Genomic DNA, 140,116 nt, shown 5'->3' on the forward strand with positions numbered 1-140,116 from the left:
TAATTGCCTTAAGGGCGCACTAGGTAATTACAAGAAATATACAGTCAAAATATATCAAGAGTTACAGTCAGAGTAAAATATAACAATCATAAGACAAGGCTTAGAGGTATAAAGCTGGAGGTCAATTTACCAGGTTGCAGGTCGCTTGTGGAAGCCGGGGGGGCTCAGCGTGCCGCAGGTCCAAGACTTAGTTGCCGGGCAGCCCCCAGAAAGCGTGTGCTTGATCCCCTCTGGCTGGCATATAACCTGTTCCTTAGTTAGTCATCTTCCTCTGTTCTGACCCACTCTCCAAGTGTCCCAGCTCTTAACCCTGCTGTGTTCCTCCCCCTGTAGCTGGGTGGGCTTAGCAATCTCCACCCCTCTGCATCCCTGCAAGATTTATTCCAATATCTAATAAATGGGATAACTTCTCTCAGGATGATCGGATCAGTACACGGGCAGTACCAGCGCATGTAGTTTGTTCTGCCGGTCGTACAGGGATCAAACCTGGACCCATTCGGTCGTTGTGGGAGGCTGATCTCTATATCTCGGGTTTCAGAACTCCCACGGACCCAGGAGTCGCACTGTCAGATGCACAATTTCTTTAGGGCGAGGGGGATATTTTTTATGAGCCGGTACCTTGGACGATGCGTCCATAATTCACGATTCCATGTTGGAGACGGTTCGACTGGACGGCCATAATAGATGTGTATCCTGTGGCCAATTGACATGCGTGCTTTAATTAAGCCCCTCAGGCACCTCTATGTCCCCTGCTGGTGTGGCTTCCTCACTCAGGCTTTGAAATGCCATCTGCCAGCTACACTGTGCTCAGCCCATTACCATACTAAAAGGAACTTTATTCATTAGAAAAGGTGGTGGCCAGGAGCATTCCTCTCTGCAGACCTGTGACCAGGAGACAAAATAGAGTCACGCCAATCTCTGTTAGTATGCCCGTCCAAGATGGCGGCTGTTCCCTCATCACAGGCTCCCTGTAACTTTTCAACCTTTTCCCACATATCATTCTTCTAACATAAAGATACCAAATGTTAATTTTTGGTGAAGAATCAACAACAAGTGGAACACAATTGTGAAGTTGAACGAAATTTATTGGTTATTTTACATTTTTCTGGAAATTCAAAAACTGAAAAGTGGGGCGTGCAATATTATTCGGTCCCTTTACTTTCAGTGCAACATACTCACTCCAGAAGTTCATTGTGGATCTCTGAGGGTGTGTGTCCACGGTCAGTAAACGCTGCTTGTTTGACGCTGCGCAGAGCTGCAGGGTCAAACACGCAGCGTCCAGATGTTCCAGCATAGTGGAGGGGATTTTTTGAAATCCCGTGTCCACTATGCGTGGAAACCCGTACGCGGCGGGCCTGCGACTCCGGACATGCTGCGCGTCTTTTCAGATCGCAGCATGTCCGTACACCTTGCGGGGACGCAGCATCCCCGCAAGGCATAACACAGGGCCCTATGGGAGGGGGGCGATGATCCCGGATGTGTACAGTTAACACATCCGGCATCATCGCGTCCCAGAAGGGGGCGGGGCTTAGTGCCGAGCTGCTTCGCCGCTCCGGCGATACCGCCGGCCATCCTGAACGTGGACACGCAGCCTGAATGATCCAATGTTGTCCTAAATGCCTAATGATGATAAATGTAATCCACCTGTGTGTAATCAAGTCTCCGTATAAATGCACCTGCTCTGTGATAGTCTCAGGGTTCTGTTTGATGCACAGAGAGCATCATGAAGACCAAGGAACACAACAGGCAGGTCCGTGATACTGTTGTGGAGAAGTTTAAAGCTGGATTTGGATTCAAAATGATTTCCAAAACTTTAAACATCCCAAGGAGCACTGTGCAAGCGATCATATTCAAATGGAAGGAGTATCATACCACTGCAAATCTACCAAGACCCGGCCGTCCCTCTAAATTTTCATCTCAAACAAGGAGAAGACTGATCAGAGATGCTGCCAAGAGGCCAATGATCACTCTGTATGAACTGCAGAGATCTAAAGCTGAGATTGGACAGTCTGTCCATAGGACAACAATCAGTCGTACACTGCACAAATCTGGCCTTTATGGAAGAGTGGCAAGAAGAAAGCCATTTCTCAAAGATATCCATAAAAAGTGTTGTTTAAAGTTTGCAACAAGCCACCTGGGAGACACACCAAACATGTGGAAGAAGGTGCCCTGGTCAGATGAAACCAAAATTTAACTTTTTGGCAACAATGCTAAATATGTTTGGCGTAAATGAGTCGCCCGTCAGGGCAGTGGGGATACTCGGTACCGGTCGCAATTAAAGGGGTGGTCACGGTGGCAGTGATCCGGTCCGTGGCCCGGGGCACCCAAGTAAAAGGGATGGTCTTTAAAGGGGTTGTGGAAATGAAAGTTTGTGACGCCACATGTGGTTCTCGGTCAAAGGTGACCGACGCTGCTTAAAGGCGTCCTCTGGGGGCGATGGTGCTGCAGCAAAGATGGTGTCGCTTCCCACAGGTGAAGCGGGGTCCCCAGGGCTCCCGGTGTGTTTGGCAGGGATGGTAAATGCCGGCAAATAAATGGAGGACACAGGACTGCAGTCTTTACCTGGTTTACTAGTGTAAAGCAGCCTCAGTCCAGGGTACCGGCAACAGGTGTAGATGGAGTCCAGGCAGACTGAAGACAAGTGGAAATCCCCTTGACAGGTCAGTTTGGGAGCCTTCCACTATGTGCTAGTCTGTAGTCCCTTGCTGCCTGTAGTTGTCTAACAGGGTCCTCTTTTTCCCCTGTCCAGGGACAGTACCTGCACGGTAAGCAACTTGAGCAGTCTCTTTGGGGTCTCTGTCCACGATGACTCCGGACTCTGATTGCTGCTGTACCTCAGGTGTTAGGCTACTTTCACACTAGTGTCGTGCACTGCACATCGCTATGCGTCGTTTTGTAGAAAAGACGCATCCTGCAATAGTGCTTGCAGGATGCATTTTTTCTCCATAGACTTGCATTAGCGACGCATTGCCAAACATCGCAACCGGCGTGCGACGGTTGCGTCGTACCGTCGCCAACAAAAAACGTTACATGTAACGTTTTTTGGTGCGTCGAGACCGTCTTTTCCGACCGCGCATGCGCGGCCGGAACTCCGCCCCCACCTCCCCGCACATCACAATGGGGCAGCGGATGCGTTGAAAAACAGCATCCGCTGCCCCCGTTGTGCGGCGCTTTCACTGCTTGCGTCGGTACGTCGCAATGACGCAATTCGTCGTGCGTCGTACGACGCTAGTGTGAAAGTAGCCTTATGTGGGCAAGACCCTTTTAGTTTCTTGCCCTCCGATTCTGCCGTGGGACCTGCAGTTCCTCACGACCTCGGGCTCCCGGTTTCTGCGCTCAGCTTAGAGAGGTCCAGTCGCAGCCCTCCTCTAGCTAAGTCCTTCTGTGCTCCTTCACTGTCTGCTACCAACTGTCAACTCATCTGCACCAGACTAACTGACTCCTCCTCCAGACCAGGATGTAAATAGGGAAGTTCCCCTTACACCGAGTTTAGAGCTCCCTATTCTGGCCTGGAGTCAGAATGTGTTGCATATAACATTACCTGCCAAAGGGATCCCTTCTGTCTCCAGGCATGGCATTACCCTCCCCGAGAGGAAGGCAATACCGCTGTGGTACATGAACTCCTGGGGTGCCACATCCCCCCCCCCAGTTAAATCCAGAACTCCCGGACTGGGAAAAGAAAACATAAACAAATAGGTTAGGAAACGTGCAAGACATTTTGAAAAACATTTCCACAGGTTAAACAGGTACAAACTTTTTCTTCCCTTATGGGAGGCATTTTGCTTGAACGTTGCAAACTTATTTACAATAGTACAACAAGGCATACATCCAGCCGGTGTTCAGCCACGCCAGATGGTTTTTCTTCAGGTCTGTGAATAAACAAGGCCCTACCCACGCTGGCAATGTGGGTAGAACCAAGGGTGCACCTAGGAGGTGCCAACTATTTACAGTGACAGTTTTTGGGCAATTCACCGTCCATTACCCTATTGTCCATCTAAAGTTTTTTTGTTTGTTTGTTTGTTTTTTTAAAACATAAGCAAACATTTTAAAACAGTTAACAACAATTATTGACAGCAGTCCCTGTAACCGGCTGGGATCTGTCCTCTGGTACTACGGGTAGATCTACGCAGCTCCTGGTCTAACATGTCTGCTGTTGCGAACTCACTAGTGTCTGTGCTACTTGTAGGCCTGTATTGTATTGGCAAATTGGGCAAACGTCTGCCACTTCTTAGACTCACCATGGATCCGACAGATTTACCGATAGCAGAGAGTGGATTCTCTGGTTCCACTGCTGGTGCGACGTCTGTTGCTTGAGCCTGCTGGTCTAGAGTCTCTTCTGCTACAGGATGGTTTTGAGTCACATTTTCCTGTGGTATTCCCAACTGGGGAAAAGTCAAAACAGGTATCACTATGGCTTGATGTACTTGAGTCCAAGACTGGGGAAAATCCCCAAGAACGGTATGGATTCTCTTTTCCTCTTCTTCCATAGGTTGAGAAGTACTTGGGTCTTTTTCCTTGTCTCTCAGTTTGTCGGGGCATATTTTAAGATGATCTCTGGATACCGCAGTCGAGGTTTCGCCTTCATCTTTGCTTATAAGACACACTTTAGCATTGTCAAAGTTTGATGGTAAGACGGTATAGGTATATGGCTCTGCTTCCCATTGGTCATCAAGTTTATGCATTCTTCTTTTTCGCTTTAGCACTTTTTCACCTGGTGACAAGGGAATTGCAGGGCAACATTGATTGTAGTTTCTCTCTTGTTTTTGTCTTGCCTGAGACAAGTTTCTTTCCACACACTCTTGTATTTGGTAGTATTTCTCTTGTCGCTCAGTATCCCAATCTGCATCTGGTGAGTAGTTTCTGGTGTTAGGCCTCCCATTTCAAGATCAACAGGTAATTTGCTAGATCTTCCTCTCATGAGGTAGGCTGGAGTGCAGCTGGTGGAATTCACTGGGATGTGATTGATCTACCAAGTCTGGCAACTTCTCTGGCCATAAGTTTCTATCTTCCAAAGGCAAGGTCTTTAGCAGGTCGATTACCACCTGGTTAATCTTTTCACACATACCGTTGGTCTGTGGATGGTATGGCGTTGTTCCGATCTTACATCGGTACAGATATCAAAAGGAGAACATGGAAGCAGATAGCCGTAAAATTACTAAATTTTATTAGAACATTTAAAAAGACAGTAAATACAGTAGGAATGTAAAAAAATGGGGATAGGATTATGCAAAAAAAGCAAACCACCACAGAGATAAGTTGCAATGTTGTCAAATATGCAAAAAATTAAACAGTAAATACCTATAGTAAGCATGTATCATGCGCTAAAAGTTTCTTTATTGTAGACAAAATGCAATTAGAAGAGCCCAATAAAGAGGGGAACTTCTTACTATATAATCAGTGCCAAAGAATGACATAAAATATGAATAACAAAAAAGTGATGTACGCATGAAAAATATTCCAGATGTTCACCAGACAATGCATATGCCCTTAAATAAATAGTATCTCTAAGGTGTGGAAAAATACCCAGTAGAAAAAGTTTTTCAAATAAATAAACAGGGATGGAAGAGAGCACCTCTTTGTATTAAATAAACAAAACCCAGTGGTTCAAATGAATATATAATGCCCTGAATAATTAACAACCTAAGTATGGGATAGTGCACATATGAAAGTTGCTTTGGACGGCATTGAAAGGAAAAACATACTGTGTTATTACCTGGGGGCGGTAGCTGTAACCGGACGCGCGTTTCGCATGTAGCTTCGTCTGTGGGAAAGTGTGTACTGAATAAGGTATATTGGTTGCTTAAATAGCGCTGGGCAGATTGTGAGCGGCGGCAGTTTGATGACGGCGCTTCCGTCGGCAATGCTGCATGACACCGCTGCTGATCGGCGTCATGTGACACCTGGCCACTTCCCCGCCCGACTCGTCAGAGCAGAGGGTGGACCAGGCGCCAGCTGAGACGCGTCTCCACAGTAACCTCAAAACAGGAAGCCGACGTTAGTGCTGGTAAATGCTTAGGAAGTTGAGATCTTTCTGTTCCCATGATGTGCGTGCAATGAAGCTGCTGCTATACTAAGAATGTGCATGTCCACGGCAATATTGGAAGCAAGGGAGTTAGGAACAAAAGATAAAAGAATACGGTAGACCAAAAAATAAAAAGATAGAAAATAAATAAATTGTGGCAATAATGGATGCAGAGAATAAATAATCTGGCAAATAATTATGCCTCTATTGTGTTTTAAGGGATAGTGCAGATTCTGGTGAACAGAAAAGGAATGTGGTTTAACGCATGGGGGTGAGGGGGATAAAAACTTGGTGTAGGGTGATAAAGAGCATGTCCTATATAGTGAAATTGCATATTAATAATGAGGTTATAAAGTGTAAATTGCATATTAGGATTAGTGCATTTATACAGATGTGCAATCCACATGTGCCTAATATTACATTAGAAAATTACATTAAAAAGTTATACATATCATGCAATCGACTGGATAAGACATAGTGAAATAAATAAGGTATTCATAAAAACAATGGACAGTAATAAATATATATAAATTAGCTATGAAACTCTTTTATAAGGTGAGTCAACGCAGAGCCAAAAACTATTGTAAGACAAATATATAGTATTTAGCATAAATATACATCATGATTTAGTCCATTTTAAATAAATAGCCATATGAAACTTAGTTCATATTGAGATAACGACTCCCTTGCTGTGACTTCTTACATTGACGGACACGATTTAGGCCGGTTTCACACGTCAGTGGCTCCGGTACGTGAGGTGACAGTTTTCTCACGTACCGGAGACACTGACTCACGTAGACACATTAAAATCAATGTGTCTCTGCACATGTCAGCGTGTTTTCACGGACCGTGTGTCCGTTTGAAAAACACAGAGACTTGTCAGTGTTCGTGGGAGCGCATGGATCACACGGACCCATTAAAGTCAATGGGTCCGTGTAAACACGTACCGCACACGGATGCTGTCCGTGTGCCGCCCGTGTGCCGACTGAGTACCACACGGACCGTGCAGGAGACAGCGCTACAGTAAGCGCTGTCCCCCCAGCGTGTGGTGCTGAAGCCGCCATTCATTTCTTCTCCCTAGCAGCGTTTGCTGGAGAAGGAATGAAAAATGTAATAAAGATCCTTGTCACCTGCCGCCTCCCACCCCCTGAGCGCCCGCCCGCTGGCATTAAAATACTCACCCAACTCCCTCGATGCTTCCTCTCAGCGCCGCAGCTTGTCCTGTAAGAGCGGTCACGTGGTGCCGCTCATTTCAGTGATGAATATGCGGCTCCACCCCTATGTATATGTAAATATACATTTATATTGTGTGTGTTTCTTTGCACTGGGAGGGTATTTTTAATAATTTTTTTCATTACAGATATTTTTTAAAAGGGATTACATGATATACACTTTGATTCTTCTTCCCTGGCATTATATTTTAATTTGATTAAAATATCATTTTGATTTCTGCAGCGGTGCGGGTGTCAAAAGTGGTTTTAAGTTTGGCAAAGACCTGCTGAACAGTTCCTTTTTTCATATCCAGCCAGGATTCTACTTCTCTAAGGGCTGCGCCAATTAGTTGGCCAGTTAGGATGCTGACCTTTTGATGCTCTGTCAGGGGATATACTTCAAATAGGCTGCAGAGCCTTTCCTTATAGTCACTTAGTGTATGGGATTCCCCAGAATATTGTGGAAGCCAGGCCGCTCCAGGTATATAGGGCATGGATAGCGGCATAACAGGAGCTATTACTGCGGCGGGGTCTGGCCAGCTTGCAGGAGCTGCGGGCACTGCGGGGCATCATGGGGCCTGCGGCTGCGATCACCGTGGGGCCTGGGGGCATCATGGGGCCTGCGGCTGCGACCGCCACCAATTCTCCTCCCGGGTCAGACATGTCCCCTTCCCCCTTTCTAACCTTGCAGGGCTGACGTCTTGCCACCAGAGTCTGTAGCGGTTCCTGCTGTATGCCATCGGGCGCTCCTCCCGGTCCTCTGTCCAGGGCCCCTGCACGGCGTTTCCACTTCTGGCTCTGCTGCGCGGCGTCTTCACTTGTGGCTCCTCTCAGCAGCGCGGCACCCGTTTCTCCTCTTCGCGCTCCTTTGCTGGCTCCACCCACGAAGGTACGCCTTCTTCTTCCCCTCCCTCTCCATGCTTAAAGGGGTCCTCTGGGGGCGATGGTGCTGCAGCAAAGATGGTGTTGCTTCCCACAGGTGAAGCGGGGTCCCAGGGCTCCCGATGTGTTTGGCAGGGATGTGAAGGCCGGCAAACAAATGGAGGACACAGGATTGCAGTCTTTACCTGGTTTACTGGTGTTAAGCAGCCTCAGTCCAGGGTATCGGCAACAGGTGTAGATGGAGTCCAGGCAGACTGAAGACAAGTGGAAATCCCCTTGACAGGTCAGTTTGGGAGCCTTCCACTATGCGCTGGTCTGTAGTCCCTTGCTGCCTGTAGTTGTCTAACAAGGTCCTCTTTTTCCCCTGTCCAGGGATAGTACCTGCACGGTAGGCAACCTGAGCCATCTCTTTGGGGTCTCTGTCCACGGTGACTCCGATTGCTGCTGTACCTCAGGTGTTATGTGGGCAAGTCCCTTTTGGTTTCTTGCCCACCGGTTCTGCCGTGGGACCTGTAGTTCCTCACGACCTCGGGCTCCCGGTGCCCGGTTTCTGCGCTCAGCTTAGAGAGGTCCAGTCGTAGCCCTCCTCTAGCTCCTAAGTCCTTCTGTGCTCCTCCACTGTCTGCTACCAACTGTCAACTCATGTGCACCAGACTAACTGACTCCTCCTCCAGACCAGGATGTAAATAGGGAAGTTCCTCTTAAACCGGGTTTAGAGCTCCCTCTTCTGGCCTGGAGTCAGAATGTGTTGCATATAAGATTACCTGCCAAAGGGATCCCTCCTGTCTCCAGGCATGGCATTACCCTCCCCGAGAGGAAGGCAATATCACTGTGGTACCTGAACTCCTGGGGTGCCACATAAAGGCAACACAGCTCATCACCCTGAACACACCATCCCCACTGTCAAACATGGTGCTGGCAGCATCATGGTTTGGGCCTGCTTTTCTTCAGCGGGGACAGGGAAGATGGTTAAAATTGATGGGAAGATGGATGGAGCCAAATACAGGTCCATTCTTGATGAAAACCTGTTGGAGTCTGCAAAAGACCTGAGACTGGGACGGAGATTTGTCTTCCAACAAGACAATGATCCCAAACATAAAACAAAATCTGCAATGGAATGGTTCACAAATAAACGTATCCAGGTGTTAGAATGGCCAAGTCAAAGTCCAGACCTCAATCCAATCGAGAATCTGTGGAAAGAGCTAAAAACTGCTGTTCTCAAACGATCTCCATCAAACCTCACTGAGGTCGACCTGTTTGCCAAGGAAGAATGGGCAAGAATTTCAGTCTCTCGATGTACAAAACTGATAGAGACATACCCCAAGCGACTTGCAGCTGTAATCGCAGCAAAAGGTGGCGCAACAAAGTATTAAGTTAAAGGGGCCAAATAATATTGCACGCCCCACTTTTCAGTTTTTGATTTTCCACAAAAAATTTCAAATACCGTATATACTCGAGTATAAGCCGACCCGAGTATAAGCCGACCCCCCTAATTTTGCCACAAAAAACTGGGAAAACTTATTGACTCGAGTATAAGCCTAGGGTGGAAAATGCAGCAGCTACCGGTGAATTTTAAAAATAAAAATAGATGCTCCATACCGTTCATTATGGCCCCATAGCTGTGCCATATAGTGCTCTGCACCGTTCATTATTGCCCCATAGCTGTGCCATATAGTGCTCTGCACCGTTCATTATTGCCCCATAGCTGTGCCATATAGTGCTCTGCACCGTTCATTATTGCCCCATAGCTGTGCCATATAGTGCTCTGCACCATTCATTATTGCCCCATAGCTGTGCCATATAGTGCTCTGCACCGTTCATTATTGCCCCATAGCTGTGCCATATAGTGCTCTGCACCGTTCATTATTGCCCCATAGATGTGCCATAGAAAGCTGTGCCATTGCTGCTGCTGCAATAAAAAAAAATGACATACTCACCTCTCTTGCTTGCAGCTCCTCAGCGTCCCGTCGTCTCTCTGCACTGACTGATCAGGCAGAGGGCGGCGCGCACACTATATGCGTCATCGCGCTCTTTGACCTGCAGTCAGTGCGGAGAGACGCCGGGAAGATGGAGTGGCGCCCGGCGTGTGGAACGCGGACAGGTGAATACGTAATACTTACCTGCTCCCGGCGTCCCGCTCCTTCCCCCGGACAGCTGGTCTTCGGTGCCGCAGCCTCTTCCTCTGTCAGCGGTCACCGTTACCGCTCATTAGAGAAATGAATAGGCGGCTCCGCCCCTATGGGAGTGGAGTCCATATTCATTTCTCTAATGAGCGGTCCCACGTGACCGCTGAACAGGGGAAGAGCTGCGGCACCCGGAGACCGTGGGACTGCAGGGACAGCGCCAGGAGCCCCGGAAGCAGGTAAGTATGCCTCAGTGCCCTCTCCCCCTCACCCGCCGACCCTGCCGCCGACCGTGACTCGAGTATAAGCCGAGAGGGGCACTTTCAGCCCAAAAATTTGGGCTGAAAATCTTGGCTTATACTCGAGTATATACGGTAACCAATAAATTTCGTTCAAATTCACAATTGTGTTCCACTTGTTGTTGATTCTTCACCAAAAATTTACATTTGGTATCTTTATGTTTGAAGCATGATATGTGGGAAAAGGTTGAAAAGTTCCAGGGAGCCGAATACTTTTGCAAGGCACTGTATCTAGCTATCTATAGATATATCTATACATAAATAGATATATATATATATATACCGTATATATTTATAGATAGATATATCGGTAGATAATAGATACGATGGATACGATAGATGGATCTATCTATCTATAGCTATATCTATCTATTATCTATCTGTGTGTCTAAACATTATTCTTTAATGGAGTAAATGAAGAGGTTGGACAAGAAGTGACATCACAATTCTTTTTTTTGTAAAATCTTTATTTAGCTTACAAAAACACACAAATCCGCCTGAAAAAAATGCATGAAAAATGCATTAAAAAAACGCATTTAAAAAGGCATAAAAAACGGAGATCACCTGCCAGTAACCTCAGGTGCAAATTTGGTGCAGATTTTACCTGCGTCAAATCCTGAGCAAATCCTGATGCAATCCTGACTGTGGAAACATAACCTAAGGGTACTGTATGTGCACACATTCCGGATTCTCTGCGGATCCGCAGCGTTTTTTGCAGTGCAGAAACGCTGCAGATCCGCAATTGATTTACAGTACAATGTAAATCAATGAGAAAAAAAAAATGCTGTGCACATGTTGCGGAAAATCCGCTGCGGAAACGCTGCGGTTTAAAAGAAGTAGCATGTCACTTCTTTTTTGTGAATCTGCAGCGTTTTTGTACCCATTCCATTTTAGAAAACCGCAGGGGTAAAAACCGCAGCAAATCCGCAAGAAAACCGCAGCAAAAATGCACAAAAAAACGCTGCGGAACCGCACAAAAAAACGCAGGTGCGTTTTCTGCCAGGAGAGACAGAATCCGCACCAGAAATTCCTAAGCTGAATCCGCAACGTGTTCACATAGCCTAAGAAAAACCAGTCTGCTGCTGCCCCAGACCCACCAATTTTGGCGCTTTGCCTTAGCTCTTGCCGATTGCCCTGGTGTATTGGCAATCGGGTAATGGGTTTGATGTCAGCAGCTGGCGCTGACATCAAGGCCAGGGGTTAGTAATGGAGAGGCATTTGTCAGACACCCCCATTACTAACTCCATAGACAAAAGAAATGAACACACACAGAGAAAGTCCTTTATTTGTAAAAATCACTCCCGGTCAATTTCCCTCTTTTTCCCCATTTATTAAAAAAAATAATCCACACCAGTCTGCCGTAATCCAAAAAATAATGGGAGGTCCCACGACCATCCCAGTTGTTTTCATCCAGTGTATGGACGCGCGTTCAGAGAACGAAGCTCTATAGACTTTAGTAGCAGCCAATATGGTTCTCATGCTCTGCTCCGCGAGAACCCGGCTGCTGTGATGAGCGGTGACGTCAGTAAGGGTATGTGTCCACGTTCAGGAAACGCTGCGTTTCTGACGCAGCGTTGAGCCGCAGCGTCAAAAACGCAGCGTCCAGATGTTACAGCATAGTGGAGGGGATTTAATGAAATCCCGTCTCCACTGTGCATTAAAAAACGCACATGCGGTGCGTTTTTTCAGAACGCAGCATGTTGCTACAATGAGCAAAACACGCAGGAACACCGCAGGTGACCTGCCAGTGACCTCAGGTGCATTTTTGGTCAGGATTTTACCTGCATAAAATCCTGACCAAAGCCTGAAGCAAACCTGACCGTGGACACATACCCTAAGGTTACTGCAATTCACAGCTGCTGAGTCTCGCACTGCGCAGCTCGAGAGCCGGAATGATGGATGATAAAATTACTGCTCATCATTCTGGCTCTCACACTGCCCTCTGTGACCCGCTGGCTGTGAACTGCGATAACCTTACTGACGTCACTGCTCATCACAGCAGCCGGGTTCTCGCGGAGCGCAGAGTGAGAATCGGAATTGGCTGCTGCTCCAGTCTATGGAGCTTCATTCTCTGAACGCGGCTCCATACCCTATCAGAGCCTGAGCACAGTGTGAACCGATTCTTTCAGATGAGGAGAAAATGGAAAAATAATTCTCTATCTTCTCCATTCTATCATTGCGCAGAAATCAGACTGCACTCAGATGTCATCTGAGTGCAGTCCACTTTTTCCAACGGACTCATTGGCTGGCATGGATGGCCGAGTGCAATCCGTTAATCGGATGCAACCCATGCATAATGCATTTTTTTTTCCTGACAGACTGTGTCCGAGAAAAAGAATTGGCCATGTGCACAACCTCAAAGAATAATACTGGGCCAACTGTGTTGCTACGTTTTATTGGATCACACTTGGACTTAAAATATGGTTGTCTGCATGAGCCTTAACGGGTAGGATCATCCGAGAAAAATTAGTCTGAATACGCTAATCAAAATTAGAGATGAGTGAATGATTTGGTCCCTGCATACAGTGGGAACCCGGATAGCTCCCGATAATCAGATGTCCGGCGCCGCAGCTGCATGGGTCTCAGCTGTGTGACAGTCACAAACGCATGCATGGAGAGCCTGTATGTTGGGCACACGACTGTGACACACCCGCGACACATGCAGCTGCGGAGCCCGACAGCCGATCAGCCAACGCGCTCCAGGTATCCGGGTTCCCTCTGCAGCTTCTTTGTTAAGTGCTATAGCTTGCCGAATAAGGAGGGACCCGATCAAATTCACTCATCTCTAATCATGCTCTGATCAGAGTGTGATTCCATTTTCCCAGATGTGGAGAACTATGAAAAAAAAAGGTTTTTCTTCTTCATTCTGTCCGTGAAAATTAGACCACACTAGGCTGTCATTGGAGTGCGGTCTGAGCTTTTCCATCGACCCACAGCCATGAACGGGCGAGTGCCATCCGATGAATAGGAGCAGATCGTGCATGCTGCTTTTCCCCCCTCAAGGTAGGTGCCCACCATCAGTAAACGCTGCGGTTTATTGACTTTATTGTAACCCGATGCATCCAGATGTTACAGCATAGTGGATGGGAGTTCAAGAAATCTCATGCCTATTATGTGTCCGGAGACACCCGTGGATCACCTGAGGAGATGGACATGTGGCGCGTCTCTCCAGACCGCATCATGTCAATTTATTTTGCGGAGACACTAGAGAAATGTCACCAGTACAATGTATTGGATCACATGCGGATTCACCTGCGTTCGATAGCCAGCAGCGTTTTAGGTGTAGTGGACATGAGCAGCAAGCGGGCACTGCATCCAAAGCGCTGCCACTTTGGGATCGTGTAGATCGTGTGTCTCTGGTGACTCGGTATAAGGAAATTAAGATCGGACATGTGCACTGCCCATAGAATATCATGGGGACGAGGGCTGCACAGCCGTCCGCGCCAGCTCTTATATTACAGGGTGACCTGCCAAATTCAGACTTTCCCTGTCACAAAAAACAACACACAGACCCCTGTTTTGTGGTGCTGCTGCCTCCATTTTGCAGGTCACCCTGGAATACTTATGGGCACAGTGTCATAGCCCGCACATACATCCCGCACATACAGTGTCATAGCCCGCACATTCAGTGGCGAGGTGCACCCGGCCGCCTCACTCACGTCACCCCGGGCAATGAGGCTCCGTGCTCTTCCCGCCTCTCAGGATGAACCTTCTGCTTTCGGTTTGGACGAGGTAGGAAGTGAGACGGCGGCGCAGCGCCTCACACAGGGCGGCACCGGGCGCCTCCGCTCCTCTGGGCTCTCCGTACCGTGAAGTGGCGGCATGGTGACAATGGTCGGCGGACACTTGTAGGCGGTGTCGGGGCTTCTGCTGACGGGTTGTCCGCAGTTTTCTGACTCTGGTAAGTGAGTGGCAGTGGTGTATGAGGAAGTGCGGCGGGGCCGTGGGACATGTCCGGACGGCGCGGCGGCCTCACCGGGGAGGCGCCTCCATTACACGCACTGTCCGCCGGTGTCTGGGGTCGGGTGGTCTCACATTGGAGGTCTGGTGTAGAAACAGGCGACGCTGGCCTGCGTGTGACTCCATGCCAACTTTCCGGACTAGCTCTGCCCCAATAAGGCCACGTTCAGACCTTACATTCTCATATTACGCTTTTCCTGTTTTGTTTTTATCAAGGAACGTAAATAGTGTTGAAAGCATATCCATTCCACAACTACTACAAGCAGAAGCCGGCGGCCCAATAATGTGGGGTCATGTGTGGTTTTTGCTTCGTGTCAGTTTTTAGTACAAGAAAAATGTCATCATACACACTTCATATCTTCTAATATCTGCACAATTCCAAAACCCAGCCCGACCCCATAATAACCAGTGGGGCCTGCAGGCTGATGCTGCCTGAGGCCTCTTTCATTAGTCTGTGTCTCCTGGACATGTGGTGACCATTTTCACACGTACTGGAGAAACGGACTGATACACACAGACCCACTCAGGGGAATGGGTCTGTGCACGCCAATGTGTTTCCACGGACCGTGTGTCCGTGGGCAAAATATGTTAGCATGACCGGTTTTTCAAAGCAGCATGGACCGCAAAAAGTCCCGCACATGGATGATGGTGGTAGTGGTCCCCAGCGTCAGGTGCTGAAGACGGCTCTCATCATTCTGCCTGCAATCAGCGCAAGCAAGGGAGAATGTGGAGAGTTATATTCAACTGATAACAGCAAAAGCAGACGTCGGCTGATGGGACTACTACTCCCATCAGCCAACACCTGCTGCCGCTAATAGCATATAAGGTGCCGGCTGATGGGAGTATTCCTCATCCGCTGCCTGCACTATAAATAAATAAATGGAAAAAAAAAATGAAGTGGAGTCCTCATCATTTTGACAACCAGTCTTGCTAAAGATCACAGCGGAGGGCTGGTATTCTCAGGCTGGTAAGGGGCCATGGATATTGACCCCCCCCAGTCTTAAAATTGCAGCTTGCATCCATTAGATGTGCCAATTCTTGCGCTTTGCCCGGCTCTTCCACTTGCCCTGTAGCGGTAGCAAGTGGGGTTCATATTTGTGGGGTTGATGTCACCTTTGTATTGTTTGGTGACATCAAGCCCACGGCTTAGTAATGGAGAGGCGTCTATAAGGCCTCTTTCACACTTCCGTCTTCAGGCCTCCGTCGTTATGGCAAAAAAACGGATCCTGCAAATGTGCCCGCAGGATCGTTTTTTTTGCCATACACTTTAATGGATGACGGATGGCCACACGTGTGATGGATGCATCGTGTTTTTGCGGTCCCTCGTTACAAAAAAGTTAAATGGAACGTTTTTTTGTCCGTCGGATCCGCCATGCGCGGTCGGAACTCCGCCCCCTCCTCCCCGGTCATCTCAATGGGCAGCGGATGTGTTGTAAAACTGTATCCGCTGCCCACGTTGTGCTAAATTTAGCACAACGTCCGTTGGTACGTCGGGCCGACGGTTTGCGACGGCCCCGTACCGACGGAAGTGTAAAAGAGGCCTTAGACACCTATCCATTACTAATTCTATAGTTGTATTGTAAATAAACACATGTCAGCAAGAATAAAGTCTCTTATTTGAAATAAAAACAAAATACTTTTAGGCTATGTGCACACGTAGGAAATGTGGTGCAGAATTTTCTGCACTAAATCTGCATCTGCAGATTTGATGCAGTTTCTGCGCAGTTTCTATGCAGATTCTATGCAGATTCTATGCAGTTTCTGCGCAGATTCTATGCAGTTTCTGTGCAGTTTCTGTGCAGTTTCTATGCAGTTTCTATGCAGTTTCTGTGCAGTTTCTGTGCAGTACAATGTAAATCAATGGGGAAAAAAAAAAGCTGTGCACATGGTGCAGAAAAATCTGCAGCAGAAACGCTGCAGAACTGCACAAAAGAAGCGACGTGCACTTCTTTGAAATCTGCAGCGTTTCTGCGCAGATTTTTCTGCACCATGTGCACAGCTTTTTTTTTTCCCATTGATTTACATTGTACTGTAAATCACAGTGCAGTTCTGCAGCGTTTCTGCAGCAGAAAAATCTGCTGCAGTTCTGCACCAATTCTGCACTAAATCTGCATCGTGTGCACATACCCTTACATTTTTATTTAAAAATAACAAACACAGTATACTCAACTAATGCCCATTCCATTGAATCCCTTGTCTCCTGTAATAAAACAAAACTAAAAATCAACCATATCGCTCACCTGTCCAACGTCCTGTCCCACACCGTAATCCATGTCTGGAGATAAATAGTTTTCAATCTGGACAGTGCCAAGATGCGACCATCCAGGCTGAGAACCACTGATGAATGAGCTGCTGTGAGCGCAGCATCAGTGACTAGCGGTGACGTCATTGAGGTTACTGAGGGTCATTGAGGCTGCGTTCCCAGCTGGGCTGAACTGCGGTGACGTCAGCATTGTGAAAAAAAGTCACTGAATTCACCGCAGTTCAGCTCAGTGAGTTTGCTGTAGATCACTGTGAGAATGGTGATTTGTGGTGAACTAACTGAGCTGAACTTGTGGCGAAAAAAACCCAAACGAAACATGAGGCAAAAACTATGCTAGATCATCATACGGCCAAACAAAAAGTGGAGTATAAGGCTACTTTCACACTAGCGTTTTTGGCAGCACGTCGCAATGCGTCGTTTAGGAGAAAAAAACGCATCCTGCAAAGTTGTCTGCAGAATGCCTTTTTTCCCCATAGACTAACATTACCGACACATTGCGACGCAGTGCCACACGTCGCAACCGTCGTGCTTTGGCGCTCTGCCGCCACAAAAAAAGTTACATGTAACATTTTTTTGTGCGTCGGGACGGCCATTTTCGACCGCGCATGTGCGGCCAAAACTCCGCCCCCTCCTCCCCGTACCTTGCAATGGGGCAATGCCCACGTCGGGCATTTTTGTCACAGTATGCGTCGGTACGTCAGGCCGACGCAGCGCGACGGCCCCGTACCAACGCTAGTGTGAAAGCAGCCTAACACGATCAAAAAGACAAATGTAAATAAAAATGGTACCGCTGAAAACGTCATCTTGTCCATAAAACAACAAGCCGCCATACAGCTCCGTCCAACTTAGGTAGGTACAGTTCAACTTAGCCAGGATCTAAAAGTAAAAAAAAAAAACTGAAAATCACATTGTATGATTTTTTAAATAACTACATTGCATTTTATTGCATGAAAGAAGTATTTGATCACCGACCAACCAGCAAGAATTCTGGCTCTCACAAACCTGTTAGTTTTTCCTTAAAGGGAACCTGTCAGCAGTTTTGGCCGATATAAGAGACGGCCATCACCTTTCAGGGCTTATATACTGCATTCTGGTCTGGCGCCTCCCATCTTCTTGCGATGCCGCCCTCCTGCTTGCTTCATGTGGATGACACGTCCTGCGACATCCACACAGGCTCCCTGGCATCGCTCTTCGGCACAGGCGTACTTATCTGCTCTGTCGAGGGCAGAGCAAAGTCCTGCAGTGCGCAGGAAAGGTCAGAGGCCCAACGCCTGCGCACTGCAGCAATTTGCACTGCCCTCATCAGGGCAGATAAGTACGCCTGTGCAGGAGTGCGATGCTGGGGAGCCTGTGAAGCAACAGGAGGGAGGCATTGCAAGATGGGAGGCGCCGGACCTGCAACACCCATCGGACCGGACCGCACCCAGGTGAATATAACAAAAGTTATTTTTCTTCTCTTGCAGATCGGATTGGAGGCTTATCTACAGCATTATAGAATGCTGTAGATAAGACCTGAAAGGCAGTGGCCTTAACTCGTATTGGCCAAACCTGGTGACAAGTTCCCTTTAAGAAGCCCTCATAGTCTGCACTCATTAACTGTATTGCACCTGTTTGGACTTGTTACCTTTTATAAAAGACACCTGTCCACAATCAATCACACTTCAACCTCTCCGCCATGGCCAAAAAGCTGTCTAAGGACACCAGGGACAAAATTCTTGACCTGAAGAAGGCTGAGATGGGCTACATGTCAATAGGCAAGCAGCTTGGTGAGAAGGCAACAACTGTTTGCGCAATTATTAAAAAATGGAAGAAACACAAGGTGACTGACAGTCTTCCTCGTTCTGGGGCTCCATGCAAGATCTCGCCTCGTGGGGTAAGGATGATTTAGAGAAAGGTCAGGAATCAGCCCAGAACTACACGGGAGGACCTGGAGAATGACCTGAAGAGAGCTGGGACCAGTCTTAAACATTACTATTAGTAACACACTACGCCATCATGGATTAAAATCCTGTAGGTCACACAAGGTACCCCTACTCAAGCTAGCACATGTCCAGGCCCATTTGAAGTTCTGAAGCAGAAGGTCGTGTGGTTAGATGGGACCAAAATAGAATTTTTTTGGTATCATCTCCACTTGCCATGTTTGGAAGAAGAAGGATGAGTGCAACCCCAAGACCACCATCCCAGCAGTATGCTTTGCCCAATTGCGGGCAAAGCCGAAAAGCAGTATGGCGCATGTGCCAGTACTGCGTCGTACTGCTTTTCGGCTTTGCCCGCCTTTGGGCAAGCATACTACGCACGCGCAAGGTCACATTGCAATGCGTATGCGCAAAGTCTGTACGCGCTCTGCGAGATTCACAGTGAAGAATGCATACAGCAAGCCGAGGAGGGGTGGAGTGAGGGAACAGAGGCAACGCCCATCGGACCGGACTGAACAGATTAACATACAGCGTAGGACAAACTAAAAAGGTTTTTATGGGTGATGCATGGGGTGTCGGGGGGGTTTCAAATGTAGATGTGGAATGCATACCTGACAAGCAATTCAATTATATTTTTAGCTGATAGAGCAAAAAAGTGGTGACAGGTTCCCTTTAAGTATATAATTCCACATGTGTTAATTCATAGTTTTGATGCCTTCAGTGTGAATGTACAATTTTCATAGTCAGGAAATACAGAAAAATGTTTAAATGAGAAGGTGTGGCCAAACTTTTGGTCTGTACTGTACGTATTTTAGATAGGTGATGCCAATTTGGTTCACAAGGGTATATGGGAAATTATTGTTCTGCCTTTTTTTTTAAAAGTGTACCTAACTTTACATGCTTATGTAAAAAGGATCACAATTGGTTTTGATACTTGGAAGTAGTCTCTTGTGAGACAAGCCAGAACTGTAGAAAAAAGAAACATGGACTGCACATCCAAAAATCATACAATGATCTAATGCCGCTAGGCAAAATGTATAAAATGACATGAGGTTCTGTATGAAGCCATCTACCAGGTCATGGTGAACCTATCAGTGGGTCCCTACCCTAAAAGGTGCAGCACTATGCACAAACCACAGTCACAGCAACAATGCACCAGCATGGCGGGCAACCTAGTGCCTCACGGCACCCTTGCTGCCAGGCTTAGTCCCCATGACTCCAGGTCACACTGCCCCACAGGCACAAAACCACAGCAACTATGACTGCCACATAGCACCAACACCAAGTGAATGGATGTAAAAAAAAACTCACCTTCCACCTGCTCTCAAGCTGAGAGCATAAATAGGCAGAACCCCCTCTTGCAGATTCCTGCTAATTTAAAAACGCCTGGGTCAGATAGGTGGAGTGCGGGTCCAAGTAAAACAAAATAAAGAGAGGACAGTAATGCCATATGCCAGAACTGGAGAAAAAAAGAGACCCGGACCATACATCTGAAAATCACACATTGATGTAATGCCGACAAGCAAATATTTACAAAACTTAACATGAGGTTCTTGGTTTAACTTTCTGATCAGACTGTATGAAACCCACTGCCAAGTCACGGGGAACCTCTCAGTACCTAGCGGCACCATGCACAAACCATCATCACAGTGACAGTGCAGCGGCAGGGCATGCAACCTGGTGCCTTACAGAACTCCTGCTGCCAAGCTGTGTCCCCTGACTCCATGTCACACGACCTCATAGGTAAAAAACCACAACGTTTGAGACAAGCTGATAAGTGGTGGCGTCTAACAGTTGTCTATAGGTTTCTGAGATTACCACCGTTATCAGCTTGTCTCAGACGTTGGGGTTTATTAACTATGAGGCGGTGTGACATGGAGTAATGTCACAATAATGTTTTGCGAAAACGTTATCCTATTTAAATCGTAACTTTTAATTTTCATTCGATAATGTTTTTCTAGCTCTTTTTAATACACTTTCATATATAACTTATAAATGAAATCCGAAAGAAAACCTTTCAATAACCTTCTAGAAGATGTACCCCTATGCTGTTTCTGAACCAGGCAATTTGCTCGTTGTCAGGGTAAATACGTAATCAGTTCCACAGATACTGAATACGGCATCCGAGAGTGGGGGGCAAAGCCTAAACAGTGTGTGCGCTCCTGGCTGAATCCCGTGCACTGTTTGTCCGTGCATTGGCAGTTTTCGTCAGTCCTCAGCACACAGCTCCTTCTGCCCTGTCAGCTGATTGTTACTGAGAACATCGGTAATTCTCAGTGTTTTTGTGTTAGGCCATGTTCAGTATTTGGTCAGTATTTTACATCAGTATTTGTAAGCCTAAACAAGGAGTGGAAAAATCAGAGGAAAAGTATAATAGAAACACGTCACATTGCTGCATTTTCACACACTCCTGGTTTTGGCTTACAAATACTGAGGTGAATACTGAACAAGGCCTTAGCTGCTGTCTCGTGTATTGCCTATGAGTGATGAAAATTTCAGCAAATGTGCTTCAGGACGGTGAATAAATGTGTTATGCACTACACAGTCCAGTTATATGCTCTAACAAAGGCAGATATATATTATTTAGATGTACAATTGTGTTGGAATTGTTTACCCCTTCCTGATTTCCTATTCTTCTGCATGTTTGTCACACTTAAAGGGAACCTGTCACCAGCCCCCCCCCCCCCGGGGCCTATTGAGGTAAAAGAGCCACCTTCTGCAGTACTGGCTGCATTTTGTGAAGGTGGCTCTTATGTTTTTGATCCCTAATTACACTGAAATATTCACTTTTATAAAATGCGCTCTATACTTGTATTGAGTCCGGAGGGTACGTTTTCTCCCCCTGACTCAGCCGCTTCGCAGCCGTCCATCATCCCCTCAATGCACGGGTGCCGCCTCTGTGTTTCCACACGTGACCGGCGCCTGTGCTCTCACTTTTCGGGTATGCGCCGTGCGCGCTGCCCTGGAACCCACATCAGCTGATGTACTGATATCGCGCCTGCGTGTAGCAGAGGCCCGAGATGCTGCCCCGCAGTGTGTTATGATTTATTCACATTGCGGGGCTGGGAATCTGGCGCTGTGCCAGGCATGATCTACTTACATCACTTGATGTAAGTTCCAGGGCAGCGCGCATGTCGCATGCCCGAGAAATAATTGCAGAGTGACGGTGCAAGACCGAGAGGAGGCGGTGCCCGGTGGGATTATGGACAGCTGCGAGCCTGCTGAGTCAGGGGGAGAAAACATACCCCCCGGACTCAATACAGGTATGGCGCACAATTTATAAAAGTGAATATTTCAGCGTTATTAGGGATCAAAAACATAAGAGCCACCTTCACAGAATGCAGCCTTAGTTCTGCAGAAGGTGTCTTTTACCTTAATAGGCCCTGGGGGGGTGACAGGTTCCCTTTAAATGTTTCGAATCACCAAGCAAATTTAAGTATTAGACAAAGATAACACAAGTAAGCACAAAACGCAGTTTTATAAATGAGGGTCTTAAAGGGAAAAGAAATCAAAACCTACAGCGCACTGTGTGAAAAAGTGATTGATGCTCTCAATCAAGAAATCACTTAAATGGCTCCTGCTTGACATCATGAAGTAGACCAACAGATCCTCAAAAGCTAGACATCATGCCGCGATCCTAAGAAATTCTGAAACAAATGAGAAAGTAATTGAGATTTGTCACGAAAAGGTTATAAATAGTGATGAGCGAGTGTAATCGTTGTTCATAAAGCCATTTCTAAACATTTGGGACTCCAGCGAACCACAGTGAGAGCCATTATCCACAAATAGTGAAAACATGGAACAGTAGTGAACCTTTCCAGGAGTGGCCGGACGACCAGAATTACCCCAAGAGCGCAGCGACGACTCATCCAAGAGGTCAGAAAAGACCCTACAACAACATCCAAAGAACTACAGGCCTTACTTGCCTTAGTTAACGTCAGTGTTCATGACTCCATCATAAGAAAGAGACTGGGTAAAAATGGCCTGCATGGCAGAATTCCAAGACTAAAACCACTGCTGAGCAATAGGAATATAAAGGCTAGTCTTAGTTTTGCAGAAAACATCATGATCCCCATGACTTTTCGGAAAATACTCTGTGGACTGACAAGACAAAAGTTGAACATTTTGGAAGGTGTATGTCCCATTACATCTGGTGTAGAATTAACACCGCATTTCAGAAAAGGAACATCATAATAAAAGTAAAATGTGGTGGTAGTGTGATGGTCTGGAGCTGTTTGGCTGCTTCAGGATCTGGATGATTTGCTGTGATACATGAAACCAAGAATTCTGCTGTCTACCAAAAAATCCTGAAGAAGAATGTCCAGCAATCTGTTTGTGACCTGAAGCTGAAGTGCATATAGATTATGCAGCAGAACAAAACACACCAGTAAGTACACCTCTGAATTGCTTAAAAAAAGCAAAATTAAGACTTTAGAGTGGCAAGTCAAAGTTCTGACTTTATTCCAATTGAGATGCTGTGGCATGACCTAAAAAAGGCTTTTCATGCTTGGAAACCCACAAATGTGGCTGAATCACAACAATTCTGCAAAGGTAAGTGGGCTAAAATTCCTCCAGAGCGTTGTAAAAGACTCATTGCCAGTTATTGCAAACACTTGATTGCAACTGTTGCTGCTAAGGATTGCCCAGCCCAGGAGTTTTTTCCCTTAATTTAAAAACTGCATTTTGTGTTGACTTGAGTTATCTTTGTCTAATATTTTTAAATTTGTTTGGTGATCTGAAACATTTAAGTGTGACAAACATGCAACAGAATAGGAAATCAGGAAGAGGGCAAACACTTTTATAATACAATTGTATCTATAGATATCTGTATTTCTCTATATCTATCTGAATATATATCTGAATAGATAGAGAGATTGATACATCAGTGCTCATTGTAAATGAAGTCAGTGACGTAAGTGACAAATTTCTGGATTTAGGGTCTCTGTCGGTAAATAATTCTGCTCTCAGTTTAACCCCTTCCCGACCCATGACGCCTATGCGGCGTCATGGAATGATCGCATCCCTGCAGATCGGGTGAAAGGGTTAATTCCTATTTTACCCGATCTGCAGGGAGAGGGGGAGTTGTACTTCAGCCTAGGGGGGGGTGGCTTTGCCCCCACGTGGCTACGATCGCTCTGATTGGCTGTTGAAAGTGCAACAGCCAATCAGAGCAATTTGCAATATTTCACCTATGAAAATGGTGAAATATTGCAATCCAGCCATGGCCGATGCTGCAATAGCATCTGCCATGGCTGGAAATCATGTACTGGCCCCCCCCACCGCCCCCGATCTCCTCCCCAGTCGTCCGTTATGTGGCCCGGTCCTCTCCGTCCTCCTGCCCGCTCCCCCGTCCTCCTGCCCGCTCCCCCGTGCTCCTGTCCGCTCCCCCCGTCCTCCGATCCCCCCCCCCTGTGCTCCGATCCACCCCCCCCACCACCCCCTCATACTTACCGATCCTCCCGGTGTCCGGCCGTCTCCTCGCTGGGCGCCGCCATCTTGGAAAATGGCGGGCGCATGCTCAGTACGCCCGCCGAATCTGCAGGCTGGCAGATTCGTTACAGGTACATTTTGATCGCTGTGGTAGGTTCTACCACAGCGATCAAAATAAAAAAATAATAAATAAACCCCCCCCCTTTATCACCCCCATAGGTAGGGACAATAATAAAATAAAGAAAATATTTTTTTTTCTTTTACCACTAGGGTTAGGGTTAGAACTAGGGGTAGGGTTAGGGGTAGGGTTAGGGTTACGGGTAGGGTTAGGGTTAGGGGTAGGGTTATGGCATGTGCACACAGAGCGGATCGGCCGCGGATCCGCAGCGGATCGGCCGCGCATCGGCCGCGGATCCGCAGCGGATCGGCCGCGGATCGCAGCGGATCCGCAGCGGATCGGCAGCGGATCGGCCGCGGATCTGCAGCGGATCGGCCGCGGATCCGCAGTGGATCCGCAGCGGATTGGCCGCGGATCTGCAGCGGATTGGCAGCGGATTGGCCGCGGATCCGCAGCGGATCGGCCGCGGATCCGCAGCGGATCGGCAGCGGATCCGCAGCGGATTGGCCGCGGATCCGCAGCGGATAGGCCGCGGATCCGCAGCGGATCGGCAGCGGATCCGCAGCGGATTGGCCGCGGATCTGCAGCGGATTGGCCGCGGATCCGCAGCGGATTGGCCGCGGATCTGCAGCGGATTGGCCGCGGATCTGCAGCGGATTGGCAGCGGATTGGCCGCGGATCCGCAGCGGATTGGCAGCGGATTGGCCGCGGATCCGCAGCGGATTGGCCGCTGCGAATTCGAAGCAGTTTTCCATCAGGTTTACAGTACCATGTACACCTAAGGAAAACCAAATCTGCTGTGCCCATGGTGCGGAAAATTCTGTGCAGAAACGCTGCATTGTATTTTCCGCAGCATGTCAATTCTTTGTGCGGATTCCGCAGCGGTTTACACCTGTTCCTCAATAGGAATCCGCAGGTGAAATCCGCACAAAAAAACACTGGAAATCTGCTGTAAATCCGCAGGCAAAACGCAGTGCCTTTTACCTGCAGATTTTTCAAAAATCGTGCGGAAAAATCTTACACGAATCCGCAACGTGGGCACATACCCTTAGGGTTAGGGTTGGAATTAGGGCTAGGGTTGGAAATAGGGTTAAGAATAGGCTTGTGGTTAGGGTTACGGATAGGGTTAGGGGTGTGTTGGGGTTACAGTTGTGGTTAGGGTTGGGATTAGGGTTACGGTTGGGATTAGGGTTAGGATTAGGGTTGGAATTAGGGTTACGGTTGTGTTGCGGTTAGGGTTGTGGTTAGGGGTGTGTTGGGGTTAGGGTTGTGATTAGGGTTATGGCTACAGTTGGGATTAGGATTAGGGGTGTGTTGGGGTAAGTGTTGAAGTTAGAATTGAGGGGTTTCCACTGTTTTAGGCACATCAGGGGTCTCCAAACGCAACATGGCGCCACCATTGATTCCAGCGAATCTTGCGTTCAAAAAGTCAAATGGTGCTCCCGCCCTTCCAAGCCCCGACGTGCGCCCAAACAGTGGTTTACCCCCACATTTGGGGTACCAGCGTACTCAGGACAAACTGGGCAACAACTGTTGGGGTCCAATTTCTCCTGTTACCCTTGCAAAAATAAAAAATTACTTGCTAAAACATAATTTTTGAGGAAAGAACAATTATTTTTTATTTTCACGGCTCTGCGTTATAAACTTCTGTGAAGCACTTGGGGGTTGAAAGTGCTCACCACACATCTAGATAAGTTCCTTCGGGGGTCTAGTTTCCAAAATGGGGTCACTTGTGGGGTGTTTCTACTGTTTAGGCACATCAGGGGCTCTGCAAATGCAATGTGACGCCCGCAGACCATTCCATCAAAGTCTGCATTTCAAATGTCACTACTTCCCTTCCGAGCCCTGACGTTTGCCCAAACAGTGGTTTACCCCCACATATGGGGTATCAGCGTACTCACAACAAACTGGGCAACAAATATTGGGGACCAAATTCTCCTGTTACCCTTGTGAAAATAAAAAATTGCTTGCTAAAACATCTTTTTTGAGGAAAGAAAAATGATTTTTTATTTTCACGGCTCTGCGTTGTAAACTTCTGTGAAGCACTTGGGGGTTGAACGTGCTCACCACACATCTAGATAAGTTCCTTGGGGGGTCTAGTTTCCAAAATGGGGTCACTTGTGGGGGGTTTCTACTGTTTAGGCATATCAGGGGCTCTGCAAACGTAACATGATGCCCACAGACCATTCCATCAAAGTCTGCATTCCAAAACGTCACTACTTCCCTTCCGAGCCCCGGCATGTACCCAAACAGTGGTTTACCCCCACATATGGGGTATCAGCGTACTCAGGAGAAACTGGACAACAACTTTTGGGGTCCAATTTCTCCTGTTACTCTTGCAAAAATAAAAAATTCTGGGCTAAAAAAATATTTTTGAGGAAAGGAAACACATTTATTATTTTCACGGCTCTGCGTTATAAACTTCTGTGAAGCACTTGGGGGTTCAAAGTGCTCACCACACATCTAGATAAGTTCCCTTGGGGGTCTAGTTTCCAAAATGGAGTCACTTGTGGGGAGTTCCTACTGTTTAGGCACATCAGGGGCTCTGCAAATGCAACCTGACGCCCGCAGAGCATTCCATCAAAGTCTGCATTTCAAAACGTCACTACTTCCCTTCCGAACCCCGACGTGTGCCAAAACAGTGGTTTACCCCCACATATGGGGTATCATCGTACTCAGGAGAAACTGGAAAACAACTTTTGGGGTCCAATTTCTCCTATTACCCTTGGGAAAATAAAAAATTGTGGGCTAAAAAATCATTTTTGAGAAAAGAAAAATTATTTTTTATTTTCATGGCTCTGCGTTATAAACTTCTGTGAAGCACTTGGGGGTTCAAAGTGCTCACCACACATCTAGATTAGTTCCTTGGGAGGTCTAGTTTCCAAAATGGGGCCACTTGTGCGGGAGCTCCAATGTTTAGGCACACAGGGGCTCTCCAAACGCGACATGGTGTCCGCTAACGATTGGAGCTAATTTTCCATTCAAAAAGTCAAATGGCACGCCTCCCCTTCCGAGCCTTGCCGTGCACCCAAACAGTGGTTTACCCCCACATATGAGGTATCGGCATACTCAGGAGAAATTGCCCAACAAATTTTAGGATCCATTTTATCCTGTTGCCCATGTGAAAATGAAAGAATTGAGGCTAAAAGAAATTTTGTGTGAAAAAAAAGTACTTTTTCATTTTTGCGGATCAATTTGTGAAGCACCTGGGGGTTTAAAGTGCTCACTATGCCTCTAGATGAGTTCCTTGGGGGGTCTACTTTCCAAAATGGGGTCACTTGTGGAGGAGCTCCAATGTTTAGGCACACAGGGGCTTTCCAAACGCGACATGGTGTCCGCTAACGATGGAGATAATTTTTCATTCAAAAAGTCAAATGGCGCTCCTTCCCTTCCGAGCCTTACCATGTGCCCAAACAGTGGTTTACCCCCACATGTGAGGTATTGGTGTACTCAGGAGAAATTGCCCAACAAAATTTAGGATCCATTTTATCCTGTTGCCCATGTGAAAATGAAAAAATTGAGGCTAAAATAATTTTTTCGTGAAAAAAAAGTACTTTTTCATTTTTACGGATCAATTTGTGAAGCACCTGGGGGTTTAAAGTGCTCACTATGCTTCTAGATAAGTTCCTTGGGGGGTCTAGTTTCCAAAATGGGGTCACTTGTGGGGGAGCTCCAATGTTTAGGCACACGGGGGCTCTCCAAACGCGACATGGTGTCCGCTAAAGATTGGAGCCAATTTTTCATTGAAAAAGTCAAATGGCGCTCCTTCCCTTCCGAGCCCTGCCGTGCGCCCAAACAGTGGTTTACCCCCACATATGAGGTATCAGCGTACTCAGGACAAATTGGACAACAACGTCCGTGGTCCAGTTTCTCCTTTTACCCTTGGGAAAATAAAAAAATTTTTGCTAAAATATCATTTTTGTGACTAAAAAGTTAAATGTTCATTTTTTACTTCCATGTTGCTTCTGCTGCTGTGAAACACCTGAAGGGTTAATAAACTTCTTGAATGTGGTTTTGAGCACCTTGAGGGGTGCAGTTTTTAGAATGGTGTCACTTTTGGGTATTTTCAGCCATATAGAACCCTCAAACTGACTTCAAATGTGAGGTGATCCCTAAAAAAAATGGTTTTGTAAATTTTGTTGTAAAAATGAGAAATCACTGGTCAAATTTTAACCCTTATAACTTCCTAGCAAAAAAAAAATTTGTTTCCAAAATTGTGCTGATGTAAAGTAGACATGTGGGAAATGTTATTTATTAACTATTTTGTGTCACATAACTCTCTGGTTTAACAGAATAAAAATTCAAAATGTGAAAATTGCGAAATTTTCAAAATTTTTGCCAAATTTCCGTTTTTTTCACAAATAAACTCAGAAATTATCGACCTAAATTTACCACTAACATGAAGCCCAATATGTCACGAAAAAACAATCTCAGAATCGCTAGGATCTGTTGAAGCGTTCCTGAGTTATTACCTCATAAAGGGACACTGGTCAGAATTGCAAAAAACTGCAAGGTCATGAAGGGGTTAAATAGCAAAAGCCTGGTGACAGATTCACTCTAAGTGTCTATTGATTCCTCACAGTCAAAGATAAGTAAATTTAGGGAAATTTATTTTGCCAATGATTCAGAAGCCAAGTCTCCTACTTACTAATTCTTATTCCTATTTTAGCCTTTGTGTTACATGGGGGGGAACTACAACTCAGAATTAGGGTATACCAGGTTAGTGAATTTTCATAGTTTTTATATATGTTTACATGTTGTGCATTGCATGCAGATTCTGGTCTGGAATTCACACCAAATGCTAAATGACTCCCCCATTGATATTAACTTTTTGGCGGTCTATGGATGCCAAATAGAGCACATTGTTATTTATAGTTTACCAGTTTTTGTTCTTTTTTTATCCTATTTTAGGAAGGGAAGGCACATTCGGTGCCCACTGCGCTCTGACCAATGGATTTTCACAGCACGCTTGTTTCGATTGATAATGAACTCAGCCAAGAGGATTTGGAATCTTTGAAATTCCTTTGTTCGGATTTGCTTCCAAACAAGAAACTGTTAACCATAAAGTCAAGTCTAGAACTTTTTACTGAGCTCCAAAAGAAAGGTCTATTTGAAGATGACCGGTATGACTTTCTGGCTGAACTACTTTATATCATAGGTCAGCACAGTTTGCTAAAAGTGCTGGAAACCAGCAAGTGGCATGTCCAAGAAGCCTTAAAAGATAAGAGCACTGTGTCTTTGTATAGGTAAGTTCTTAATGTTTTCATTGAATTGTCTATTGTCACCTACAATACTCATATTAAATGAGTACATCCCTTTTGAAAAGTAAGATTTTAAAGGGGTTGTTCAGTCTTAGGGCTCATTTCCACTTGCGAGAAACACGTCCGTGTCTCGCATGTGAAAACCAAGCTGTGGCGCCGGCACTCCAGAGCGGAGCGTGCGGCCGCATAGGAACACATGGAGCTGCACGCTCCGCTCCAAAGTGCCGGCGCCACAGCTTGGTTTCCACATGCGAGACACGGACGTGTTTCTCGCAAGTGGAAATGAGCCCTAAGAGTACAAGTCTGTAGTCATTCCATGTTACTGCAGCCTTGTGAACCCTCACGTCGCTCGCAATGCACACTGTGAAGAACCTCCAGGGTCGGCGTCAGGAATGGCAGTCATGCAACTGCAAGTATGGTATGTGATATGCATACTCCCAGCCACATTTTGACTAGACTACTTCTGGCCTCGCTTAATACACTTGCATTGAGAGGCCCAGTCAGTCAGAAAAAAGCCGGGAGTATACTTATCGCATACTTGAGGTCACATGACCGCCGTTCCCAATGCCTGCACCGGAAAATCCTCAGATCAAACAGTGACTGCAGACTTGTAGTTTAAGGGTCTGTGCACACGTTGCGGATTTGGCTGCGGATTCGCAGCAGTTTTCCATGCGTTGTACAGTACCATGTAAACCTATGGAAAACAAAATCCGCCGTGCACATGCTGCGGAAAATACCGCATGGAAACGTAGCGTTGTTTATTTTCCGCAGCATGTCAATTCTTTGTGCGGATTCCGCAACATTTTACACCTGCTCCATAATTGGAATCCGCAGGTGTTAAAACGCACGTGAAAACCACACAAAAACCGAGGTAAATCCGCAGGTAAAACGCTGGGTGTTTTACCTGCGGATTTTTCAGATTCTGCGCGGAAAAATCCGCACACGAATCCGCAACGTGTGCACATACCCTAAGACTTCAAGCTCCAGCACTTCAGAATCCTCACAATGCACAGCACGCAAAATGTGAAGATTCACAAGTCTGCACTCACATAGAGTGACTGCAGACTTGTAGCTTTCCACCGGAGAGCACCTTTAAATTCTATAGAGCATACTTCTTTTACGTTTAATGCGTTTTCCCTAAAATACGAGATTTATGGTTACTACTGCCCCAAGGAATGCTTATTTTAAAATGATTGTGTACTAAATATTCTCACACATTTTTGACAGAAACTTTTTACTCTGCTAAAAAGGTATTTTTTAAAATTTTCTTGATTTTTTTTTATTTTATTTTTTATTTTAATTTTTGTTCAACTTGGACAACTTCATAGTGTAAGAGTAAATACCCTGATATACACTACTAGATGGTGGCCTGATTCTAACGCTTTGGGTATTCTAGAATATGTATGTACTATATGTATGTATGTATGTATGTACGTCGCGCTTAGCACAGCCACGTAGTATATAGCACAGCTACGTAGTATAATATAGCAGCCACGTAGTATATAGAAGCCACATAGTATATAGCAGCCACATAGTATATAGCACAGCCCACGTAACACAGACAGCCACGTAGTATATAGCACAGCCACGTAGTATATAGCAGCCCACGTAGTATATAGCACAGGCCACGCAGTATATAACACAGGCCACGCAGTATATAACACAGGCCACGCAGTATATAACACAGGCCACGCAGTATATAACACAGGCCACGCAGTATATAACACAGTACAGTATATAGCAGTGTGGGCACCATATCCCTGTTAAAAAAATAATTAAAATAAAAAATATTTATATACTCACCCTCCGGCGACCACCGAAGCTGTCCCGATGCGCGCGATGCTGCCGCCAGCTTCCGTTCCCAGTGATGCATTGCGAAATTACCCACATGACTTAGATGTTATCTGGGTAATTTCGCAATGCATCACTGGGAACGGAAGCTGGCTTCAGCATCAGTGGATGGCGGAAGGTGAGAATAGCACAATTTTTATTTTTTTTAAATTATTTTTAGCATTATATGTTTTTACTATTGATGCTGCATAGATAGCATCAATGGTAAAAAGTTGGTCCGAGATGGGGCACTGACTGGAGGGGAGTAGGGAGGGGGCACTGGCTTGAGGAGAGTAGGGAGGGGCCAATTCGCGGCCGGACTAAGTCTGTCGCTGATTGGTCGCGGCCAATCTGCAAAGCTGGATTTCCGCGACAGACAGACAAACAGACGGAAGTACCCCTTAGACAATTATATAGATAGATATGGACATAAGTATTAGGACACTTCTTGATCATTTAATTCAACTTTTTCATTCAGTCCCAGTGCCATGTGGCATAAAATTCAGCTCCTCACCATACAGTCTGAAAAAATGGCTCGTTCTAGAGAGCTCACTAAACTAGAGCGTGGCCCGCCATGTGACTAAGGGCGCCTAGATGCCAGAAACGTGTCAGAATTTTATGTCCTTGGAATCCATGTTTTTTAAAGAGTTTCCAATAAATTTTTGAGATATTTAATTCATTGTTGGATGGATGTGCTGATTTTTTTTTTTCCTCCTCACAATTTCATTATTTGCCATATCAGCCGATCATAATTCCATCATGAAAGGAAATCATCCATATAAATTCTCCCCATAACAAATTCCAACAACTCCAAAGGACCCCAACCGCCACCACAGACACTCTGACACCTCTAGTGCGTGCGCCCCCAACCAAATCCAACGAATGATCAGTCCTTCCTGGATGGAAAGTGCCCATAAATCAATCACAATCGCATTTAAATGCACACTATCGTTTCACCAAAAATTTCCTTTACCGGTTAACAAATTGTAATGCTGTACACTAACCCCCCACCCATTCCCGGCTACGAAACCTGAAATAGATTTATTCAGATTTACCCTAGCCCTATTAATTCCATTTTGGATCTTGCTACATGCTAAGTGTTTGTAGGCGCTCGCTATGTCAGACCAGACTACTACCGTTTTTAATCAGTTCCATAACCGATCTAAGGGTATGTGCACACGTCAGGATTTCTTGCAGAAATTTCCTGAAGAAAACCGGAAATTTTCTGCAAGAAATCCGCATATATTTTTTTTGCGTTTTTTTTCGCTTTTTTTAGCATTTTGCAAGCGTAATTAGCTTGCAGAATGCTAAAGTTTTCCAAGCGATCTGTAGCATCGCTTGGAAAACTGACTGACAGGTTGGTCACAAGTGTGACCAACTTTTTACTATAGATGCTGTTTATGCAGCATCAATAGTAAAAAGATATGTTAAAAATAATAAAAAAAATGGTTATACTCACCTGCAGACAGCCGACCTCCTCAGCGGCGTCCGTTCCTATAGATGGTGTGGTTCAGGACCTTCGATGACGTCACGGTCACGCGACCAATCACAAGACAGCGACGTCATCGCAGGTCCTGAACCACACCATCTGTAGGAACGGAAGAGAGAGCATGCACCGCTGAGAGGCGGGAACACTCCGGGGCCATCAGAGGGTGAGTATATGACTATTTATTTTTTATTTTAATTCTTTTTTTTTGACCAATTATATGGTGCCCAGTCCATGGAGGAGAGTCTCCTCTCCTCCTCCCTGGGTACCAACCGCACATGATCTGCTTACTTCCCGCATGGTGTGCACAGCCCCGTGCGGGAAGTAAGCAGATCAATGCATTCCTAGGTGTGCGGAATCCCGCAATTCCGCAAATTTAATGAACATGTTGCTTTTTTTTCCGCGATGCGATTTTTTCACGGAAAAAAATGCAGCATGTGTACAAAAAATGCGGAATACACTGAAGATAATGGGAGGCATATGTAAGCGTTTTTTTTCGCGATTTTATCACGTTTTTATAGCGAAAAAAAACGCAAAAAATACTAAACGTGTGCACATGGCCTTACACCCAAATCATTGCCCCCTACGTACAAAACTAGAACGTCAGACAGGGCGGTTCCTTGGAAACTTACATTCACAAGCCAAAAACTGAGTTAGTAAAGGCTACAGACTGTTCTTTTTTTAAGCAGGCACACAAATGAGTGAATGTATATTGTACATTAAACTACTGTATATACTCGAGTATAAGCTGAGACCCCTAATTTTGCCCCAAAAAACTGGGAAAACTTAATGGCTCGAGTATAAGCCTAGGGTGGAAAATGCAGCAGCTACCGGTAAATGTCAAAAATACAAATGGATACCAATAAAAGTAAAATTAATTGAGACATCAGTAGGTTAAGTGTTTTTGAAGGGGAGAAGCACTATTTTTATTGTATTAAAACACCATAGTCCAAGCAACTTTAACAAATTTATTTTAACCTCTCATGTTAAATGCAACAGTTTTTATTATAAGAAATGTAGGTAACTTGCGTTACAACACAATATAGTAACTTACGTTACAAAATAAAGAATGTGTTCAACTTTGTCACTGTTCATATTTGAGAAGGCAAACTGACTATTTAGACAAAACATAGGCTGCATGTGAATTCATTGGTGTGAACTACATATGTAGACTAAAAGTATAAAAATGTAATCAATCAATATTCATACTTCAGTTGTCAACATTTTTGCAGAGTGGAAATTTTGATTACAAAATAAAATGACCGTTGATCAATTACATAATGTAGGCAAAATTTTAATCTAAGCCTACATATGTGGTCCAGTCCAATGAATTCAGACACAGCTAATGCGGAACTTCAACAAGGATGTACATTTGTGCTCACTGCTCATTTAACTTCCTGGCTAATCAAAAAATTCCCAAATGTCCCTAGAACCAATTTACAGGGGAGGATCAACCTTTCTTAAAATTTGACAGACATCATAATAAATTTCATCATCTTTAGATGGCCTTTTCCAGGTATTTTTATTCTTGCCATAGAGTTCCATGTTTTTCACTTTCATTTCATTGCGTGCAACCTCAGTAACCACTCCCACCATACAGTGCCTTGCGAAAGTATTCGGCTACCTGGAACTTATCAACCTTTTCCCACATACCATGCTTCAAACATAAAGATACCAAATGTAAATTTTTGGTGAAGAATCAACAACAAGTGGAACACAATTGTGAAGTTGAACAAAATTTATTGGTTATTTTACATTTTTGTGGAAACTCAAAAACTGAAAAGTGGGGTGTGCAATATTATTCGGCCCCTTTACTTTCAGTGCAGCAAACTCACTCCAGAAGTTCATTGTGGATCTCTGAATGATCCAATGTTGTCCTAAATGCCTAATGATGATAAATATAATCCACCTGTGTGTAATCAAGTCTCCGTATAAATGCACCTGCTCTGTGATAGTCTCAGGGTTCTGTTTGATGCACAGAGAGCATCATGAAGACCAAGGAACACAACAGGCAGGTCCGTGATACTGTTGTGGAGAAGTTTAAAGCCGGATTTGGATACAAAATGATTTCCAAAACTTTAAACATCCCAAGGAGCACTGTGCAAGCGATCATATTCAAATGGAAGGAGTATCATACCACTGCAAATCTACCAAGACCCGGCCGTCCCTCTAAACTTTTATCATAAACGAGAAGACTGATCAGAGATGCAGCCAAGAGGCCCATGATCACTCTGTATGAACTGCAGAGACCTACAGCTGAGGTGGGACAGTCTGTCCATAGGACAACAATCAGTCGTACACTGCACAAATCTGGCCTTTATGGAAGAGTGGCAAGTAGAAAGCCATTTCTCAAAGATATCCATAAAAAGTGTTGTTTAAAGTTTGCAACAAGCCACCTGGGAGACACACCAAACATGGGGAAGAAGGAGCTCTGGTCAGATGAAACCAAAATCGAACTTTTTAGCAATATTGCCAAACAATATGTTTGGTGTAAAGGCAACACAGCTCATCACCCTGAACACACCATCCCCACCACATGGTGGTGGCAGCATCATGGTTTGGGCCAGCTTTTCTTCAGCAGGGACAAGGAAGATGGTTATAATTGATGGGAAGATGGATGGAGCCAAATACAGGACCATTCTTGAAGAAAACCTGTTGGAGTCTGCAAAAGACGTGAGACTGGGATGGAGATTTGTCTTCCAACAAGACAATGATCCCAAACATAAAGCAAAATCTACAATGGAATGGTTCACAAATAAACGTATCCAGGTGTTAGAATGGCCAAGTCAAAGTCCAGACCTCAATCCAATCGAGAATCTGTGCAAAGAGCTAAAAACTGCTGTTCACAAACGATCTCCATCAAACCTCACTGAGCTCGAGCTGTTTGCCAAGGAAGAATGGACAAGAATTTCAGTCTCTCGATGTACAAAACTGATAGAGACATACCCCAAGCGACTTGCAGCTGTAATCGCAGCAAAAGTTGCCGCAACAAAGTATTAAGTTAAAGGGGCCAAATAATATTGCACGCCCCACTTTTCTGTTTTTGAATTTCCACAAAAATTTAAAATAACCCAATAAATTTTATTCAACTTTACAATTGTGTTCCACTTGTTGATTCTTCACCAAAAATTTACATTTGGTATCTTTATGTTTGAAGCATGATATGTGGGAAACGGTTGAAAATTTCCAGGGGGCCGAATACTTCCGCCAGGCACTTTACTTTCTGCCATCATACATTACTTCAACCCAGTCATCAGCCAGTAACTTACATTGAAAAGCTGAAGTAACTTACTTTACAATAAGTTTACTTCATACAGAAACTGTGAAACTTTTAGCAGCAACATGAAACTTAATGAATAGTTAATACATTATGCAATATACGAACTCTGCAAGTTACAACTTAATTTGTGCTTAGTTCTCAATCCTACAAAACGTTTTATCTTTTTGGTAACTTGCGTTACTGAGAAAATGTCTACGATGGATATGTCCAAAATTTCTGGTAAACAATAATCTTACAGAACCAAAGATATTATAGTATTTTGGTTTTCTAACAGTACTTCTTTTATATTTACTGAACTTAAGTTATGCATGTTGCTAGTTAATAGTAATCCACTTACCAATATAGCCTGTTACTATATGATTCCAGTAAGAACAGTAGGTGTTCACATTCAACCCTCTGCCATCTTGGAAATATATGGAATTTGAAAGAAACAGTGTTGCCACCTTATGCCATGTGTAATGAAGTACCAGCTTACAAAAAATTAACTATTTCCAAAATATTTGAAAATTTGGAAAATATTCCTACTCAGCATGAAACTGCCCAGACATCCTATCCTGACATGCTGCCTTATGCAGTTTGGGTAAAACCCTACTCCACACGATACTTCTGAATCCAAGCCATCTAATAACCACGGTATCTCTCTGTAAACCTAGCTGCCTTCCCTCGGGTCTGATAACCGCACGCTGGGGCCCCAATGCACGTAAGAATGTCCAAATAGCAATAGATGAAACCCAAGAAATGCCAAATTATCAGCAAAAAACAATTGCTCTACTTAACCCCTTAACGACCACTGATACGCCTTTTAACTGCGGCAAATAAGAGTGCTTATGCCTCAGCTCTGCTTTTTAACGGAGCTGAGAAATAAGTGTATCGCGCCCCCCAGAGTCGGAAATTCTCCGGGGTCTCGGCGACCGGGGTAGCTGAGATCCCAGAGAATAAACTCCCTGACAGAAGTTATGTCGCTTATCCATGTTATGTAAATAAAAGCTTATAACCTGACGTTAAATTCATCCATTGGTTGTATAATTTATACTTTTGAAAGCTGAAACCCTCCGAAATGTGGTTTAGGTTAAGAAAATAAATTGGCATCAATGCAGAAATATTGATCAGTTAATGGACGCAGAATGGTCAGATTTTGGCAAGACAAAATTTTTGTCGCCTGGTCATATAATACACCCAATCCTAGTTTACATCCTCACCTGTGCTCAGTAAATGATCAGTTAATTATGTTTAATCTGGTTTTTATTGAAAAGAACTTCAAAAGAAGCAAGGAACAAATGATTCAACAACATAAAAAGTATTGAGTACAAAAAGAAATCTCATATACAACTGTGTATCAAGACCTGTAACCAACAAGTCCCGAAATAGTATAACTTTCAGGTCAAAATCATTTTCAATCAAGTCCAACAAGATCTGAAAAGAAAAAAACAAAATCCATGGCGGATGTAGGTATCCCCTATCCAGGGAGACTGTAGGACCTTTGGTGATACACATGAGGTATCCTCTGAAAGAGAGCGACCCAAACAAGAGGAGCTAGGTCACTTGAAGTAATAATGGCATATACACGAACGGAAAGAAAGAGACTAAGAAGAGGAATATGGGGGAGGAGAGAGGATGAAAAAAAAAAAGGGGGGGTGGGGGAGGAACCATGGAGTCTGATATAGAAGGGGGCAACTTGCACCCCTATAATGACGTCCATCTAACCCGTATTGTTCAATCTATCTTCCTTATGGCTTAGAAAAGAGGGATTGAGAGTCCATAAACAAAATCCAAGGACTCCAGACCTGCAGATATTTCTCCATTGAACCGTTAACCTCAGCGGACAATTCCTCCATACTTTGAAGGCTGGTCATCTCCTTGACCCATTCAGACACATTAGGAGATTGGGAGGATTTCCAATGTCTCGGGATCACAGTGCGCACAGCAGTTAAGCAGAATCTTAGGAGCCCCTTTTTCTGGAAGCGAAACGAGCCCGGGAGGATAGACAATAAAGCCACCTGGGGGGAGTTGGTCACCAAATGACCACTAATGGCTTGATAAGCGGAAAAGACAGTATCCCAAAATGGCTTAATAAGCTTACATCCCCACCAAATGTGTAGCATGGTACCTCTCTCTACTCCACAACGCCAGCACCTATCGGAGACGGAGGGAAAAGCGGCGTGTAAGACATCAGGACAGCAATACCACCTGGTGAGAATTTTGTAATTCTTTTCCTGTGCGGCACAGGCAATAGAGAATTTATGTGAATATACGAATGCCTTCCTCCACTCCGCCTCCGATATGGCAACTCCCAACTCACCCCGCCACCTCTCCACATACTTGGGGAACTTGTCTTTGGTATTTTGGTTCAAAAGAGCATATATTAAGGAGACAGCATGTGCAGGCGGCGACCCCAACAGGAAAAGCTTTTCAAACGGCGTAGAAAGGGAGGAGTATGAGCCTGCGCCCTCTGGAGACGAGAGGAAGGATTTTAGTTGGAGGTATTCCAACCAATCAGAAGGGCCCCCTCCCTCTAACGGCTGCACAGATTCGAAAGCGGGCATGGCCGAACCTTTGAGGACATGAAAGCATCTGGTATTGTCCCCTCTCTCCCACCCAAGGAAACGATCCCTCTCCACCCCCGGGGGAAACTCCGGATTAGAGAAGAGAGGCGTAAGCGGTCCACTGCCTAAGGACAAGAGAGCCTCTGCGGGTCTCCAGATCCCATCCTCTAAGTGTATCTTTAAGGAGGTCAGCTTCAGAACTGAATTGACCTCTACTTTTAGGGCTGATCCAGGGAAGGTTATGGAGTGGAATTGTAGAGCTAATTTGTTGTATTCCCACCCATTGTTTGTCTGAACTGTGGAACTGCCAGTCTAGCATGCGTGTCAATAGCGCTGCTCTGTGATACAATTTGAAATTCGGAAGACCCGCGCCCCCTGAACCTTTGTGCCTATATAAAGTACCCATGCCGGGGACTACCACCCCCCCACACACAAATCTCGAGATGGCTGATTGGATTCTGGAAAAGAAAGAAGGAGGAGGAATTAGAGGAACTGTCTGGAAAATATACAGGAAACGAGGAAGTACATCAATTTTAATCGCATTTATACGGCCGAACCATGAGAGCTTCCGCTTATCATAGCTACCTAAGTCTTTCAAAGTTTTATCCAAAAGAGGTTGGAAGTTTAAAGAATATAGTTTAGTATGATCTGTCGGGATGGTTACTCCCAAGTATCTTAATGCTGTTTCCTGCCATTTAAAGGGAAAATTATCTTTAAGATGTTGAACTTCATCTCTAGATAAAGTTATATTAAGGGCCTCTGATTTAGAATAATTCACTTTAAAATTACTAAGATGGCCAAATGTCTCAAATTCTTTGACTATGGAGGGGAAGGAAATGCGAGGCTGTGATAAAAAAACATGAGAAGGTCATCTGCATATAAGGCCGATTTACATTGACCTACCCCAACTGGAATACCGTGAATGCTGGGGTTCTTTCTAATGGCTATTGCCAGATGTTCCATTATCAATACATACAAGAGAGGGGACAGAGGACACCCCTGCCGTGTACCGTTGTTGATGTGGATAGGGGAGGACAGGAACCCATTAACCCTAGCTGTAGGGCCCTATATAGAGAGAGAATCTTCTCAATAAATTTGGTGCCCAGGCCCAATTGATGCAAGGAAGCCGACATGAAGCTCCAACTGACCCGGTCGAAGGCCTTCTCTGCGTCAGCCGAAAGCAAACACAATGGGAGTGATCTGGACCTCGCCCGAGCCATCAGGAGAAGAGTTTTATACGTATTATCTCTGGCCTCTCGGCCCTTGACAAACCCTACTTGATCTGTATGAATAACCCCGGGTAACAAAGGTGCCAACCTATTAGCCAGGGCCTTCGAAAATATTTTGATGTCCACATTAATCAAAGAGATGGGCCTATAATTGGAAATTAACAATGGATCTTTCCCTGGTTTTGGTAAAACGCTGATGTGGGCCTCCAGGGACTGGGGCACGAATGGGGATCCCTCTGACACAGAACTAAAGACTTTTGTTAGGAAAGGGACAAGCTGTTCGCTAAATACCTTATAAAATTTTGGTGTGAACCCATCAGGCCCTGGGCTCTTTTTCACAGGATTTGATTTAATAATGGCAGAAATCTCTTCCTCTGAAAAGTCCTCCTCCAGAGAATCTGCGAGTTCAGGATGGACAGCTGGAAGGGCGTTTTGTCTGATATAGTCGTTTATTTTAAGGTGAAGAGATGAAGCTGACAGGTCCCCGAATTGTCTTTTAATATTATAAAGGTCACTATAATAAGCTCGAAAGGATTCGGTAATTTGGGTTGGATCCTGTGTGCGGGCCCCCCCAATCTGCATGATTTGTGCGATATAACTAGTGTCCTTTCTGGGATGTAGCACCCTAGCCAATGCCCTGCCACATTTATCCGCATGTTCATACATAAATCGATGGAATCTGATTTTTTGACGGGAATATTTTTGATCCAGTAGGACCCTAAGCTCCTCCCTTGCTTTTAACAGGTCCGCGTACACAGAAGAGGATAAAGATTGTTTATGTGAGGATTCCAATGTATTAATCTGTTGGAACAGACTGGAAATTAGAGAGGCCCTTTCTTTTTTCAATCTAGAGCCATGCGTAATCAAAAGACCCCTTATAATACACTTGTGTTTCCCACTGGTTAGGAAGGGACGTCTGGTCACGTTCATCGATTTCTAGAAATTCTGAGATAGACTTCCTAATCTCCAAAGTGCATAGAGGGTCTTTAAGTAAGTTATCGTTGAGACGCCATGTCCATGGTCGATGAAGGCCATTTGGTGGGATAAGATGGAGAAACACGGGAGCATGGTCCGACCAGGCAATGTGACCAATAGAAGCCTGGGCTTGCCAGGTCAGGGCATGCTGGCTTATTAACAGCATATCTATGCGGCTGTATGAAGAGTGAGTCGGGGAGTAATACGTATAGTCCCTATCCGTAGGATGCAGGACTCTCCAGGCGTAGGTTCTGAATCCTACTTTTAAAAGCATTGATACGTCTACGGGGCAGGAAATGACGCTGAGATGAAGTATCCACCTCCGGATCAAGGGTAAAATTGAAGTCACCGCCTGCAATCAGAGTCCCCTCCCTGAAATCCGACAGGAGCGACAATAGCGGAACAAGGCAAAGTCGGATCTTTATTGGGTAGGTACCAATTAGCTATGGTGAATACCATTGAGTTAATGCAAAGTTTTAGGAGAATGCCTTCTGGGTCAATCCTAGAATCCAGGACTGAATGGACCAATGACTTATGTAGGGCTATTGAAACCCCTTTTGACTTTGAGTCGGGGTTAGGGCTGTGAAACCAAGAGCAATAATATCGAGCCTTCAGGGTGGGGAGACAGCCAGCCTTGAAATGAGTCTCTTGGAGCAGGAGGATGTGAGTCTGCTTTTTATGCATATCATACAAGATCTGGGACCTTTTCTGAGGCACATTCATCCCTCGGGCGTTGATGGATCCTATGTTAATCCTTTCCATAGTAATGGTAAAGTACTTTATAAACAGAGGAGGAAAAGGTAGAGAAAGAAGAAAAAGAGAAGCAATAAGAAAAAGAAAAAAGGGGGAAAATAAATAAATAAATAAATTATGGGAGGGGGAGGAAAGAAGAAGGGACAGAAGCAGACACAGGAGTGAGTAGAGGGAAGAGAAAGGAAAATATAAAAGAAGAGTCAGCAGGGGAAAGAATAAAAATGTAAGGGAAGAAAACAGACAAACGTACTAACTAGGTTAGAGTGAGTATGCTTTCCATAGAGGGGCTCCCCTCACCAGGCCGAGACGACACCAGAGCTAAATCTGCCCCCTAAATGCCACCCCCCCCCCCATGTAAAAACCAAGGAGAACAGAGTATAGTCAAATAATCAGAATATAAGCCCCAGGACCCTCCCTCGCCCAAGACTATTATTAACCTGTTATCTATGTTTAGGGAAGGGGGAGAAGGTCAACAAGCCCCAGGGTGAAGAAAACATTAATAACCTGATGATGGTTACAAATAAAGATAACTGGAGCAACATTCCACAATCAGTAACTGAAAGCAAAACATGGACACATATTATTGCATATCAGAATAGTGCATTAATTTTGAAAGGAAATCATCCCCAGACCACAGATCTCAAGGAGGAGGGAAAGATTCCCGCCCCCTCCTGCCCCAGCGTTGAGTGGCCCTCGGCAGACGTTGGTTTAACCCGCCAAGGGCCTCCATTGGAATAGTAGGCCAGTCCAAAATTTCAATCCGAGGGAGGTTCAAGGTTGATGTAAATGATGCGATGTCCGATGGGGACCTGAGGATATGCATTCGGCCCGCATGACGGACCTGCAAACGGAATGGAAACCCCCAGCTATACGGCAAGTTATGATCTCGAAGCAAATCCAAGAGAGGTCTCAATGCTCTTCTTTGCAAAGTAAGGCTCGGGGTCAGGTCCGGTAGGATTAGAATCTTTGATCCTTGGAATAGAGCAGAGGATCCATCTCTGAGCCTCTGCAGGATGGCTTCTTTTTGTACATAGTGATGAATGCGGCATATCACGTCCCGTGGACGGTCTGGGTCAGATGCTCTGGGGCCAAGTGCTCTATGAGCTCTGTCCAATTCAATCTCCTTCTCAGGAGGCTCACCCAGAATTCTGTTGAAAATGCATTACAATGTGTGAGAGATCTTTAGATTCTACTGACTCAGGTAGACCCCGTATCCTCAGATTATTGCGCCTTCCCCTGTTTTCTGCATCATCCCGGGCTTCTATCAGGTAGTGAAGCTGGCTGGAGTATATGTCTAGTGACTTCTGATGAGAAAGCATCTTCCTTTCAATATCTTGGATTCTGTTAGTATGGTCCTGGACCTGAGTATCTACTTGTTTAACTTCAGTGTGCAGAGTATTCAATTCTGACCTGCAAGCCTGCCCCAGCCATGCTATGTATGTCTCCATGTCCTCTCTTGTAGGAATAGCTGTTAGCCTGGTTCGTAGCTGAGTCAGCTCTGCTACAACTCCTGAGGCTTGTATGGCAGAGGAATGTGTGTCTCCTCCCCTGGGATGAGCAGGAGAAGCAGCAGTCTCCTCCAAAGGGGAATTAGCTCCTGCTGCACCGCTGGGGATTGTAGTGCACCCTGGTGAAAGTGAGGGGGAGGCAGTTCCTCAGAACACCCTTTCTGCCTCTGGGTCTCATCAAGGGTTACCCCCCACCAAGATTCTGCATGCCATGTCTGAGTCTGGCTAGAATGACGAGCTGCCATCAGTGTACCTTGTGCGTCCATGTCTGTGCTGTACAAGATCTCACTCTCCTTCTCTGGCTCTCACCTCGCTCTCCTGTAGCCCCAAGGCAGCTGCATAGCTGGAGGGGGCAGCGGCCATGTTTTTGCAACCCTTACTGTCCGGGGTTCCCAGAAGAAAGTTCTGTATGCCTCTGTTGCTGGATGAGAGGCTCTTGGATCTGCTGCAGGCTGATCTCCCCCTTCTCCTACAGCTCATGTTCTGAGCAAAACGCCCCAGGGAGTTCACAATCGGCTGATTCTCGGCCCGGAGAAGAGAGCTGAGGTGAAGTGTGTCCTCACTCCTCCATAGCCAGGCCACGCCCCCCCAATGATCAGTTAATTAGTGTGTGTATAAAAAGAAACCCAGCACCCCAGAAAGGCACTTGAACTGCAACTTGAGCTCTGATAACATGCCAAAAATCCACCCTGCGACCAAAGTCTGGATTATCAAGAGGCTAAAGACCAGATCCACTGCAGAGGTGGCTGGCACCTTTAATGTGTCTCAGCGTCAAGTACAAAGAATTAAAAAAAGATTTGAAGAGACTGGAGATGTGTTTGACAAGCCCAGGTCCGGCAAGACCACTGCTCAGGAGGAACGTTTGTTGGTTAGAAAATCCAAAGCAAGCCCCTCTTCCATTGCTACAGAGCTCTAACAGGCCTGGTCACCTCAAGTCCCTGTGTCAACTAGAACAGTTAGTAGGATTCTGTCTCGAAATGGCCTCCATGGTCGAATCAGTGCCCAGAAGGCAGCGCTAAACAAAAGGCAAATAAAAAACCGTGTGGCATTTGCAAAGTCCCACAGCCTGCTAAACAGATGGACGCTGGAAAAGTGGCAGAAGGTGGATTTCTCTGATGAATCTTCAGTAGAATTACACCACAGCCGCCGCAAATACTGCAAGAGACCTACTGGGGCCCGTATGGATCCACAATACACCCAGAAAACAGTTAAATTTGGTGGTGGAAAGAACATGGTCTGGGGTTACATTCAGTATGGTGGTGTGCGAAACATTTGCAAGGTGGAAGGCAATATCCATAGCCTAAAATATCAAGAAGTATTAGCTACCTCTTATATTCCAAATCATGAAAGGGGTCAAATTCTGCAGCAGGATGGTGCTCCATCTCATACATCCATCTCTACAACAAAGTTCCTCCAGGCAAAAAAGATCAAGGTGCTCAAGGACTGGCCAACCCAGTCACCAGACATGAACATCATTGAGCATGTTTGGGGTAGGATGTAAGAGGAAGCTTGGAAGACAAAACCAAAGAATCTAGATGAACTCTGGGAGGCATGTAAGACTGCATTCTTTGCTATTCCTGATGACTTCATTAATAAATTGTATGAAGCATTGTTGAACCGCATGGATGCAGTCCTTCAAGCTCATGGAAGTCACACAAAATATTAAATATGACTCTAATAGCACCATATCTTCATTCACCAATCTTATGCAACATATATTTGTATTTTAAGTTAATTATTTGTTTGAATATCACATTACTTTCTGTGGGCGACAAAACTTCTGTCTTGCCAAAATCTGACCATTCTGTGTCCATTAACTGATACATATTTCTGCATTGATGCCATTTTATTTTCTTAAAGGGAACCGGTCACCCCCAAAATCGAAGGTGAGCTAAGCCCACCAGCATCAGGGGCTTATCTACAGCATTCTGTAATGCTGTAGATAAACCACCGATGTATACTGAAAGATGAGAAAAAGAGGTTAGATTATACTTACCCAGGGGCGGTCCCAGTCCGGTTTTGGTCCGATGGGCGTCACGGTCCGGGGCCTCCTATCTTCTTACGATGATGTCCTCTTCTCTTCACGCTGCGGCCCCGGTGCAGGCGTACTTTGTCTGCCCTGTTGAGGGCAGAGCAAAGTACTGCAGTGCGCAGGCGCCGGGCCCCTCTGACCTTGATACCTCTGGAATCCCTGTATCCCCTCGTGAAGTCCCCCGGGCCGCCGGTGTCTTCTTCTGGGAAGAAAATGGCGGGCGAATGCGCAGTGCGCCCATTGAGGTCGGCCAGCCCCCCACGAACAATAGGAAATTTTTCCTATTTGGTTAATTTTGATCACTGTGTTAGCATCTATCACAGGGATCAAAATAAAAAAAAATAGTAAATCAACCCCCCCTTAGTTAGGTAAAAATAAGAACTAAAAAAAAAAAAATGTATTTATTTCCATTAGGGTTGGGTTTACGATTAGGGTGGGGTTTACGATTAGGGTTTGGTTTACGGTTAGGGTTGGGATTATGGTTAGGGTTGGGATTAGGCTTATGGTTAGGGTTAGGATTAGGGTAAAGGGTGTGTATTGGGGTTATGGTTGGAGTTAGAATTGGGGAGGTTCCATTGTTTAGGTACATCAGAGGGTCTCCAAACGCGACTTGGCGCCACCATTGATTCCAGCCAATTTTGAGTTAAAACAGTCAAACGGTGCTCCCTCCCAATCATGCACGATACCAGTAAATGTTGTAGTTATCAAATATACCAATGTTTCTCTGCCTTTTTAACCAAAATTATGCAAGACATATTTATTCATAAGAGGTGCAAAGATAATAATAAAAAAAGCAAATCTTTCAGGCACTGATAGTTTGTTCACAAAAAGTTTGTCAGATACTGTTCAGCTGTTCGCAGTTTTATTTTAGAGGCACCCAACAGGATAAAAAAAAAAAAGCATGTAATTCCCATATTTTATTAATCTGGTGATTTTACTCTATTTTACCTTTTTTGTTTTTTCTTTATCTAACCTGTAGTATGTTTATGTAATGATAAATTCTGTGTGTGTTTTTTTTTTTGTTTTTTTTAAACCAATGCAGGCAAATGCTTTTTCAGCTTTATGAAAACATCACCTCTGACGACCTAAGGACTATATTATTCCTCTTAGATATTCCAAAGAAGTATGAGGAAGGCAAGGTAATAATTATACTAGAGCTTGATTACTCATCTGTTAGAGTATTTGTCTTTTTACTAAATAATTTCATTTTATAGGAGTTGGATCATTCAGGGGGTTGTTTGTGGAACAACATTTTGATGACCTATTGTCAACTATAACAGCCAACGAGGGGGGGGGGGGGGGTTCGCACAGATCCCACCGCTGCCACCAATTTTTCAGGGGACATGACTCCGCTACCTCCAATTGTCAGGACAATTACGCAATTGACTGACAAATGATGGACAAGGCCACGGCTGCTTCCACTACTAGGCTGGTTATTGGGGAACTCAGAGTAAGCTTATATACATACACACACCCCGGTACGGTCACTGCCAAATTTACAATAACAAAAAGGAACCACTAGCTGCCACCACCAGTTGTTTGTACAGGCCGATTGGACATCCGTTACAGGTTGCTTATGGCTTCAGGGCTGCGGTTTCCAGAGCAAGAGGACCAGAGCTATTAACTTCTTCACAATCTTTGACATATCCTTACATGATGATTGGATAGTGGTTCCTAATCTTTGATGTATGGTACATCACGTTGATCATGGGGATCACCGCCAGGTGCTCGGCTTAAAGCAGAGACCCAACTGTCTCTGCCAGGAGACCACTCTGGGCATTTTATCCCCCCTAAAATTCATGATCGATATTGATCACAACATTTAGAAGGCTAGGAGAGAGAGTTGGCTCCATCTCTCTTTCGATCAATTGACCTGTTGATTGTTCATTCTGCCTCCCAAATATTGCAGTAAAGATCGGCACATATTTATTCTGCTCTCTATGGGAGCTGGTTGTAGGATGTGCTAGGTCTGTTAGAATTTTTTGAGAACCCTATCTTTCAGTATATCTTCGCCCCTGGAGGTCCCAGGTGGTAGATATTGTCACCCTGTTTTTTATCATGATTTTGTCTTTGTATGGAGATGAAACATGGCATGGATAGCACCATTCATCGGGCTGACATTAAGTTGGCGGGGTTAGAATGGCCTTGCGATGATGTGAGTGTAGGCGTTCTGTGCGTCCCTTTGCTAAGACACTGAAAATATATCTGTCATAAATATCAGATTATTGCAAACCCTAATATTCTGTACTGTAGTTTTGAGGTAGCTAAAGATAATGAAATGAAAGCATAAGAGGTTAAATATTTGGTTTGTGCTTCTAATCTATGAATATTTAAGTTTTCACTGTCAACATTAAAAGGGTTCTTTGCCACCTCACTCTGTCGCAGTGGTAGGCAAGATGGTCCCATTCATTAGTATTAGTATATTTGTTAATTAATTACTTATTTCATAATTTTATCATTTACCATACCTTTGCAGAAATTCCTTGAGGTTTTGAGTTACCTGGAGAAAAATGACCAATTATCTGAGGATAAACTGGATGTGTTGGAAAAGGCAGTACGCATTGTTTCGCCGGAGCTTCTTAGGAAAATAAATGATTACAAGAAGATGAGAGGTTGGCTCATTCCTTTTTAGAGAATCTTTCAAAATTAATTTTATCTTCTATTGCCAAGAGCTGCAATCTTGCCTGAGTGGCACTTGATATATGATTAGAAAAGAACCTATTAACTATTGCTTGATCATATACTGTACAGTGGCATGTAAGCGTTTGGGCGCCCCTGGTCAAAATTACTGTTATTGTGAACAGTTAAGCAAGTTGAATATGAAATGATCTCTAAAAGGCTTTAAGTTAAACATGACACATTCCTTTATATTTTATGCGAAAAAAAGAAAAAAAAAATATATAAATATATATATATATATATATATATATATATATATATATATATATATATATATATATATATATATATATATATATATATAATACAGTACAGACCAAAAGTTTGGACACACCTTCTCATTTAAAGATTTTTCTGTATTTTCATGGCTATGAAAATTGTACATTCACACTGAAGGCATCAAAACTATGAATTAACACATGTGGAATTATATACTTAACAAAAAAGTGTGAAACAACTGAAATTATGTCTTATATTCTAGGTTCTTCAAAGTAGCCACCTTTTGCTTTGATAACTGCTTTACACACTCTTGGCATTCTCTTGATGAGCTTCAAGAGGTTGTCGCCGGGAATGGTCTTCCAACAATCTTGAAGGAGTTCCCAGAGATGCTTAGCACTTGTTGGCCCTTTTGCCTTCACTCTGCGGTCCAGCTCACCCCAAACCATCTCGATTGGGTTCAGGTCTGGTGACTGTGGAGGCCAGGTCATCTGGCGTAGCACCCCATCACTCTCCTTCTTGGTCAAATAGCCCTTACACAGCCTGGAGGTGTGTTTGGGGTCATTTTCCTGTTGAAAAATAAATGATGGTCCAACTAAACGCAAACCAGATGGAATAGCATGCCGGAATAGCATGCCGCTGCAAGATGTTATGGTAGCCATGCTGGTTCAGTATGCCTTCAATTTTGAATAAATCCCCAACAGTGTCACCAGCAAAGCACCCCCACACCATCACACCTCCTCCTCCATGCTTCATGGTGGGAACCAGGCATGTAGATTTCATCCGTTCACCTTTTCTGCGTCGCACAAAGACAAGGTGGTTGGAACCAAAGATCTCAAATTTGGACTCATCAGACCAAAGCACAGATTTCCACTGGTCTAATGTCCATTCTTTGTGTTCTTTAGGCCAAACAAGTCTCTTCTGCTTGTTGCCTGTCCTTAGCAGTGGTTTCCTAGCAGCTATTTTACCATGAAGGCCTGCTGCACAAAGTCTCCTCTTAACAGTTGTAGAGATGTGTCTGCTGCTAGAACTCTGTGTGGCATTGACCTGGTCTCTAATCTGGGCTGCTGTTAACCTGCGATTTCTGAGGCTGGTGATTCGGATAAACTTATCCTCAGAAGCAGAGGTGACTCTTGGTCTTCCTTTCCTGGGGCAGTCCTCATGTGAGCCAGTTTCTTTGTAGCGCTTGATGGTTTTTGCCACTGCACTTGGGGACACTTTCAAAGTTTCCCCAATTTTTCAGACTGACTGACCTTCATCTCTTAAAGTAATGATGGCCACTCGTTTTTTTATACTTAGCTACTTTTTTCTTGCCATAATACAAATTCTAACAGTCTATTCAGTAGGACTATCAGCTGTGTATCCAACAGACTTCTGAACAACACAACTGATGGTCCCAACCCCATTTATAAGGCAAGAAATCCCACTTATTAAACCTGACAGGGCATACCTGTGAATTGAAAACTATTCCCGGTGACTACCTCTTGAAGCTCTTCAAGAGAATGCCAAGTTTGTGCAAAGCAGTCATCAATGCAGAAGGTGGCTACTTTGAAGAACCTACAATATAAGACATAATTTCAGTTGTTTCACACTTTTTTGTTAAGTATATAATTCCACATGTGTTAATTCATAGTTTTGATGCCTTCAGTGTGAATGTACAATTTTCATAGTCCTAAAAATACAGAAAAATCTTTAAATGAGGTGTGTCCAAACTTTTGGTCTGTACTGTATATCTTTCTCTTTTACATTTTAAAAATAAAAAAGGAAACTGGGCTAATGCAAAAGTTTGTGCACCCTGTATGATTAGTACCTAGTAGCACTCCCTTGTAAATGCTTTTTGTAGCCAGTTCTGTGAGATTGCTAGGTCCTCTTGCATGCACTGCTATTTTGAGGTCTAGCCACAGATTTTCAATGATGTTAAGATCAAGGGACTGTGAGGGCCATTGTAAAACCTTCAGCTTGCGCCTTTTGAGGTAGTCTATTATCCATTTGTAGAAGCCATCCTCCTTTCAACTTTTTTACGGATGGTGTTACGTTTGCATCAAGAATTTGTTGAAATTTCATTGAATCAATTCTGCCTCCTACCCATGATATGTTCCCCATGGCATTGGTTGAAACACAATCCCAAAGCATGCTTTACCTGAAATTCTGTGCCGTTCTTTCTCCACACATACCTTTTTATTATTGTGGCCAAAGAGTTCTATTTTATCCTCATTGGTCCACATGAATTGTTCCCAAAAGGTGTCAGGCTTGTTTAGATGTTCTTTTGCATACTTCTACATTATTAGAAGAAAGAATCAATGCAATAAGGATGTACCTTCATACCCTTATTGTCAGTGTACACTGCATTCACACCTCTTCTCCAGTAAATGGTTATTTGAGCTCATTGAGGGTAAACAGCATTTGTTTATTTCAAACTAATTTTCATGGTTATCTTTGATTATACGGTATATCAATTTGTTCTACTAGTTGGTTATAGACTACACTTGGGCAGGAGTATGGTTTGGTATTATTGCATGTTTTTAAGTGATTTTATTACTCTTATGGGTGACCTTTTTGTATCAATAAAGTTGTATACTTATTCATCTATTAGGTGTTCACATCCTTATTGCAATGATTCTTCTATTAATGTTATTGAACCTTCAATGCAGAGTGTAGCACCCGGTTTAGTATTATATTTGGTGCAACCACTCTTTAAAATTGATGCTTGTGCATACTTCTCAAGCTGAATTTTATGGTGAGGACGCAGAGAGGTTTTCTTTTGATGACTCTTTCATGATGCCATATTTGGGCAGGTGTCCCTAAACAATAGAACAATGCACCACAACTCCAGAGTCTGCTAAATCGTTCTGAAAGGGTCTCTGATTTGCAATCCTACTAGCAGCTCTCACTGAAATTTTGCTTGGTCTTCCAGATCTTATCTTGACCTCCCCTGTTCCTGTTAACTGACATTCCTTAATTACATTACATTACATCTGTTGGTAAAAGGTAGATGCTACCGCTCAGGCACCAGCAGCATTTTGCTGGATGTAAAGTTGTTGTTTTTTTCTGAGTCAACAATATTATATGCATTATGTAAAATAGGGGACAGGTCACTGAAGGATCGGTGACGTGTCATAAGCCCATACAGATGAGTATGTAAGTAGAGCACCACATACAGCCCCGCCCACACACCGCCCCAGAGCATGAGAATCTCATTAACTGAAAACTGCAAATACAGACTAAACAACCACAAGACTGGTATCATCAACCAGGGTATCATTTTAATCAGTATAACAGCGCCAACCTGACACTGTCTGTAGTTTTCTGAGCAAAATCCTAATGACAGGTTCGCTTTAACCCCATCAAGACCTATGATGTGCTATTTCCATCATGTCGCCCCCCCTCTTTCGAGCTGGCTCCAGCGATGAGCCCACCCCTTTTTCAGCATATGTCAGCTGAACTAATCAGCTGACACAAGCCCCTAACAGCCGCTGGTGGAATCGCGATCCACCCGCAGTTGTTAACTCTCGCAACCCGGATGCTCGTCTTAGCTTCGCCCATCGACGCCCATGTCACATGACCGCGGGTCGCCGATGGGTTGGCAGGACAAACCAGGGTCTGCTGGAGACCCCTGTGGTTGTCATTGCCAAACTATGCGCACCGCCTGGTGGTCAGCTCTCATAGCTGTGGCACCCCAGGAGTCTGGTTGCCACAGATGCATTGCCTCCCTCACAGGGAGTAATGTCATGCCTGGAAGCAAGGAGGGGTCCCCTTACCTGTGTCAGTAGGAGAGAAGTAGAGCAGAACCTGGGAAGTGGAGCTGTGATTAAACTCGCCCCAGAGCTGAGCGCTAGGAACCAGATACCGGAGTCTGTGGTTGCGTGGGTACTAAAGTCCTGGCAGCTAAGTCCGGAGGGCAGGGGACTGCAGGTCTCCTGGCCCGATCTAATACCCGGTGGCACAGCAGCATACCAGAGCCTGGAGCCGACACAAAGGAGCGGCCTGCCATGATAGACTCGAGCTGCCTGCCATGCGGGCAACAGTTTGTTTTTAAAAACAGTGAGTGACAGCAGCAGGAGGACGAGCGGTGAGGCAGCAAGAAAAAAAGGAGGACAGCGCAGAAGGAAGGCCTCCGTACCTACCTGGCCAGGTGTATCCAAAATTGCTTCCAGGCTGCCCGGCTCTCCATTACGATCTGTTATCAGTACCCCTGTCTGTACTATCAACCATCAAGTAAAGGAAAAGAAAACTACAGCCCTTGTGTCATTCAGTGATCTCTTGCTCCCTGAGTCCTCCACCACAAGGTACACGAAGCCTGACATAAACGGGACCAGTAGCCCTGGGGCCCCGCTCCACCTGTGGGGAGCAGAACCATCCCAGCTGCGTCACCATCAGCCCCAGCTATCTCCTTTAGCAGTGTCGGCCATCCGCCCCATCATTATCCTGGTATGATTGCCCCATCCTCATTATGGTATGCATAGGTTGATGGAGCAAGAGAAGTACAGTACAGCCAGGCAGTTGTGGGCGTGCTTAATCAAACACCGATTACATAGCAGTGCACATACCTTGTGCAGTGTGCTACTATTAGGAAACTTTTACTTCTCTTGCTCCATTAACCTAAAACGACTTAGCGAAAAAGACCCTGGTGGGTCGAAACGTCTAAACTTTGTTGCTCAAATCCTGAGCTATAATTTTGTCTTTACCTGCTCCCATGAATAAACTTTTTTGCACATATGAAAAAAAAGTGTGCAGTGAATTTCTCTTGCTGTAAGCAGCGTATGGCAGGAATGTCATGCACTACAAGCCGAGAACATCTCCCAGAATACTCACTGCTCTCCACGCCAGGACTATGTGCGTGGAGAGCAGTGAATATTTATTGCTCTTTAATAGCAAGCACAGTGTTAGCCGCAGCTGCTGGCTTCCTGTAGCTGCCGGGCTTTCACGCATGCCACTACTAAAGGGAATCCTATAAAAACTGTTGAAGGAAAGATCGCAAATAGTGTCTTATCTGAGAAGGTTAAAAGGTTAATCCATAGGATTGCACTCACCAGGTGTAGCGGAGTTGAAGCATTGCAAGGATTCGCTGCAGCAGATGCACGAGTCCAGGAAGAACCAGCCATTAGATACAGATTTGGATAATTGTGGTAAATTTCTGTGCTGCTGAATCACTAGAATTCCAGAATTATTAGTACATGTGGCTGTTTTATTCTACGGATTTCAGAGTTTGAGACTCCTTCATCAGGACACACCACAGGAACATGTCAATTGGTGTAAACTGTATTGACATGTTCCTGTGGTGCTTCCTGATGAAGGAGTCTTGAAATCTGAAACGCATAGAATAATAAAGCCACATGTACTAATAATTCTGGAATTCTAGTGATTCAGCAATGCAGAAATTTACCACAATTATCCTAATGTACTACTAAAGGGAATGAATATTCACTGCATTCCACGCCTATGGGAGTGGAGCACAGTGAATATTCATTGCCTTAAGCAGCGGGCACACACGAAAGCCTGGCAACTGCGAAAGCCGGCTGCTGAGGCTAACAGCGTGTGCCCCTATGGGCGTGGAATGCAGTGACTATTCATTTCTACTTAGCAGCGGGCACAGGAGTTAGCAGCAGCCGCCAGCTCCTGCCTACTGTGACCCGCTGCTCCGCCGCTGCCACTCCCCCCACCTTCCCACCAGAGCAGGTACATCCAGACTATAAGACGCACTATCACTTTCCTCCACATTTTTGGAGGAAAAAGGTGCGTCTTATAGTCTGAAAAATACGGTAATTTTCCTCTCTCGAAAAATGCTGGTGGGTAGTTTTGCAGGGGACTTAAACTAATTTCTTGCACTATTACTATACTATTCTGTTTTGTCTTTTGTTGGTATTTCATTAAATGGGTCTTCTCAATTTGTCATTGAGCAGCTCAGAGCAATACAATATCCTTACAGCCTGCTCACTTTCTGGCTTTGGGCAGAGTGTGTTCTCCTTGAGTGACCGTTTTGGTGAGCAGAGCTGTAGTATTAGTAGAACTATAAAGTTCAGTACAAGTTCTACTGAAACACATTCAGCTATCTGTGTTTTTTTTCTGAAGTTCACACTATGAATACTATATTTACACAGAAATAACAGTGCAACTAAACAAACACATGGCTGGGACAGTGAAAGCTGTGATGCTGGGTGTTGGGGATTCTAATTCTACAGGACAGATAAGAGCAAGATTTCGAGCAGCAGTTCATTGAGAGCTGAGAAGAAAAGAAAGATCAGCAGCTAACTGCTGTACAGAAATCAATGGGTTTTAGAGAGCTGACTGGTCTGGTATGATAAGTCAACGCCTATCTTGAAGTGTAGCTACTACGCACTGTGAGGCAGTGACTGGTGATATATGCGAGGGTCGATATATGTCCCCCATGATGTGCAAAGAAGCATATGGAGGTCGTGGGAGTGCATTGCAGTCACAGGCGTATCTGTGATTGCAATGCAAAATAAAAGCTAGTATTGGTCTTGGGCATGCTATGTGTCCAGGCCAGATATAAGAAAACCTGTTCTGGGCTTTTATTTTTTAAACGGACTACAGGATGGTAGTGGGGTTGGTCCGTTTCCTTCCCGGTCTTGGGTTTTTTTTGTAAAAACCCCTGCTGCAGATGGTTGGTTGTGTCAGTGTAAAGTTTGCAGCAAGCAGAGCAGTCGGCTCTCCAAAAGCTCAGCCTGTGTGAGGGAACACAGCCAAGCAGAGCGGACTCTTGGCACCTCGCAGTGTGATACGGTGGTGCAGTCGCCCCCTCGGGAACAGGACGCATTTATGGGATTGTCTTGCTTCCCGGCTGCGATCTGGAGGATACCATTGTTTTGTTTGGATATTAAAACTACGTTTTACTTTGAACTTTCGTGGGTCACTGCCTCATCACTGCATAGCGTGGACACCGCTGCACCACAGCACTCTTGGCCAGGGTCTTGACTTGCACAAATGTCTAGGTTCCATGGAAGCCAGCTGTATACTATGAAAGATAAAAGCTTTCATTGTAGGAGATTAGCAGCAGATAGAGAAAGCAAGTAAATTGCAAACTTGCTTATTTTCATGCTTTCTACCTAATTAAAATAATTTAAGAATACCATTTTAATAAAAACGCATTAAAAATAAATAAAAGGCATAAACCTAACTGGTATGCATAGACACTGCCCCGTTAACTTTGTAATTTCAGGAAGTTTTGTGTATTTTACCCATGAGAAATGTCAGTTTGATGCAAAATTGCCTTAAAGGGAACCTGTCACACCCAAAATCGAAGATGAGCTAAGCCCACCGTCATCAGGGGCTTATCTATAGCATTCTGTAATGCTGTATATAAGCCCCCTATGTATCCTGAAAGATGAGAAAAAGAGGTTAGATTATACTCACCCAGGGGCGGTCCCGCTGTGGTCCGGTCCGATGGGCGTCGCGGTCCGGTCCGGGGCCTCCCATCTTCTTACGATGACGTCCTCTTCTTGTATTCACGCTCCGGCGCAGGCGTACTTTGTCTGCCCTGTTAAGGGCAGAGCAAAGTACTGCAGTGCGCAGGTGCTGGGCTTCTCTGACCTTTCCCGACGCCTGCACACTGAAGTACTTTGCTCTGCCCTCAACAGGGCAGACAAAGTACGCCTGCGTCGGAGCCGCTGCGTGAAGACTAGAAGAGGACATCATCCTATAAAGATGGGAGGCCCTGGACCGCAACACCCATCGGACCGGACCGCAGCGGGACCGCCCCTGGGTGAGTATAATCTAACCTCTTTTTCCAGGACGTCCCCCTGACAGCACACTGGAGGCCGTCCTCCTTGCAGGGACAGGAAAAACACACGAGAGGTTAAAAGGTCCCACTCCGCCCCCTTTCCCTCAGTGTTTTTCCTGTCCCTGCATGGAGGGACACTCGAGAGTTGCGCAGCGCGAAAGCTTACCGGAGGGCTCAGGGGGGATCGTGCGGCCGGTCCAATATCTTTCCCCCTGTCAAGTGGCCCAGGGCAGAAACTTCCCGGTGGGGAGTCCCTCTGCTCCAGAGACCAGTCGAGCGGACGGGCTCCTGGGTAGAGCCGCTTCCTCTCGTTGGGGGGCTCTCGGCTCTGGCACCAGGCAGGAGAAGAGGCGCCCGGAACTATGTGTTCCATACAGGAACACAGAGGAGTCAGCGTTCATCAGCGACTCCCGGGACCGAGCGTCATTTCCGGTGAAGTCAGCGGGGCCCAGCGTGCGTTCCACATCGTGGAACGCGGAAGTAAGTGCTCTATACCAAGCGTCACTTCCGGTGACGTCAGTGGTACATCCGGTCCGTCGTTTAACCGCGTAATAGCGGCATAGTAAGGGGTATTAAGCGAGCAGTCTCCAGGAGATCTGCGCTCAGGCTTCCGAGGATCCGCATGTAATTGGGACCTGCGGTATAACGTTCAAACGTCACTGGCAGTGCATGTGTCTGGGAACAGGTGTCTACATGCCGGAGACGAAAAAAGATATGGAATTCAGGAGTGAGGATGCCAGGGTAAGTGCGCATAATCATACACTTTAGACACTATCCCAGCCTTATACCTATTCTTGTATTATTAGGATAAGGATATTCCACAGGCACCCCTTCCAACGGCTAAAAAGCCAGGCAAGACCTTGGCAAAAAGTAACCGTTGCTCCATATGTCACTTAAAGCTTCCAGAGGCATATAAAAAAATCACTCTGCAGCTCATGTATTTCTAAGGTGGTAAGAGAAGAGCAACCAACACTCAGGAAAATCCAGGAAGACCAGGCAACAGTTCTGTTGATTGTACCATTCTGGCCAAAAAGAAGCTGGTTCCCGTTGCTGGGGTCCATGACTACGGAGAATCCAATCAAGCTTCCTCCGTTGAGGGACATCATCTATCAGGGTCCGGTTTTACACCAAGACCCGGAAACATTACATCTATCAGCATGGATCCTGAAAGGGACATCTTAAAGGCTCGGGGTTTATCAGATGAAGCTATTTCAACCATTCAAGCCAGTAGAAATCCAGTAACTTCGGCAATCTCAATTCGTACTTGGAAGACAGCCTTTCTAGTAGCAATTACTACAGCTAAAAGAGTGGGAGAGATTCAGGCTTTATCTATTAGGGATCCTTATCTTCAGATTCACGATGATCATATAATCCTAAAATTAGACCCATCGTTCATCCCAAAAATTGCATCAGTTCAAAATCGGGACCAAGAAATAATTTTACCCTCCTTTACAAAAAAGCTTTCAATGCAAAAAAGCAGTCTTTACACTCCCTGGATGTCAAACAAGCAGTGTAAAGGTACCTTCACACTAAACGATATCGCTAGCGATCCGTGACGTTGCAGCGTCCTGGCTAGCGATATCGTTTAGTTTGACACGCAGCAGCGATCAGGATCCTGCTGTGATATCGCTGGTCGTTGAACAAAGTTCAGAACTTTATTTGGTCGTCAGACCGGCGTGTATCGTCGTGTTTGACACCAAAAGCAACGATACCAGCGATGTTTTACACTGGTAACCAGGGTAAACATCGGGTTACTAAGCGCAGGGCCGCGCTTAGTAACCCGATGTTTACCCTGGTTACCAGTGTAAAATGTAAAAAAAACAAACAGTACATACTCACCTTCGCATCCCCCGGTGTCCGCTTCCCACACTGACTGAGCGCCGTAAAGTGAAAGTACAGCACAGCGGTGACGTCACCGCTCTGCTGTTAGGGCCGGCGCTCAGTCAGTGCAGGAAGCGGACGCCTGGGGACGCGAATGTAAGTATGTACTGTTTGTTTTTTTTACATTTTACGCTGGTAACCAGGGTAAACATCGGGTTACTAAGCGCGGCCCTGCGCTTAGCAACCCGATGTTTACCCTGGTTACCCGGGGGCCTCGGCATCGTTGGTCGCTGGAGAGCGGTCTGTGTGACAGCTCTCCAGCGATCAAACAGCGACGCTGCAGCGATCGGCATCGTTGTCGCTATCGCTGCAGCGTCGCTTAATGTGAAGGTACCTTTAGACTATCTAGTGGCCACTAGTTCCTGGAGAAAGGATCCTAACCTATTTATCCTGTTTAGGAGAAAAAATAGGGGTAAAAAAGCTTCCAAAACTTCCATAGCTAGATGGATCACAACTGTAATTCCTAAAGCTTATTCGTCAGAAGGGGTAGACTGCCCAATTGGAATAAAAGCTCACTCTACTAGGGCCATTTCAGCATCTTGGGCTGAACGAGCAGGGGCGTCCTTAGAACAAATATGTAAGGCCGCAACCTGGGCCAGGGTGAATACATTTTGTAAACATTATAAATTTGATGTATTAGCAGCCCAGCAAACATCATTTTGGAGAAAAGTTCTCCATGCACTAGTCCCACCCTAAGGAGTTTTCTTTGGTATTCTCCAGTGTGCTGTCAGGGGGACGTCCTGGAAAATGAGTATTAGACCTACCGGTAATTCGGTTTCCAGGAGTCCATCCTGACAGCACCATTACTTTCCCCCCATGTATACTATTTTCATATGCTGTAATATGATTTGGTTAATTAAAAGAATTCAAATTTGCATCTATCCATGGGGTGGTACTTGTCAAAACACTAAGGGAAAGGGGTCGGAGTGGGACCTTTAAACCTCTCATGTGTTTTTCCCTGCAAGGACAGTGTGCTGTCAGGATGGACACCTGGAAACCGAATTACCAGTAGGTCTAATACCCAGTTTCTCATCATTCACGATACATCGGGGGCTTATCTACAGCATTACAGAATGCTGTAGATAAGCCCCTGATGACGGTGGCCTTAGCTCATCTTCGATTTTGGAGGTGACAGGTTCCCTTTAAATGCCTGCATGTGAGAAGTGCTGAATGGTATTTTGATGTGCAGCATGTCACAAAAAGTCTGGGTATTTGGTGTGAGGTGTTAAAATTATTTTTTTATTTTGAAATTTCCTGTTCATGTCAAAAATGTGAAAATGGAAACCTTGAACAGCAGAAAGAAATAAAGGGGTTGTCCGATAGATAGATAGACAGACAGACACACACACATACATATATATATTCTGTATTTTCCGGCGTATAAGACGACTTTTTAACCCCTAAAAATTGTCCCAAAAGTCGGGGGTCGTCTTATACGCCGGGTACGGGTTCACAGAGCGATCCTGGATGGTTCCCAGGGTCTGAAGGAGAGGAGACTCTCCTTCAGGCCCTGGGACCCATATTCATGTAAAAAATAAAGAATAAAAATAAAAAAATATGGATATACTCACCCCTCCGACGGACCCTGGACCTCAGCGGTGCAAGCGTCTGCCTCCGTTCCTAAGAATGCAGTGAGTGAAGGACCTTCGATGACGTCGCGGTCACGTGAGCGGTCGCGTGACCGCGACTTCATCGCAGGTCCTTCACTCACTGCATTCTTAGGAACGGAGGCAGACGCTTGCACCGCTTAGGTCCAGGGTCCGTCGGAGGGGTGAGTATATCCATATTTTTTATTTTTATTCTTTATTTTTTAAATGAATATGGATCCCAGGGCCTGAAGGAGTGTCTCCTCTCCTCCAGACCCTGGGAACCACACGTCGTATAAGATGACCCCCGTCTTATACGGTGGGTATATACCAAATTCCACATTTTATATGGAAAAGTTGGGGGTCGTCTTATACGCCCAGTCGTCTTATACACCAGAAAATACGGTATATATATATATATATATATATATATATATATATATATATTTTTTTTTTTTTTTAAATGGGCCAGTCGCGGTTAGTGACAGTTATACTAGAACTTAAAACTTCTACATCTACCGTAGTTGTCTATAGAGAAAGAAAGAGGGGGAAAAAAGGAAAATCACAGAAAATGTTGCACAAAACTCTGTATCCTTCTAGTTGTATTCTTCTTTTCTTTTTTTTCTTTTTTTTTTTGTAGAAGTCTTTTTTTTTTTTTTTTTAAACAATGAAAATTATTAGGCATTTAATTGCATCTATGTTTTAACAAAATACTTTTTATGTACCAATTTGCCTTTCAGTGTATTTAAATAAACATTAATTTTTTTTTTTACCTTTTCAAAGAAAGGCAAAAATCAAGGACTTCATCTTTGTCCTTTGAAGACGAAAATTGTAAGACACCATATTCCATACAGGTAAGTTATATTAGTTTTTTCTATAATATATTAGATTCTTAGATGATTTTTGTTTTTTCATGTTAAATTATAGCCCGTATCAGCAGAATCCATTTTAATACCTCACGGGCAGTATTTGACTGTTATAAACAGCAGCTATTTTTCAACTTACTCTGCCTTTTTAGCATTGTAATTTATGTATTGCATTACTGTTTTAATGCATAGTCATCAAGCAGTCACTATGTACCTATGCTACAGGTTTGTAAAATATCGCCACCCCAGTACTAAGTGAAAGGCGTTACTGAAGGCATAGACATTTTTTATGGCATTGATCAGTTTTCATATCAGGGGATAGGATTTTAAATATTCCTAAATAGTTTATCCCAGAACAGTTTTATCTTAAAGGAGTTGTCTGTTAATTTTGAAAAATAAACTTAAAAAAATTATAAAAAGGAGTCATAAATGCTCTAAAATAATAAAAGATAACATTGGTCATATGTTCAATACCCTGGTGATTCAGCGCAGATGCTCTGATATTATATTGGGAGAGCAAAAAGGCCTCAGTTGATGTCATTTTTCTTTATACCGGAATATTCCCTCACATTTACATACTTATTTGCCGTGAACAGACATTTGCTATAGAAAAAGTCTTACTTACCAGTAACAGGATTTCTCTATCGCCTCTCATTGGGGGACACCGGAGCCATGGGGTGTATGCTGCTGCCACTAGGAGGCTGACACTATGCACAAAAAAAAGTTAGCTCCTCCTTTGCAGTGTACACCCCACCGACTGGCATTATGCACTTCAGTTTAGCTTAGTGTCAGTAGGAGGTGGACACGGGTCTTTCATTAGACCCTTATCTACCTCAATGTGCGTCGTTTTCTTTCAGTTTTTCTGGAGGGATACAGGGTGAACAGTCACACCTGTAATCCCACAATACGGACTATGAGTACGGCGTGTACTGCCACCCCGTATCCTCATAGATCCCACAGCAGGACCAAGTACCTAGCACACAAGCGTGCTCAGAAGACCGGTCCTAGCTCCGTCCCCCACCCACTCGCCCACCAGAGCCTGTTGGTTGGAGGAGACGAGGACGTCCATCACCAGCTCCATGGACGTCTGACACCTTTCTCGGTTTAAAGATAGTAACGAACGGCGTGGGAGTTTTGAGGTGAGTATTTCCCCCACCCGTCCCAGATAGGAAATCAAAGGAGAGGGATCTCTCTGGGCCTTTTTATTTTACTAAGGGCTGCAGTTTTACCAGGCTACCTTGACCTATTTGTCGCTCTTATCGGCTCACGGGGCAGGGATCGTCGCTGCACTGCAGCAGCCTTGCTGGCAGCCTCGCTTCCCCTTCTTGTTCCGCGGGGGCCGCTCTGTTGTACTGGTTTGGCGCGGCGACCTTTTCAGCAGCCGTGCTGCCTTTTATTCCGGCGGCTGGCGGCCGCTCTGTCTCCTGCTCGGCGCGGTGGCCTCTACAGGCAGCCCTGGTGCTTCCTTCCTCCGGCGGGCACGTTCCTCTGTTTTCCGGTGCGGCGGTCTTGACAGGCAGCCACGCTGCTTCCTTTCCCGCCGGCCGCACTGCTCGTTCTTCAGTGCAGCGGTCCTCTCTGGCGGTCGCCGGCCTCTAATTTAGGCCCTGGCTTCTGCCCGGACCTACTTCCGGCGCCGCGACTCCGCCCACTTCCGCTTTTCATCGGGCGGGCTTTTCTCCCACCCGACAATCTCTCTCCCTGCACTTTCCGCCCACCGGCGCCATCTTAGTGTCCCTGGGCGCACGGCCAACTCCGCCCTCTCCACTACTCCACTGCTTGGCGCCACACATCACCGCTCCGCCCCTTCCAGAGCTCGCATTCTGGCGTCCTTCTCAGCGGTCGCCACTGCGGTTCCACTTCTCGGATTGCGGCAGGAGCTTACATTGCCTTCCTGCCTAAAGGGCTACTCCTCCCTGGAGGTCCACCCGCAAGCTGGACAGCTTCCTCCACCTGGAATCCGTTTTCAGCCGTGAGTAGTTCTGCACTGTAGACTGACGCTCCCCTCTGCCCCCCTGTCCCCTAACCCTCTGGCATTTTCTTAAGGGACCTTTCAAAATGTCTTCCTCGAAGGGAGGCCGCTCTCGTCCTCCTACTTCTTCCTCTAATTCTTCTGCCTTCGTCAAATACTTTGCATGTTCGTCTTGTAACTGCAAACTTCCCTCAGGTCAGTCCTCTCCACTCTGTCAGGCCTGCAGCAACCCGATTGTTCCCACCGCCCAGGATCCCCCGGCCACTCCACTTGAGAGTGATACCCCCACCCAAGGCTGGGCTTCCACTCTGTCACAATCGGTAGCGGATCTAACACGGGTGTCTCAAACTCTGGTGTCCATGCTGCATCGATTACCCCTGCAGACTCCCGCAGTAGCCAGCGGGTCGCAGGATCGTCCGTCCGAGCCCTCCATTATAAGCCGTAAAAGGTCCAGACAGGAACACCGGTCTGAGTCCTCTTCTCGCTCCATCTCGCCACACGGTCCTTCTCTGCGGTCGGCTTTTCCCCCGGTCCTCCTCCCCTGAGTCAGGCGAGGCGTTCTCTGATGCACCTTCGGAGGATATTTCGGAGCTGGATTCTAACCAAATCGCTAGCATGAGGGATATGGTTCAGAACCTCATTGGAGCGATAAATCGGACCTGTGGTATCAAGGATTCCTCTATGGAACCCGCAGATCAGGCGGTTTCATTTAGACAGTCTAAACCACCTTCCAAGTTTTTCACTCCTCATCCTGAATTTGAGGAGATCATTACCAGAGAAAGAAAGAATCCAACCAGACGTTTTCAGAGGGGAAAGCGCCTTAGCGTTTTATATCCTTTTTCTCCAGAACTTACCGCCAATTGGACTGTTTCTCCCTGTGTGGATCCTCCAGTCTCCAGGCTGTCCACCAACACGGTCCTTCCACTATCCGGCAGAGCATCTCTAAAGGATTCTAACAATAGTCATAGAATCCTTTGCGAAGTCAGCCTTTGAAGCGGCTGCAGCTACTCTATGCCCAGCCTTTGCTTCCACTTGGGTTTCAAAATCCATATCCAAATGGGCCAAACAACTCCGTCGGGGCATCCTGAACGGGGCTTCTCCCGGACAGCTGGCGGAGCTTGCCAACCAGATTTCTCCGCCTCCCTGGACGCCACGTCTTGTGCGGCTCAGGCGTCCAGCAATGCTGTTGCCATCCGCCGGACCATTTGGCTCAAGGCCTGGCAGGTGGATTTGTCTTATAAAAAGTCCCTTACCAGCCTGCCTTTTCAAGGTTCACGTCTCTTTGGTTCTACGCTGGACCAAATCATTAAGGACGCCACCGGGGGCACAAGTTCTCTTCTTCCCCAGTCTGAACCTCGTCGCCCTCCTCCTAGATGGCAATTTCAGTCCTTTCGGCCTTTTCGTCATTTTGCGGCGTCAAACTCCTTTTCCCAGCAGCAGCAGAGGCCACAGGCACGTCAAGAGAAGAAGACGATATCCTTTAGACCCACTCCTTCCTGGTGTTCCCGCTACTCCCAGGGCAGATCTTCCAGGACTGGAAGATCCACCTCGGCATGACTCGCGGCAAGACCCCAGCCCACTTCACAGGCTGGGCGGCTGTCTCCTCTTCAGGGACGTCTGGATCTCCTCAGTAGAGAACGCATGGGTCAGGGAAGTTGTATCCTCGGGATACAAAATAGAGTTCGTTTCACGACCCCGGGATCGTTTCTTCGAATCCCAAACTCCAAGAGACCCCGCTGTAGTTCCGGGTTTCTTCGCAGCCATCGCTTCTCTCCTCAAAGCCGGGGTAATCGTTCCCGTCCCAGAAAAGAACGGTTCACAGGTTTCTATTCAAATCTTTTTGTGATGCCGAAAAAAGATGGCAAGGTTCGTCCCATTCTGGATCTCAAATTGCTGAACAAGAGAGTTCGTATGAGACACTTCAGGATGGAATCCCTTCGTTCAGTACTTGCTTCCATGGAGGCCCAGGAATTTCTGTGTTCCATAGATATTCAGGACGCCTACCTCCACGTCCTGATATTCCCGGGACAGCAACGATTCCTGCGCTTTGCGGTGCTAAAGGACCATTTTCAGTTTGTCGCCCTGCCGTTTGGTCTCGCAACCGCTCCCAGGGTTTTCACGAAGATAATGGTGGCGCTGCTAGCCATCTTGAGGGTCAGGGGACTGGTACTTTTTCCGTACCTCGACGACATCCTCAAGGGGGGGACTCGGAGCTCCTTGGCCGAGGTATCCTAGATCCTCCTCTGGGCAGAGGCAACGGTTCCGGTGATATTCGCGGTGCATATCCCCGGCGTGGACAATTGGGCCGCCGACTTTCTCAGCCGCAAGGGTCTCGTGGCAGGGGAATGGTCCTTGCATCAGGAGGTCTTCCATCAGATTTGTCTTCGATGGGGGACTCCGGATGTGGACCTCACGGCGTCCCGAATGAACAGGAAGGTTCCTCGGTTCGTCTCCTGGTCTTGCAACCCTCTCGCAGTGGGCGTCGACACTCTTGCCATTCCTTGGTCGCAGTTCGAGCTCCCCTATCTGTTTCCACCCCTTCCCTTGCTTCCCAAGCTGTTGAAAAAGATCAAGGCGGAAGGGGTGCCGGTCATTCTGATCTCCCCGGATTGGCCCAGGAGATCTTGGTTTGCGGAGATCGTCAATCTTCTCGCAGACGCCCCCTGGCGCCTTCCAGACAGACCCGATCTGCTATCTCTGGGTCCAATCTGCCACCCGAATTCTCGGTCGCTCAGTTTAACCGCGTGGCTGTTGAGACCGCAGTTCTAAGAGCGTCCGGCCTTTTTGGACCGGGTGATTCTCACTATGATCCAGGCTAGGAAGCCTTCGTCTTCCAGGATCTACTATCGTACCTGGAAGGCTTACTTCCGTTGGTGCGAGTCCAACTGCGTTTCACCTATGTCCTTTTCCCTGCCTTCCATTTTGGCCTTCCTTCAGGCAGGACTGGATTCGGGCCTTGCTCTTAGTTCCCTAAAGGGCCAGGTTTCTGCGCTCTCTATCCTTTTTCAGAAGACGTTATCTTCTCGGCCACAGGTTAAGACCTTTCTTCAAGGAGTAGCCCACGCTGTCCCTCCGTACAGGGCCCCCGTGGATTCATGGGATTTAAATCTTGTGCTCGATGTTTGAGGGGTTCCCCCTTTGAGCCTCTCAGGGAGGTTTCCCTGTCGGTTCTTTCTTGGAAGGTGGCCTTTTTTGTGGCCATCACTTTGATCCGCCGCGTTTCCGAGTTGGCGGCCCTTTCTTGCCGACCTCCGTTCTTGGTTATCCACCAGGACAAGGTGGTCCTCAGGCCTACACCTTCCTTTCTTCCTAAGGTGGTTTCCACCTTCCACCTCAACGAGGACATTGTTTTACCTTCCTTTTGTCCAGCACAGATTCATCCTATGGAGAGATCATTGAACAAGCTGGACCTCGTCAGGGCAGTGAGGATCTACCTGGCTAGAATGGCCGCTTTCCGGAAGATGGATTCTCTTTTCGTCATTCCTGATGGCACGCGTAGAGGCCTGCCGGCTTCCAAGGCGACTATTGCTCGCTGGGTCAGATCGGCAATTTTGGAGGCTTACCGGGTCAAGAACAGAGTGCCCCCTCCTGGGATAAAGGCTCACTCTACCTGGGCAGTCGACGCTTCCTGGGCGGTACACCATAGGGCTTCCGCCCTACAGCTTTGCAAAGCGGCAACCTGGTCTTCCATCCACATGTTTGCCAAATTTTACAAGGTCCATACCTACACTTCGGCGGACGCCAGCCTAGGAAGAAGGATCATGCAGGCGGCAGTGGTGAGTCTTCTGACCTGATGGAAGTCTGTTTTTCCCACCTCAGGGACTGATTTGGGACGTCCCATGGTTCCTGTGTCCCCCAATGAGAGGCGATAGAGAAAACAGGATTTTTGGTTGCTTACCGTAAAATCTGTTTCTCTGAGCCTTCATTGGGGGACACGGCACCCTTCCATATTATTCAGTTTCTGTTGTTCTGTGTTCTATGACTGTTCTCGTGTTTACAGTTCTCATGTTTGTGGTTATGTTTCAACCTTATTGTTTTGTCTCCTACTGCTTTCTCACTAACTGAAGTACATAATGCCATTCGGTGGGGTGTACACTGCAGAGGAGGAGCTAACTTTTTTTGTGCATAGTGTCAGCCTCCTAGTGGCAGCAGCATACACCCCATGGTTCCTGTGTCCCCCAATGAAGGTTCCGAGAAACAGATTTTATGGTAAGCAACCAAAATTCCTGTTTTTTCGGAACCCATGACAGCACTGTATCCTCCCACCAAGGACAGGAAACCTACAGACTAAAAAGGTGGCATCTCTCACTTCCATCAGTTAGATTGTTGGATTACATAGCATGACAAGACTTCCCATGGTTATTACAATAAAAACACATAACAAAAAACTCAGGGTGTGGAATCATGGCCGTAGTGAAAGAAGTGCTCTCTCACACGTGATTAGAGGGAATATAAGGGTACTGTCATGGGTTCTGAAAATCCTGTTACCGTTAAGTAACTAAGACTTTATCAGTCACTTATGACAGCACCACGAGAGAATTACAGAGAAAACAAGAATTCAGAAAGGGACCATAGCCTGGAGCACCTTTCTCCCAAAGGTGAGATCGGAAGATGTACCCACGTCTATAATGCAAAATACTAAAAAGATGCCGCGCTAGAGGATTGATATGTACAATATATATAGCCTAGAACTGTAGTGAACTACGTAATTCACACTGTATCCACCCACCTCGTTGTATAATCGTTAGTAGGCTAAAAAGCCTCCCAACAGGCCAGTATGTAGTGATGGGGGGTATAATGGAGTAGCAACCACGGCTCCCACTGGCCCCCGAGAGCGTGACAAGTGTACGCAGCTGTTAGCTTACCTATGAATACAGGGTGTTATCCAGCATGCGATGTACAGATGCCGAGTGCAGAATCTCTTACTTCAAGCGGACATCAGAAGATTCCAGTGCCGCATGTATCGGATGTTCAAACGCTTGTGTAGAGCCAGGGACTCCCTGGCCGAAGGCGTCCCTGGATACAGCGCAGGACAGGAAAAATGGCCGCTAGGCTCCGCCTACCTGTGACGTCACACTAAGAAAGGAGCGCTGTGGCACTCAAAAAGGATGGGAAGGACCAACCAACGCCCTTCAAAGAGCTGCGCTCTTCTTCATCTTTTTAGTATTTTGTGTTGAACCCCAATTTGGACAGATTTTAGCACCGGCTCTGTCCTGATTCCAGTAGCTGAGGATTGCTTTCTTCCAGGGTGAGCGCCAGTGTGATTGTTTTAATAAATAGTCTATAATGCCTATAAAAAGTGGAAGTAGAAGAATGGATTGCTGCCTTACAAATCTCTTCTATCGAGACGTTTGATCTCTCCTCCCATGAGGATTCCACGGCCCGGGTGGAATGAGCCTTTAACCCCTCTGGGACCACCTCACCACTTGATGAGTCGGCTAAAGTAGTGCTGCCCTTTTTAGCCTGTAGGCTTCCTGTCCTTGGTGGGCGGTTCCCCTCGCTCGTGGTGCTGTCATGGGTGATCGATAAAACGTAAAGCGCAATAGAGCCTTAGCCAAGTAGAATTAGATTATTGGAAGTGCAGGAATTGCTCACCTGATGGGGTTGTGTGAGACACAACCACTATAATAGCTTAGTAATCAAGGAATGATATTGTAGTAGAAATGGGTCGGTATGTTTTCTCTGCACTGCTGATATTTCTGTAAGTCGGATGACTTTGAAACACATGGTCATAAAACCACTTTGGAATTTCCGTATCTTCTGGTCCATGGATCATTTACTGAAATATGAGCAGCTCAGAGAAAACCCGCCAACCCATTTCTACTACAGTTGAGCAGACATTAGAATTGCTGCATTTTTTAGACTTTTTCAGCTACTAAAATGTGTGGTTTTCTAGTGCTGTACTGGCATTTGACAATCAGTGCCTCAGCAGCTGTGTCCTACTTGCTGATATCACCACTCCTGGACTGCTTGTCAAACCAGTTCAAGGCAATGTGTCATCAGAAAATTACCAGTTTAATTCATGTTACATGTACTGTATCTAAGGCTACGTTCACATTTGCGTTGTGCGCCGCAGCGTCGGCGCCGCAACGCACAACGCAAACAAAAACGCAGCAAAACGCATGCACAATGCTGCGTTTTGCGCCGCATGCGTCCTTTTTTTGATTGATTTTGGACGCAGCAAAAATGCAACTTGCTGCGTCCTCTGCGCCCGGACGCAGGCGCCGCAGGGACGCATGCGGCGCAAAACGCAAGTGCGACGCATGTCCATGCGCCCTCATGTTAAATATAGGGGCGCATGACGCATGCGGCGACGCTGCGGCGCCCGACGCTGCGGCGCAGACCGCAAATGTGAACGTAGACCACGAAGTTTTGGCAGTGTATTAAAAAATAAAATCAGTAATCTTGCCATTTTCACACTGGTCACTGGGGCTATTTTAGATTCTAACTACGTGTTTTTTCAGAAAGAGTCTTCAGCTAGCTTGTTATCAGAGGCAGGATAACATTGCCAGGTAATAGGTATATACACAGCTGATAACACAGGGTCCACAATTCACAGGGTCATCACAAACAAACTATAAATTCTCTACCCCTATCAGATTAAAACTTGTTCACCATATTTATTTAACCCCTTCACGACCTTGCCCTTTTCCATTTTTGCTTTCTCGTTTTTCGTTCCCCTCCTTCCCAGAGCCATAACATTTTTCATTTTCCGTCAATATGGCCATGTGAGGGCTTGTTTTTTTGAGGGACAAGTTGCACTTTTCAACAACATCATTGGTTTTAGCATGTCGTGTACTAGAAAACAGGAAAAAAATTCCAAGTGCGGTGAAATTGCACAAAAAGTGCAATCCCACACTTGTTTTTTGTTTGGCTTTTTTGCTAGGTTCACTAAATGCTGAAACTGACCTACCATTTTGATTCTCCAGGTCATTACACCAAACATGTCTAGGTTACGTTTTATCTAAGTGCTTAAAAAAATTCCAAACTTTGCTAAAAAAAAAAAAAAATTGCGCAATTTTCCAATACCCGCATAAATAAGCCCTCACCTGACCCCAGATCACGAAAAATGGAGACCATTTTTCGTGATCTGGGGTAAGTTGAGGGCTTATTTTTTGCATGCCGAGCTGCCATTTTTAATTATACCATTTTGATGCAGATACGTTCATTTGATCGCCTGTTATTGCATCTTAATGCAATGTCGCGGCAACCAAAAAAAATCTGGCATTTCGAATTTTTTTCTTGCTACGCCGTTTAGCGATCAGGTTAATCCTTTTTTTTTATTGATAGATCGGGCGATTCTGAACACAGCGATACCAAATATGTGTAGGTCTGATATTTTTTTATTGTTTTATTTTGAATGGGGCGAAAGGGGGGTGATTTAAACTTTTATATTTTTTTATTTGTTTAATATTTTTTAAAACATTTTTTTTTTTTTACTTTTGCCATGCTTCAATAGCTGCCACAACTGGATCGGCTCAGCTACATAGCAGCGATCATCAGATCGCTCCTATGTAGCTGAATTGCAGGCTTGCTATGAGCGCCGACCACAGGATGGCGCTCACAGCAGGCCGGCATCCGTAACCATAGAGGTCTCAAGGACCTCTATGGTTACCATCCTGACGCATCGCCGACCCCCGATCATGTGACGGGGGTCGGCGATGCGATTATTTCCGGCCCGATGGCCGAAAGCGCCAGTTAAATGCCGCTGTCAGCGTTTGACAGCAGCATTTAACTGGTTAATAGAGGTGGGTGAATCGCGATTTCACCCGCCGCTATTGCGGGCATATGTCAGCTGTTCAAAACAGCTGACATGTCCCGGCTTTGAGGTAGGCTCAGCGCTGGAGCCCACATCAAAGCAGGGGACCCGACCTCCACCGTAATAGTACGGCGGAGATCGGAAAGGGGTTAAAGGGACCCAATCAGCACAGAATGACTGTTCAAACCAAGTACAGACACTCAGTGATGCATGGCAGGGCCAATTGTTTATATATCCCTTCCCACCAGCTTGTCTTCCATCCATCTATCTCCACCCTTCTCTGGCTCTATGAAGCCAGAGCTGTCAATCAAATACGAGACAGGGTGGAGATTGAGGGGAACCAAGCAAGTGGGAAGGTGAATGTAAATGACTGGCCCCATCATGAAACACCATGTGGCGAGAATTAGTTTGAACAGTCATCCCATGCTGACAGTCCCTATAAAGCCATATTGAAGCATTGCTGTATATAGTATAGGCAATCAGGCGATCACAGTTTCAAGTTTCCTGCGCATACTAACAAATACATTAACAAGTTTAAAAAAAAAGTTTTATATATTACATATTTGGTATCACTGCGTCCTTCAAAGTCTGATGTATCAAAATATCAAACTAATTAAACTGATCAGTAAGCATCGGTAATGGAAAAAAATCAAAACCCCAAAATTGAGGGTTTTTCTTCTTAGCCACAACGCCGAAAAAAAATAATTGAAAAGTCATGTCTATCTGCTCACTCCGCAAAAAACAAGCCCTCACACAGCTCCATGTACCGAAAAATGAAAACGTTACAGGTCTCAGAAATGAGTGACACAAACCCAAAAAGTTATTTTCTACAAATCTGACATTTTTTCACCACTATATTGTAATAACCAAGTTGTCCATTTTTTTTTTTATCACCAGATTCACATTGAACTGGAGAATCATAATGCCAGGTCATTTTTGCCACAGAATGAACACCGTAAAGACAAAACTCCAATGTTGAAATTGTTGTTGTTTTTTTTTTTCTTGAAATTCTTTCATCATTTTTCAATACATTCTGTGGTAAAATAAATGGTGTCATTCAAAAGTACAACTCATCTTGAAAAAATAAGCCCTTATATGTGTACAGAAAAATAATAAAAATAATAATAAATAAAATTATGGCTTTTAGAAGAAGGGCAGGATAAAAACTAAAATGCCAAAATGAAAATTGTCCGCAGCAGGATGGGGTTAACATCAACTTACGCCTTTCGGACAGACAGACAGAACGCTGTTCTTAGGTCCTCTTTTCGCTCCCTTCACAATGATCATCGCACATCATCTCATTAGATGCTTCAGTACTAAAGATAGGGCCTGAGTCCGTCTATTGCTGCTAATATAAATGTGATTTTCTTGAAAGAATTTGAGGTTATAATCTGGAATAGCTCCAGTGGCCAGTGTGAAAACTGCAGGATATCCACATTTTATTTTTAAAATATATTGTGATCTAGAAAAAAAAAAGAAATTGCTAATATTAAACAAAAAAAAATACAATTAACTCAAAAACCTGATTGAAACCTCTAAAGCCCTGGAAAACGGACTTCAGCCTTTGTCCTGATGGGCTCATTGACGGTAGTGATGCATATGAAGTCCCATGTGCTCTGTCGGACATCATTTACAGCCTTCTCCGTATTTGAGGCTGGAACAAAGACACAGGCAACACAAACTTCTAAATCCCGTTTTCCAGGGCTACAGGCATAATCCTTAATGGAGCCACTAACATGGCGATCAAACACAATATAACCATAGCCTGAAATGTCTAATGCTAGACTGACGGGGGGGGAAAAGCTTTGGCTGTAGTTCTCCCTCATGTGGTGCGAAAATCAGTACACTATTCACATTTTGGGCTGTAATACACAGCCTACAGTTGCCTAGGAAACTATTATTATTTTAATTAATGATAGGCACTCTTATTATTATTATTATTATTATTATTATTATAAAATACAAAAATGTTAATGGCAATCTGTCATGTGGTTAATCTTCACATAAATAGTGTTAAAATTCCTCATGGCTGCCCGAGGCTGGGTTCACATTGCCTTAAACCCGTCCGTTAGACGGACTACGTTACACAGCGGCATAACGCGGTGTAACGCAGTCCATTAACGCCGCCATTGAGTCCAATGTCGGACTCATCGCCCACAATGGGCGTGCGCTAGCGATGTGCTGTCATTGAGTGATGGACCCCGAGACGCGGGCTGCAGCGTTTCCGGGTCCGTCACCGCTAGCACAGATAGAGCAAGCAGATGCTCTATCTGCGCTAGCGCGCTGCCATACCGGCACTTGCGTTAACAGCAGTCAGTTAACGTATGTGTTGAACGGGCTGCTGTTAACGCAACGTGAACCCGGCCTTACTGGGCAGAGGTTATAGTGAGAAAATAAACATATTTAGTTCCTGTAGCTGTTTACTTCCCATCATCAGCGCAGTACAGGGAGCATTGGCAGTCATCGCCCAGTACACTGGCAGCGCAGTAATTACTTCCCAACACTCTGACAGCCTGCTCTGCACAGACTCACTTCACAGCTGGTGAAGTTCAGGATATAAGTAAGTAAGTGGTCATAACCACTAATAGTTAACTGTCACTATATGAGTGGTCATAACAATGAATGCCTAAGCTACTGCAATGCAGTGCACATGGTAAGGGACATAGCGAATCTGAAGAACTATACTACATTTCTAATTGAATTTATTTGCTAATATCATTATTATTACACCTATTACATCTTGGGATAGGATCTTGGAGATGAAAATGCCCCTTTCCGACATCGGGCGTAATAGTACACTGATGTCGGACTCCCCCCTGTTTGGTGCGGGCTCCGGCGCTGAGCCCGCAACTTTTTGGGCACATGATAGCTGATATGTACAGATGACGAGTCCCATGAACAGTCGAAGTGGGGAAAAAAGGTTCAATTGCGGCTGTTAACTAGTTAAATGGCACTGTCAATTTCTGACAGCGGTATTTAACTCGCACTTCCGGCAAGCGCGCCAGAAATCCTGCCCATCGGTGACCCCGTCACTTGATCGCGGGTCACCGATGGGTTGGCATGACAACCAGAGGTCTCCAGCAGACCTCTATGGTTTTCACTGCCGGATTGCTATATACTGTCATGCTGTCTGATCACTGGTGGCAGCCTCAGACTTTGTAGAGACGCGCCTTTAAAAAAAGGGAACGTTAACACCCATTTATAGATTTCTAGGAGGAACAACGGGGGACGGCATAACAAATAGTTGTGTGATGAGAAATAAAATATTTACTAAAACACATGTCAGGACTCAGGAGTGGTGACAGGTTCTCTTTATAGGACTGAATGACTTAAGACTACTCCCCAAATGAAGTGATTTCCAGAATTTCAGAGTATTCCATGCTGAACAGAATTTAAAAAAAAAAAGTTAAATATATCTTAACATAATGTAAATTGCACAGTTTGTCCTTTTTTATAAAGCTACTTTATTATATGTTTTTCTTTAATACAGGATCATCAAGATGAAGTTGAAGGTGAGTCTTTGGTAAACGTTTAATTGGGATTTTTATGTCTCCATTTTCCACTGATTGTTTGCTAAAAGAAGCTCAAAGGGAATCGATCCATCAGGTCGGTTAACACTGCTAACTTGCAAATATAGAGTTAATCAGCAAGCTAATAGTCTTAGGAAGATGCCCATCAGCAATACTGAAAATAAAAGAAAATGCACTTTATTCCTCCTGGGAGTCACCACAGAGGCTTACAGCCACGGCTACAGTCACCACTCGCTGCGGCTATAAACAGGCCCTGGAACGTTGACTGACAGCCAGCTTTGCAGTGCATCACGTACTGCTCTGACACGCCTGTATGACTGAAAGCCGGTGGCTCCCTGGAGGAATAAGGTTCATTTTCTCCCGGATGCCACACTTTCAGTACAGCAGCTGTGCACCTTCCTAACGCTATTAACCTGTAGACTAACCCTATATCTTCTACATATTAACAACATTATCCTTGACAGTTTCCCTTTCACAAACCTCATTTTTTCTTTTTTTGCGTATTAGAAAACAGATGACGTGTATGGTGAACAGACACGAAACAAAACATATGGAAATTGGATCCAGCACACTGATGAAAAATGTCAGTTTTATGCAGCTTTGGAAAACAACAGTTTGTTGTATTCAGTCTTAGGTCTTGTTCACACGTCATGATTTTTCTGGTGCGCAAAAACCATCTGACTTTCATCAATGTTTGGTCAGTATTTTAGTTTACACCAAAAAAATTCTTTCTCAGTATTTTCTTCTGTAAAAAAAAACGTACTATTCTTTATTTCTGTATTTCTTCATTTAAAATTTCAAAACCCCACAAATGCTTGTAAACTCAGTGTTTCATCACGGATTTTTCTCTTATGAAAAAAAATTGCAGTGTTTCTCCAACCTATTTCAATGTTAAAAATGGCTAACATATGGAACCCCAGAAATAGGTAAATGATAAAAAATTAACTTTTATTCAGCGATTAAAAAGACTAACATCAATCAGGGACACACACAGACAAAAAACAAAGGGTGCAATGGGTGCAAACTAGGTGACCCTATAAATGTAATATCTATCCTGTTGCCTGTCTGCCAGCGGAGGTTGGCACCCTTTGATAGCGTGATTGACGCCCCCACACAACCGGCGGCTGTTCCTTGCTGCCCTACAAAGGATTAAGGTACCTTCACATTAAGCGACGCTGCAGCGATAGCGACAACGATGCCGATCGCTGCAGCGTCGCTGTTTGATCGCTGGAGAGCTGTCACACAGACCGCTCTCCAGCGACCAACGATGCCGAGGTCACCGGGTAACCAGGGTAAACATCGGGTTACTAAGCGCAGGGCCGCGCTTAGTAACCCGATGTTTACCCTGGTTACCAGCGTAAAATGTAAAAAAAACAAACAGTACATACTTACATTCGCGTCCCCCGGCGTCCGCTTCCTGCATTAACTGAGCGCCGGCCCTAACAGCAGAGCGGTGACATCACCGCTGTGCTGTACTTTCACTTTCACTTTACGGCGCTCAGTCAGTGTGGGAAGCGGACGCCGGGGGACGCGAAGGTGAGTATGTACTGTTTGTTTTTTTTACATTTTACACTGGTAACCAGGGTAAACATCGGGTTACTAAGTGCGGCCCTGCGCTTAGTAACCCGATGTTTACCCTGGTTACCAGTGTAAAACATCGCTGGTATCGTTGCTTTTGGTGTCAAACACGACGATACACGCCGGTCTGACGACCAAATAAAGTTCTGAACTTTGTTCAACGACCAGCGATATCACAGCAGGATCCTGATCGCTGCTGCGTGTCAAACTAAACGATATCGCTATCCAGGACGCTGCAACGTCACGGATCGCTAGCGATATTGTTTAGTGTGAAGGTACCTTTAGACAAATGATTACAACACTCACACAAACCATCCTAGATAAGACACCAATTGACTAACTGATAAGTGAAAAGGTCTTGAAGCAATGATACTAGTAGCAGCAAAGACAAATTGTAAAAAGCATGGACTGACCACATGGATAGGTTATTGCGTGTAGATGACCCAAGACTGTACCCTAATCACTGGACTACTGCCTAGCCAGTGGAGATTGGCACCCTACTTGTCAGTGGATACGGCGCCCCTGCTCCTCGTTGGCTATCCCTCGAAGACCCTGTAGATATAAGTAAATAACGTCCAGGAACCAGAACTAAAGTCAGCTAGACTATGGGAAAAGTCCTGTATATCCACAGGAATATAGGTCTATGATGCAAAACCCATACATGCCATAAAAAGTGATAACCGCAATATATAACAGATCAAAAAAGGCCCCCTCTAATAGAGAACATGGCGTAAAAACCTAATTCGTCAGGCCATCAAAGACAAGGACCGAGAGATGCACCAACACCAATATTGATTATACAGCCTAAGCAGTGCAAATAGTCTGGGAAACAAGAAATGGGGTACTTATCCAGGTAGACTCATCTAAACCTCAATGCATTTCACCACCAGTGATCATCAGGAGGCACGATATACAGATGTTGTCACGCATAAGTTCCCCCATTTCTTGTTTCCGAGACTGTCTATTTTCACTACTTAGGCTGTATAATCAATATTGGTGTTGGTGCATTTGCAATGCATGAAAATCTGGAATGCATGTTTCCAGGAATAATCGTGCAGTGGTTGCAAAATAACCTGATGAACAAGCATAAAGCTTTGAACATTTTCTTACTCCACACTGATGAGGGACAAATACCCCGAAACAGCTGTCTGTGGATGGATACCATGTTTTGGCATAGGTGGTTTTCCTTTATTGGATGCTGCCCTTCCCGTGGTTGTTCCTTCCCGGTGAAAGACCTGGCTATTCATTGCTTGCGTTGAGAAACACGTGATGGTGTCTCCGTGGCTTTTCTACATGCATTTGCATATTTCCCTTTAGGGATGGGGGCAGTGTTCTGGATCACTGCGTTGAGAAACACGTGATGGTGTCTCCGCGGTGTGGGATGTTTTGATCTCCCCGAGGTCATTCATCCTTGTTTATAGTCTTAGTTTATAGCAAAGTACTGCAGTGCGCAGGCGCCAGGAAAGGTCAGAGAGGCCCAGTGCCTGCGCACTGCAGTACTTTACGCTGCCTTCAACAGGGCAGATAAAGTACACCTGCGCCGGAGCCGCGGCAGGAAGCAAAGAAGAGGACGTTATCATATGAAGTTGGGAGGCCCCGGAACCGCCCCTGGGTGAGTATAATCTAACTTGTTTTCCTTATTTTTCAGGTTACATCGGGGGCTTATCTACAGCATTACAGAATGCTGTAGATAAGCCCCTGATGCCGGTGGCCGCAGTTTATATACGAAATATGATGTGACAGATTCCCTTTAATGAGCCTTTCCACATAACTACTTGCTTAGGTTTGACATTCATTTTGTGCTGACAGATTCCCTGTAAAGGTATCCAGGTGTAAATCAGCCAAACATATGTTAGGAGGACCCACTTTGATGTGTTTGCTTATTAGAAGCCCATGGGTACTGTACAGTATAACTGGATGTCTTGTTTTGTATACAGTACATCTGACAAAAGTCTCAACTGTGGTTTAATCTGAACCTAGTAATAAAACGTTGGCTACATTTGTACTATACTCACACAATTTTAATTTTAGGTAGAGGCATGGAGAGTATACAAGAACATGTTCAACATATATCAGAAGCAGCCAGTGAAAAAGGTAATGCATGTATTTCCTATGCAAATTCAATACTTTTCCTGTACTTGCATATTTCTTCACAGTAATAACAAAGCATATATAGACTAAAAGAAGGAAAAAAAACTCACTGGTACATAACAATTAGTTTATCTAGTGTTGGGTATATTTCAAATTTTTCTAACTTAAAATGTGACTAGAATAATTTTACACCATTCAGGATCCTCATTGACTTTCAAGCAGTAAAAGATTATATTCAAGCAATAGGAGAAGCAATAAGGATGTTAGAGAATCTGTCACTCACTAGCCATGAATGTGTTTTTATCTGCTATAAGGCTATGTGCCCACGTTGCAGAATGTTTGCAGAATTTTCCTTATCAAAACCGGACTCCTTTAGCAGGAAATCCGCTCGCGTTTTTTGCGCATTTTTTTCCAGAGCCTCCCAATACAATTAAGATAGCAGCAAAATCGCTGAAATTCCGCAAAATTAATGAACATGCTGCGTTTTTTTCCACAATTTGTTTTTTTTGCGGAAAAAAAACACAGCATGGGCACAACAATGCAGAATTCCATTAAAAATAATGGGATTCGTTTAGTAAGCATTTTTAAGCGTTTTCACAGCGAAATAACGCAGGGAAAAAAAGTGAAAAAAATGCAACGTGTGCACATAACCTTAAGGCTGCTCTTCTCATGAATCCTGACATTGTGTTTTGCCCCTTGTTTCTTCCTCATGAAAATTCCCATACAGAAGAGCTGAGAATCACACACCCTTGACTAACAAGACTAGATTTACATACAGAAAAAAGTGGTCCATATGTCAGGAATGGTGAGGTGCAGGTATGTTACAATACAACACCAGCTTTAGGAGAACAGTGGCATTTGGACCAGGTAAAACAATAACATATTAGTGGCAAATGATGGGTACTCTTTTAGGCTATGTGCGCACGTTGCAGATTTGCTTGCAGAAAATTTCTGCAAGGTTTCTGCATCTCTTGGCAGAAAAATGCAGTGGAAAATCCGTGCATTTTTATGCGTTTTTGATGTGGTTTTTGATGTGCTTTTTCATGCGGTTTTGTATGCGTTTTTGTAAGCTAAATAAAGATATACAGGGGTTGGACAAAATAATGGAAACATCAACAAAAGTTAGTTTAATATGGTGTAGGTCCACACCTTTTGCGGCGATTACAGCCTCCATTCTCCGAGGTACGGATTCATACAAGGTGTGAATTGTTTCCAAAGGAATTTTAGCCCATTCTTCAGTTAAAACACCCTCCAGTTCTTTGAGCGACGATGGCGGCAGAAATCGATGTCTAACTTGAATCTCTAAAATCAACCATAAATGCTCAATAATATTGAGGTCTGGGGATTGTGGGGGCCAGATGAGATGTTCAACTTAATTAGAATGTTCCTCGTGCCATGCTTTAACGATTCTAGCTATATGAATTGGTGCATCATCATCCTGAAAGATGGCGTTCCCCTCCAGGAACAGTGCTTGAACCATTGGATGCACTTGGTCGCCCAAAATGCCTAAATAATCTCGGCTGTTAATTCTTCCATGAAGGGATATCATTGGCCTGGCGGATCCCCATGAAATAGCACCCCAGATCATCACAGAACCTCCACCATGTTTTACGGTTGGGAGAAGGCAGTCTGGATGGAATGCTTCTTTCGTCTGTCTCCAAACGTACACTCGGCCGGAGGTCGGAAATAGGGTAAATGATGATTCGTCTGAGAATATCACATGTTTCCACTGCTCGAGGGACCAATTCTGGAGGTTTCTACACCACTCTAAACGCTTGGAAACATGTGTCATTGAGAGCAGCAGTTTTCTAATTGCAGCTCTTCCGTGGAATCCAGATTTGTGCAGCTTCTGATGAACAGTTTTCTTGGAAGCTGGGTTCTGTAGGTGTTCATTGAGCTAAGCAGTGATTTGCGGAGCCGTGGTCTTGTGATCCTCTCTCACAATTCGCTTTAGAGTCCAACGGTCTCTCTCAGTCAACTTTGACTTTCGGCCGGACCTGTGCTTTGCTGCGGATGTTTTTCCTTCTCTTTCAAATGCAGTCATTACTTTGGAGACAGTACCTCTTGACACGCCAAGCATTCGGGCACTTTCTGTTACACTAGCGCCTGCCATACGAGCACCAACAATTTGGCCTCTTTGAAAATCCGTGAGGTCTGCCATTGGTATCAGGTTCTCATCAATGTTCTTACAATTATGCAAAGCAAACAGTTAATTTACATACACATATCACATAACACAAATAATCAACTACAAAACATTACCATCTGTTATGGTTTATATGTTTATAACCTGTTCGAAGATTATGATGCCAAAACGTTAGGTGTTTCCATTATTTTGTCCTACCCCTGTTGTTACGGAACCCCCCAGCACCCAGAATATGTTGTGCAGTTATATGTATGTATAATAGTTTCCATGTGAGATGCATATCCCTAATGCATCAGCCCACAGGCTGCACCCCTGGGCAGAGGGGACAAGATATCCCCCTTCTGACCTCCCCCACCTTTGTAATTCCCACAGTAAATATCGGCAGGCTCCGGCCACCTGCGGCTATTGTAATGTTTGTCTGGCCTGCCGCTTTTCAATTGGCCCGCCCTCTGTATCTGTGTGATATATTCTGTGTCCTGTGAGTAAAGTGTTGTCACACTGGAAATACGTGGAGAAGTTGTGATCTTTTATATGCGCCCATGTAACCAAGCAATTCCAGCCAGCGTCCTTCATTCAGACTCCAGCCAAAGCAGAGTGGACCTCCTGAAACACGGGGTGGTACTGAAAGAGGTACTCCAGCACGGTAGACCCTTTTACACCTGTATTATTAAAAAAAAAAAAAAGAATTGTGTCTTTTCCTTATTCAACCTCTTCAGCCAGATACCCTCATTAAAATTAAAGACACACACACACACACACACACACACACACACACACACACACACACACACTCAACAGCCTATATAGGAGCATTAGCATGATTAATCTACGTATGCTGTAACAAAACAGCAACTATGGAAACGTCCCCTCAGTCGCTAATTGGCAGCTCTTTGGACGCAGCACATGTCTGCTCCGTACAAAGCACTGCCAGCTTTTGAACTTCAGGTGATTCCGTATGTGTTCATTGAACAGTGTGGAATCACCGCGCCCTATACATTGTATGGGTGAAATTTCTCTAGCGTCTCCGCAAGATAACTAGACATGCTGCGGTCTGGAAAGACGCGCTGCATGTCCGTCTCCGCAGGAAAGCCACGGGTGCCGCTGCATGCATAATGGACATGGGATTTATTGAAATCCCATCCACTATGCTGTAACATCTGGCCACTGCGGGTTGGTCACTGCGGATGTACGCAGCGTCCAACCCGCAGCGTTTACTGACCGTGAGAACATACCCTCAGAAATCTGCATGAAATGCAATATCTGTTTATTTTTTATATATAAAAAAAAAAAATTTCCGTGGGCTCCCGCATAATTTTAATAACCATAGGGAAAGCTGAGGACTGATGTTAATATTCTGGGAAGGAGCAAATAGCCATAAAGGTTCCCAGGCTATTAATATCTGCTCACAGCTGTTTGCTTAGCCTTTATTGACTACTTTACAGGGGAACCCGAGAAAAAAATAGACATGGGGTCCCCCTATAAAATCGAACCAGAAAAGGCTAGACAGACAGCTATGGACTGATATTAATAATCTTGGAAGGGGCCATGTATACTGGCAACCGCCAGGCTAAAAACATCAGCTCTCAGCCACCCCAGAAATGGAACATCTTATAGATGTGCCAATTCTGGCACTTAACCTCGCTCTTCCCACTCTGCCCTGTAGCGGTGGCAAGTGAGGTTCATATTTGTGGGGTTGATGTCATCTTTGTATTGTTAGGTGACATCCAGCCCACAGGTTAGTAATGGAGAGGTGTCTATAAGACACCTCTCCATTACTAATCCTATAGTTGTATGGTAAATAAACACACCCAGAATAAAGTCCTTTATTTGAAATAATCACACAGACCCCTTTATTGAATCTAAATTTTACCATACTTACTGAACGCCTAATCCCCGACGTCCTCGTCACCTGCAAACAATCAAAAAATAATAAACCAACATATAATACTATATACTAGAGCGGACAGGGAGTATATGTTAGTTAATTATTTTTGATTGTTTGCAGGAAACATGGGCGTCTGGGATTAGTCAATCGGTGAGTAGGTATTGTGTATGTAAATATGTATGTAATTATATAAATGTTTTGATTGAATTCAGGCGCCGGATGATTAGACTATTCTCCCATCATTGGCTCATGCTGTCTCTGTCATATGTGACAAAAGATGTAGCCGGATGGGAGTAGTAGTCCCATCAGACGACGCCTGGGTACAACACATGGCATGGGTACACACAGACGGAGACACACTGATGGAGACGGACACACGCACATATTCTCCGCCCATAGACGGACACACGCACCTACAGTACTCTCCTCCCACACACAGACACACGCACATATTGTCCGCCCACACACAGAGACACGCACGTATTCTTCGCCCACACACAGAGACACGCACGTATTCTCTGCCCACACACATGCACATATTGTGCACCCACACACAGACACACGCACATATTCTCCGCCCACACACAGAGACATGCACATATTCTCCGCCCACACAGTCACATGCACATATTCTCCCACACACAGAGACATGCACATATTCTCCGCCCACACAGTCACATGCACATATTCTCCCACACACAGAGACACACACACATATTCTCCGCCCACACACAGAGAAACACTACAAATTTGCATCGTGTGCACATAGCCTTAAGTAGTAACTATCTCCTGCAAAAAGTTCTGGATAATTTGTTGCTGAAAGAGAGAAATAAAAATGAGTAATAAATAGTGATGAGCGAATATACTCTTTACTCAAGATTTCTCGAGCATGCTCGGGTGTCCTCCGAGTATTTTTTAGTGCTCGGAGATTTAGTTTATATTGCTGCATCTGAATGATTAACATCTGTTAGTCAGCATAAGTACATGTGGGGGTTGTCTGGTTGCTAGGGAATCCCCACATATACTTATGCTGGCTAACAGATGTAAATCATTCAGATGCGGCAAGAAAAACTAAATCTCCGAGCACTAAAAAATACTTTGAGGACCCCCGAGCGTGCTTGGTAAATCTCAAGTAATGAGTATATTCGCTCATCATTAGTAATAAATTGTTTGGTTTTGTGTATATGTTGTGTTACATGTGATGTTTATTAACTCATTGATGACTGGGCCATTTCCCCCTCCTTCCTGACCTAGCACATTTTTTTCTTTTCTCGTACATGTACTATTAAGGGCCCTAACCCTTTTTTCATTGCAATATTTAAATAATGTTTGCCTCTTCATTCTGCGACACATGGAGCTTAATTTTTATGTTGTTGCTTTTATATTCCTTTTTTTAACATGTTCACTGGGCCTGGATGAGAAAGCACTTTCAGTTCTTCCTAACCCTTTATACACAAGAGGTGGTTCAGATCTGTGTATATAGAAACCAAAACTGACATATCTGACTCTGATTACAGATCTTAGTTTCAGTTTTAACATTCTTATTTTTTTCAGGTCTCATGGCTGAAAATACAGGAGCACTGTCTGAGCTCAGTCTTAACGAAGATCCATACCAAGAAGTTAGTATAACCTATAACATACTTATCAAGAGTTCCAAGCTGGCTTAAGGAGACTTATAGGCCATATAATGCTCCACTGAGAATTTAAACATGCAAATAGCCTCTTCAGAGAGGAAGAGGACTTGAACTCTAGTGCCACCTCTTTGGTGTAGCAATCTTAAAATTCAATATCGCCCTTTAACGAGCCTTACCATATGACTTGGGATAAAAAGCCAAACCAGAGCTTAAATTTGCAGATTTGTGTTTTGGGGTGTTTGCCCCTCATCAGTGCAAAGCAGAAGACATTATGTGGCTAGTTGAGAGTCCTCTGACAAGTAGTATAAGTGAGATCATTAAAGGGTCAATATTGACTTTTAGGAATGCTACATCCAATAGGTGGCACTAAAGTTCATGCTCTCTTACTTTCTGTAGTGATGTCACTTTCGGGAGCAAGTTTGGTCTCCGCTCGCCACGTTCTCTCTTGCAATGTGCAAGTGCGCTCTATTGCTGGATTGACAGTTCTAATTAGAATCGGCGAGTGAGCACTGAGAAGAATATTGCACTGTTAGGCTATGTGCACACGATGCGGACTTTGCTGCGGATCCGCAGCGTTTCAGCAGCTGTGGGTCCGCAGCAGTTTCCCATGAGTTTACATTACAATGTAAACCTAAGGGAAACAGAAAACGCTGTGCCCATGCTGCAGAAACGCAGCGGTTTACATTCCGCAGCATGTCAATTCTTTCTGCGGATTCCGCAGCGGTTTTACACCTGCTGCAATAGAAAACCGCAGTGAAATCCGCACACAAACCGCAGTAAATCAATCCGCAGATGACCATTCTATGTGTGCACATACCCTTAAGAAGCGAGCTTGTACTGATCATATGTCAGAATTGATAACCATGGCATGATCAGAATAACAGGGACTGGCCCACCCTGAAATAGGCATCACTTATGACGTTTCGTTTCAGGGTGGGGAAAGAAGCTGTGGTAGTGACCGCAGTCTAAATACCCTCATGACTCCATGTTGAATGTCCCAGCTTGCACTAAGGAGTCTCAAACAAGGTGTCATCAGAATGGAAAGGGGTAAAAAAAAAAATAAAAGCAGTTCGATTGAGAGGGAATGTTGTGAACTCTTTAAGTAAACCATATAAAGAAAAAATAGACATTTAGGATGAAAATCACAGAAAAAGCAGAGATGTAAAAAAAAAAAGTGTTGACTCCCTCACCTTCTTCCACGTACACCAACACGTCCACATCCACCCCCTCCTCCACTTTGACCTCTGCATCATGGTTGTATTTTTTTCTATTTTTGGGTCTGATATCCCTCTTTGTTTGTTCTGCACTCTTCTTATTAATATTTACTTTATGTTTTTAATATTGGCAATTTAATAAAAAAATTGATTTTTAGAATTTCTATTTGTGTTCACTCTGTTATCCTTTGGTGGTATCTATACCTGGGATGTTGCGATAAACTAAGAATTTGGGAGTGGGCCCCCAATACAAATTGGTGGTGTTATATTTTGAGGACCAATGGTGTATAATAATATTAATTTGAGAGCAGTATAATGGAGAGAAAGAGACCATGATTCCATCAATACGTGTCACGTACTGTGTGGCTTGCAGTAGTTTTGATAATCTCCTGCTGATAAAACAGTGATTTTATCGGTAGAGGACTAGTAATCCTGCTTCTATGTAGTCCTCCATATTCCTGAGCACTGTATAACCTGGCCCCCTCCAATGATTTGCAGCTTTCTGCCTATGCACAGTGTACACAGAAAGCTGTCAATCAGTGGTGTGGGCGGGGTTATACACAGCTTAGCATTAAGAGAACTGGTATATGAGCAGGAGATAAAACAGTGATTTTATCAAAACTGCAGCAAGCAACCCATTAAGTGACACATCTCTGGAATCAGGATATCTGCGCGTACATCATGCTGCTCTTAGATGAGGTAGGAAACATCTGGTGACAATTCCCTTTAACAACATGAGACAACCTATTTAAGTTGTTCCTAGCAAAAAAATTTCAAACATATCATGGTATGTTAGCTGGGGTAATACAAAGGGTCAGACAGAGCTGGAGATTGCAGTAATTCATACCCCTTTTCACAAAAGTGAATTCCCAAATCAACACTGATATAATTAATTGTAAAAATATGGTTGTCATTTTTTTTTAATCTTGGTATCCCACAGACCTATTTAATGAATCGAAAACACAGAGGCTACTGCTTGATTATAAATAATGAGCAATTTATGAAAAGTGACTCAAGGCCAGGAACTGAAAAGGATGCAGGTAAGGGGTATTTAATTGAAATTATTAAAAGGGATTTCCTGTATATATTTTTTAACACACAGTGGGGAGCCATGCTGATAAAAAAAAAAAAAAAAAAGCTATACTCCTTTCTGAAATCCAACCTCCTGTCACCTGACCACTGCAGCCACTGATCGACCGCAGGGTGTGGAGCTTGGTGGTCCATATCTCATCACTTCTAGTTTGGCGAATATTGTCAGAGCTGCCGCTTTGGGTCAGTGGATTGACGAGGAAACTCCCTCCCTTTGCTAATGACTTAGATGCCACAGTCGGTATTAGGGCTCATTTCCACATGCGAGGCACACGTCCGTATCTCGCATGTGGAAACCAAGCTCTGGTGCCGGCACTTGGGAGCGGAGCGTGCGGACGCATAGGAACACATGGAGCCGCACGCTCCGCTCTGGAGTGCTGGCTCCACAGCTTGGTTTCCACATGCGAGATACGGACGTGTGCCTCGCATGTGGAAATGAGCCCTTAACCACAGAATCTGGCAGGATTGAATCAAGCCCGCTCCATATTACACTAGGCTCCCACTGCAGAAGGTACAGCAACAACTTCTGTGCCTCCCTTCCTTCCAAGAGCCATAACTTGTTTTCTTTTTTTCCTGGACATAGACATATGATGGCTTCGGTTTTTGCGAGACGAGTTGACCAGCATTAATTTTACTAAAAATCCAAGTGGGTTTTAATTGAACATTGCGTAGTAAAAATAACCTGACAGCATGATTATGGCAATTCCAAGTTTATAAGGATATTTTAATGGATAAAAAAAATTCTGAACTTTGTAAAATAAAAACAAAAAAAGATTCGTTTTCTGTCACAGTTTTCTGAGACCCATGTCTTTTTTTTATTTTTCCATTGATGGAGCTGTGATATGGCTTAATATTTGCATGTCAATTTCATATATTTATTGAAACCCATATGTGTATTCTTATTGCATTTTTTTTGTAGAGGTGTCCTGACAAAAAAAACAGCACTTTGATTTTTTTTTTCCGCATTTAACGATATAAATAATTCTAGATTTCTCCTTCTCCTCATTGGGGCACACAGACCATGGGTTGTATGCTGCTGCCACTAGGAGGCTGACACTAAGTTAACACAAAAAAAGTTAGCCCCGCCTCTGCAGTATACACTCTCCTGCTGGCTCCCAGAGAACCAGTTCTTGCTTAGCCTCTGTAGGAGGCACACGGACGTGTCTGCTATTCAGTCCCAAAACTCTTTATTATTTCATTTTTACATTTTACAATTTTTACATTTTTGATTTTAGTTTTTACAATGGACCAAGGGGCGACGGATCCTTTCAAAGCTCCGATCTCCCCAAACCATCAACAGGCGAGTACGGAGAATGTCGCCTCTCCGTATCCTCTCCTGCGACGTGGGATGCCACTCCTGAGCTGATTCTTAGGGAAGACTGGTCCCTTCAAGGGCACCGATCTCCACACCTTCAACGGACGAGTACATGGAGTGTTGCCTCCACATATCCTCTTCCGCAGCCAGGTCTATTGCTGGACATTCAGCCCTGTCACATCCTAGGGGATTAACCCCTTGGATGTACAGAGGCCCACCTCGTGGCGTCCGAGCAGCCCCCAATGTCCCACCACTGTTAAAGCAGATGGTACAAGGAGGCGGACGATCCCTCTCCACCTCCCTCCTAAAGGGATGGTGGATTGAGGGATTTACCCCTTATCCCTGCACCGTCCAAACCAGCAGCAGCCCAGGAGGACCTGCAGAAAGCTGCCTTACCTGCCACCCGGCAGCCTCTCCGGGTAAGTGCCGGGGCTGGAGGGCTCCTTTCAGGCGGTCTGGGGTGGTGCTGGGCAAGGGGGACCCATCCTCATTGCGGGGGCGCGCATCGGCTCCTTCCTGCTTCGGCGCAGCAAATTTAGTCTCCGGCTTCGGCCCTGTTCTAGGCTGTAACCCCCGACTCCCCCCATGCTATGACGCGATGCAGTGGCTCAACACACCGGCCCTGGCACTTCTCGCACAGCACGAGAAGCGCCTCTCAAATCTCGGGGGCCATCTTTCTTAACCCAGACCGCCTGAGCACGCACTCTATCTGTTGTCATTACGGAGGCAGCAAGTGTCGCGCAGGATCCACGCAGTCGGTGTAATGCAGGAGGAGCGGGGACACAGAGCTGGGTAAGGGAGCACTGCATTTTACAGATTGAATCCCTCAGTGATCCTCCTCCCTGCTGTAACCCCTTCTTTTCTTGGCAGTACCCCTTCTCAGCAGCCCCTAATATTATAGGGCCAAATAGAAGGGTACATCATGTCTCAGCCTAAGGCATCAAAAAAGTCTAACAAGACTATGGCTATATTCTTTACTTCATGCTCCTCCTGCCAATCTGCATTTCCTAAGGCTCAGAGTTCGCCGCTCTGCAATACCTGTGACCCTAACTGCGCTCAGGAACCCCTCCGCCGCCACAGAGCACAGTGTACACCTAGTTTCCCCGAGTGGGCTTCGTCACTGTCTCAATCCATGGCTTCGCTGGCCAAAGCGATTGAATCCCTCCATGATCCTTCGGGGGACCGGGTCCCTTAGCAGGACTGATGTAGACTGATCCTCCCCAAGCCGGGAGCAGTCGGTTAGCAGGGGCCGTAAACACGCTAGAAGCTGTAAGGCACCTAGAAAACAGATCCGTAGCATTTCTCCTGACCAGGCACGTGCCTTGTCGCCTCACAGCTCTGTTTCTTGCTCTCTCTCCAGAGTTCAGTAGAGAACGTGATTCTGACTGCGAATCAGATGGTTCCTTAGATCCGGATTCGCCAGATTTTCAGAAGACAGTGGATTCGCTCATTGAGGCAGTCAACCAGGCTTTAAAGGTTGAGGAAGATTCCGGCTCTGCTCCGGATCAGACCGTGTCCTTTAAGAGAACTAAACACTCTCATAAGGCATTTGCTATTCACCCTGAATTTAGAGCCATAGTTACTAGGCACAGAGAGTGCCCGGATAAACGCTTTACAGGACAAAGGCCTCTTGAAGCCAAGTATCCTTTTTCAGCTGATCTAAAAAAGGATTGGGCAGAATCTGCGGTGGTAGATCCCCCAGTATCCCGCCTAGCATCCAAAACTCTCCTGTCCGTGCCGGATGGCTCATCCATCAAAAATCCCATGGTCCTTCAGATAGAAAGCTTGGCCCGCTCTGTGTTTGAGGCTTCAGGTTCGGCTCTCTATCCATCCTTTGCCGCAGCATGGGTAGCTAAGGCTGTGGTTTTCTGGTCAGAGACCTTGGCTAATTCACTTTGGAGCAGTAACCTTCCTCCAGAGGCGGTGCACCTTGCCATCCCAATTTCCCGGCAGGTGATTACCTGGTACATGCATCCTTGGATGTGGCTGGTTGTGCTGCTCAGCCAGCAGCCAATGCCATCACTATCAGAAGGTCATTATGGCTCAGAGAGTGGAAGGCGGACTCTGCATCAAAAAAGTCTCTCACCTCCCTTCCTTATCAAAGTGGTTATTTGGAGAAAAGCTGGATCAGATCATTTCCGATGCTACGGGAGGGAAGAGTAAATTCCTTCCCCAACAGAGACTTAGGCGTTCCTTTCGGAGACAGCAACAAATCCGTTTCCGTTCCTTTCGTTCCACTGCAAGCTGGGCCACTACCACTACTTCGTCCGGTTCAGGACGTTCTCCACGAAGAGATGGAGGAACTCCGGTCTTGTACAGACCTAACCAGCATTGGAAGTCAAGACCCAAACAGTCGAGGCCTAAAGGGCCTAGGTCCCAGAGATTTTCCTCATGCTGACTATCAGCGCTATCCGGTCGGCACCGGCAGGATAAGCGGCCGCCTACTTCCTTCATCAGATCTGGCTTTTTGTCGTCTCCGACGAATGGGTCAGATATCTGGTGTCGTCCGGATACAAAATAGAGTTTGCTACGTGCCCCCTTCACGTTTCTTTCCCTCCCGTCCTCTTCAGAGTCAAGGGCAAAGGCTTTCTCCAGGGCCTTAGACACATTGCGTCACGATGGCGTCATTATCCCTGTCCCAGAAAGCGAAAGGTTTCAGGGTTTCTATTCAAACCTTTTTGTTGTCCCAAAGAAGGACGGAAAGGTGAGACCCATACTAGACCTCAAACTTCTAAACAAGTTTGTCAAGGTCCTTCATTTCCGCATGGAATCTCTGCGTTCAGTTATCGCTTCCCTGGAAGAAGGGGAGTTCTTGGCCTCAATCGACATCCGAGACGCTTACTTGTACATTCCAATTTTTCCCCCTCACCAGAGATGCCTGCGCTTTGCTATTCTCGACCAGCATTTCCAATTCACGGCCCTGCCCTTCGCCCTTGCTACTGCCCCCAGAGTGTTCACAAAGGTCATGGCAGCCATCATGTCCATCCTGAACTCTGGGGGCGTGATCGTTCTGCCCTATCTGGACGACCTGTTGATCAAAGGTACGTCTTTTCACGACTGCACGGAGTCCGTTCGCATTACTTGCGATACCCTTTCTTGCCTGGGCTGGCTGATAAACATAAAGGGAACCTGTCACCTGAATTTGGTGGGACCGGTTTTGGGTCATATGGGTGGGATTTTCGGGTGTTTGATTCACCCTTTCCTTACCCGCTGGCTGCATGCTGGCCGCAATATTGGATTGAAGTTCATGCTGTGTCCTCCGTAGTACATGCCAACGCAAGGCAAGATTGCCTTGCTTAGGCGTGTACTCCGGAGGACTGAGAATGAACTTCAATCCAATATTGTGGCCAGCATGCAGCCAGCGGGTAAGGAAAGGGTGAATCAAACACCCGAAAACCCCGCCCATATGACCCAAAACCGGTCCCGCCAAATTCAGGTGACAGGTTCCCTTTAAGCAAATCCTCTCCGGTCCCAGCCCAGCAGATTTCCTTTCTAGGAATGTCCCTGGACTCGTCTTGGGGGTTAGTAATTCTCCCTCCAGACAAAGTCTTAGCCCTTCAACAAGGAGCCCGAGTGCATCGTCAGTCTTACCCTCACTCCATCCGGTTTGCAATGAGGGTACTAGGAAAGATGATGGCCTCAATGGAAGTGGTCCCCTTTGCGCAACTGCACCTTCACCCACTACAACGTGCCCTTCTGGCATCTTGGGAGAGAAACCCTTTCTCCCTCACCCAAAGGTGCCGCTTATCCCTGCAGGTCAGACACTCTCAGGTGGTGGACATTGAACTCTTCCCTCAACCGGGGGAAGTCTTTTCTATCCGTTCAATGGCTAGTGGTGACTACAGATGCCAGTCTTTTGGGCTGAGGAGCAGTCTTCTGCCACCACACTCCTTAGGGCCGCTGGTCAATTCAGGAATTGAAGCTACCAATCAACGTTCTGGAGATACGTGCTATTCGACTGGCCCTGCAGCACTTCCATCATCTTCTGGTGGGTCACCCTATTCGTATCCAATCAGACAACGCCACGGCTGTGGCATACATCAATCATCAGGGGGGTGCCCTCAGCAGGGCGGCTATGTTCGAGGAAACTCGCATCCTTCGATGGGCAGAGAACAACCACCTCAGCAGTGGACAGTCCAGGAGTAGAAAACTGGACGATGAATTTCCTCAGCAGTCAGGGTCTCACTTCGGGGGAGTGGGAGCGCCATCCAGAAGTCTTCAACCAGATCTGTCTTCGCTGGGGGATCCCAGATGTGGACCTGATGGCGTCCAGACTGAATGCCAAGGTTCCCCAGTTGATAGCGAGGTCTCAAGATCCAAAAGCAATCGGTATCGACGCTCTGGTTCTTTCATGGCACCAATTCTGCCTTCCGTACATTTTTCCTCCTCTACCGTTACTCCCCAGAGTAATCAGGAAAATCAAGGCGGAAGGAGTACCAGTGATCATGGTCGCTCCCGATTGGCTTCATCGTGCGTGGTTCGCAGTGTGGGTACGCCTCGTCGCCGAAATATCCTGGAGACTGCTGGATCAGCCAGATCTGCTCTCCCAGGGCCCCAGCTACCACCAGAACTCAAAGGCCCTGTGTTTAACGGCGTGACCGTTGAATCCTGGGTCTTAACCCAGGCAGGGTTTTCTCAACAGGTCATTTCCACAATGGTTTCTGCCCCTTAAATCCTCATCGGTACGCATCTATCATCGTACCTGGAAGACCTTTTTTTGCTTGGTGCAAGGATCGTGGTCTTCCTCCTTTAGCCTTCTCAGTTCCCACCATTTTAGAGTTCCTACATGCCATTCTGGACTCCGGGCTGGCACTCTGCTCTCTCAAGGGCCAAATCTCCACTCTATCAGTCTTATTTCAGAGACTCATCGCATCAAGACTTCAGGTTAAGACTTTTATTCAAGGGGTGTCATATGTCGATACACCCTATCGCATGCATTTAGAGCCTTGGGACCTGAACTTGGTGCTACGTGCCTTTCAGGAACCTCCCTTTGAACCGCTTCAGGACATTTTGCTGGTCTTTCTGTCCTGGAAGGTTGCCTTCCTAGTGGCAATCACATCGATCAGAAGGGCTTCAGAATTAGCCGCCTTTTCCTGCCGGGTGCCTTTCCTTATCTTCCATCAGGACAAGGTTGTCCTCAGGCCATTGCCGTTCTTTTTGCCAACTGTCATTTCGTCCTTCTATCTTAACGAGGACATTGTTCTTCCTTCCTTTTGTCTGGCCCCTATTCACAGACTAGAAGAGCTCTCCATACTCTGGACCTGGTCAGAGCTCTTCGAAGGTACGTCTCAAGGACGGCATCCTTCAGAAGAACAGATGCTCTGTTCGTTCTCCCGGGAAGGTCACAGGAAGGATCTTGCCGCTTCTAAGGCTACAATAGCTAGGTGGATTCGTTCCACCATCCAGGAGTCATACCGAGTTAGAAGTCAGCCCTTACCAATGGGGATCAGAGCACACTCTACTCGAGCGGTTGGGGCTTCTTGGGCCATTCGGCATCAGGCGACGGCGGAGCAGGTCTGTAAAGCTGTGACTTGGTCCCGTTTACATACCTTCACAAAGCACTATAATATTCACTCTCAGGCTTCAGCGAATGCGAGTCTGGGCAGAAAAATTCTGCAGGCAGCGGTGGAGCACATTTGGGCAGTTGTTGCATGGAGCCTAATCCTTTGTGTTGTTTTCCCACCCAGGGACTGCTTTGGGACGTCCCGTGGTCTGTTTCCCCCAATGAGGCGAAGGAGAAACAGGGATTTTTGAGTACTCACCTTTAATATCCTTTTCGTCGGGCCACTCATTGGGGGACACAGCACCCACCCTGTTAGCCTATCGGCTTATATGGCTTTTGTCTGTTCTTTTAAGTTGACATGTTGTACTCTTCTATATTGTTACTATTTGTTCCTACTTTTGCACCAAACTAGTTCTCTGGGAGCCAGCACGAGAGTATATACTGCAGAGGAGGAGCTAACTTTTTTTTGTGTTAACTTAGTGTCAGCCTCATAGTGGCAAGCAGCATACAACCCATGGTCTGTGTCCCCCAATGAGTGGCTCGGAGAAAAGGATTTTATACATAATGCTTTTACAGATATGACAATGCCAACGTTATTTAGTTTTTCAATTTTTAACTGTGAAAAGGGGAGTGGTTTCAACTTTTCTGTTTTTTAAGTATCTTTTAAAGCATTTTATTTTTACTTCACTTGTTAGTCTTAATAGGGAACTTGAAACTGTGATTGTTGCATAATATGATAGCACAGTAAAGTGAAACTCATTCTCCTATGAAGCCCTGCCATGGGCTGAGCTTCATAAGAAGACCAAGATGGCAGCGACTTGCTTTCAGTAAGCCACTGGTTGCTTTGGGAAACTATTGGCAGCTCACATTTGACTCGTTGGGGGGGCCATGGAAGCTGAACACATTAACAACTTCATTTAAGTGTTACTCTCAGTAATTGACAATGGCATCTAAATTATCAAAGTGCTCTGATCACTGCTGACAGGCAGATGATGGCTGTATGACACAGCTGCTACAGTCCTGAGCCCTCTCAACACATGTGCACCCTGATTATGATGGGCAGTTACTTCAAGTAGTGCAAAGAGGGCAAAATTAGCCGTCCAACAGTTACATTTTTCTATTAAGATCAAATAAAACATAACAATTATTGTAATTATTAGAAAATATGCTAATAAATTCTCTTTGGTGTTCTCTTGATTCAGACCTAAGACCAGTCAACCAATGTGTCCAATGCCGGTGAGAAGAAGATGCACCTAGTACACCAAGTATTATTAGTTCATCTGCGCAATAGCAGGAATCATTTCTGGATCCATATATTGGGACTGAGCTATTGAGCATGTGTGACCACTGGCACTGGACACATTAGGTGGACGCTTTGAGAGAAAATAAAAACCATAAAATCAGAAGAAACATGTCATCAGGGTTATTGACTTTCGTTATATTTTTGTATTCCTTATATTGTGTCATTTTATAACATTTGTAATCTTACAGAGTTCCTGTATAGAGTTTTCACCTGGCTGGGCCTACGCGTAGAGACTCGCACAGACTTATTTGCAAAGGAAATCCATGAGTGCTTGACTGAGTACCAGGAGAAAGATCATTCGGAGAGAGACTGCTTTGTTTGCTGCATTTTAACTCATGGAAAATCAAAAGTAATCTATGCAGCTGACAATAAAGATATACCTATAAGTGAAATAACATCACATTTCTCTTCTGAAAAATGCACAACATTGGCTGGAAAACCTAAGCTATTCTTTATACAAGCGTGTCAAGGAAACAGTTCTCAGGGTGCACATGCTATTGAAGCAGATGCAGTTTCTGACATTGAAAAAAAAAGACCTACAATAACAATTCCCAATGACGCTGATGTTTTGATTGGAATGTCAACAGTGGATGGCTACTATTCATTCCGTCACAATAAAAAAGGATCATGGTACATCCAAACTCTTTGTGAAAATTTGACGAAACTGGTGCCAAAGTAAGTACATTTTTTGAAAATAGTAATGAATGTGTGCAAAATAATATGCTGTACATACCGTATATACTCGAGTATAAGCCAAGAATTTCAGCCCATTTTTTTAGGCTGAAATTGCCCCTCTCGGCTTATACTCGAGTCATACCCAGGGGTCAACAGGGGAGGGGGAGCAGCAGCTGTCTAATCATACTCACCTGCTCCTGGTGCGGTCCCTGCACATCCCTGGTTCTCCAGGTGCCGCAGCTTCTTCCTGTATTGAGCGGTCACATGGTACCGCTCATTACAGTAAAGAATATGGACCTGGATCCACTCCCATTGAGGTGGAGCCGCATATTCATTACTGTAATGAGCGGTACCATGTGACCGCTCAATGCTGGAAGAGCTGTCAGCGCCCGGAGAACCAGGGACTGCACCGCATATGGGGCAAATGTCTATATGGAGCATCTTATGATGCCATGTGCAGCGTTATATGGTGCAAATATCTGTATGGGGCCATGTACAGCATTATATGGGGCAAATATCTGGGGCCATGTACAGCATTATATGGGGCAAATATCTGTGTGGGGCTATGTACAGCATTATATGGGGCAAATATCGCTACGGGGCCATGTGCAGCATTATATGGGGCAAATATCTCTATGGAGCATCTTATGGGGCCATAATCAACATTTGTTCAGCATTATATGGGGCATATTTTAATATGGAGAATCTTATGGGGCCCATCATAAACTGTATGGAGCATTATATGGGGCTCCTGATTCAATATGGATATTCAAAAACACTTAACCTACTGATGTCTCAATTAATTTTACTTTTATTGGTATCTATTTTTATTTTTGAAATTTTACCAGTAGCTGCTGCATTTTCCACCCTAGGCTTATACTCGAGTCATTAAGTTTTCCCAGTTTTTTGTGGCAAAATTAGGGGTCTCGGCTTATACTCGGGTCGGCTTATACTCGAGTATATACGGTAATTAGAATATAGTACATGTAGTAGAGGTCATCTATTTTAAGTTGCTCTTATACTAAAATACTTTACAGAACCTCATTGGTTAGAGGTTATATTCATGAGAACCTGCATGGTTTACTAAATATTCTATAGTGACATGTAAAAGTTTGGGCACCCCTGTTATTGTCAACAGTTAAGAAAGTTAAAGATGAAATGATCTCTAAAAGGGTTTAGGTTAAAGATGACACATTTCCTTTGCATTTTAGGCAAAAAAATATATATTTTCATTATTCACATTTTAATAATCACAAAAAGGGAAATTGGCCCATTCTCCTTTTTGTGACTTTCAAAATGTAAAAAATGATATATCGTATATACTCGAGTTTAAGCCGACCCACCCCCCCCCCCCCCCCCCCCCTAATTTTGCCACAAGAAACTGGGAAAACTTAATGACTCTAGTATAAGCCTAGGGTGGAAAATGCAGCAGCTACTGGTAAATTTCAAAAATAAAAATAGATACCAATAAAAGTAAAATAAATTGAGACATCAGTAGGTTGTGTTTTTGAATATCCATATTGAATCAGGAGCCCCATATAATGCTCCATACAAAATACACGCCATATAATGCTCCATAAAATTTATGATGGGCCCCATAAGATGCCCCATATAATGCTGCACAAAGGTTGATTATGGCCCCATAAGATGCTCCATAGAAACATTTGTCCCATACAATGCTGCATAAAGGATTATTATGGCCCCATAAGATGCTCCATACAGACATTTGCCCCATACAATGCTGCACAAATGCTGATTATGGCCCCATAAGATGCTCCATGGACACATTTGCCCCATATAATGCTCCACAAATGCTGATTATGGCCCCATAAGATGCTCCATGGACACATTTGCCCCATATAATGCTCCACAAATGCTGATTATGGCCCCATAAGATGCTCCATAGAGATATTTGCCCCATATGCTGTTGCTGCGATTAAACTCCGATTATCACCTCTCAGGCTCCCGCCACTTGCTGAGCGTCACTGCAGATGACGGGGAAGACGCAGTGGCGGCCGTCAGTGGAACGGGGACCAGGTGAATATCGCGCACTGCGTTATACTCACCTGCTCCTGGCGTGGTGCAGTCCCTGGTTCTCCGGGTGCCGGCAGCTTCTTCCTGAAGTGAGCGGTCACATGGTACCTCTCATTACAGTAATGAATATGCGGCTCCACCCCTATGGTGGACACACCTTCTCATTTAAAGATTTTTCTGTATTTTCATGACTATGAAAATTGTACATTCACACTGAAGGCATCAAAACTATGAATTAACACATGTGGAATTATATACTTAATTTCAGTTGTTTCATACTTTTTTGTTATGTCTTATATTCTAGGTTCTTCAAAGTAGCTACCTTTTGCCTTGATGACTGATTTGCACACTCTTGGCATTCTCTTGATGAGCTTCAAGAGGTAGTCACCAGGAATGATTTTCACTTCACAGGTGTGCCCTGTCAGGTTTAATAAGTGGGATTTCTTGCCTTATAAATGGGGTTGGGACCATCAGTTGTGTTGCGCAGAAGTCTGGTGGATACACAGCTGATAGTCCTACTGAACAGACTGTTAGAATTTGTATTATGGCAAGAAAAAAGCAGCTACCGTATTTCGCGGACTATAAGACGCACCGGACCATAAGGCGCACCCCAAATTTGGGGTGAAAATTGCAGAAAAAAAGATTTTTTATAAGATGGGGGTCCGTCTTATTGTCCGAATTTACAGTATCATACCTGAGGGCTGGTGGTGGCAGAGCAGGCTCACAGGAGGCATGGTGGCGGCAGAGGTGGGGTGATGCGGTACGGCGTGCACCTGAGCAGGGTCCCTTCCTGCTTAGGTGGGCGACGCCACGGCCTGGTGTCCATGGGAGGGTGGCAGCAGTGGTTACCGACAGGAGCTGGGATGAGGAGGCACAGTGAGAGGTATGGCGTGGGCAGGGTCCCTTTCCCCGGTGAGGTGATGGAAGGATCTCGTGGGCACATGGACTGGAGATGATGGAGGTAGTGGTGTACATTGTGAAGCGAGTATTCCACAGGAGCTCATATGTCTGAGTCCTTGCCGCTTCCCGGCGCTCCTCAGCGCAATAATTATTTCAGAAGCCGGTAATAAGTGAGGAGCTCCACTACCGAGACACAGCCGCCATGACCGGACACTGCAGGAAAAGCGCCTCTGTACTGCTGCGAGCCCTGCTGGAGGCGGAGAGCCGGCCGTGCCATGCGGTGCTGAGGAGCGCCGGGAAGCGGCAAGGACTCAGACATCTGAGCGCCTGTGGAATACTCGCTTCACAATGTACACCACTACCTCCATCATCTCCAGTCCATGTGCCCACGAGATCCTTCCTGAACCTTGCTGCACCCATCCTGGGAAGCAAAAGGATGGAGTATACAGAGTCCAAAGTCCCGGTGAGGTGATGCAGCTGCAGCAGCCCGGTAATGCAGCAGAGCCGGGTGAATCCTGTTGATATCGGTGGGCGCGGCCATCTTCCTGAGGCCGCGCGTTCGCAGATGGAGCTCTGCTGCCCGGGGCTTCAGGAAAATGGCCGCCGCGATCCCCATCTGCGCACGCGCGGCATCCCGCGGCCATTTTCCTGAAGCCCCGAGCAGCAGAGCTCCATCTGCAAACGCGCGGCCTCAGGAAGATGGCCGCGCCCACCGATAACATCAGGATTCACCCGGCTCTGCTGCCTTACCGGGCTGCTGCATCACCTCACCGGGAAAAGGGACCCCGCTCACTGCGCCTCCTCATCTCCGTACCTCTGCTGCCACACCTCTGCCGCCGCACCTCTGCCACCGCACCTCTGCCGCCACGGTAAGCCTGCATTGCGACTATTAGACGCACCCCCCATTTTCCCCCCTTTTTTTGGGGGGGGAAAAGTGCGTCTTGTAGTCCGAAAAATACGGTAAGTTAAAGAAAAACGAGTGGCCGTCATTACTTTAACCCCTTAAGCCCCAAGGGTGGTTTGCACGTTAATGACCGGGCCGATTTTTACAATTCTGACCACTGTCCCTTTGAGGTTATAACTCTGGAACGCTTCAACGGATCCTGATGATTCTGACATTGTTTTCTCGTGACATATTGTACTTCATGATAGTGGTAAAATTTATTTGATATTACCTGCGTTTATTTGTGGAAAAAAAATGGAAATTTGGCGAAAATTTTGAAAATTTTGCAATTTTTCAACTTTTAATTTTTATGCCTTTAAATCACAGAGATATGTCACACAAAATACTTATCGTAATAAGTAACATTTCCCACATATCTACTTTACATCCGCACAATTTTGGAACCAAACTTTTTTTTGTTAGGTAGTTATAAGGGTTAAAAGTTGACCAGAAATTTCTCATTTTTACAACACCTTTTTCTTTTTCTTAGGGACCACATCACATTTGAAGTAATTTTGAGGGGTCTATATGATAGAAAATAACCAAGTGTGACACCATTCTAAAAACTGCACCCCTCAAGGTGCTCAAAACCGCATTCAAGAAGTTTATTAACCCTTCAGGTGTTTCACAGGATTTTTTGGAATGTTTAAAAAAAAAAATGAACATTTAACTTCTTTTCACAAAAAATTTACCTCAGTTCCAATTTTTTTTTTACCAAGGGTAATAGGAGAAGTTGGACCCCAAAAGTTGTTGTAGAATTTGTCCTGAGTATGCTGTTACCCCATATGTGGGGGTAAACCACTGTTTGGGCGCATGGCAGAGCTCGGAAGGGAAGGAGCGCCATTTGACTTTTCAAAGCAAAATTGACTGGAATTGAGATGGGACGCCATGTTGCGTTTGGAGAGCCACTGATGTGCCTAAACATTGAAACCCCCCACAAGTGACACCATTTTGGAAAGTAGACCCCCTAAGGAACTTATCTAGATGTGTGGTGAGCTCTTTGACCCACCAAGTACTTCACAGAAGTTTATAATGCAGAGCCATAAAAATAAAAAATCATATTTTTTCACAATGATCTTTTCGCCCCCAATTTTTTATATTCCTAAGGGTAGTAGAAGAAATTGGACCCCAAAAGTTGTTGTCCAATTTGTCCTGAGTACGCTGATACTCCATATGTGGGGGGAACCACCGTTTGGGCGTATGGCAGAGCTCGGAAGGGAAGGAGCGCCGTTTGGAATGCAGACTTAGATGAAATGGTCTGCAGGCGTCACATTGCATTTCCAGAGCCCCTAATGTACCTAAACAGTGTAAATCCCCCCACAAGTGACCCCATATTGGAAACTAGACCCCCAAGGAACTTATCTAGATGTGTTGAGAACTTTGAACCCAAGTGTTTCACTACAGTTTATAACGCAGAGCCGTGAAAATAAAAAATCATTTTTTCCCACAAAAATGTTTTTTAGCCCCCCCAAATTTTTATTTTCCCAAGGGTAACCAGAGAAATTGGACCCCAAAAGTTGTTGTCCAATGTGTCCTGAGTACGCTGATACCCCATATTTTGGGGTAAACTCCTGTTTGGGCACACGGGAGAGCTCAGAAGAGAAGGAGCACATTTTTTTTTTTTTTCATCGCAGAATTGGCTGGAATTGAGATCAGACGCCATGTCGCGTTTGGAGAACCCTGATGTGCCTAAACAGTGGAAACCCCCCAATTATAACTGAAACCCTAACCCAATCACACCCCTAATCCCAACCACACTCCTAATCCAAACCCTAACCACACCCCTAACTCCAACACACCCCTAACCCTAATCCCAACCATAACCCTAACCACACCCCTAACCCTGACACACCCCTAACCCTAATCCCAACTGTAAATGTAATCCAAACCTTAACTGTAGCCCTAACCCTAACTTTAGCCCCAACCCTAACTGTAGCCCTAACCCTAGCCCCAACCCTAACCCTAGCCCTAATGGGGGAAAATGGAAATAAATACTTTTTTTAATTTTATTATTTTTCCGTAACTAATGGGGTGATGAAGGGGGATTTGATTTACTATTTCTAGCCGGTATTTTAGCCGATTTTTATGATTGGCAACTGTCACACACTAAAAGACGCTGTTTATTGCAAAAATAGTTTTTGCGTCTCCACATTTTGAGAGCTATAATTTTTCCATATTTTGGTCCACAGAGTCATGTGAGGTCTTGTGTTTTGCAGGACGAGTTGACGTTTTTATTGGTATCATTTTCGGGCACGTGACATTTTTTGATCGCTTTTTATTCCGATTTTTGTGAGGCAGAATGACCAAAAACCAGCTATTCATGAATTTCTTTTGGAGGTGGGGGCGCTTATACCGTTCCACGTTTGGTAAAATTGATAAAGCAGTTTTATTCTTCGGGTCAGAACGATTACAGCGATACCTCATTTATATATTTTTTTATGTTTTGGCGCTTTTATACGATAAAAACTATTTTATAGAAAAAATAATTATTTTTGCATCGCTTTATTCTGAGGACTTAATTCTTTCGCTGATGATGCTGTATGGTGGCTCGGTTTTTTTATCGCGTGTTATTCCACTTTTTGTTCTGCGGTATGATAATAAAGCGTTATTTTTTGCCTCTTTTTTTTTACGGCGTTCACTGAAGGGGTTAACTAGTGGGATAGTTTTATAGGTGAGGTGGTTACGGACGCGGCAATACTAAATATGTGTACTTTTATTTTTTTTATTATTATTTAGATAAAGAAATGTATTTATGGGAACAATATTTTTTTTATTATTATTTAGGATTTTTTTTTTTATTATTTTAATCTACATTTTTTTTTTTTTTTTAACTTTATAACGTTGTCCCGGGGGAAGGACATCACACTATAGGGTCAGATCGCTGATCTGACACTTTGCACAGCACTGTGTCATCAGATCAGCGATCTGACAAGCAGGGCTGCATGCTTACCAGCGCTTGCTCTGAGCAGGCGCTTGGTAAGCCACCTCCCTGCAGGACCTGGAAGTAGCCCTGTGGCCATTTTGGATCTGGGGCCTGCAGGGAGGAGATGCTCGGTACAAGGTGAGCACATCGCCTTGTACCGAGGGTCTCAGGGAAGCACGCAGGGAGCCCCTTCCCTGTGCGATGCTTCCCTATGCCCCTGGAACGCTGCGATCATGTTTGATCGCAGTGTTTTCGGGGTTAATGTGCCAGGAGCGGTCCGTGACCGCTCCTGGCACATAGTGCCGGATGTCAGCTGCGATAGCTGACACCCAGCCGTGATCGGCCACGCTCCCCCCGTGAGCGCGGCCGATTGCATATGAAGTACTATCCTGTCACTGGGAATTAAGTCCCAGGTTACCTCGACAGAATAGTATGTCATATGTGATTAAGGGGTTAAGAAATGAAGGTCAGTCAGTCTGAAAAATTGGGAAAAATTTGAAAGTGTCCTCAAGTGCAGTGGCAAAAACCATCAAGCGCTACAAAGAAACTGGCTCACATGAGGACCGCCCCAGGATGGAAGACCAAGAGTCACCTCTGCTTCTGAGGATAAGTTTATCCGAGTCACCAGCCTCAGACATAGCAGGTTAACAGCAGCTCAGATTAGAGACCAGGTCAATGCCACACAGAGTTCTAGCAGCAGACACATCTCTACAACAACTGTTAAGAGGAGACTTTGTGCAGCAGGCCTTCATGGTAAAATAGCTGCTAGGAAACCACTGCTAAGGGCAGGCAACAAGCAGAAGAGACTTGTTTGGGCTAAAGAACACAAGGAATGGACATTAGACTAGTGGAAATCTGTGCTTTGGTCTGATGAGTCCAAATTTGAGATCTTTGGTTCCAACCATCGTGTCTTTGTGCGACGCAGAAAAGGTGAACAGATGGACTCTACATGCCTGGTTCCCACCGTGAAGCATGGAGGAGGAGGTGTGATGGTGTGAGGGTGCTTTGCTGGTGACACTGTTGGGGATTTATTCAAAATTGAAGGCATACTGAACCAGCATGGCTACCACAGCATCTTGCAGCGGCATGCTATTCCATCCGGTTTGCATTTAGTTGGACCATCATTTATTTTTCAACAGGACAATGGCCCCAAACACACCTCCAGGCTGTGTAAGGGCTATTTGACCAAGAAGGAGAGTGATGGGGTGCTATGCCAGATGACCTGGCCTCCACAGTCACCAGACCTGAACCCAATCGAGATTGTTTGGGTTGAGCTGGACCGCAGATTGAAGGCAAAAGGGCCAACAAGTGCTAAGCATCTCTGGGAACCATTCCCGGTGACTACCTCTTGAAGCTCATCAAGAGAATGCCAAGAGTGTGCAAAGCAGTCATCAAAGCAAAAGGTGGCTACTTTGAAGAACCTAGAATATAAGACATATTTTCAGTTGTTTCACACTTTTTTTGTTAAGTATATAATTCCACATGTGTTAAATTCATAGTTTTGATGCCTTCAGTGTGAATGTAAAATTTTCATAGTCATGAAAATACAGAAAAGTCTTTAAATAAGGTGTGTCCAAACTATTGTGTGTGTGTATATATATATATATATATATATATATATATATGTATGTATATATATATATATGTATGTATGTGTGTGTATATATATATATATATATATATATATATATTAAAAAAACATATATATATATATATATATATATATATATATATATATTAATATAGAAAAACTTTTTGTTTCTCCAACGATCAGTCCAATGGTAGAGTAAAATATACCTTTTATTTATCCATTAAAAAGTTCCAGATTTCTTCAGTTACAATATTGCATGCATTCAATCCTTTATGGACGACCTGGAGGAAGACACATGTGGTGTCGAAACATCAGTTTATTGGACTGATTGCTGGAGAAACAAAAAGTTTTTTTCTTTACATGTGTGGATTTGTCCCAATTCGTTTCCGTGCTAACTGTAACCACAGGTTGGATGCATTCCTGTTTCTTCAAAGCGGTAAGCTGGCTTTGCCAAAAACATATATATATATATATATATATATATATATATATAATCTCAATATATCTCCTTTTTTTTCTCATTAATGTATACTCTCCACCCCATCTGGACTGAAAAGAACAGAAATGTAGTAATTTTTGCCTAAATTTATTAAAAAAGAAACACTGAAATATCACATGGTCATGAGTATTCAGACCCTTTGCTCAGTTTTGAGTAGAAACACCCTTTTGAGCTAGTACAACCACGAGTCTTCTTGGGAATGATGCAACAAGTTTTTCACACCTGGATTTGGGGATCCTCTGTCATTCTTCCTTGCAGATCCTCTCCAGTTCTGTCAGGTTGGATGGTGAACGTTGGTGGACAGCCATTTTCAGGTCTCTGTAGAGATGCTCAATTGGGTTTAGGTCAGGTCTCTGGCTGGGCCAGTCAAGAATGGTCACAGAGTTGTTCTGAAGGCATTCCTTTGTTATTTTAGCTGTGTGCTTAGGGTCATTGTCTTGTTGGAAGGTGAACCTTCGGCCAAGTCTGAGGTCCAGAGCACTCTGGAAGAGGTTTTCATCCAGGATATCTATGTACTTGGCTGCATTCATGTTTCCTTCAATGACCACCAGTCGTCCTGTCCCTGCAACTGAAAAACACCCCCATAGCATGATGCTGCCACCACAATGTTTCACTGTTTGGATTGTATTCTGCAGGTGATGAGCAGTGAACACAAAAAAGCACAGTAAAACCAAAAAAGTTTTTGGTTTTACTGTGGTTTTTTGTGTTTTCAAGTCTCTTGGTGGTGTGAACATGTCTCTACTGGCTTGTTCACTGTGCGCGCAGCTCATGTGTTCTGGTTTTACATAATTGTTTTCTTGTTTCCACAAGACTGGGGAGGCCTCCACCCCTCTTTTTTTTTTTTGCGCACAGGAGCCGTTCTGTCCAGCGTGTCCACATGGACATTCCTTTTCTGAATCCTGCTCATACAGGTATTGTACATATGACCAGGTTTTAAATACATCAGATAGGGATTACATACATTAGTTAGGACTGCTCTGATATGGGTATACCTTGGCGATTGGTAGAGCGGCTTAATATACATTTTTTGCAAAAAACGTATCAACCAAATACCCTGTTTTTTCCATCTTTTTACTAGCACTTGCTGTCCACTGTGAATTTTTTGCAACAGAGTGTTTTTGGTTTTACTGTGCTTTTTTGTGTTTTCAAGTCTCTTGGTGGTGTGAACATGTCTCTACTGGCTTGTTCACTGTGCGCGCAGCTCATGTGTTCTGGTTTTACATAGGTGATGAGCAGTGCCTGGTTTTCTCCACACATACCGCTTAGAATAATCACCAAAAAGGTCTATCTTCCTCTCATCACATCAGAGAATCTTATTTCTCATAGTCTGGGAATCCTTCATGTGTTTTTTTAGCAAACTCTGTGCGGGTTTTCATATGTCTTGCACTGAGGAGAGGCTTCCATCGGGCCTCTCTGCTATAATGGCCCAACTGGTGGAGGACTGCAGTGATAGTTGACTTTGTGAAACTTTCTCCCATCTATCCCTACTGCATCTCTGGAGATCAGCACAGTGATCTTGGGGTTCTTTCTATCACCAAGGCTCTTCTCCCACGATTTCTCAGTTTGGCTGGACGGCCAGGTCTAGGAAGACTTCTGGTGGTCCCAAACTTCTTCCATTTAAGGATTATGGAGGCCACTGTGCTCTTAGGAACCTTGAGTACTGCAGAAATGTTTTTGTAACCTTGGCCAGATCTGTGCCTTGCTACAATTCTGTCTCTGAGCTCCTTGGCCAGTTCCTTTGACCTCATGATTCTCATTTGGTCTGACATGCACTATGAGCTGTGAGGTCTTATATAGACAGGTGTGTGCCTTTCCAAATCAAGTCCTATCAGTTTAATTAAACACAGCTGGACTCCAATAAAAGGGTAGAAGGGTAAAATGGATGGCATGTGACTTAAATATGAGTGTCTGAGCAAAGGGTTTGAATACTTATGACCATGTGATATTTCAGTTTTTCTTTTTTATTAAATTTGCAGACATTCCTACATTCCTGGGGTTTTTTTTCAGTCAAGATGGGGTGCAGAGTGTACATTACTGAGAAAAAAAGTAAACTTTTTTTGAATTTACCAAATGGCTGCAATGAAACAAAGTGAAAAATTTAAAGAGGCCCGAATACTTTCCGTACCCACTGTATATGTGTGTGTGTATATGTATGTATGTGTGTATATATGTATGTGTGTGTATGTATGTATGTGTGTGTATATATATATATATATATATATATATATATATATATATATATATATATATATATATATATATATATATATATATATATATATATATATATATATATATATATATATATATATATATATATATATCCATCCCGTATATATTTTGCCTAAAACCTGAAGATGTGCCTTCGCCTTTTGAAGATCATGTCATTTTCAACTTCAACTGTTCACAAGAACAGTAATTTTGACCAGGGGTGCCCAAACTTTTCCATGCCTCTATACATGAAATAAACAATTATGGTGCATTTTATGACTCTGCATTAGGTCATTCCTCTATTTTATCTCCTAGAAATATATGTATTCACAACTTGATGTTCCTGTACCTCCCTTAATAGTGAATAATATTTTTTTTTCCAGAGGTGAAGATATTTTGTCCATTCTCACAAAAGTCAACAAAATTGTCAGTGAAATGGAGTACCCAAAGGACGGCAAGACCAATTTGAAGCAGATGCCACAGCCAACTTATACACTGCGAAGAAAGCTTGTGTTTCCAATACCTCCGGCTCCATTTAAACAAGATTCTAGAGAAACCAATTAACATTTTGAGTGAAATTATTCTGTTTTGTGAAGATAAAGAATGTCTTGTTTCTTATGCTGTAAAGCTGGTTTCACACACAAATGTTTTACAGTCTGATTACATGCTGCAATTTACTGACTGGCTGCGGGTTACTTGACCCTAACTTGACAGACTCATATATGTCTACCGGGATGTCCAGATCAGGTCGGGAAAAGAGACCAGTGGTGAGACTGTGTATCGTGGTACGTCCTCAGATGTCAAAACAGGGATGTGTGAAATCGGCCTAAAGGTCCTTAACAGTGGTAAATTTTATTGAATTTGCAATTATTAACCCCTTTCTGACATAGAACATACTATTATTTTCTATGTCGGGTTATGTCCCCAGTAGAGCTGATTGCTTCGTGCAACTCTGGTCCATGGCCTGGGCTAGTTCTCGGCACAGGTAACATCTCCCTAGCCCCACTATCTTAAGCCCAGACTGGAATCCCGTTGTGTAAGGAAATTTGCACAACTCCTGACCATGGCTAGAGAGCACAGCTGTGGACCTCTAGTACCCATGAGTCTACACTGTACTCCGCACTATACTTGGCAGATGTCAACTGTGTTACATAGCCGGCATCTGCCATTAACAGCAGCATGCTTTCTCCAATCACTGCTGTTTAACCATTTAAATACCATTGTCAATCACTCGCAACATCATTTTAATAACACCTGCACCCATCACCCCCGATGCCCTTGGCTGCCATGGCTGAGCTTCATAGGAAAATGTAATTTTGTGTGTGTAAAAGTTAAATTGCAGTATATAGAACAAGTGATCCAATCGCAAGTTCATGTCCTTTAAGGAGGCTAAAAAAAAAACAAAGCAAAAAATAAAGAAATGATATAAAAATTCAAACCACCCCTCTTATTCTCCATTAATAATAATTATAATAATAAATGAAATAAAATACCCATATTTGGTGTGCTCACATCTGTAAAAGTTCCATCTATTAAAATATAAACGTAATTTACCTAAAGGGATATAACTCGGTAAAGTTAAAAAAAAAAAAAAAATTGCTTTTTTTTTTTTTTTAAAGGCACCACATTTCTTTAAAAAATGCCATAAAATACATCAGAATGTCATATGTACACAGAATGGTATCAATAAAAACTTAAGCTTGCCATGCACAAAGAAAACTTTCACCCAGCCCCATTGTTGAAAAATAAATATGTTCTGAGTTTCAGAAAATGGCAACCAAGTTTGTTTTTGCAAACGTATTAATTTTTTAACCCAAATAGTTTTTTTTAATTTATTTAAGTTTAGTATTGCTATAATCATACTGACCTGGAGAATCCTGTTGCCAAGTCATTTTTAATGAACAAGGAACACCATGAAAATATTTAAAAAAGGAATGGTGGAACTTGTTTTTCCCACCATTTTACCGTAATTCTTTTTTTACCTCTCCATTTTTCAATACAATGAACACTGTAAAGTAAAAACCGAACACAAAAATAATGTCAGAATTGCGTTTTTATCACCATTTCACACCACTTTGACTTTTTTTTGTTTTTCAGTATATTGTATGGGAAACTAAACTAAGTCTTTAAAAACCACTCATCCCACAAACAGTAAGCCCACATACATCTATGTTAGCAAAAAAATAAAAAAGTTATGACTCTTGGAAGAAACGGGAGGAAAAAAGAAAAGCGCAAAAATAAAAATTGTCCTCAGCTGGAAGGAGTTAAATTATAACATCGAACAAAAATATTCTAGTCCTACATTAACAGAGAATTAGCTGCTAGCTCGGCACATGAATATCACAGCCTCCAAACTATGCAATACAAATTTATTACTAAGCGATAATAAATTCTCATACTTTTGTAAGTGTTCTTATGGTCAGCAGTTTATTGTAGGTTTATATGAATTTTGTTATTTCCTGATCTTTATTTTTGGAGACTGTGGTATGTACATATTTACAGTTTGGCCTGAACATCATGGTGAACTCCCTGACTTTTTTACTTGTTGCATAGACTTTGCAATTCTGGAATTTTACTGTGATATTCAGGGGCCTCAGAAAAAATGTGCAGACACATCAGTATGTGTAGGCATCCAGTGTTTAGAGACATCTCATATTCTGAAATCCATGATGTTAGATTACCTAAATGATTATACTGTACTATGTGTGATAAAAATGAAAATTAATATATGGATTTATAAGTGTTAAAATGACCATTAACTTCATCTTCATCTGAAGTTTATTCTTTGCTGGGCATCCTGTTCTTCCTATTTATTTCTCCTTAGATTAGCCTATTCATTGGAAAAGTCTTAATTTTAGTATTTAATGTAAGTACAGCTTAATCCTATAAACGTATCCTTGCTAAAGAGAACCTGTCAAGTCCCCCGTGTCTCCGGAACCACCAGCAGTTGTGTCTGCATATATAAATACCCTGCCTAACAGTCCCTGTATTACATTACACACACAAACAGATCTTTCGAAAAAGTATTTTTAACCCCTTAGTGACTGGGCCAAACTTTTGAAATCTGACCAGTGTCACTTTATGTGGTAATAACTCTGGGACTCTTCAACAAATCCCAGTGATTTTGAGACTCTTTTTTTTTTTGTGGCACATTATATTTTATAATAATGGTAAATTTAGGTCAATATGTTTTGTTTATTTATAAAAAAATATCAAAAATTTGACAAAAATGTAAAGAAAATAGCAATTTTCAAACTTTGAACGATTATCCCTTTAATCCAGATAGTCATACCATAGCAAAACATTAATAAATAACATTTCCCTCATGTAGCAGTAATATTTAATTTTTTCAAGGAAATGTACAAAATTTTAGGGACCTACCGAGGTTTGAAGTGACTTTGGAATGTTGGAAAACCCCCAAAAGTGATACCATTTTAAAAACGGCGCCCTAGACATTAAAAACTGCTTTCAGGTAGTTTATTAACCCTAAAGGTGATTTTCAGGAATTAATGTAAAGTGGCATAGCAGGAATGAAAAAGTGTATATTTACTACCTAAATGTTGCTAACTTCTGAACAGGCCGCTGTAGCCAGGAGACTCTAAGGCCACTATTTAGCCGTGAATTGCCATGACAAACATCAGGACCACACAATCATGATCTCAGGGTGCCTATGAGGTTAAATAGGAAGCCCCCCTCTCTGTTAACCATTTATATGATGTAATCACTTTTGACAGCAACATCTAAGGGGTTAAACAGATAAGGATGGTGCCAACACTGATCGTGGCTGATGCTGTAAGTTGTCAGCTATAGTGTACAGCCGACAGCTGCTGGATTGTCACCTGTATGGGGATGATAGTCTCTTATATCTCAGGTCGGTAAAAAGACGTTTTGGTGGTCATTAAGGGTTTAAAGTCCGTTTATGATATGTAAATTAGGGTTTTGACTAGTCGATCAGGCGTTAGTGTCTCCAGACTAGTCAGCCCACTCAGTGTGTTATCATGCCCTTCTTCATTTCCTATCATGCGCAGTGCACCTCTCTGAGCCTGGCACATGTACACCTGGCTTCAGAAGATCAATGTAGTGAGGGGAAGAAGCCGCAGGCATGTGTGAGGTATGTATAGTGCTGGCGATGACGCCAGCACTTTTAAGTCATGTTATCACACCCACAGGGGCGTGATAACATGCTAAGTGGGCCAACTAGTCTGAGGACCCTATCGACTAGTCAAAGGCCTCATTTACATGTAATGTATTAAAAGGGACTGTTGGGCAGGGTATTTAAATATGTAGACACAACTGCTAATGGTTCTAGGGGACCCTACAGGATCCCTTTAAGGCCTTCATGTGTAGAACACTGCTGTATAAACTACTTCAAGGGGAGCTGCAGTACCCCAGAACATCGTCTACAGCCTGTTCAGAGCTGATCATGGAGTTTCTGGGTGTTGGATTCCCAACAATCTGATGTTGATGACCTATCCTAAGCATACGTAGGTCATCAATCATCAATATGTAAGTCTTGGACAACCTCTTTATTGTATTCTTGGGTATAATACTTGTCATTACAAAATTTAAAAAAAATGTTTAAAATCACTTATAGAGAAAATTATGGGTTCACAACAGAAAAGTGCTTTGCACTGAGCATTTAAAAATGATATTTCAATGGCCTCCCAGCATGCCCATTCACTGCAGTGAGGCAAATGGAGTCCAAAAGATGAATTTCTAGACTCTTGGCTGCATTTTGGACAGTGTAGTTTTCCAGGCTATTGTGTCCGACATAATTTTTAAATTCATGTCAAAATCGGCGTTTTGGACATAAAACATACGGCGACACAACCCTAAATATCCCGTTCCACCAATGCATAAACATATGAAATCTATCAATAATGGTAGATAATTTCTCTACGTAGATTGAGACCATCTGGAACCAAGGTTAAAAATCCAAAGCTTCTCTGGTTAGAGAAAGTCTTTTCAAGTCGCCGCCCCTTCCTGGCTTGTTAACGTTTTCAATGCCTAAAGTTAGAAATGATGAGATCTGTCTTTGGTGACTCTGGATAAAATGTTTAACAGATAAAGACACGTTGTGATTAGAATTGCATGCTTTGGTGATATCAGTAAGGTGTTCACCAATGCAAACCTTCATTTTGTGAACAGTACAACCAACATAAAGTTTTGACATAAAGTGCATATTATTCCATAAACTGCATTTTCGGAGTTCCAATGTACGAATTGTTTGATATTATACTGATGGGAGTTATTGCCATTAGAAAATTGAGTGCATTGTAATGCATGTGGGCAAGTTTTGCATCTATTAGCCCCACATTTATAAAACCTTTATACTCAAGCTATGTTCTCTTTTTGTCAGAATTGTTACAAATAAAACCTAGGAGAAATTATGTTACCCAAAGATGGTGCTTTTTTAGCCACTAGCTGTGTAGCAAAATGGTCAAAATATTGTCCTCATATAGAACGGGCAAATATGTTTTAATAATATGTTTAATGGAAGTAAACTGGGAACTGTATTGCAAAGACAAAAATGGTTTCAGAGGGTTAGATGAAGTTTTAGCGACTTGTTCTATCATATTTTACCCCTTCATGACCTTGGGATTTTTCTGTTTTTGCATTTACATTTTTTGCTCCCCTTCTTCTTGGTGGCTCAGTGATTAGCACTGCAGCCTTGCAGGGCTGGGGTCCTGAGTTCAAATCCGACCAAGGACAACATCTGTAAGGTGTTTGTATGTTCTCACTGTGTTTGCGTGGGTTTCCTCCGGGTTCTTCGGTTTCCTCCCACATTCCAAAGACACACTGATAGGGAATTTAGATTGTGAGCGCCATCGGGTATAGCGATGATAATGTGTGCAAACTGTAAAGCGCTGCGGAATATGTTAGTGCTATATAAAAATAAATTGTTGTTATAATAATAATAATAATAATAATAGGAAAAAAATTCCAAGTGCGGTAAAATTGCAAAAAAAAATTGTTGGGTCTGGATATTTAGGAAAATTTTCCCCTCAGGCTTTGACAAAGAACCCTGGATAGCACTTGAAACGTGTAGCCGTATGTTTTCTGTCCACTATGCTGATTTTGACATGAATTTTTAAATACCTCAATAGAGAAGATTTTTATCCAGGAGCTGGAACATTCCCCTTTTTTCATTATCTTCGCACATGCTCAGATTGTGGTTCTGTGAACACTGGACTCTTTCAATTTAGCAGTGAGCTATTTATTCCTATTTTTTCATTTGTTTTTTTTTTCAGTCACAAAATATATAATGCAAGTAATTTAATTGATTTATGATGCCCTAGAACAGTTTCTCTGTATAGTTAGAGATTCACTTTACTCTGTTGTGTTATTGTCCATGTTACTTTCTTACTGCTTCAAGGTCAGTGCCGAGTTTACAAGGAGAGGTGATCATGCTGCTTCCGGCACTGTGGCAACAGAAACTGGGGACAAAACTTTGTACATATACTTCTGCTGCAATCTCAAATTTTTCTTCTATATTTTTTTATATATTAATAGGTTCTTGATTCTTTCCGCTCACAGAGCTGACAAATATTGCTAGTGAGTTTTTTTCCCTCTTATTCTTGTATAATATATTCTGGTGATAGTATAAATAGGATGCAGAAAGTAAGTGACTTGGCGCACATAATTTATGGATCAAAGCTCTATAAATGTGGTGGCCAAAGCATTGCCAATAAATTGTGTGGTCATAGTCCGTTTAGAACACTTGCATGTGTTAATGCCAAAATGTACAGTCATGGACAAAAATTTTGAGAATGATTTGGTTTTTACATAATCTGCTGCTTCAGTTTTTTTAGATCTTTTCATAAATGTTAAAAATAAACTTGTCAACTCAAGAAACTACATGTACCTGCAATTATAGGGTTAATCTGCAGGTTAGTGGCGTTCAAACCCTGGTTAGCTGGCAGCAGGTAGAGAATACATTTTTAGTTCTCCTGCCACTGGCTTCTAGTCTTTGGGGGGTGGTGCAGTCTTCGCTATTTTCCTGTGGATTAACCCTATATCTATAGTTAATTAGCTTTTCTCCATGTGACAGCTTTCATTTTAATCTTTTTTGATAAATACATCAAATTTATATAAAGACTCGGTAATTACAGTGTTGATTCATTATTTTTCAAGACTGCCCAAGCATCCTCACGAAACTTAAGATGTGTCCTCATACTGTTTGGAGACTTGCACTGACAGAACCCTTTCGTCTCTGCTGCATCCGCTTCCTTGGAACCTGTAGAACACTGTCACTATCTACCACTTCCTTTGAACTCCACTCACACACTTGACTCTGAACTTGACTCTCTCCTAAACTCAACTGACTAAAACAAGAAGTGATTTCCTTAATAACTGATCTAACCCCTCCCAACTAGTGGGCTAATCCCAAGCTGTTAACTGTATACTACCCTGTATGATGCTAACTATATCTTTGTTTTGTAGTTGTTCCTCTAGTAGACAGACCTCCCCAATCCACAGTAACAGCCTTGAGACAGCCGCCAGGAGAACCGAGACACAAACCGGCCATCAGTATAAAATGCAAAACTCTTTATCAAACATGTAAGCATAAAATATTCACATAACACTACTCACTATTGGCTCCTTCTTGCCACAACGTCTACCCCCTACACCAAGACAGCCTCCAAAATCTTTTGCCTCACTTTGCATGCAGATGCACTGACACCTGCCTGCTTCATTTTCTGAGCTAGCGCTGCACTGCTCTTCAACTGATGCTGTAGCTGAATCTTCTTTAATATATTTTACTGGCCATTACTGGTCTTTTTTTGGCTTCCTGAATCCTTTACGGCAACTGAACATCTCTTTTTGAAGTTCTTGATACAATAAAAAGTCGGTTTAGTGGAAATTTGGACCTTCTTGTAAAGCCCATTTGATGCAAAGCAATTATGACTGCACGTGTTTCCTTGGAGGTAACTGTGGTTAACAGAATTAGACAAATGATTTCAAGCACCAGCCCCCTTTTTAAAGCAACCGGTCTGCTCTTATAATTCAATCAGAATGACAGAGTTATATATCAGCTGCCTTGTCCTTAACACGTTCTCCTCAGTGAACAAAATTACTGAAATTAATTACGAGTCATTTTGTGGCAGGCATGAAATTCAATGGCGTTTTTGTGACCAAATTCATTTTAATGTCAAGGAATGACTTTGCAATTTTTTGCAATTCATCTGATCACTCTTCATAACAATTTGTTGCGTTAATGCAACTTGCAACTATAAAAACTGAAGCAGCAAACTTTCTGAAAATCAAGATTAGTGTCAATCTTTAGACCAGAACTGTACTAAATGAAAGTGTCACTGAATTTAAAAAAAATTTAATTTTTTAAAAGTTTAAATCCTGAATATTCCTGTAAGTTTGTAATGTTTTATGAACTCTTGTATTAAAATGCTTTAATTAAAAGCCGATAATGTCTGTAAAGCGCTCTGGAATTAATGGCGCTATGTTAGTGTGTAAGGTAAATAAAATGTACATGGTGCTGTGAGAAAAAGCAATAAAATTTAAATCTACAAAACTATTCTTTCAGTGTTGCATATAAAAACAGTTAAGAATGTTCAAACTGGGTAAATCTGAGAGATAGGAGGACAGCATGAAAGATAATGGCAAAAGATTTAATTTGTCAAATATATTGCAATTCAGGATGATCAGATTTTTGTCCAACCCTGGTCCACAGTCCAAGTTAGTGCTTTCTGGCTCTGGACAGGAGCTGTGTGAATTTCCTTACCCTTCGCGATCCTAGGCTAGACTTATGGTTAGCTGGGTTGGCGAGACACCAGCTGTGCTCCGCACAGAAGACATCACCCCAGGCCGGTGAATCAGACGTTGTTCTGAGGAATCTGGCATTTCAGGAAATCTGCGCAACTCTTGTCCAGAGAGCACGTACTAGGACCGTGGACTGGGGCTGGCCAAAGAGATCCAATCTTCAATTGCATTTCTTGAAGGTAGAAGAATATCTGCAGTAAAAAATCGATAGGGAGCAGAATGTTTTTCTGTATGGAAAATTGCTAAACGTTGTCTGGAACACCGTATATATATATATATATATATATATATATATATATATATATATATATATATTATCCAGGAAACTTCTCAGGGTGCACAGATGCAGTTTTTTTCCATCAAAGAGAAAACATCTACAAAAATTATGTGACACATGTTTTGGTTGGAATGTCCGTAATGGATGGTTACTGTGCATTCTGTCACAACCGAAACGTGACATGATGCATCCAAGCACTTAACAGAAAATGTCACTAAATTTGTGCCAAAGTAAGCAAATAAAATATAAAATTAGAAAATATGCGGGTGAAGTAATATGCTTTACATACATAAAACATTTAATGGGATCATTTTAAATTAGTTTTTGTTGTCTTGAGATTCAGGGTTTAATTCAGTTTGATTCAGTTATTCTACAATGATTAGATTAAATCCATAACACAATATTGCAATCAAAGACAGCTCAAATATATTGTAAATTGGGCTGGGAATATAACCTTCTAATATAGAGTGCCCCCACAAAGTATCGTAGTAATAATGGTGATGTACAAGAAAAATGGAGTAAACTCACCGAAAAGATGATGGAAAATTGTGTATAAAAATAAAATACTTTATTATTACATTTATCAAATTATCGGAATAGTATTTCATGAGGTCAATCAAGAAACCATACAAGAAATGGAGTAAGATGATCCCCCGCACATAAATAGGTAAATCAGAAATATGCACAAATGGATGCCGAAAGCCAGTATGAATGATATACATTGTCGTCAGTTAGACACACTGGTAATTCTATCTAAGATCAGTAGAAAAAAAAGTGCAAAGAACAATATCAAAAGAATTCAACAACTTTGATTTACAAGTATATACATTACTGTCTAAAATTCTAAACAAAGTGACAAGTGCAGCAGGATTATGCAGCCAGTGAATGTCAGCAAAAAGGTTGATTCAAAACCAGAATTTAGAAAATTTCAAAATTTGCCAAATGGGATATATCAATTATGGTCACAATATCAAAGGAAAATTAAAGGGGTGTGTGCAACTTGGAATAGATGAGTAGAGAATAAACTTAAAACGTCAGCATACATAAACTGTACCCAAAGAAATCCTACAGAGTTATAATGTAGAGCAGCTTCAGAAATATGCACAGCATTGCTTACCCATGTAGAGGAGAGAGGATCACCTGCCCGTGCTCCAAGCTCTTTTCACCTGCTTCTTTTACGAAGGGTACTGTGAATGGGATATACAGTGAAAAAATAATAATTTTATCCGTTGCTGATTTTGTAAGTTCGCCCACTGACAAATACATGAAGTCTATAATTTTAAGGCAGGGTTTTTAATAAAGTCATATGCGTTATTTCCTTTGCCGCAATAATATCTCTAACGTGTTCTCTCGTGTGTATACGGAGTTCACCTGTAGTGAGACCCATGTATATTTTACTGCAGGGGCAAGTGGCATAATGGACCACATGAGTGGCATTGCAGGAAATAAATGTTCTAATTTGGAAGTCCCTTTTGCCATCTGTGGATGTAAAAGACGTTGACCCACATATATTTTTACAGGCCACACAATCTTTGCAGGGATCGCATCTGCATTTTGGTCCTTTAGAACCGAGAAAGTTCTTCTATTTGGCTACATAGTGGTTTTTTACAAATGGTGCTATACATTTTTATTTCTTCTGGCCGAATAAGCAACTTTGATGTTTAATATGGCGCCCCCTAGTGTTAGAACTCCTGGCCGCTCTGTCTGTCTTCCTAACCCTCTCCACTTGCGCGGTTCCCTCTATTTGCAGTGTGCGCCTTTACCAGTGCAGGAGGACCCTTCCTTCCGCTCAGTTAGCCAGCCGGCCGGTTCTCATCCAGCTGACAGAAAACTCGTGCTGTAGCATCTGAGGAGCCTGTATGCAGAGGCTCCGTGCACATCACCAGGGCAGGAGTATCTCACCTGCCACAGAAGATATGCAGAGCCTTTTCTGACTTTGCACCGCCAAGGAGGTGAATCAGGCGCAGGCGGCGGCTTTCTTGTAGCAATTGCTGGTTGTGCAGAGCGCAGTTGTGAGCAGTTTGTCATATGACTGCTGTACTAGTCAGAGGCAGTGATGTGGATGGCAGAGCTCACGTCATTACACCGCTGTCATCTGTCACTGTGTTTATATAGTGCAGTAGTCCGATGACAAACTCATAACAGCTGCACTCAGAAGGCAAAGAAACCACTGGGAGTGTTCCTGTCTTCACATCTCTTCTACGCTCCGTTAGTGCTGTGGTCTGACATCCATCTGTTGTCTTTGGATGGTGGTGGTGGGGCTTTAGTCTTAGGGTAATAGATAAAAAAAACAAAAAAACTTTTTGTGATATTTCTGAAATGAATATGGACTGGTTGAAAGATCTCAGAGAATGTTAATGGCCCACGAGTTACGCCTCATTCATACGTCAGGTTTTTTTTTTTTCATGTACAATATTATTTTTTTTACAAATTTTATCAGTGAGTTTGGTCTGACTGTCATTCGTTTTTCTTGTGCATGAAAAAAAAGTGTTTCTTCACTTTCTTCTAACAGTCTGTGAAAATTGGACCGTACTCAGATGGCATCCGACTGCTGTTCAAATTTTTTCACGGACCCATAGACTTGTACTGTTGATTCTGATCTGAAACTAAGATTAAAAAAGATTAAAAATGGACATGTCTCCACAGTTTTTAGGTATGACTGCTTACCAAGAAAAAAAAGGATAGCACTCCTATGTGAAAAATAGACATTTGATTGATGTCTTTGGGTCCATTTAAACAGGCCACCTGTCATTATTAAATGACCACTAATTGGCTACATAGATGTCGATCGTGAGTCTTTCTGACATTGAATGTACTAGTACATTCAGCATTAGGACCTTATGAATGAATAGAGCGGGCTCAGGAGCTGAACATGCATTATACCAAGCAGACGACGGCTGCGTTATACAACTGGCGTCTTCCTGTAACAGTGGGGGCTGCAGCTGAGCTCTGAATGCTGCTAACCTTTTAAAAGTCGCTCTCAGTCTCTGATTTGGTCGCTTATTGGTTACCATGGCAGCTGCTCTGACTTGAAACCCAGCCAGAGACCATGATTTTAGCTACAGTGGAGGAAATAAGTATTGGATACACTGACAATTTTGCAAGTTTTCCTACCAACAAAGAATGGAGAGGTCTGTCATTTTTATCGTAGGTGCACTTCAACTGTGAGACGGAATCTAAAAAAAACAAAATCATATTGTATGATTTTTACATAACTAATTTGCATTTGCATTTTATTGCATGAAATAAGTATTTGATAGGATAGAAAAACAGAACTTAATATTTGATGTGGAAACCTTTGTTTGCAATTATAGAGGTCAGAGGTTTCTTATTGTCCTTGACCAAGTTTGCACACACTGCTGCAGGGATTTTGGCCCACTCCTACATACAGATCTTTCAGATTTTGAGGCTGTCTGTGGGCAACATAGAGTTTCAGCTCCTTCCAAAGATTTTTACATTGGGTTTGGAGACTGACTAGGCCACTACAGGACCTTGAAATGCTTCTTACAGAGCTGCTCCTTAGTTGCACTGGCTATGTGTTTCGGGTCATTGTCATGCTAGAAGACCCAGCCATGACCCATCTTCAATGCTCTTATTGAGGGAAGGAGGTTGTTGGCCAAAATCTCGCAATTCATGACCCCATCCATCCTTCCTTTAATATGGTGCAGTCATCCTGTCCCCTTTGCAGAAAAGCACCCCCAATGTATGATGTTTCCATTGACCAGGTTCTCCAGTGTAGTTCTTAGCTGTTTCCTGACCTTTATCAGAATCATCCTTACCCCACGAGGCGAGATATTGCATGGGGCTCCATACTGAGGAAGATTGACAGTCATCTTGTGTTTCTTCCATTTTCTAATAATTGCACTAACAGTTGTTGCTTTCCCACCAAGCTGGTGGCCTATCGTCCTGTAGCCCATCTCAGCCTTGTGCACGTCTACAATTTTGTCCCGTATGTTCTTAGCTCTTTGGTCTTGGCCATGGTGGGGAGGTTGGAGTGTGATTGAGTGTGTGGACAGCTGTCTTAAACAGGTAATAAGTTCAAACAGGTACAATTAATACAGGTCATGAGTGCAGAGTAGGATGCTTCTAAAAGAAAAAGTAACAGGGCTGTGAGAGCCAGAATTCTTGCTGGTTGGTAGGCAAACAAATTCTTATTTCATGCAATAAAATGCAATTTAGTTGTTTTAAAATCATACAATGTGATTTTCTGGATTTTTTTTTAGATTCTGTCACTCACAGTAGAAGTGTACCTACGATAAAAATTACAGACCTCTCCATTATTTGTAGGTTTGAAAACTTGCAAAATTGTCAGTGTATCAAATGCTTATTTTTTTCCACTGTATGTACTGCAATACTATTGGAATTGTAACATAAAGTGTAAGTGAACAGATAATTAATAGGTTCAAGTCTCCCAAGGGTCTAAAAATAAAGAAAAACGTTTTAAAAAATATAAAAATTTTGGGGTAGATAAAGGGACATTCATAGAAATCATGGAGCCCCATAGCTGCAGTTCTATTTAGGACCCTCTCAAACACCCCCCCCCCCCCCAAAAAAAAATAATAATAATAATATTCAGCGGGGCCATAGAAGAGCATATCTCACAACTTTGTAGTCTTTACAAAGTAATTTTCCTACTGAAGCCCTAGATTACCCTTGCATTGCACCCATAAAGTATGATGCAACAAAGGTGCCTCACAAACACAGTATGATACCCCCACAGTGAATTCCTAGAGATTCGAACTCTCCACATGCACAGTATGATGACCTTACAGCAAAGTATGGTGATCCCAACACAGTATGATCCCCCAACTGTGAGCCCCCACACAGCCCTCAATGTAGTATAATGGCACCCACAATTGCTGATAAAAACAACAAAAAATGGCACCTCTCACCTCGTCCTGTTCCCCTGCTCTGTGCAGTGTGAGTCCTGAGGCTCCGCAGCACAGGTGCGATGTAGTGACATCATTGTGCCTGCAGTGCACAGAGCCTCAGACTCGCGCAGAGGCTGGTGGATCATGGAGCCTTTGGCTTCATGATTCACCATTGTTTTCAATGCGATCTGTGTCCTGAAGATGTGGATACTGCTGAAATGGTGATGATAGTGGATGGGAGCCAGTGCCCAATCGACTCTGGGCCCCTTGGACTCACAGGCCCCATAGTGGCTGTGTGGGCTGCCACTATCATACCTCCCAACCGTCCCGGATACAGTGGGACTGTCCTGATTTTGACAGTCAGCCCCGTGATCCTGGGCGTGACATTAGTTGTCCCGCAGTGGTTGGGAGGTGTGCTGCAATATCAGGCGGTCACTGCGGTCAGCCTCTTCCCTGCACCCGCAGAGCTGCCTGAGCACAGCACACACAGCACATATTGGCTGCTTTGTGGCCACAGGACCTGTGATGAGGTCACGGGGGAGGAGTCAGGGGTCACATGATCGGGACATCATGGATTGCAGGACTCAGCTTGCTGCTTGCCAACTTGCCATGCTGCCTGCTGCATGAGGTAAGCTGCTGTGTGTGGGGTCAGGACTCAGGAGGTGTACAGTGTGGATGTAGCGGAGCCGTGTGTGGACGAGGTGTATGGAGCAGAGCACGTGTGTGTACGAGGTGTACGGAGCGGAGCTGTGTGTGTACGAGGTGTATGGAGCAGAGCCGTGTGTGTGCGAGGTGTATGGAGCGCAGCAGAATGTGTACGAGGTGTACCGAGCGGAGCAGAATGTGTACGAGGTGTATGGAGCGGAGCAGAATATTTACGAGGTGTATGGAGCGGAGCGCGTGTGTGTACGAGGTGTACAGAGCGGAGCGCGTGTGTGTACGGAGCGGAGCGCGTGTGTGTACGAGGTGTACGGAGCGGAGCGCGTGTGTGTACGAGGTGTATGGAGTGGAGCCCTGTGTGTACGAGGTGTACGGAGCGGAGCCGTGTGTGTACGAGGTGTACGGAGCGGAGCCGTGTGTGTACGAGATGTACGGAGCGCAGCCGCGTGTGTGTACGAGGTGTACGGAGCGGAGCCGTGTGTGTACGAGGTGAGCGGAGCCATGTGTGTACGAGGTGTACGGAGCGGAGCCGTGTGTGTATGAGGTGTATGGAGAGGAGCTAAATGTGTACGAGGTGTAAGGAGCGGAGCGCGTGTGTACGGAGCACAGACGCGTGTGTAGGAGTAGCTATGTGTGGCCATTATACGGTACGAAGTATCATGTGGTCATTATACAGTATGGAGCATCATGTGCGGTCATTATACAGTATGGAGCATCATGTGCGGTCATTATACAGTATGGAGCATCATGTGTGGCCATTATACAGTATGGAGCATCATGTGTGGCCATTATACAGTATGGAGCATCATGTGTGGCCATTATACAGTATTGAGCATCATGTGTGGCCATTATACAGTATGGAGCATCATGTGGGGCCATTGTACAGTATGGAGCATCATGTGCAGTCATTATACAGTATGGAGCATCATGTGCGGCCATTATACAGTATGGAGCACCATGTGTGGCCATTATACAGTATTGAGCATCATGTGTGGCCATTATACAGTATGGAGCATCATGTGGGGCCATTATACAGTATGGAGCATCATGTGTGGCCATTATACAGTATGGAGCATCATGTGTGGCCATATTTTTTTGTTTAGAATTATTCTTTATGAAACAGTGTGATCAGCAGTGCTAAATGGGTGTGGTTGGGACGTGGATATGGGTGTGGCTAGTTATGAATGGGTGTGGTCAGAGGCGTGGCCTAAATTTGCCGCGGCGCGCTTTGCGCGCCACAAACTTTGTCCCTCTTTCCCATCTTCAAAAGTTGGGAGGTATGCACTATGGATGGTATTGGTACACCCCTACTTCAGTGATATCAATAGGAAAAAAAGGCATAAAAATACAAAAGTAATTGACATGCAGCTGGTTTTAAACACTGCATCACAGGTTAAGTGATAGAAAAAAAGTGTACATGAGATTTCAAAAATTGTATTTACTTTGCTGGCATTTTATTCCACTATGAGGGGTTTTATGTGCAAAAAAATTGCATAGAGACCATATTGTGTGCAATTAGGAGCAGATTTTATTGCGGAAATTTCTGCAACGGAAATTCACAAGCATGTTAATTGCAATGCCAGGGCATTTGCCAACTTTAACAAAGGTTTCTCCCTTACCCTGACTTTGCAGGAAAGTTGGCAACTTAGATTATATAGAGTTAGTTACATTATCAATCAGTAACATTCTGTCTCAAATTAATATATGTATGCCTATGATCTATATATAAAGATACATACGGTTGTGCTCAAAAGTTTACATACCCCGGTAGAATTTTTGCTTTCTTGGCCTTTTTTCAGAGAATTTTAATGATACTGCAAAAACTTTGTCTCCTCTCATGGTTAGTAGTTTGGTAAAGCTATTTGTCAAACTACTGTGTTTTCTCTTTTTAAATCATAATAACAACCCCAATCATCCAAATGGCCCTGAACAAAAGTTCATATACCCTGGTGATTTTGGCCTGCTAACATGTACAGAAGTTGACTCAAATGGGTTTGAATGGCTACTAAAGGTAACATCCTTACCTGTGACCTGTTTGCTTGTAATCAGTGAGTGTACATAAAAGCTGAGTGAGTTTCTGGGATCCAGACAGACTCTTGCATCTTTCATCCAGCCACTGATGTTTCTGGATTGTGAGTCATGGGGAATGCAAAACAATTGTCAACGGATCTACGGGAAAACGTAGTTGAGCTGTGCCTATGACATCAGGGGGAATACTTTTCCCTTGGCACGGCCATGTGACGGGAACACCACAACTGACATTTTATTATTGGGGAGAGTGGCTAACTCCTCATGTGCCAGTCAGAGTGGCGCACACATTTAGCGGGTAGGATAAAAGGAGCGCCTATATCCCATTCACAGTAAACGTCATAAAAGTAGCAGGCGAAACGCACGTTGGAGTACGGGGAGGCGATCTCCCTCCTTCATCTACATGGGTAAGCAATCCGGTTCATATTTTTGAAGCTGCTCTAAATTCTAACCCTGTAGGATTTCTTTGGGAACAGTTTATGCATGCTGATGTTTGAGTTTATCATCTACTCATTTATTGCAAGTTGCACTCACCACTTTAATTTTGAATCAAACATTTTTGCTGACATTCACTGGCTGCATAATCCTGCTGCTCTTGTCACTTTATTTGTTTAGGATTTTGGACAGTAATGTATATACCTGTAAATCAAATTGGTTGAATTCTTTTGATAATGTTCTTTGCACTTGCACTTTTTTTCTACACAGATATGAGATATAATTTGGTCTAACTGACATTGTCATATCATTCATACTGGCTTTGGATCTCCATTTGTGCAAAATATTTCTGACTTCCCTATTTTTGTGTGGCGACCATCTTGCTCCATAGTTTCCTGTGTGGTTTCCTGATTGACCTCATGGTATACTATTCCTGCATATTTTTTTTTAAATGTAATAATGTTTTTTTTTTATACGCAATTTTCCATCATCCTTTCGGTGAGAGTAGTTTACTCCATTTTTCTTCCTGTATTTCTACCATAACACAATATTGTTGCATGAGGATGGAATGGCAGTCACTAATAGACTTTCTTTTCTCCTTTTTCCAAGATACAGAAAAAGCATGTACATGTAAATTGCTCTAATTGCAAACAAATACAATGGGGAATTGGATGTAGGGCATATAGAGCTTTCAAAATTCCACATCAAAAACATATTCTGAAATATAATGCCTATTATGTATGGAAAATAAAGCAGGTTTGATACATTGCTTGTGGAGATGCCCAAGAGAAAGATTATGCAGCTCCTCAGATAAATATCTAAATTAAGAACTCAATATGGAATGCCCTTTTGATGAATGGATGGGCTTCTTCTACTTCTCAAATCAGAAGAGTGGTAGATAAAAATGGGATTTTATACATTTGTTTGTAATATTGCTTAAAGGGAATCTGTTGGAAGGATCTCACCCCCCCAAAACTATTAACATGTGCATTTAGGCCTTTTAAAGACCAGTCCAGCAATACCTTAAAGGGACTCTGTCACCTGAATTTGGAGGGAACAATTTTCATCCATATGGGCGGGGTTTTCGGGTATTTCATTCACCCTTTCCTTACCCGCTGGCTGCAATATTGGATTGAAGTTCATTCTCTGTCCTCCATAGTACACGCCTGCGCAAGGCAAGATTGCCTTGTGCAGGCATGTACTACGGAGGACAGAGAATGAACTTCAATCCAATATTGCAGCCAGCATGCAGCCAGCGGGTAAGGAAAGGGTGAATCAAACACCCGAAAACCCTGCCCCTATGGCTGAAAATTGTTCCCTCCAAATTCAGGTGACAGAGTCCCTTTAACATAGACAGTCTGTTCCTCCGTTACTGATAAATCAGCGTTTGAAATGATATGCTATTGCACATCTGAAGCCACTGTCACTCCAGCTCTATTGGCCACCTCTTACTGCTTGACTGACAGTTCTTTTCCTTGAAGGCACACACCTTGGAGGCTGTCAGTGAAGCAGAAGGAGTGGCAATGAGTGGGGGATAGAGCTGGAGTGACAGACTTCAGTCATTCAACCTTGTTTGCATATCAATTCAAATTCTGATTTCTCTGTAATGGAGGAACATACTGATCATGTAAAGTTATTGCTGGCTTGTCTTAGAAAAACTACATGGACTCGTGAATAGCTTGGGGGAGTGAAATCCTAGTGGTGGCAGATTCCCATTAAGAAGGTTTGATAACCAAGCGGATGTTCTCTCATATGTTGTCCTTCATACAAGTAAAAAAACTGATAAATATCCAACATAGAGAGATGAAAGAACGGCACCAGGGTCATATGCGCTATTTAAATGGCAGATCCGTAAGTTAGACCAGCGTGCAGACTTGCAAATAACGGGTAGTAGGTGCTCAGCATAAAACAATGAATGAATTAAATGGAAGTTGAAGAAGAAATGCGGCACTCACCCTTTTGCATAGATAATCGTAGTCATTATTGCACCATAAAAGGTTAAACGAATTCAGTCCATGGGAACGGCAGGTTTTCCGAGGGGTGCGGGGAGAAGAAAGTGGACGACGGCCGTTTCGTGCACTAAGCGCTTCAACGGGTCCAGGTGCTTCATTAACACATGTAATTTCCTTTTAAAGGCTTTGGACGTGCATACACAAACATATATTAGCGGTGAACAAAACATTCAATTAGTGTGCAACTTTAAAAACATGTGATGACATTATAATTGCGGACTATGATTTTTTACAAAAATACTGATAGGTTAGATTTATCATTTAAGCCAATCGGACCCTGTGCACCAGTTTCTATTATCCATCTGGCTTCATGTTGCATTAGCACTCTATTGTGGTTTCCACCCTGTGAGGGTGGATAATTCCAACTTCGATTTCTCTAGTTGGTCACAAAGAGTCGAGTATTCTTTTTCATTTTGAGAGGTCACTAGATGAAGAAGACTGAGTGAACATTGCAAATTTATCTTTTCCCACTCTGTTTGAAAGGTGGGGTCACCTTGGAATTGAGAGATTTCCTGGAAAACCCGCAGTCCTCTAGGGACTCGTTCACATTCTATTTATGACTTAAGGGATTTGATAGTCCAAAACAATCGGATTTCTCTCTCAGCAAGAGAATGGATTTTAGCTTCCAGAGTTTTTGTGCTTATTATCTGGAGTTCATCCTTAACATTACAGTCCGCAAAAAATTCCACCGCACCCTCTCGACCTGCCAATAAGCCCTGTTTTTCAACTGCACTGTCACCTGGATCCATATTTTCATCCATATTATATCGTCACAATCAGCAACTGTGCTTCAAGGCGTCCTGTGCTCAGTTCAGCGTCAAGCTAATAAATATCCAACATAGAGAGATGAAAGAACGGCACCAGGGTCATATGCGCTATTTATATGGTGGATTAAGTAAGTTAGACCAGCGTGCAGATTTGCAAAATAACGGGTAGTAGGTGCTCAGCATAAAACAATGAATGAATTAAATGGAAGCTGAAGAAGAAATGCGACACTCACCCTTTTGCATAGATATCGTAGTCTTTATTGCACCATAAAAGGTAAAACAAATTCAATCCATGGGAACGGCAGGTTTTCCGAGGGGTGCGGGGAAAAGAAAGTGGACGACGGCCGTTTCGCGCACTAAGCGCTTCAACGGGTCCAGGTGCTTCATTAACACATGTCATTTCCTTTTAAAGGCTTTGGACATGCATACACAAACATATATTAGCAGTGAACAAAACATTCAATTAGTGTGCAAATTTAAAAACGTGATGACATCATAATTGCTAAGAGAACGCTGACAGCAGATCACATCTCACTGCTTTCAAAAGGACTTAATTTTTGTTTACCCAAAAAATTTGATTTAACGGATTTTAAAATTGACTTATTTAAGAGCGTGAGAAAACTTCATTTAAAAAAATTCTTCAGCAAGGATAAAAAACAACATGTACCTTTCCAATCCACAACTGACAATAAAATCGCTATTGGTACACTAGGTTTTATGGTATATCCACCTACTAATGCGGTAGATTCGGACGATGCCTCTCTTTTGATGAGTATTAATGATCCCTCCATGTTACAGACTGGCAGCCTTGATAAAACTCCTACTCCTGTAAATGCATGCTTTAAAGGGGGTGTATCTTCTAATTTCATGCCGCCAATTTCACCAGGAAACGTTACTGATCTCTTCCAATATCTAGTTATTAAAGATGTTGAGGCAATATTTTACCGTATACCTAATAAAAATTTGACTAGTGGTGAATTTAAAGCTTTGGGAGAATTGAAAAAATGGGATGATATAATAATTAGGAGGGCAGATAAAGGGGGTAACCTGGTCATTCTAGATCGAGAATACTATGAGAACGAAGCCCTATCTCAATTAAATGATCGTAATACATACTGCCCTTTAGAAATTAATCCTACTCAAAAATATAAGGACAAATTAAGATCTCTATTGAGAAAATATGTAGAAAAAGGTGTTTTATCAAAGAAGAGAGCAGAAAATCTACTCCCTGAGTTCCCACAATTTCCATATTGGTACAGTATACCAAAAATTCATAAATGCATTGATAAACCACCGGGACGGCCTATAATATTGGGCATTAACTCAATAACAGAACCACGATCTCAATATATTGACTGGTTATTAAAACCTCTTTTACCATCTATCCCCTCTTTCATTAGGGACTCTAATGAAATAAAATTGACTGGCAGACCAGTTTTTCATTTACATCTATTGACGTGGTAAATCTATACACCTGCATTCCTCAAAACAAGGGTATTGAAGCCATCCATAACATATTGTGAAGTACTGACACAGATCCAGATTTGATTGCTTTCATAGTGGAGGGTCTGAATTTCATTTTATCACACAATTATTTTTAGCAGTCTTTGAAGAGACTTATATAAATAATATATCTAACCCATTTTTGAGACATATACGATTATAACTGAGATTTGTGGACGATTGTTTCATCATATGGGATGGTACAAAGGATGAAATTGAAAATTTTGTCAGTTATTTAAATCTAATTAATGTGGAAAACATGTTGTTTACTGCTAGTTATGGGTCTCAGAGCCTTGAATTTTTAGATGTAAAAATCGACATAATCGACGGTAATATTACTACACAAATATATAGAAAATCTACAGCGATGAATAATATGTTGCACTATGAAAGTGCACATCCTGCACATACAAAAAGAGGGCTCCCGTATAGCCAGATGGTGAGACTACGAAAAATCAATAATAAAGAGATTTTTTAAAAACAGATTGATGACTTGAAAATACGGTTTTTGAACATAGGATATCCAGCAATTTTATTAGACGAAGCTGAAAGTCGTATTAGTAACATGACACAAATGGATATATTAACCCCTTAACGACCGCCGATACGCCTTTTAACGGCGGCTGCTAAGGGTACTTAAACCACAGCGCCGTTAATTAACGGCGCTGTGGAAAAAGTGAATAGCGCCCCCCAGAGTCGGATTTTCTCTGGGGTCTCGGTTGCCGAGGGTAGCCGAGACCCCAGAGAACATGATTCGGGGGGTTTTTACCGACCCCCGAGTTGCGATCGCCGGTAATTAACCGTTTACCGGCGGTCGCAACAAAAAAAAAAACGCGATTTGCCATTTAATTTCTCTGTCCTCCGATGTGATCGCACATCGGAGGACAGAGAAATAGTGTCCCCGATGGCCCCCAATAGCCCCCCAATACTCACCTATCTCCCCCGGTGCTCCTCGTGGCTCCCGATGGGCGCCGCCATCTTTTTTCCGGGGCGCCCGGCACCCGGAAGATCTTTGGGGTCTCGGCTGCCAAAGAACATGATCGGGGTCGGTTTTTACCGACCCCTGTTTTGCGATCGCTGGTAATTAACTGTTTACCGGCGACCGCAAAAAAAAAAAAAAAAAAGCGATCTGTAATTCTCTGTCCTCTGTTGTGATGGCACATCAGAGGACAGAGAAATAGGGGGATTCGGGGACCCTATCATACTCACCCGGTGTCTCTGGGTCCTCCTGCGTCTCCTCTTGCCGGCCGGCTTCTTCCTCGGGAAAGAAAATGGCAGGCGCATGCGCAGTGCGCCCGCCATCTGCTGCCATCTGCCGGCCGGCAGGAGAGACGAGTTAGGGCTAAAATTAGGGTTAGGGCTAGGGTTAGGGTTAGGGTTAGGGCTAGGGTTAGGGATAGGGTTAGGGCTAGGGTTAGGGTTAGGGCTAGGGTTAGGGCTAGGGTTGGGGCTAAATTTAGGGTTGGGGCTAAATTTAGGGTTAGGGTTAGGCTACTTTCACACTAGTGTTTTTTGGCTTCCGTCGCAATGCGTCGTTGGAGAAAAAACGCATCCTGCAAAAGTGCTTGCAGGATGCGTTTTTTCTCCATTGACTTGCATTAGCGACACATTGCGACGGATTGCCACACGTCGCATCCGTCGTGCGACGGATGCATTGTGCTTTGGCGGACCGTCGGCACAAAAAAACGCTACGTGTAACTTTTTTTGTGCGACGTGTCCGCCATTTCCGACCGCACATGCGCGGCCGGAACTCCGCCCCCGCCTCCCCGCATCTCACAATGGGGCAGCGGATGCGTTGAAAAAACAGCATCCGCTGCACCCGTTGTGCGGCGCTTACAACACTAGCGTCGGTACGTCGGCCCGACATACTGCGATGGGCCGAGTACGACGCTAGTGTGAAAGTAGCCTTAGGCTTCACGTTGTGAAAATTGTGCACAACGTGGGCAGCGGATGCAGTTTTTCAATGCATCCGCTGCCCAGTCTATGTCCTGGGGAGGAGGGGGCAGAGTTACGGCCACGCATGCGCGGAAATGGCGGACGCGACGTACAAAAAAGGGTTACATTGAACTTTTTTTGTGACGACGGTCCGCCAAAACACAACGGATCCAGTGCACGATGGACGCGACGTGTGGCCATCCGTCGGTAATACAAGCCTATGGGCAAAAAAGGCATCCTGTGGGCACATTTGCAGGATCCGTTTTTTGTCCAAAACGACGGATTGCGACGGATGTCACACGACGCAAGTGTGAAAGTAGCCTTAGGGTTAGGGTTGGGGCTAAAGTTAGGGCTAGGGTTAGGGTTAAATTTAGGGTTAGGGTTGGGGCTAAAGTTAGGGTTAGGGCTAGGGTTGGGGATAAAATTAGGGTTAGGGTTAGGGTTGGGGCTAAGGTTAGGGTTGGGGCTAAAGTTAGGGTTAGGGTTGGGGCTAAAGTTAGGGTTAGAGTTGGGATTAGGGTTAGGGTTTGGATTAGGGTTGGGATTAGGGTTGGGATTAGGGTTAGGGTTGGGATTAGGGTTAGGGGTGTATTGGGATTAGGGTTAGGTTTGAGGTTAGGGTTGAGATTAGGGTTAGAGGTGTGTTGGATTTAGGGTTTTGATTAGGGTTATGGTTAGGGTTGAGATTAGGGCTGTTTTGGGGTTAGGGTTGTGATTATCGTTAGGGTTGTGATTAGGATTATGGATCAAGTTGAGATTAGGGTTAGGGGTGTGTTGGAGTTAGGGTTGGAGTTAGAATTGGGGGGTTTCCACTGTTTAGGTACATCAGGGGGTCTCCAAACACGACAGCCAATTTTGCGCTAAAAAAGTCATATGGTGCTCCCTCCCTTCTGAGCTCTGCCGTGCGCCCAAACAGTGGTTTACCCCCACATATGGGGAATCAGCGTACTCGGGATAAATTGGACAACAACTTTTGGGGTCCAATTTCTCCTGTTACCCTTGTGAAAATAAAAACTTGGGGGCTAAAAATCTTTTTTGTGGGAAAAAAAAATATTTTTTTATTTTCACTACTCTGCATTATAAACTTCTGTGAAGCACTTGAGCATTCAAAGTTCTCACCGCATATCTATATAATTTCCTTAGGGGGTCTAGTTTCCAAAATTTGGTCACTTGTGGGGGGTTTCTACTGTTTAGGTACATCAGTGGCTCTGCAAACGCAACATAACGCCCGCAGACCATTCTATCAAAGCCTGCATTCCAAAATGGCGCTCCTTCCCTTCCGAGCTCTGCCGTGCGCCCAAACAGTGGTTTACCCCCACATATTGGGTACCAGCATACTCAGGACAAATTGGACAACAACTTTTGGGGTCCAATTTCTCTTGTTACCCTTGTGAAAATAAAAATTTGGGGGCTAAAAAATCTTTTTTGTAGGAAAAAAATATATTTTTTATTTTCACGACTGCATTATAAACTTCTGTGATGCACTTGGGCATTCAAAGTTCTCACTACACATCTAGATAAGTTCCATGGGGGGTCTAGTTTCCAAAATGGGGTCACTTTGGGGGGGGTTTCTACTGTTTAGGCACATCAGGGGCTCTCGAAACGCGACATGGCGTCCGATCTCAATTCCAGTCAATTTTGCATTGAAAAGTCAAATGGCGCTCCTTTGCTTCCGAGCTCAGCCATGCGCCCAAACAGTGGTTTACCCCCACATATGGGGTGTCAGCGTACTCAGGACAAATTGTACAACAACTTCTGGGGTCCATTTTCTCCTGTTACCCTTGGTAAAATAAAAATTTGGAGGCAAAAAGATCATTTTTGTAGAAATAATGCAATGTTTTTATTTTCACGGCTCTACGTTATAAACTTCTATGAAGCACCTGGGGGTTTAAAGTGCTCACCACACATCTAGATAAGTTCCTTAAGGGGTCTAGTTTCCAAAATGGTGTCATTTGTGGGGGGTTTCCACTGTTTAGGCACATCAGGGGCTCTCCAAACGTGACATGGCGTCCGATCTCAATTCCAGCCAATTCTGCATTGAAAAAGTAAAACGACACTCCTTCTCTTCCAAGCTCTGCGGTGCGCCCAAACAGTGGTTTACCCCCACATATGGGGTATCGACGTACTCAGGAGAAATTGCACAACAACTTTTGTGGTCTAATTTCTCCTGTTACCCTTGTGAAAATAAAAATTTGGGGGCAAAAAGATCATTTTTGTAGAAAAAATGTGATTTTTTATTTTCACGGCTCTACGTTATAAACTTCTGTGAAGCACTTGGGGGTTCAAAGTGCTCACCACACATCTAGATAAGTTCCTTAATGGGTCTAGTTTCCAAAATGGTATCACTTGTGGGGGGTTTCCACTGTCGAGGTGGGGTGGGCCCGTATGACCACCGACGGGATAGTACGTCGTCACCGATCAACCGCGCTCATGGGGGGAGCGGGGCCGGGTGTCAGCTGACTATCACAGCTGACATCCAGCACTATGTGTCAGGAGTGGTCACGGACCGCTCCCGGCACATTAACCCCTGGCACACTGCGATCAAACATGATCGCAGTGTTCCGGCGGCATAGGGAAGCATCGCGCAGGGAGGGGACTCCCTGCGTGCTTCCCTGAGACAAAGTGTCAGATCGGCAATCTTACACAATAACATGATGCCCCCCCCCCGGGGCAATGTTATAGTGTAAAAAAAAAATATTCACATGTGTAAAAAAAATTTAAAAAAATCCTCCCTCCCCCCCAAAAAAAATATATTGTCCCTATAAATACATTTCTTTATCTAAATAATAAAAAAAACAATAAAAGTAAACATATTTAGTATCGCCGCGTCCGTAACGACCCAACCTATAAAACTGTCCCACTAGTTAACCCCTTCAGTGAACACCGTAAAAAAAAAAGAGGCAAAAAGCAACGCTTTATTATCATACCGCCAAACAAAAAGTGCAATAACACGATATCAAAAAGACTGATATAAATAACCATGGTACCGCTGAAAACGGCATCTTGTCCCGCAAAAAATGAGCTGCCATACAGCATCATCAAAGAAAAAATAAAAAAGTTATAGTCCTCAGAATAAAGCGATGCAAAAATAATTATTTTTTCTATAAAATAGTTTTTATCGTATAAAAGCGGCAAAACATAAAAAAATGATATAAATGAGGTATCGCTGTAATCGTACTGACGCGAGGAATAAAACTGCTTTATCCATTTTACCAAACGCGGAACGGTATAAACGCCTCCCCCAAAAGAAATTAATGAATAGCTGGTTTTTGGTCATCCTGCCTCACAAAAATCAGAATGAAAAGCGATCAAAAAATGTCACGTGCCTGAAAATGTCACTAATAAAAACGTCAACTCGTCCTGCAAAAAACAAGACCTCATATGACTCTGTGGACCAAAATATGGAAAAATTATAGCTCTCAAAATGTGGTAACGCAAAAAATATTTTTTGCAATAAAAAGCGTCTTTCAGTGTGTGACGGCTGCCAATCATAAAAATCCGCTAAAAAACCCGCTATAAAAGTAAATCAAACCCCCCTTCATCACCCCCTTAGTTTGCAAAAATTAAAAAAATGTATTTATTTCCATTTTCCCATTAGGGTTAGGGTTAGGGCAAGGGTTAGGGTTAGGATTAGGGTTGGGGCTAGAGTTAAGGCTACAGTTAAGGTTGGGGCTAAAGTTAGAGTTTGGATTACATTTACAGTTGGGAATAGGGTTGGGATTAGGGTTAGGGGTGTGTCAGGGTTAGGGGTGTGGTTAGGGTTACCGTTGGGATTAGGGTTAGGTATGTGTTTGGATTAGGGTTTCAGTTATAATTGGGGGGTTTCCACTGTTTAGGCACATCAGGGGCTCTCCAAATGCGACATGGTGTCCGATCTCAATTCCAGCCAATTCTGCGTTGAAAAAGTAAAACAGTGCTCCTTCCCTTCCGAGCTCTCCCGTGCACCCAAACAGGGGTTTACCCCAACATATGGGGTATCAGCGTACTCAGGACAAATTGGACAACAAGTTTTGGGGTCCAATTTCTCCTGTTACCCTTGGGAAAATACAAAACTGGGGGCTAAAAAATAATTTTTGTGGAATTTTTTTTTTATTATTTTCACATTTCTGCGTTATAAACTGTAGTGAAACACTTGGGGGTTCAAAGCTCTCACAACACATCTAGATGAGTTCCTTAGGGGGTCTACTTTCCAAAATGGTGTCACTTGTGGGGGGTTTCAATGTTTAGGCACATCAGGGGCTCTCCAAACGCGACATGGCATCCGATCTCAATTCCAGCCAATTCTGCATTGAAAAAGTCAAACGGTGCTCCTTCACTTCCAAGCTCTGCGGTGCGCCCAAACAGTGGTTTACCGCCACATATGGGGTATCGACGTACTCAGGAGAAATTGCACAACAACTTTTGTGGTCTAATTTCTCCTGTTACTCTTGTGAAAATAAGAATTTGTGGGCGAAAAAATCGTTTTTGTGAAAACAAATGCGATTTTTTATTTTCACGGCTCTACGTTATAAACTTCTGTGAAGCACTTGGGGGTTCAAAGTGCTCCCCACACATTTAGATAAGTTCCTTAAGGGGTCTAGTTTCCAAAATGGTGTCACTTGTGGGGGGTTTCCACTGTTTAGGCACATTAGGGGCTCTCTAAACGCGACATGGCGTCCGATCTCAATTCCAATGCCAATTCTGCATTGAAACAGTCAAACGGCACTCCTTCTCTTCCAAGCTCTGCGGTGCGCCCAAACAGTGGTCTACCTCCACATATGGGGTATCGGCGTACTCAGGAGAAATTGCACAACAAAATTCGTGGTTACATTTCTGTTTTTACACTTGTGAAAATTTAAAAAAATGGTTCTGAAGTAAAATGTTTGCAAAAAAAAGTTAAATGTTCATTTTTTTCCTCCACATTGTTTCAGTTCCTGTGAAGCACGTAAAGGGAAACTTCTTGAATGTGGTTTTGAGCAGCTTGAGGGGTGCAGTTTTTAGAATGGTGTCACACTTGGTTATTTTCTATCATATAGACCCCTCAAAATGACTTCAAAGGTGATGTGGTCCCTAAAAAACATGGTGTTGTAAAAATTAGAAATTGCTGGTCAACTTTTAACCCTTATAACTCCCTAACAAAAAAAAATGTTGTTTCCAAAATTGTGCTGATGTAAAGTAGACATGTGGGAAATGTTATTTATTAACTATTTTTCGTGACATATCTCTCTGATTTAAGGGCATAAAAATACAAAGTTTGAAAATTGCAAAATTTTAAAGATTTTCGCCATATCTCCGTTTTTTTCATAAATAATTGCAAGTAATATCGAAGAAATGTTATCACTAACATGAAGTACAATATGTCACGAAAAAACAGTCTCAGAATCAGCGGGATCCGATAAAGCGTTCCAGAGTTATAACCTCTAAAAGTGACAGTGGTCAGAATTGTAAAAATTGGCTCGGTCATTAAGTACCAAATTGGCTCTGTCACTAAGGGGTTAAAAAGGAAAAAGAAAGGACATAGAAATAACGGAATTCCTAATACAAGAGAGAGATTCACCTTTTGCTTTAAACACAGTAACATGGACAGTGCAATACATTCAGCAATTTGCAAGAATTGGCATGTATGGCAATCAGATAGAGATTTGACCGAGATTTATGCTAATGCTCCACAGTTTGCATATAAACGTTCTAAAAATTTGTCAGATGTTCTGGTTCATAATCGCATACAACCAGAAAACAAAAACTGGCTACGAAAAAAACACATCACAAGGGAACTATAAATGTGGTAACTGTAATTTTTGTCATCTGCATAATGTTCAAAATCCTCTGCACATCGGTCCCATTTCACACACTGTTCGAGATTTTATTTTGTGTAAAAGCAAATTTGTGGTATACGCTTTATACTGTCCCTGTTTATTCTTCTATATTGGAAAACCAATCAGACCAATGGTCACCAGATTCAAAGAACATTATAACTCTATAACTTCTGGAAAAGGATGTCTAAGATTAATCCAGCATATGAAGGATAAACATAGTTCTAATCCTGACTTACTAAGGTTTGCTGGCTTAGAAGTGGTTACATATCCCTCACAGGGTGGAAACCACAATAGAGTGCTAATGCAACATGAAGCCAGATGGATAATAGAAACTGGTGCACAGGGTCCGATTGGCTTAAATCATAGGTTAGATTTATCAGTATTTTTGTAAAAAATCATAGTCCGCAATTATGATGTCATCACATGTTTTTAAATTTGCACACTAATTGAATGTTTTGTTCACTGCTAATATATGTTTGTGTATGCACGTCCAAAGCCTTTAAAAGGACATTACATGTGTTAATGAAGCACCTGGACCCGCTGAAGCGCTTAGTGCGCGAAACGGCCGTTGTCTACTTTCTTCTCCCTGCACCCCTCGGAAAACCTGCCGTTCCCATGGACTAAATTCATTTAACCTTTTATGGTGCAATAAAGACTACGATATCTATGCAAAAGGGTCAGTGCCGCATTTCTTCTTCAACTTCCAAAAAAATAACTGAGATGTTTGTTTATGCAGAGGTTTATCTAGGGTTTCTGGCACCCGGGGCAAGACTTCATTTTGGCGCCCCCCACCACCACCAAGGACATACGCGATTTTCACACTTAGACCGGGATCACACAGCGAGATACGGCCGAGTCTCGCAGGTTAAAACCAAGCTCTGGCGCCGGCACTCCGGAGCGTGCAGCCGCACAGCAATACATGGAGCCACACCCTCCGCTCCGGAGTGTCGGCGCCAGAGCTTGGTTTTAACCTGCGAGACTCGGCCGTATCTCGCTGTGTGTGACTCCAGGCTAAGTCATCTACCCACAAGCCGCTCTCCCTAATGCTCTCAATGATCAGTGAAAAACTGAGAGAAGCAGAAGAGAAGCTTGTTGTCACAGGACCATAAGTTTGAAAGTCACATATGAGTGAAGTGTCCATGTGACGACTACTGGAACCTGCAGAGCTGAATCCTGACATTGCAGCTTCTGAATAGCCCCATACGGTGTCAGTCAACACGCGTCCCCCATACGGTGCCAGTCACAGTGTGCCCCCCCCCACGTGTCGGCTGACAACCCTGACAATTATCCAAAGGCCTCTCACTCAGAGCCGGGTTCCGGATCATTTCTACCTGAGCGTAGAAGCAGTCCATGTCAAGGTGCACGATCAGCTGGGGGGCCGGAGCCGAGGACCGGGGGGCTGCAGGAAAAGCTCTAATCAGAATCCAAGATACCAAGATTATAGGACGTCATCAGCACTAAGGGTTAAACATGGGGAGGGGGCAGTAAAATTCTACAACTATTCATAAACTTTTTAGTCTGATTCCTTATTATAGGCGCCTCTGCTTCCTGTCAGGGAATGGAGACATCGGGCCAGCTACCCGGTGTAAACCCTGAAAAGTCACACCAGGCGCAAAAAGTGTCCAAAACACAGAACTGTGCGGCATTTGTCAGTCTGCCTCATTCACCTGCAGAGAAGAAAGTCTCCTCACAGCTGAGGTTTTGCTGCAATGTGCACGGGATCCAGGAAACCAGCGAGAATCCTGTGTGATCTCCTGGTCACAGTGCGAGCAGGAGGGAGCAGAGTACCCGCCGAACACAGGCTATAATTACTATTAGGCCGCAGACACACTGCTGCGAGATGCGGCCTAGTCTCGCTGGTTAAAAGCAAGCTGTGGCACCGGCACTCCGGAGCGGAGCGTGCAGCTGCATAGCAATACATGGAGCAGCACACTTGCTTTTAACCAGCAAGACTCGGTCGCATCTCGCAGCAGTGTGTCTCCGGCCTTACCTGCACCTCCCGTCGTCGCCTACCGGCTCTGCCAGTCCGTCTCATCCTCCTCTTCCTCCCACAGTGACTCCATCCTGCACTGCGCAGATGGCAAGGGAGAAATATCCTGGGCCTTAAAGCAACGAAACCGGCAGGAGCTGCGAGCACCAGACAGGCCTGCGCGTGCCACTGGACGTCACCTCCGCCTGCTGGCGCTCTGCAGCTTCTCTGTGCCGGCTGTCAGCTTGACAGTCGGCACAGAGAACAACTGACTCCCAGACCGGGGGCGGCAGAATGCAGCTGCCGGGGGGGAGACACTACGGACCGCCACAATAGCCGACCCGACTGCGCCCCCCTGCCGGCTGCGCCCGGGGCACATGCCCCGGCTGCCCCCCCCTAGATACCCCACTGTGTTTATGTAATGGCTGGACGATAAGATACATATGAAAAACAGTAGAAATAAATTGCTAAATGTTTTTAACCCCTTGATGCAGTGACTACTCTCAGAAATACAACTGAAGGGACTTCAAGTGAAGTATTTAAAGCTCAGTGATAGTGGAAGTAGTAGATTCTGATGAAGAGTGTGAGCTGATGGAAGGGGGAAGGTAAAGTTGGAGGTGAGCAATATAGATATTTTTATAATGAGGATCCATACAGATTGTACGCTCAGTTTGTATGACTAGATAGAAAAATAAAAATAACGTTTATTTAAACAAGTTAAAAAAACTAAGTGTTAAGAAGTTTGGTCAAACTTGGCATTTATCAAGTACCAAAACAACCCTGGCTTTAACCCTTTAACATCTTAAGGGCCTGTGCACCCGTTGCAGATTTGCCACTTTATTTTCTGCACAGATGAGGGCCCTTGATGTGGGTTACGAACTTACGCATTTTGGCCAAAATATTGACCAATGCCTCATACAGTGGGTACGGAAAGTATTTAGACCTATTTAAATGTTTCACTCTTTGTTTCATTGCAGCCATTTGGTAATTTAAAAAAGTTCATTGTTTTCTCATTAATGTACACTGTGCACCCCATCTTGACTGATAAAAGCAGAAATGTAGAAATGTTTGCATATTTATTAAGAAAGAAAAATTGAAATATCACATGGTCATAAGTATTCAGAACCTTTGCTCAGACACTCATATTTAAGTCACATGCTGTCCATTTCCTTGCGATCCTCTTTGAGATGGTTCTACGCCTTCATTGGAGGCCAGCTGTGTTTAATTAAACTGATAGGACTTGATTTGGAAAGGTGCACACCTGTCTATATAAGACCTCACAGCTCACAGTGCATGTCAGACCAAATGAGAATCATGAGGTCAAAGGAACTGGCCAAGGAGCTCAGAGACAGAATTGTAGCAAGGCACAGATCTGGCCAAGGTTACAAATGAATTTCTGCAGTACTCAAGGTTCCTTAGAGAACAGTGGCCTCCATAATCTTTAAATGGAAGAAGTTTGGGACCACCAGGAGTCTTACTAGACCTGGCCGTTCCGCTAAACTGAGCAATCGTGGGAGAAGAGCCTTGGTGAGAGAGGTAAAGAAGAACAACCAAGATCACTGTGTCTGAGCTCCAGAGATGCAGTAGGGAGATGGGGGAAAGTTCCACAAAGTCAATTATCACTGCAGCCCTCCACCAGTCAGGCCTTTATGGCAGAGTGGCCCGACGGAAGCCTCGCCTCAATGCAAGACATATGAAAGCCTGCATAGAGTTTGCTAAAAAACACATGAAGGATTTCCAGACTATGAGAAATAAGATTCTCTGGTCTGGGGAGATGAAGATAGACCTTTTTGGTGATAATTCTAAGCAGTATGTGTGGAGAAAACCAGGCACTGCTCATTACCTGCCCAATACAATCCCAACAGTGAAACGTGGTGGCAGCATCATGCTATGTGGGTGTTTTTCAGCTGCAGGGACAGGACGACTGTTTGCCATTGAAGGAAACATGAATGCAACCAAGTACAGAGATATCCTGTATGAAAACCTCTTCCAGAGTGCTCTGGACCTCAGACTTGGCCAAAAGTTCACCTTACAACAAGACAATTACCCTAAGCACACAGCTAAAATAACAAAGGAGTGGCTTCAGAACAACTCTGTGACCATTCTTGACAGGCCCAGCCAGAGCCCTGACCTAAACCCTATTGAGCATCTCTGGAGAGACCTGAAAATGGCTGTCCACCAACGTTCACCACCCAACCTGATGGAACTGGAGAGGATCTGCAAGGAAGAATGGCAGAGGATCATCAAATGCAGGTGTGAAAAACTTGTTGCATCATTCCCAAGAAGACTCATGGCTGTACTAGCTCAAAAGGTGCTTCTACTTAATACTGAGCTAAGGGTCTGAATACTTATGACCATGTGATATTTCAGTTTTTCTTTTTTAATAAATTTGCAAAAATTTATATTTCTGTTTTTTTTTCAGTCAAGATGGGGTGCAGAGTATGTACATTAATGAGAAGAAAAATGAACTTTTTTGAATTTACCAAATGGCTGCAATGAAACAAAGAGTGAAAAATTTAAAGGGGTCTAAATATTTTCTGTACCCACTGTTTAATGTATTCATCTTATACATTATTTTTCATGTTTTATTGCACATTTTTCTGTTTTCTTTTTTTGTAGGATGCAGCCAGGCCCTTTAGTGTTAGTTGGATGAATTGGAATATGAAAAAATCTGCACCAAAAAAGCATGTAAAAAAAGCTGCAAAAACACACCGTTTTTCCTGAAAAGAGGTGCCAAAATGGTAAAAAAATTTATGCATAGAATATGTGAGGAGGTAGACAAGAGAAAAGACAAGTATAGTCAGTGACTAACCGTGTAAGTGCAAGTGTAAACTCTTTACACTCCATCCATATCGGCCCCTCTGTCCTTGCCTCTCCTATGTATAGCACTCATGCTCTGTTCACATTGCTTAACAGCGCATATCCATTCAGTCCCACCATCCAACACAAGAGACGCTCTCACAAATCACTTAACCATCTGCTCACTCTATCTATCCTTCTCCTAGTCGCTGGAGACATCTCTCCAAACCCTGGCCCCCCATGTTATAGCCAGTCAAACCTCCCAATTGCTACACCCAGAAACCCCTCTAACCTTATTAATATTCCATGCATGCCTTCTGTCTCTTTGAATTGTGCCCTTTGGAATTCTAGCTCTGTGTGTAATAAACTCTCCTTCATTCATGACTTCTTCCTTTCTAATTCTCTTAATCTCCTGGCTCTTACTAAAACCTGGATCCAGCAGTCAGACACCACCGCTGCTGCTGCTCTTTCACATGGTGGACTACACTTTTCTCATACCCCAAGATTGGACAACAGAGCAGGTGGAGGCGTTGGTCTGCTCCTTTCACCCAAATGTACCTTCCAAGTTATCCCCCAAGTACCCTCACTTGTATTCCCTTCCTTTGAGGTCCATGCTGTCAGACTCTACGTCCCCTTCTCCATGCGAGTGGCGGAGGTGTATCGTCCTCCCGGCCCCTCTCATCAGTTCCTGGATCATTTTGCCACCTGGCTTCCACACTTTCTCTCCTGTGACACCCCCACCCTCATCATGGGTGATTTCAACATCCCCATTGCTTCTCCCCTCTCCCCATCTGCTTCTCACCTTTTATCTCTAACCTCCTCTTTCAGCCTCTCGCAGCATACTAACTCTCCAACGCATGAAGATGGAAACTCCCTTGACTTGGTCTTCTCCCGGCTTTGCTCAGTGGACAATTTCACAAACTCCCCTCTCCAGCTCTCTGACCACAACCTTCTTATATTCTATATCAAGAACTGCCATCCCGCTCAGGTCACCCTTACTTTCCACACTTATAGAAACATACAGGCCATTAACACCCAGAAACTTATGAAGAACTTGCAGTCCTCATTGGCCCCAATCTTCTCCATCTCATGGTCTGATTCTGCTCTGAAGCATTAAAATGAAACCCTGCAAAGTGCCCTGGATAAAGCTGCACCTCCTATACATAGAACAACTCGGCACAGACGGCGACAACCATGGCACACACTGCAAACACGTTTCCTGCAGCGGTGCTCCAGGTGAGCCGAACGTCTGTGGAGAAAATCTAATCTACCCGAAGATTTCATCCATTATAAGTTCATGCTAAAAACATACAACTCTGCCCTTCACCTCTCCAAACAAACCTATTTCAACACCCTCATCACCTCACTGTCCAATAACCCTAAACGTCTCTTTGACCCTTTCCAG

At 44.1% G+C, this 140,116-nt stretch overlaps 1 protein-coding gene across 1 annotated transcript; it reads left to right on the forward strand.

The window, feature by feature from the left end:
- Positions 1-14,251: 14,251 nt before the first annotated feature.
- LOC143784163 (caspase-8-like) lies at positions 14,252-106,461 on the forward strand. Its single transcript, XM_077272046.1, has 11 exons — positions 14,252-14,438; positions 29,136-29,470; positions 46,164-46,260; positions 47,598-47,733; positions 60,005-60,075; positions 73,309-73,330; positions 76,958-77,020; positions 82,603-82,667; positions 84,837-84,936; positions 93,295-93,781; positions 105,266-106,461. Exons 2-11 carry the CDS (start codon positions 29,175-29,177, stop codon positions 105,444-105,446), a joined length of 1,518 nt encoding a protein of 505 aa, XP_077128161.1. The 5' UTR covers positions 14,252-14,438; positions 29,136-29,174; the 3' UTR covers positions 105,447-106,461.
- The last annotated feature ends 33,655 nt before the right edge of the window (positions 106,462-140,116 follow it).

This window comes from Ranitomeya variabilis, chromosome 7 (assembly GCF_051348905.1).
Source record: "Ranitomeya variabilis isolate aRanVar5 chromosome 7, aRanVar5.hap1, whole genome shotgun sequence".
NCBI lineage: Eukaryota > Metazoa > Chordata > Amphibia > Anura > Dendrobatidae > Ranitomeya > Ranitomeya variabilis.

Bases quoted from the DNA above. Each gene is read 5' to 3' on its own strand.
- LOC143784163 (XM_077272046.1), top strand. From the start codon at position 29,175: ATGGATTTTCACAGCACGCTTGTTTCGATTGATAATGAACTCAGCCAA. The intron at 29,471-46,163 runs GTAAGTTCTTAA...AAACCAATGCAG, and splicing joins AGCACTGTGTCTTTGTATAG to GCAAATGCTTTTTCAGCTTT. The intron at 73,331-76,957 runs GTGAGTCTTTGG...TTTTAATTTTAG, and splicing joins TCATCAAGATGAAGTTGAAG to GTAGAGGCATGGAGAGTATA.